General features: G+C 35.9%; 6 protein-coding genes and 1 pseudogene across 21 annotated transcripts; 3 read left to right on the top strand and 4 right to left on the bottom strand.

Moving 5' to 3' along the window:
• The first annotated feature begins 41,407 nt into the window (after window positions 1–41,407).
• Window positions 41,408–45,825, top strand: LOC110635696 (serine/threonine-protein kinase PCRK1). 3 transcript variants are annotated; one of them, XM_021785127.2, is made up of 6 exons: window positions 41,432–41,505; window positions 41,635–41,841; window positions 42,345–42,760; window positions 43,586–43,846; window positions 44,750–44,872; window positions 45,121–45,825. In XM_021785127.2, the coding sequence occupies exons 2-6, from the start codon at window positions 41,793–41,795 to the stop codon at window positions 45,667–45,669; spliced, it is 1,398 nt and encodes a 465-aa protein (XP_021640819.2). In that variant the 5' UTR covers window positions 41,432–41,505; window positions 41,635–41,792; the 3' UTR covers window positions 45,670–45,825. The 3 variants fall into 3 exon arrangements, with proteins under 3 accessions (XP_021640820.2, XP_021640816.2, XP_021640819.2); XM_021785128.2 differs by lacking the exon at window positions 41,635–41,841 and having other exon boundaries at window positions 41,408–41,505; XM_021785124.2 differs by having other exon boundaries at window positions 41,410–41,841.
• A 91-nt stretch (window positions 45,826–45,916) lies between these two features.
• LOC110635697 (serine/threonine-protein kinase PCRK1-like) lies at window positions 45,917–50,331 on the bottom strand (annotated as a pseudogene).
• A 16,963-nt stretch (window positions 50,332–67,294) lies between these two features.
• On the top strand, window positions 67,295–67,899 carry LOC110635698 (uncharacterized). The gene is made up of 2 exons (XM_058133404.1): window positions 67,295–67,535; window positions 67,655–67,899. The coding sequence occupies exons 1-2, from the start codon at window positions 67,381–67,383 to the stop codon at window positions 67,833–67,835; spliced, it is 336 nt and encodes a 111-aa protein (XP_057989387.1). The 5' UTR covers window positions 67,295–67,380; the 3' UTR covers window positions 67,836–67,899.
• Window positions 67,900–70,341: 2,442 nt separating this feature from the next.
• On the top strand, window positions 70,342–78,080 carry LOC110659086 (OVARIAN TUMOR DOMAIN-containing deubiquitinating enzyme 9). 5 transcript variants are annotated; one of them, XR_002495693.2, is made up of 11 exons: window positions 70,342–70,608; window positions 71,184–71,600; window positions 71,694–71,884; window positions 72,403–72,476; window positions 74,544–74,598; window positions 74,710–74,784; window positions 74,880–74,953; window positions 75,050–75,101; window positions 76,628–76,741; window positions 77,579–77,635; window positions 77,755–78,080. XR_002495693.2 is itself a non-coding variant. In XM_021816924.2 (11 exons), the coding sequence occupies exons 2-11, from the start codon at window positions 71,279–71,281 to the stop codon at window positions 77,799–77,801; spliced, it is 1,032 nt and encodes a 343-aa protein (XP_021672616.2). In that variant the 5' UTR covers window positions 70,350–70,608; window positions 71,184–71,278; the 3' UTR covers window positions 77,802–78,080. The 5 variants fall into 5 exon arrangements, 3 of the variants coding, with proteins under 3 accessions (XP_021672616.2, XP_021672617.2, XP_057989386.1); XR_002495694.2 differs by having other exon boundaries at window positions 70,344–70,608; window positions 75,053–75,101; XM_021816924.2 differs by having other exon boundaries at window positions 70,350–70,608; window positions 76,657–76,741.
• Window positions 78,081–78,465: 385 nt separating this feature from the next.
• Window positions 78,466–89,732, bottom strand: LOC110659087 (pumilio homolog 4). 2 transcript variants are annotated; one of them, XM_058133401.1, is made up of 12 exons: window positions 89,585–89,732; window positions 89,218–89,279; window positions 87,978–88,666; window positions 83,591–84,428; window positions 82,948–83,506; window positions 82,724–82,865; window positions 82,529–82,636; window positions 81,572–81,784; window positions 81,376–81,486; window positions 79,934–80,128; window positions 79,047–79,221; window positions 78,466–78,930 (listed from the first exon to the last, which is right to left on the bottom strand). In XM_058133401.1, exons 3-12 carry the CDS (start codon window positions 88,656–88,658, stop codon window positions 78,884–78,886), a joined length of 3,069 nt encoding a protein of 1,022 aa, XP_057989384.1. In that variant the 5' UTR covers window positions 88,659–88,666; window positions 89,218–89,279; window positions 89,585–89,732; the 3' UTR covers window positions 78,466–78,883. The 2 variants fall into 2 exon arrangements, with proteins under 2 accessions (XP_057989384.1, XP_057989385.1); XM_058133402.1 differs by lacking the exon at window positions 89,218–89,279 and having other exon boundaries at window positions 89,585–89,722.
• Window positions 89,733–91,535: 1,803 nt separating this feature from the next.
• Window positions 91,536–95,852, bottom strand: LOC110659090 (thioredoxin-like 3-2, chloroplastic). 3 transcript variants are annotated; one of them, XM_021816930.2, is made up of 5 exons: window positions 95,231–95,850; window positions 94,628–94,702; window positions 93,853–93,919; window positions 92,302–92,319; window positions 91,536–91,949 (listed from the first exon to the last, which is right to left on the bottom strand). In XM_021816930.2, the coding sequence occupies exons 1-5, from the start codon at window positions 95,584–95,586 to the stop codon at window positions 91,845–91,847; spliced, it is 621 nt and encodes a 206-aa protein (XP_021672622.2). In that variant the 5' UTR covers window positions 95,587–95,850; the 3' UTR covers window positions 91,536–91,844. The 3 variants fall into 3 exon arrangements, with proteins under 3 accessions (XP_021672622.2, XP_021672623.2, XP_021672624.2); XM_021816931.2 differs by lacking the exon at window positions 91,536–91,949 and having other exon boundaries at window positions 92,298–93,481; window positions 95,231–95,852; XM_021816932.2 differs by lacking the exon at window positions 91,536–91,949 and having other exon boundaries at window positions 92,298–93,470; window positions 95,231–95,852.
• Window positions 95,853–133,979: 38,127 nt separating this feature from the next.
• Window positions 133,980–140,509, bottom strand: LOC110659091 (amino acid transporter AVT1C). 7 transcript variants are annotated; one of them, XM_021816933.2, is made up of 13 exons: window positions 140,216–140,509; window positions 139,655–139,693; window positions 139,297–139,525; window positions 138,435–138,754; window positions 137,383–137,597; window positions 136,974–136,997; window positions 136,039–136,219; window positions 135,501–135,720; window positions 135,245–135,380; window positions 134,832–134,997; window positions 134,674–134,717; window positions 134,531–134,593; window positions 133,980–134,283 (listed from the first exon to the last, which is right to left on the bottom strand). In XM_021816933.2, the coding sequence occupies exons 3-13, from the start codon at window positions 139,482–139,484 to the stop codon at window positions 134,182–134,184; spliced, it is 1,659 nt and encodes a 552-aa protein (XP_021672625.2). In that variant the 5' UTR covers window positions 139,485–139,525; window positions 139,655–139,693; window positions 140,216–140,509; the 3' UTR covers window positions 133,980–134,181. The 7 variants fall into 7 exon arrangements, with proteins under 7 accessions (XP_021672625.2, XP_057989381.1, XP_021672629.2 ...); XM_058133398.1 differs by having other exon boundaries at window positions 139,297–139,520; XM_021816937.2 differs by having other exon boundaries at window positions 140,324–140,509.
• Window positions 140,510–144,179: the final 3,670 nt, after the last annotated feature.

The raw sequence follows: 144,179 nt of genomic DNA, 5'->3' as shown, positions 1-144,179 counted from the left end.
TAATATTATTTTTATCATATTATTAAAATTATTAAATGGAGATAATATTTAAATATATTATATTTCTTTAACACATTTGGATAATTTTATATTTTTAATAAATATTTCTATTACAGTACTATATTTTTATTATCAACTCTTTTATAAAAAAAATTGAGAGATAAAAAGTTTAATTTACATAAAAAGTAATAAAAATAAATATGAAGTAATTAACAATAAATTTAAAACATTAATTTCTTTATATATATTAAATTAAAAAATATATAGATAAAATTATTTTTAACCACGTTTAAATGCACAAGCAATTAAGATGTATTATTTAGTGAATAAAATTATAATTTTTTTGTCAATTAAAACAATTAAATAAAATTAATAAACTTAAACGTGCATTGAAACTAACTTGTACCTCTACTAAAAAAATTAAATCAAATCAATCAACTTAAACATATAACTGTAGTAAATATGATAGAAAAATATCAAATTTAATTTGATTTAATAATTAAAAATATATCACTTATTTGATAAATATCAGGTTTAATTCTTAATTCTCATAATATTTAATATTTGAAAAAGTGAATTTGCAATGAAGATGAGAATCTCATTTGTCTCCATTTATAAGCATAACCATTCTCTTGCCATGTTTATATATAAAATTTAAAGCAAGGGATTTAGATTTGATTTTAATATAAATTAGTAATAAGTTATGAATTTTAAATAATAATATTTTATTTTTAAGTGAATTTTAAATAACACTATTTCGGAACAAGAAGAAGCATTGTTCTTGCCATAGAAGAAATCTTTTCAGACGAAGAAAAATCTTCGTTAGAAGATGATTTCGAATATTTCAGTATCAATACTTTTCAATCATGTCATCTAAATGCGGCTCGATCTCAATTTCGTTGGTACATATTCATGTACTACCTTTCAAATATGAGAGATCAATTTCTATCATTGATTTGCTTGATAAAACAAGAGATACTTATAATCTCTAAGACTCTATAACTATTTTCTTAATAATCCAATAAATTTATAGGAGAATTCTTTTAAGACACTCAAAAATTCTACCTCCGATTTAGACATTTAGAGATTAAGCTAAATATGAAATTTCATCATTATTTGAGAAGATATATTTTTATAAGTTAGTGAATAGAAAATTGATATGAAAAATAAAAATTTACTTTAATAATTAAAAATTTTATAATTTTTATCAAATTTATATTTAAAATTTTAAATTATCCGTTCAAGTAAAACCAATCCAACTCAGGAAGAATTTATCCAATTCGAAACGTCACGTCGTGGGCTCATGCAGCATCTTAAAGCACCGTCCAAAATCTAGCTGGAAAGAAACCGTTAAGGAAGCGACAGGCCGCTGGGCATAAACGACATGCCAAGTAGTCTCCTGACGAGGGCAAATTTTTTTTAAATAAATTAAAAAATAAAATTTAATGTTCATATAGATTCAATTTTCAGATTAAGAATTAGAAAATTAATTTTATAATTTCTTAAAATTTAATTAGGATTTGAAAAAATCTTCAAGTTGCAATGTCATTCTACTCGATTAAAAATTTATAAAGAATTTTATTATTTAATCTATTTATTTTAATAAAGTTAATTATTTAATTTTTTTATTTTAAAAAATATATTAATTAATTTTTATTTTTTATTTTATTTACTCTTAATTTTTTATTCAGTTCAATAATTTAAAGAGATCAGCCTTATTTTTTTTATTAATATTTATCTAAATTTATTCCTTTTAATTGATTTTAATCTTTCGATAAATGCCCACAAAAATAAGATATTCTTGTCCCCAATTTCAATTTTTTTTCTTTTATACTCAATTAAAGTCTAAATTACTTTATTTAGTATCTATTTAGTATTGCATTTGAAGGATTAAAATTATTTTTTTGACTAAAAATATTATTTTAGATATTATTAAAAAAAGCAGTTTAGAAAAAAAAAATACATATTTTATTTTCATATTGATTGACAAGTTAATATAGTAAAAAGAAAGAAATTATAAAATTAAAAAAAGTGAAACCTATGAAAAATAAATAATAATAAATTTAAAAAATAAAAAAAAAGATTGTAATATATATTAAAATTTTAAATATTAATTAATTTAATATTAATAAACTAATAGATAAGGTCTAACCAATATAATAAATTATTATATAAGATGAGCAATAAATCTTCGAAAAAAAACAACACATAATAGATTATATTTATTTATTTTTTTTTTCAATTTAAAGGATGTTTGACTTAACATATGAAAGTCAACTTATGACTTATAAGTTAATTTAAATTTAAAAATATTTAAAATTTTAAAGAGTTATACATTTGATTCAAGTATTTATTAGTGTATCTGATAAGCAATTAATTTTATCACGAACCAACCTATGGGCCGGACCAGCACTAGGATGCGGAGGCATAAAGCCTCAGGGCGTAGCAAGTCTTCTTGTTCTCAAATCCATAACCAAGGCCCAAAAACTTAGGCCCAACATGTAAATAAAATTAAATAAAATAAAATATTTTTATTCGGGTCAACCCAACCCGATAACCATAAAAAACTGAAGTCAGGAAAGCCTCACTCAACCCTGTTACCATCACTTACAAATTATTTAAATACCATACAAATCTTCATTTATCAATCTCAAAAATTTAAATTAACAGGATTTCTAACAAGGTCCACACTATTACTAACACATGCGGAGTTCTAGATTTCAAATTTTGAAAAATAATAAAACAATTAAATAGCAGCGTTAAATGCAAGTAAGAAAGCGAGTTGCTCTATAAAAGAACTCCTCCTATAGCTTGGAAAAATAGGTGAACAGGAGTGAGCGTTCGACTCAGAGAGTAAAATACCAATTCTAACCATAATCTCTATAGCTATCTAAAGCTAATGCACATTGTGGAGTGAAATGCAACATCGTCAATATTTTCACATCATAACAGCAAAAAGGTAATTTGGAGCACTCACACACCTAACATTGTCAAACAATATATATATAGGAGCTGATCCCCTACACAACCTCTTAATCCAACTTCTGCCAGCGAAGATCTCAAGCCGGACTTTCGCTTAATAAACCAAATACGGGGTCCCAGTGAAGATCTCAAGCCGTGTCTCCCCGAAGGACTGGGTCTCAGCGAAGATCTCAAGCCGTGTATACCTTTTCTGTCCATATCCAACACCATACCATACGCACCCCAACGCACGCATACTGCTCCAAATTACCACAAACAACACCCATGACAATCTATCAATTAAGAATGCATTATAAAATGTGTCTAGTGTTTAACTACATAGATATATACATATAAGTGATGCATGGGCATACTTGAACATATAACAATATCGAAATTACAATTAAAATTAATATTTTACTCACGGTACACTATGGACTATTGTGGCTGCTGGGTGGAGGAAAATAGCTGACATCGATCACCTAATAATTAAATTATAAATTTATTAGTACTAAGTCAAAATAAAACTCTAAAGAGACAACAGACAACATAATTAATGCCGAAAATCCGACAGAGTTTTCCCTATACCTGGGACTTACTCAACCTGCAAAAGGCTTCAAAATACACTTCTATATCTGCCAATCACACTATCACAACTCATTCACATCACAAGGCCCCTTCTGGGCCCACCCAAATAGTCAACAACCACAATTCAAAAAATTACAATTTAGCTCCTATAACTAGCCGTTTTGCAAAAACTACCCAAACGAGCTCTAAAAATTATAAAATTTTGTCCCGTGGTTCTTAATAATATTATAAGGCTATTGCAAACGGAATTATAACTACGATCATCCACGAATATTTTATGAATTTTATTCTAAATCGATATTAGCCGAAAATGAGCAACTTGGAGTTTGGGTTTACTTCTGCTAATTCTGACAATTGAAACGCATCCAAAACGTTTGAAAATGTTAGGATTGACTATAATTTTGATCACATTCTGAGAAGAGCCGCCAGGCAGTCGGATCTGGATGAAAATGCGGTTCAGGCACCGGTGAGCTATCCTCGATCCGATTGCACCTAAATTAAGTCTAAATTGTGTTAATAATTATTATAAAATTATTTTTAAATTTTGGGAATCAAAAAAGTTTGAAAATCTCACCAAGCGATATGGATCGTCCGATTATCGCCTTTTTCAAATGGTGTCCGATCGGAGCGAGATCGGTCCTATCTCGAAGATCTCGTCGTCCTGAGTCTATCGGTGGCCTCGTATTTCCGATCCGACTATCGGATCGCCGGAAAAGTGGCCAGAAAGCCACTGTCATCACTTTCTCTCTCCTCTTTCTCTCTTCAATTCTCGTCACCGTCGTAGTCTTAGTAGCCGTTTCTTGTCCCTAGTGGTGTAGATCACGCTGAAGCCTCTAGGGTGGTCACCGCGGCGAGTCCCTTACCCAAGAAGAAAAAGCGGGAGGGAGGAGGAGAGGGAATCGGGGAGAAAGGAGAGTGAGGGGGGGGAGGGGGGGGGGTGTCCTGCGCGCTGCGTTTTGATTTTTTTTTTTTAAGTTCAAATTAAACTATAAGTCCATCAACTTTTTAGGGGTTTACAATTTAGTCCAAAATTATTTTTTTTGGGTTGTTACATTCTTCCCCCCTTTCGAAAATTCGTCCTCGAATTTTCGAATAAACAAGGGATAAGGAAAAGAAGATTATTAGAACAAGTGCAATCATTACTCCTCCAGCTACGCAGAGATTGGTAAAACATTTATTCTTCAAACTCTTCGTATTTTATATATGACATTCTACTGCTCTCTGATTCTACTATAGTGTCCTATTTGTCATCATCTCTTTCTAAAGATGCTCTTATCTCTTGGTTATTCATTGACCATTCTTCTAACATCTCAGGTATTCATTATAACTCCACTACTCTCGACTTGATATCTGATAACTTTAATAAACTTTGGTGCTTACCTCACTTTTATTACGCCCTAACATGTCTCTTGGTGACTTCAGTCCTCATTCCTTTATTTCAATAATATCTGTTTCCCCAAAACATGGCTTATGTTCCTTATCCAAAGGCATCCTATGAGTAGCTTTCCTGTAGCACCTAATCTAGGTATCTTGTTCGAGATCTTCACTCTTCTTATGACCTCATTGGTCAATACATATAAATCTTCTCACTCCCATGATACTTCAAATTTTTAATATCTTTTGTGTCATTACTTAGACCAACCTCTGTCCATTTTATGTAACTAGTTAGGTAGAGTTCCCTCCAAGGGCTAAGTGTATCATTTATCAACATTAGAAAGCAAACTAGGTCTCTTCTCTTATAAGACAAATGTATTTGTATTCCTTGACAACCCAGTTAATGCAACTTTATCGTTTCCCACTCCTTCTCTGGAATGAAAATATCTAGACTTCTTCCTAAAGTTTCTTAGTATGTGGCATACTTCTGACACATTAGCACTTAGATTGAGGCTCTACTACTCCTTTAATCTATCATCTCATAATAACTTGTTTTAAACACTTCTTAGTGTGTTCATAGGATACCTATTCCTTCTTATCCTCATCATTATAACTACCTCTACCGAGCTTTCTTCCTGTTCTTTGGATCTTATCCACTTTCTTTTCCTATTTCTGCTATCGTTGATATCTTTTCAACATGCTGTACTTATTACTTAATCTTAGTCCTATCTCACCCTTACACCTTTTCCTTCAAGGTTGTTCATCCCATCATCAACTTTAACCTTTTTTTTTTTTTTAATCTTATCTTGATTACTAGTCCCATTACTTCGTGAATTCTAACCTTATGATTTACTCCTACCAGCACATTCTTCACCTTATGTAACACTTGTAATTAATGTCGCAAGGGATTTTGCGGTCGCCTGGACGATCACTCACCGAAGTGAGAAAGAGTGAGGAGTCGCCACCTTAGTTTTGAGGGTAACTAAAGAAAACCATTTGTGAAAATAAATTGAAATGAAACCACTTCAAGGCAGAGATTCTAGGTTCGGGATCCGTAAATGGGTGGGGAAGGTGTTAGGCACCCCACCTCGTCCCTTAATAAGGGTAAGTAGATTTAATTTTGCATTAGTTAGGAGGGCTTGAATGGATATGTTGATCCTTTTGACTAAAGGAGCATTTGATTTTCACTAAATTTGGATCACGGATACATAAGTAAATGAGACAACCTTAGTGAGTTACTGTTGCATGTTAATCTTATCTAAAAGAACTATTTTATTAAAATTTAATTTAAGAATTGTATAAGAACTCTTCTCCGAACTCTTTAATATTTATTAAAATTTTGAGTTGAGATCGGATAAGAACTCTCCTCAGATTTCTATTTAATACTTATTAAAATTTTGAGTTGAGGCAGGATAAGAACCCTCTTAGATCTCTATTTAATACTTATTAAAATTTTGAGTTGAGGCCAGGATAAGAACCCTCTTAGATCTCTATTAAATATTTATTAAAATTTTGATTTGAGACCGGATAAGAACTCTCCTCCGATCTCTATTAAGTATTTATTTAAAATTTTAATTTGAGACCGGATAAGAACCCTCCTCCAATCTCTATTAAGTATTTATTTAAATTTTGATTTGAGACAGGATAAGAACTCTCCTCCGATCCTATTTAATTAAAGTTTTGAGTTGAGAATTGGATAAGAACCCTCTTAGATCTCTTTTTAAATTAACAGGAACCTTAATGGGATCTTTCCGATCTCCCAAATTTTAATTTCATTACATGTCATAAGGTCCTAAAGCTAAAGATTACAGCGTTCTAAGGTCTTTGAGGATAAGGCTTCTTTTAACTAATTGATATTTTGTGACTAAATAAGAAAAATGGAATAAATTTTCTTGACCTCCCTAAGGTCACTTTACTAGTACCTATTAATGTCCGATCTATTACATTTACGTTTACTTTGGTTTTATCACTTTATGGCATCTTGCAGGAATTGTCGTTCGTCGACCTAATATTGTGGCTATTTTCTGACGTATTATTGAGCTCTCTCTCTTAAAAGAGACAGTAAGTTGCAGTTATCTATATTTTACCCAACCACTTACACGCTACTAGAAACTAGAAAATTTGCATTCAGAAACGACGAAGGTTAATAAAACGATAGACTGATCACTAAAGAAATAAACTTGAGAGTAACATTCTTTAAGGTTCTTTGGCACTAAATGAACTTGGAGAAAATCACATGCATAAAAGGACAAAGAGAATCACGGAAAGTAGCGTAAACACTCAACAAAGCGGCAATATGAGCTCTTACGTAAGGAGCCAAATCTATTGAAATGACTACGGGGTGACAAATAGTAATAAGGCAATGATGATTAGCTTGAGGGCTGATGTTCTTTGTGAACTGAAGGGTGCTTAGCTAAAATGCAATAAGATTAAGATAAAAACTGAGTGAAATGAAGTTGAACTTGGATAATGGGAATGAAGACAGATGTCACACCTTACCCCTCTGTAAGGCATAACATGATCCCGTAGAATACCTAATGAACTACAGAACTTCACCTACCGATAACTCATTAAGTACCCTACAAGGGATTTTAAAACAATTTTCTTATCTTTGACAAGTGGTGAGCATTTCTAATAAGTATTTAAAACATTTAGTTAAAATTAAAACTAGTTAATATTTTTGGTCCATTTTAGTTTTCGCAAATTCTGTAAAAATTTTGTGAGTTTCCTCTGTATTTTGAGAAAACCGTTCTTGAATACCTATAAAAGCACTTCTAAAAGTTTTCTCAACCACTACTTCAAATTCATACTCAATCTCAACCAATTCTCAAAATTTACAAGTTCAAAAATTCTCAAAATCTGTCCATCAATATCATTTATTCATATTCCATTCAAGATAAACAATTTATATATTCATCATACTAAAATTTACATTCAAAAGTCCAAATTAAAATTTATTACAACTTTTATACAAACTTTGTACAATTTGCTCAAGACCCATGTACATGTCCATACATTTATGTGCAATATATACATCAAAGAAATATTCTGATTAGGGTATAAATTATACCCGAAAACTTTAAGTGGTAGCTTCTCACACCTCGTGACTCGATCTGCTGCTCCTCTAGTCTCTGTATCTGCGGCGGCAATAAAGCTATCATTGAGTACTAGGACTCGATGGTGCACAATATACTAAAATAATCTTTATGCAAAACTTAAAGCACATTAATTCAAAAATTTGACTAAACATGAAAATTAAATACAATCATGCATTGTAAGATTTTACATATAAACCAAGTTTATTTCAAAGTATCAAAACACATTTCATAAAACCCACAGTTAGATCATGCCATTGAAACAAATGGAATCTCAATAGCAGGAGGCTAAGAGAAATCATATCATAAGGCTAGCTAGCTCAAATATATGGATATCCATTCACATCCTCTTCTCTTGGCACACCTCAACACTTCTCGGAGAAGGAATCAAAATTCGAAACTAATTACCCCACTAGTCGTGCTAGTGAGGTGTTCAAATATATGGTCATGATACTGTGGTTTCAAAACTCATCTTAACAATTTGCTAAACATTGTCATTTCAAATATACATAATAAATTTCAACAATTTAGCTCAAACATCATAAGAATGCCATAATCCAATATTACACATTATTCAAAACAGTATGCAAAAGATGATTATAAAAAGTATACATTGTGCACAAACCTCAAGCAGTCGCTGTTGGCCTTGACTCGACTCCTCGGGTTCTGTCCCGGTATTCTTTTCCACTGAAACACGAAATTTTCTAATGTTTCAGTACTAAAACTTAAAATAAATCCAAAATAAACTTAACTTCACATTTACCTAGCTCTAACGTGTTAAATTCAGCGTTCTCGAAATTTTGTGTTTAGTTACTATTCACTGCACTATTCAAGTCAAATTATTGACTTTCTAAGGCTTAATGGGTATGGGAACTCCAACTTCACCCACATACCACATTTTGGTCACCAAACTTGTTAGTTTTGGTCATTTGTTTAAAGCTTAGGTCATTTTGGCAAAATTGCCAATTTTCGGTTTGGTTCTCCGAAGTTGTACTGTTCCATTGGTCGACCTACTGTTGGAATTTGACAAAACTTCCTTCATAGAAAATGTTCCTTATTGTCTTAAGTGTATTCTCATTTTTGGATCACCCCAATCGGAGTTTTGTAGCTCAAGTTATGGCCAAAATAAGTTTCTTGTTCATATGTCTTGTTCATCTTGAGATTTTAGTGCTGGCAGATTTTTGGTCCAACTTTGGTTAATAATTTGACCAAGTTAAGTTCTTAATTCGGTCTCACTTTCTTCATATGAAATGTTGTACTATGTCTTAGGTTTCCATCGGTTCAAGAATCGCCTAAATCCGAGTTTTCTAGAGAGAGTTATAGCCATCCAAACATTGCTGCTCAATGAAAATTCTGCAGAATCTCAGTACAGTAAATTTAACTTTGCTCAATGATTTGAATGAGTTAATGGCCTAATTTGGGTTGGTGTTCTTCATGAAAGTTTTAGGTCTATATCATATCTAATTGCTGGTAAAATTTCAGGTCAATTTAACCTACCTAGCTCGAGTTATGACCAAATGAACAGTTATTCATTTGGTCAGTTTGGTGCAGTGGCAGCCAGCAATCAATTCACTTTGGTCAATTGTTTCACCAAGTTTTGGTCAGTTTTTGGCCATGGTTCCTTAATGAAAATTGTGCTCTTTTATGTCTATTTTCATCTCCAATTGGTGGCATATCAATTGGACTTGTAAAATTTGAGTTTTGGTCCTTCAAAGTGGGTTTGGTCATGCTGCCAGCAGCATGACCATTTACCTCCGAATTTAGTTTTCATTCCTATCATTCCCACACAAGTTATTTGGTCATAATTGACCATTATTTCACTTCACAATAGGTCCAACATATCATTTATGCATTTCTCCAAATTTTGGTTCATAAACCCTAGCATTGAAACCCTAATCTCACTAACTCTTGCATTTAACTACTTCTAATGATTTTAATGTTAATCATTTAACTAAGTAAGGTTTCTAAACTCATTCAATTGCATCATATTCATGCAAACCATACTCCTCTCAAGCTGCCCCAAAATTCAGTTTGTTCTTCCCCACATTTTTTTTTCATTTTAAGGTTATTTACAAGCTCTTAATGCCATATAAACACTAATTAAACAAAGAAAAATTAAGGCTTGTATTACCAACCTTGAGCAGAATTTTCTTCCTCCTTTTCTACAAATTTTCCTTCTTTCTTTCTTGCTCAATCCTCTTCTCAAGTTGCCTAGATAAGCTTTAACTATGGTGGCTAATTTTTCTATGGTGAAATTAGGGATTTGATCAAGCTCAAAATGAGCTTTAATGGAGGTTTTGGGTGAGGAGAGGGTGAGGAGAGAGAGTCACGTTTTTGATGAAGAAGATGACTTTATGATATTTTTTTTTCTTTTCTTTTCTTTTCTTTTATGTCTTAGGAAGACCAAAATTCCCAAACTAATAAAATAAATCAATTAAGCCTTTATGACATCATGCATGATGTCATCACTTTGACTTTTCCATTTTCTTTCTTTTTTCTTTTTTTTTTCTATTAGTTCTTTAATTTAATTCTCAATTCCGAAATTTTCTTTTCTCGATTTTATTTGTGATTAGGTCGAGTCGACTCTCGGGGTCAATTGACCAAATCGCCCCTCGCGGTTCATCCGGTTTGCAAATAATCAATATTTCTTTCGGCTCCTGACCTAATTATTTGGTGACTTAATAGTTCTTTTTGTGATTTTCTCTTTTCCACTTTGTGTCCATAAGGGTCCTAAGGACGCGGCGTCACTTTACGGTTCAAAATTTGAGTTTAAAATGACTTGCGATCGTTCAGGAGGTCACTCATCATTTGTGACTCTCGGCTCGTTTAACCTCTTATGTTCTGTTTTTCTTATTTATAGTTAACTAATTAAACATTACTAATTATTTGTGTTTATGGCTTCTCATGTTGTCTTAAGTGTGGCCCTAATCCCATTAATTGTCGGACCGACACGGTCAGAACGATGAAATCTACCGAGCTATGCAGCGGGGTGTTACAACGAGAGATGATAAAAGGTGAAAGTGATAGTGTGACGGATAATGAACAAGCTGAAAATGTAGAGTTTGATATTCAAAATCCTTTTCAAGAAAACACTTGAAACTAGTTTCAAAAGTCTTTCTAATCAAAACTTCAAAGTAGCGAGTAACAAGCTGAATCAAGTTTGAGTTCTTAGCTATAATAACTACCTCTTTTTGCCCGTCCCTTGAGCAGTTTTCATGCGGTATTTATAGGAATCGGTGCTCCCCATGAAGGGTCGGGATTTATTTTGAGGAGATGGAGGGTCAAGATTTGAAGGACATGATCGGATGTTCGAATTAAAGAGAATCAAAATGAATGGTGAGATCACTCTTGAGAATATTTGTCCTTTTCTTCTTTCAATCGGCGGTCCCAAATCTTCTCGTCGAGACGTCGAGGCTAAGAGCGAAAAGCTGGTATTGTCGTCTTCTCTCTTGATCCAAGGGTTCGGGTTTGTCCTACGATGAGATCAACGGTGGGGATTGGGATGTCTGGTGTCATGACATACCACGGCACTGTCGGCGTGCGGGCGATTCTTAGGCGTGCGGTGGAGATCTCGTGCGCCACGCTTTAACTACCTCGGCTCTGATTACGGCGGCGGTTATTTGGGATTTGTCTTATTCTTTTGCCTTAGATCTTCCCTCTTTACGATCTCTTTTACATGCTCTTTTCCGATCTTTCATCTTTGGTCTCCCATCTTAGATCTATTATTCCGCTCTTTCCCTTTCTGCAGTCGGTCTGGTCAAAGCATTAATTTCCCCTCGATTCAGGCGTTAAGCCGTTTTACGCTCGACAATAAATGCCGTTTCCCCTATATATACCCACGGCGACAAAGACATTTCCTTCATCGATTTTTCTCTTCCTTCTTTCTTTTCGATTCTATTGCTCGTGATCGTTAAGCCATAATTGTGGTTTTGATCCCTCTCCGATGGACTTCCTTATCCCTCGACTGAAAATTTACGACCCCGGTGATCGCATAACCTTGTCTGATGCTCCGCTAACCCTTGGCGATTGCTTCCTCAAGTTCATTCGCTTCTCACCACATTGAGTGTTCCGACGGTTTCCTCCCACATTGGGTGTTAAATGATTAAGATCCGATCGGCGACACCCTTGGGATCAGTGATAAACCTGGGACTCTTTAGAGAGGATGGTCCATCGGTCTCTAGAGATCGCCCAAATGATGTAATCCTTTAATGTAATCAGATCTCTAGAGATCGCCCAAATGATGTAGTTAGACCTTTATTGTAATCCGATCCCTAGAGATCGCCTAAATGATGTAATCCGATCTTTTGGAAATAAAAATCTTGTTTCTCCAATTATTATCTTATTGATTATTTTTCGATCTCTGATATATTTGTCCGTCTGGTTCCTAACAAAGCGACTCTTAACTAATCCTTCATTCAAGATATTCAACTTATTATGCGATCTCCATTTAGCCGATCTCCTTGGAATGTTCGAATATTTGAGAGAAGTGTCGAGCAGTGTGAGTCCCACCAATCGATCGTTGCCTAGAGCCTCGTGAGCATTAAATGCTCGGACTAGTATAAATAGGGGTGGGGTTAGCGATTGTTCTCTCATTCCATTTTGCGTCCGCTGATGACAACTTCGAAGTTCTCTCGTTTTCTCAAGTTCTTCCGACGCCGATCAGACTCCGGTAAGGGCTTTGATCTTCTTTTAGTTTAAGTTCTTTATTTCTTTTAAAAATGAGCGGTGCCGAAGGTCAAAGAGCTGCGATTCCTCCTTCCATTCAGTTCTCGTGATCGTCTAACGAAGAAGAGGTGGTCGGGCCAAACGCGCAAACAGAACCTCCTAGGGCCTCTGTTCCAGCTCGGGGGCGAATCGGGCCATCAAGGCACGTACCTTCTTCAGGGAGGGAGAATCTCCCTATGGACGAGCTGCCATCGATCTTACAAGAGTCCGATCTACAATCGTTTAGCTAGGAGTACAATATTCGCACGATTAAATGCGAACTTCTCGGTGCCACGGCGATCAGGCCGATCACTTCTTTGAAGAAAACGACACGGTTATGGTATACGAGGAACATTTAAAGGCGGTCTTGGTTCCCTCTGGATGACTTCTTCAAGGAGGTCCTAAAACTTCACCGGTGTGCATTGCTCAAGTTCACCTAACTCATGGCGGATCTTAGTAGCCTTAGAGGTCTATGCCGATCTAAGGGAATCGGACCTACGGCTAAGGTGTTCGCGGAATCAAGAGCTAACTTCGTAGAAAGGACGACGAGCACTGGTTCTTTCAGGCGAAGCCTCATTGCGGGCTCTTCACCGACTTGCCCTCCTCCCTTAAAAATTGGAAGAACCACTTCTTCATTCTGAGGAGCAAAAATCCGACCTGCTTTGAGGACTTCCCTCGTAGCTGGTGGCACCAGGGGCCCTTGCTTCCGAAGCGCATTAACCTGAACTAGGAGGAAAGCTTAATAGTGATGGATCTGAAAAATCAGGCTGCCACTCAAAAGTATTCCTGTTTAGATGCGGTGACTGCCGAGCTTCACCATTGGACCATACAGCTGCTCACCGGCCAAGATCGCGAACTTCCGCTCTCTGACCTCGGCACTGGTATTTTCTAAGTCTCATATCTCAGGACCTTAGCGATCTCACTGACCTCTCCTTTGTGCAGGTATGGCGGGTGATGAGGGTTCTAGGAAGCGGAAGAAAGAAAGAGAGATCTCCCGGAAAGTAAAGGAGATGAAGCGTTCGGAAATGCTTGAACTCCGGCCATGAACCGGGGGAGCGCAAGGAGGCCCGTCCGACCTTGGGGCGCCGATCATTGAACTGTCCGATCTCCTCCTCAACGGGAAGAGCGGCTCCACCCTCCGATTGCTCCAAGCACAGAAAGGGGTCCTTCTCAATCTTCTGTGAGATCCTCTTCTCGTGGCGCTCAAACGTTGATCGAGTCCCTGAAGAATAACCGGACTGTTCGGGAGAACCCCGGTTTTGCCAAAGTCTTGGGGTCTTCCATCTGCCTTCGGGAGGATTGGGACATGCTATCCCCGGACAGCCTTGACGATATCTTGACTCGCGCCATGAGCCTGAACGTGGAGTGCCTGGTGAACCAGACCATAGTTCGGGAAAAGGCTCATCGCCTGGGCAAGGAAGTTGAGAAGAAGAATCAGGAAATGGCTTCCCTCCGATCCCAACTCGCATCCGCTCAGGATTACATATCTCAAGTTGAGGGGCGGGCGAAGTTCTATGAAGACAGAGTGGCCGAACAGAATCATGTTCTGGCTGAAAGGGATCATGCTCTCAGGGAAGTTGAGGCGCTCTGGGCCAACGATGCTTCTCAGGTCGCCCAACTTATCGAGGAGCTTAAGGCGAAAGACGAAGAAATGGTGACAGGGATAGCTGGTGCCTATGTGAATGCTCACAAGGACCTCTTGGCCGAACTCCAGAAGCGTTACCCAGAAGGGGACTTCTCTTGGATGGCCGACCTGGCTCCCGGGGGCGAGGGTGAGGATAGCGAAGAGGAGGGAGAGGATGAGCGCAAAACTTGTACAAATTTTGCAATGAAATGAAATAGAATGCCTTTTGTTTGATGAATGGTTGTGATCAAAAAATTTCTAAACACTTGATTGTCTGAGTATATTGAAACAACTGAAAACTATTATTATTCTAAGTGTGAGGGATCGGAAAATACAACATGCATGAGATTGCTAAAGAACCAACGCTAAACGGAACTTCATTGAAAATTTGAACATCTAAGATCAGGATCTTCATTAAACCGGATTGGAACCTTAACTTGATTATTCCTAAACTTTTAAAAGAGAGGTCGATCATAAATATTGGCAGCAAGGTTCTAGTGTTAGTTCAATTTAAATCGACAAGAGAGATCGGGAATATAGTTAACTGGTCAGGATATTCGACAATTGGCTTGAGAGATCGGTGAATGATTTGAGAGACCGGTAAGGCTTTAACGGATACGAGAGCTTAGCATTGACTCAACTCTCTGTGAAGAGAGATCGGAACTGTGATTAGATGGCAAGAAGAGACTTAGTGCTAGGGATCGGTTTCGAAGTTTATTGATTCTGGGGATCGGCCAAAATATGGTGTCGACAGCTTCCCCTCTTTACATAATTTTTATCAAAGGGAAAAGAATTTCCCGTGTAAGAATTATGTAAAGATTTAGACTCATATTTTTGATAATTAAGTGCTCGAAGTTAGGGAACTAAAGCATACCTAAACCAGTGACCTAGAGATAGGCAACAGAAGTTAAAAAGACTTAGAAAATTAAAATCAACTCGGATCAAGGAACCAAAAGTTAATAACAGGAAATGTAAATTGCTAGAAATTAAAATCGACTTAGATCAAGGAACTAGATGTCGACAATAGGAAATAGGAAATTAAAATCAACTTAGATCAAGGAACCAGAGGTTGATAACAGGAAATTTAAATTGCAGGGAATTAAAATCAACTTAGATCAAGAAACCAGAGGTTGATAACAGGAAAATTAAATGCAGGAAATTAAAATCAACTTAGATCAAGGAACCAGAGGTTGATAACAGGAAATTTAAATTGCAGGAAATTAAAATCAACTTAGATCAAGGAACCAGAGATTGATAACAGGAAAATTAAATGCAGCAAATTAAAATCAACTTAGATCAAGGAACCAGAGGTTGATAACAGGAAAATTAAATGCAGCAAATTAAAATAAACTTAGATCAAGGAACCAGAGGTTGATAACAGGAAATTTAAATGCAGGAAATTAAAATCAACTTAGATCAAGGAACCAGAGGTTGATAACGTGAAATTTAAATTGCAGGAAATTAAAATCAACTTAGATCAAGGAACCAGAGATTGATAACGGAAATTTAAATTGCGGGAAATTAAATTCAACTTAGATCAATAAACCAGAGGTTGATAACAGGAAATTTAAATGCATTAAATTAAAATCAACTTAGATCAAGGAACCAGAGGTTGATAACAGGAAATTTAAATTGCGGGAAATTAAAATCAACTTAGCTCAAGGAACCAGAGGTTGATAAAAGGAAATTTAAATGCATGAAATTAAAATCAACTTAGATCAAGGAACCAGAGGTTGATAACAGGAAATTTAAATGCATGAAATTAAAATCAATTTAGATCAAGGAACCAGAGGTTGATAACAGGAAATTTAAATTGCGGGAAATTAAAATCAACTTAGATCAAGGAACCAGAGGTTGATAATAGGAAATTTAAATGCATGAAATTAAAATCAACTTAGATCAAGGAACCAGAGGTTGATAACAAGAAATTTAAATTGCGGGAATTAAAATCAACTTAGATCAGGGAACCAGAGGTTGATAACAGGAAATTTAAATTGCGGGAAATTAAAATCAACTTAGATCAACGAACCAGAGGTTGATAACATGGAAAATTAAATGCAGAAATTAAAATCAACTTAGATCAAGGAACAAGAGGATGATAAAAGGAAAATTAAATGCAGGAAATTAAAATCAACTTAGATCAAGGAACCAGAGGTTGATAACAGGAAATTTAAATGCAGGAAATTAAAATCAACTTAGATCAAGGAACCAGAGGTTGATGGCAAGAAATTTAAATGCATGGAAATTAAAATCAACTTAGATCAAGGAACCAGAGGTTGATAACATGAAATTAAAATTGCGTGAAATTAAAATCAACTTAGATCAAGGAACCAGAGGTTGATAACAGGAAATTTAAATTGCCGGAAATTAAAATCAACTTAGATCAAGGAACCAGAGGTTGATAATAGGAAAGTTAAATGCAGGAAAATTAAAATCAACATAGATCAAGGAACCAGAGGTTGATAACAGGAAATTTAAATGCAGGAAATTAAAATCGTGGAAATTTAAATTGCACTCATAAAGCAAGCTGATCAGGACACAAGAAGTTCTTCCCCAATGAAGTGTACTTATGAATCCGAAGACCAATGATTAATGGAGGACGAGTTGCAAGACTTGACCTATGGCCTTGTTTCTTGAGATGCCCCATTTTGTTTTTCAGATTTTCCCCCGAAAAGCACCCTCGCGGGTCTTCACTTCCCCTTCGTCTATATGACCAGAAGCGCCTTTCCAGGTTTTCACCTCTAGTTAGTTTTTCTTTTTCTTTTTTTTTTTTTTTACATTCCTGCAAATCTCATAGTAAAGTCGTGAGGTTATCAATTGTCAAATCTTAATATTATGGCAAAAATTTTTAGGGATTTAAATAGCGCATTAAATAACGAGATTGCAGAAAGATAAATATAAGGGAAAGATAGAAACATGGGGAATGAAGTGTGATTTTATTACGGTTTAACATAAACAAGAAAAAGTTTCAAAGAAGAAGGGTACAAGGATAGATCTCACATATTCCCTGTGGCTGATTTTGAAATCCCTTAACTGCCATTATTTCAAGTTCTCTGAAGTCTCATACCGTGACAGTTTCTTCTTCATCCTGGTTTCATGCCCCCCATTTTTGTTTTCGGGATGCCCTTTCGGGTTTTCACCCCTAGGTTTTTTTTTTTTTTTTTTTTTTTTGACTCACTTTTCAGGACGACCCTTCGGGTTTTCATCCTTTACTCGTTTTACAAAAGGCGCCCCTTCGGGGTTTTTGCCTTCTTTCACACATTTTGCTAGGAGCGCCCTTTCGGGTTTTCACTCCTACCCCTTTTTTTTTTTTTTTTTTTTTTAGGCATAATATTTTCTGACGGTGTCAGCATTCATAGGTCTCGGAAACTCTTCACCGTCCATGTGGGTCAAGATCAAAGCTCCTCCAGAAAATGCCTTTTTAACCACATAGGGTCCCTCGTAGGTTGGTGACTATTTGCCCCGGGGATCATTTTGATTTGGCAGTACTTTCTTTAAAACTAAGTCCCCGGGTTGGAATTCGCGCGGGCAAACATTTTTGTCAAATGCTCTAGCCATTCTCATCTGGTATAACTGCCCATGACATGCTGCTGCTAACCTTTTCTCATCAAGCAAGTTTAACTGATCCAACCTTGACTGGATCCATTCTGACTCATCAATTCCTGACTCCTTCAGAATCCTTAGGGAAGGAATTTCAACTTCAATAGGCGATACTGCTTCCATGCCGTAAACCAGTGAGTATGGTGTTGCCCCGGTTGAGGTTCTTACAGAAGTCCGGTATGCGTGGAGAGCGTAAGGAAGCATATCATGCCAATCCCTATACGTGACCGTCATTTTCCGGATTATCCTCTTGAGGTTTTTGTTTGCAGCTTTCACCGCTCCATTCATCTGGGGACGGTATGGGGAGGAATTGAGGTGTCGGATTTTGTATTGATCACACAATTTCTGAATCCTCGGACCATTCAGATTCTTAGCATTATCAGTGACGATTTCATTAGGGAGGCCATGCCGGCAGATAATATTGCTTTTGAAAAATCTGAGAAACGTATTCTGTGTGATATGCGCATAGGATGTCGCCTCGATCCACTTGGAGAAATAGTCGATGGCCACAAGGATGAATCTGTGCCCATTGGATGCCTTGGGATTTACGGGACCAATCACATCGATGCCCCACATTGCGAAAGGCCATGGTGAGACGAGGTTGAACAACTTGTGAGGTGGCACATTGATCGGATCGGCATAGATTTGACACTTATGGCATTTTCGGAAATACTCAACGCAATCCTTTTCCATTGTGATCCAAAAATACCCACGTCGCATGATTTGCTTAGCCATCATGTGCCCATTGGCATGGGTTGCACAATTTCCCTCATGAGTCTCAAAAAGGATTTTCTTTGCCTCCTTTGCATCCACACATCTCAGTAATTCACCGTTGGAGCTCCTCTTGTATAGGGTTTCTCCACTGGGGAAGTATCCCAATGCTAATCTTCGAATCATCTTCTTTTCATTCTTGCTCGCCCCCAAAGGGAATTCTCTGGTTCTATAGTAGACCAGGATGTCATGATACCAAGGCTTTCTATCGGGCTCTTCTTCAATCATGAAGCAATATGCTGGCTCACTTCTTGCTTTAATCTTCAATGTCTGAGCCATCTGACCCTCTTCGATTTGAGCCATAACAGCTAGAGTAGCTAAGGCATCAGCAAATTGATTCTTGTCTCTACTAAGGTGAGTGAAAGAGATTTCTTCGAATTTCTTGATCAGCTCCAATAGGTACTTCTGATACGGGATTAGCTTGGGATCCTTGGTTTGCCATTCTCCCTTGACTTGATAAATAATCAAGGCTGAGTCTCCGTATACCTCTAGCTTCCTGATTTTCATTTCGATGGCGGCCTGTAGACCCATCACACAAGCTTCGTATTCCGCGACGTTGTTGGTGCAGTCGAATCTCAACTTAACGGCTATCGGGAAGTGCTTTCCATCTGGGGATATCAATACAGCTCCAATTCCATTCCCGGACAAATTGACAGCTCCGTTGAAATATATTTCCCATACATCGGCTGGCCCCTCTTCTTCGCAGTCTACTTTATTAATATGCTCATCAGGGAACTCAAAATCCAGAGCTTCATAATCCTGGATAGGATTTTCTGCTAGGAGGTCAGCAATCACGCTACCTTTCACCGCTTTCTGGGTCATATAGACTATGTCATATTGGGAGAGTATAACCTGCCACTTGGCTATCCTACCTGGCACGAATGGGCTTTCGAATACATATTTGATAGGATCCATCCTGGAGATGAGCCATGGCTTGTGATTCAACATATAGTGCTTGAGGCGATTTGCTGTCCAGGCTAACGAGCAGCAAGTCTTTTCTAAGAAAGAGTATCTTGACTCACAATCATTGAACTTCTTACTCAGGTAATAAATAGCCCTCTCCTTTCGCCCGGTATCATCATGTTGTCCCAAAACACATCCCATCGAGTTCTATTTGGTGCCATATACAAGATAAGAGGCCTCCACTTGCAGGTGGGACCAATACTGGTGGTCTTGACAAGTATTGCTTGATCTTCTCAAAAGCCTCTTGGCAAACTGAATCCCATTGGGTGGAGTTGTTCTTCCGGAGTAGCCTGAAAATTGGCTCAGCTTTGGCAGTGAGATTGGAAATAAATCTTGAAATGTAGTTTAACTTTCCCAGAAAACTGTGCACCTCCCTTTCTGTTCTCGGGGATGGCATCTCTTGAATAGCTCAAACCTTGTCTGGATCAACCTCTATTCCCCTCTCGCTTACTATGAATCCCAACAACTTTCCCGATCTAGCTCCGAATATGCATTTGGCAGGGTTTAGTTTCAACTAGTATTTCCTGAGTCTCTCGAATACTTTCCTCAGTACCTGCACATGACTTTCTTCTCCCCGGGATTTGATGATCATATCGTCCACATATACTTCCACCTCTTTATGCATCATATCGTGGAATAATGTGACCATTGCACGCTGGTAGGTAGCACCAGCATTCTTCAACCCAAAAGCCATGACCCGATAGCAAAATACTCCCCATTGAGTGATGAAAGCAGTTTTATCCTTATCTTCCTCGTCCATCGGGATCTGATTATACCCTGATGCCCCATCAATACACGAACACCTGCCCAATCCCGCAGCATTGTCAACTAACACATCAATGTGAGGGAGAGGGAAATCGTCTTTTAAGCTTGCTTTATTGAGATCCACATGTCGGCGCACCCGAACTCTCTCGTCCTTCTTCATTACCGGGACCACATTAGCTATCCATTGTGGATATTTGACCACTTCCAGGAACCCAACGTCATACTGTTTCTTGACTTCATCCCGAACTTTGAGCAGTGTGTCGGGGTTCATTCTCCTTAACCACCTTTCTGGGTGTCCACGGAACTAGGGGAATTTTGTGTGTCACTATCTGAGGGTCCAAACCCACCATATCATCATAGCTCCAGGAAAATACGTCGAGGAATTCTTTAAGCAGATTGATCATATCTCCCAATTCTTCACTCTCCACTACCTTGAGTTCCTTTTTTACTTCTTCCGTGCCTAAATTTATGGTGCGCGTTTCGTCTCCACAAGGCACGAGGGAGGGCTCATCCTTTTCACTGTCTTCTTGTGTAGGGTCTTCCTCAGAATCATTTGAAGTAATGGCAGTTATGGGGATTTCAAAATTAACGGAGGAATCTACGAATCTATTGGATTATTAGGTGTTAATTGATGAATGGTCCTGAATGAATAAAAAAAATGTATTATAAGGATGGAATTCAAAAGAAAGAGAGAATTGGATTTAAAATGCGCTATTAATTCATTAACGTTTGTGCCATAAGAAAAGGTCCATTTACAGTATTACACTTGTCACCATGGACAAAATGATCAAGTGTAGATAACCAAAGGTACTTTACTCAAAATTGAGTACAGGGACGTCTTCGGTTGTCCAGTTGTTCAGCTCTTGCCCCTCAGTCATTGGCGAGATTAGGGCCTCATACAAGGAATCCAGTTGGATGACATCTATGGATGGATCATCGGGTGATTCTTCTGTGTTTGCCGGATGCTGAATGACCGGTTTAGTGAAGATCTCCGTAATTCTCGGGACTACTTTCATATTTCCCATTTTTCGATCGAACCTTTGATCCCGGAGCATTTTCCTCATCCAGAAATGCCCATCCGTAAGGGCATCTTCCCCATAACCCAAACCGCAGCGGCCTACCTTCTGGATAGTTGGTATGGGTTCAACGATTCCCTGTAATGTGGCGCCTAGGCCTTTGCCTTCTTCGTACCCACTCCTTGTCATTATTTTGGCTACCATAGCCATAGCCCCTCCATTTTCTGAGATGGTTTCTTGTAACTCGAGGGCTTGGAAGGAGCTCTCTAATGACTCCTCAGCTGCCTCCACATAGGGCAGTGATTGCGGCTTGGTGACTAGCAAGGCCTCCTCTCCTTTTACTGTGACGATTTTGCCGTCCCTGATGTATTTTATTTTCTGGTGCAGAGTTGAGGGAATGGCGTTCGCAGAATGGATCCAAGGCCTCCCCAGCAGCGTAGTATAGGCAGGCTCAATGTTCATCACCTGGAATGTGACGTTGAAAGTGCATGCGCCAATCTGAAGCGGCAAGTCGATATCTCCCAACACTTCTCTTCTGGTACCGTCAAAGGCTCTTACCACCATAGCACTTTGACGTATGTCCGATTGGTCAACTGGCAACCTAGCTAAGGTAGCGCTAGGGAGTACATTGAGAGCTGACCCGTTATCAATAAGTACCTTGGCTACTATACAACCCTTACACTTCACTGTTACATGTAGAGCCTTAGTGTGCCTTAAACCCGCAGGGTCTATCTCGTCCTCCGAGAAAGTAACAAAGCTGGATGCCTGGATTTGTCCCACTATCTTCTCGAACTGCCCCAGAGTAATGTCGGGGTTTACAAAGGCCTGATCCAGAATTTTCTGCAGGGCTTGACGGTGCACCTCTGAGCTCAAGATCGATGTGAGTGAAATCCGTGCAGGCGTCTTCCTCAACTGTTCCACCACATCATACTCACTTTTTTTTCATTATTTGGAGTAACAACTCCTCCTCTGCTTTATGCTCAGCAGGCTCTGCTTCCTCTGTCTTCTCTACATCCTCGTCTGCATTCTTCCATGACTCTCCCACCTTTACTTTCCCTTTTCTCTTTTCTTTTTCTTCGTTACTGTAACACCTCCCACTTCGAGTTATGAACTCGACCTCTTGCTCAAGGGAGGAGGGCTTTGTGGCAGTGACGGGTTGGGGATCGATCTGGGGAGTAGCACTGGTGGTAGGTCCAGCATAAGTCATCTGAAAGTGTGCATGAGGAGTGAAACATGGCTTAGGAGGTGCCGGAGGTGAAGCAAGGCTAGGAGCTGGTATACTGCTCAACGCTCCTTGAGTGAAAACTTGGAAATTGTAGTTCCAAGGTATGGCGTGGGTGTTGGTAACAGGGAGCTGAGATGGGGCTCGGATAGCAGATTCTGCAGGTGGTGAGGCTACCGGGGGTGAGAAAGTGATTCTGGGTTTAGGGGTGGGAGCATTTTGGCTATATCCAGTGGTATTCACTCCCTCTTCTATCTTCGACCTCGTCTGGCATCTCAGAACCTTGAGAGACAATAAGTTCCGAACCTCTTGCCTGAATCCCTCACAGCCCTGCAGCTCGTGATCAGCTGCCCCTCCATGATAAGGACACCCCGTACTCTCTTCCAATCTCGCTACCTGAGGGCAGAGGTAGCCTTCCCTTATTGCTAGAGCAAAAATTTCCTTAAAGTAAGGAACCAGCTTGTCTACTTCCAGCGTTGATCCTCCTTCATCAGGCTCTATCATATTTACACCACTGCCTGCATTATGGTTAGGCAGTGGGTTTGAGGTAACATTGGGGAGGGAGCCATTTCCCTCAATCTTCAATCACCCGTTTCTGATTAAAGCGTGCACTCTTCCCCTGAGTGCCCCTCAGTTATCGGTTGAGTGCCCTTGTGCCCCTCCATGGTACTCACAACGGGCAGTAGCATCATACCACCTGGGGTATGGTGGCTGGATCGGGTCTAGGGGAACTGGTACAATTTGGTTTATACCGACAAGGTATCGGTATATTTCACTGAGGGGGAGGGGAAAAGGTGGATCAGGGTTTCTTGGGGGTCTTGGGTTGTTTAGTGGTGGTCTTGATTGAGCAGGAGGAGGAGGTGGTCTTGGTTGGTAATTTGTAGGTGAAGGATATTGTGGACGTGGGTGTGGATAATTAGGGAAAGGAGGTGGAATGTTGGCGACTGTTTGGCCATGAGGGGGAGGATATGGCCGATAATTGTTTTGAGGGAATGGGGAGTAATTATTCTGCCGGGTGACTGAATGGACATCACCCTCCTTTTTCTTGCCAAAGTTGGCAGTTTTCTTTGCAGGGTTCTCAGCCAACTCCTGCAATCGTCCCATTCTTAGGTTGGCCTCTATCCTTTCGCCAGCCTGTATGATGTCAGAGAAACTGTTGGAGGTGTTCCCAATCATCAAGTTGAAGTAAGGGGCCTTCAAAGTTTCGATGAACAAAGAGTATAGCTCATTGTCGGTTACCGGGGGATGCACTTCTGCCGCCTTTTCCCTCCATCTCTGGGCATATTCCTTGAAGCTTTCTCTGTCTTTCTGTACCAGGTTCTGGAGGTCCCTTCTCGTGGGGGCCACATCACAGTTAAATTTGTACTGCTTTAAGAAGGTCTCAGCTAAATCCTTCCAGGAACGCAGTCTGCTCCTATCCAACTGAATACACCACCTCAAAGCTGCCCCGGAGAGGCTCTCATGAAAGAAGTGAACCAGCAGTTTGTCATCCTCTGTCAGAGCAGACATCTTGGCGATATAGGTGGCCAAGTGAATACGAGGGTCTGAATTCCCAGTGTACTTGTCGAAATCAGGGACCTTGAACTTGGGTGGCACCACCACATCCGGCACTAATCTTAGTGATGCCACATCGACCGAACCATACATGTTCAGCCCCTCTATTGCTCTCAGTCTCTCTTCTAGAGCAGATAGTTTCTCGTTTTCTTTTATCTTATTTTCCCCTCCCACTGCATGATATGCTCCCCCGGCCGGGAGCTGAGGGGTGGAGTAAACTGGAGGGATTAGGATTGAAGGGTGAGGCTCGGCATTTGAGACAGCCGGGTAATAAGAGAAAGGCAGGTCATTATTCATGGCGACCGGATTGACAGTGACTGTCGGGTCCAGGATAGGTGATTGAAAGGTGAAAGAAGTTGTAGCTTGATGGGGATCCATCGTTGTAGGTGGTGGAGGAGGTAGTGGTAAGCTAGGTTCTGAGGTAGGTTTATTTTGGGACATTTCCCTCATTAACCTCATAAGTTCTGAGACCTGGTCTTTAAGTTCAAACACTTGCCCCTGTAGGTTCTGTACTTGTTCCTGATCTTCCATTAGTTTTCTTGTTCGAGATCTTGTTAAGTACACTCGCTGTGGGTGAATCGCGTGCTTGGTCAGACTTGCCTTGTTTGAAGCAATGTTGTTTTTCTGTAAGGAGTAGAAAAAAAGATTTTTAATGAATTTTGAATTTTTTAAAGAGACTAAAAGTCCTGGTCTGGACGAAGGATACAGTGGCATTTGGAAGCCAGAATGAAATCTTGCGAAAGGATAATTGCATCAACTTTATCATGGCGTCGTTCGATAGTCTGACAGTGAATGACTGGATTGAATGCGCATTTATGATACCTGTCCATATGGCGCATCCAATTTTTTGCATAACCCTAGCGAGGAGGTTCCTACGGGAGTCATACTATTCATTCACAATTTTGCTAAACCATGGCCCGAACCGCCTCATAGGTTCAACAATGGTTTAGCATTCTGTTCTGGTCTAAGAACTTCTTCTGCGACTGACTCGAGGATGCCATGTTAAAAATGATGCTTATCCTTTTACAGACCTTAATTTGGTGATACCTGAGGGAAAAACTTGTTAGCAGGATAAATTCAGGTAATCTTGAATTATACTATTAGCAGAGTGACACCTGCACATTTATTAAAGTAGGAAAATGTGTAGGTTTTCTTAACAGTATGATTCAAGATTACCCTTAAAAATAAGAATAAAATAAAATAAACAGAATAGGGTAAGAGTAAGTATGCCCCTTTTGTCCTAAAGTAAAGGAAAGTCCTAATACCGGCTGGGTGCTACCTTATCGGGTAGTTCTATCTTATAAGGTAGCTTACTACGGCTTCCAGCTATTGCGATAGTTTAGCTCAAGGTCTAATTTTCTAAAAGCCACAGGTTCCCAAATTGCCCCTACTGTAACAGTAGAGCCCCATTCTATAACCATGATATTATCGGAAAAATTCCACGAGTATCACAGTGGATAGAACGAGTTTTAATCTGAGCAGAAGCCTTCACGGATACTAACGGGGTAAAACCCACGGGTACCGCTACATGACCCCCTCCTATTTTCCTAAAAGGGTAAGAAAGCCCGGGTATAGGGCCAAAGTGTGTGAGGACATCGTGTGAGTGTTCAGTGTGTGAAGGGACACCTTTACCTCTTCCCAATTCAGGGGGATTTTATTTTTCCATTTTTCTTTTTCTTTTTTTGAAACGAAGAGCACTGTAGGAAACAAAACTGCAAAACAAGCAAAATAGTTAGCCGCAATAACAATAATTAACGTACAAAACATTGCCGAATGAGCCCATCTAACTATAATTTGATCGGACAAAATTAAATCTACCTTTGGACCACTAGACCGGGGTTAAGTCAGTCTTTGCTATATCCCCAGTGGAGTCGCCAAGCTGTCGCAAGGGATTTCGCGGTCGCCTGGACGATCACTCACCGAAGTGAGAAAGAGTGAGGAGTTGCCACCTTAGTTTTGAGGGTAACTAAAGAAAACCATTTGTGAAAATAAATTGAAATGAAACCACTTCAAGGCAGAGATTCTAGGTTCGGGATCTGTAAACGGGTGGGGAAGGTGTTAGGCACCCCACCTCGTCCCTTAATAAGGGTAAGTAGATTTAATTTTGCATTAGTTAGGAGGGCTTGAATGGATATGTTGATCCTTTTGACTAAAGGAGCATTTGATTTTTCACTAAATTTGGATCACCCAGATACATAAGTAAATGAGACAACCTTAGTGAGTTACTGTTGCATGTTAATCTTATCTAAAAGAACTATTTTATTAAAATTTAATTTAAGAATTGTATAAGAACTCTTCTCCGAACTCTTTAATATTTATTAAAATTTTGAGTTGAGATCGGATAAGAACTCTCCTCCGATTTCTATTTAATACTTATTAAAATTTTGAGTTGAGACCGGATAAGAACCCTCTTCCGATCTCTATTTAATACTTATTAAAATTTTGAGTTGAGACCGGATAAGAACCCTCTTCCAATCTCTATTAAATATTTATTAAAATTTTGATTTGAGACCGGATAAGAACTCTCCTCCGATCTCTTTTAAGTATTTATTTAAAATTTTGATTTGAGACCGGATAAGAACCCTCCTCCGATCTCTATTAAGTATTTATTTAAATTTTGATTTGAGACCGGATAAGAACTCTCCTCCGATCCCTATTTAATTAAAGTTTTGAGTTGAGAATCGGATAAGAACCCTCTTCCAATCTCTTTTTAAATTAACAGGAACCTTAATGGGATCTTTCTGATCTCCCAAATTTTAATTTCAGCTACATATCATAAGGTCCTAAAGCTAAAGATTCTGGCGTTCTAAGGTGCTGGGGATAAGGCTTCTTTTAACTAATTGATATTTTGTGACTAAATAAGAAAAGCTGGAATAAATTTTGCTGACCTCCCCTAAGGTCACTTTACCAGTACCTATTAATGTCCGATCTATTCTGTTTCGTTTACTTTGGTTTTATCCCACTTTATGGCATCTTGCCGAATTGCCGTTTACGTCAGCCTAATATTGTGGCTATTTTCCTGACGTATTATTCAGGCTCTCTCTCTTAAAAGAGACCCGTAAGTTGCAGTTATCTATATTTTACCCAACCACTTACACGCTACTAGGAACTAGAAAATTTGCATTGAAGCAGCGAAGGTTAATAAAGCGATAGGCGATCACTAAAGAAATAAACTTGAGAGTAACATTCTTTAAGGTTCTTTGGCACTAAATGAACTTGGAGAAAATCACATGCATAAAAGGACAAAGAGAATGCGGAAAGTAAACGTAAACACTCAACAAAGCGGCAATATGAGCTCTTACATGAGAGCCAAATCTATTGAAATGACTACGGGGTGACAAATAGTAATAAGACAATGATGATTAGCTTGAGGGCTGATGTTCTTTGTGAACTGAAGGGTGCTTAGCTAAAATGCAATAAGATTAAGATAAAAACCGAGTGAAATGAAGTTGAGCTTGGATAATGGGAATGAAGACAGAGATGATAAAAGGCTGAAAGTGAGAGTGTGACCGGATAATGAACAAACTGAAAATGTAGAGTTTCAGTATTCAAAATCCTTTTCAAGAAAACACTTCAGAAAATTAGTTTCAAAAGTCTTTCTAATCAAAACTTCAAAGTAGCAGAGTAACAAACTGAATCGAGTTTCAGAGTTCTTCCGCTATAATAACTACCTCTTTTTTTGCCCGTCCCTTGAACAGTTTTTCATGCAGGTATTTATAGGAATCGGGTGCTCCCCATGAAGGGTCAGGATTTATTTTGAGGGAGATGGAGGGTCAAGATTTCGAAGGACATGATCGGATGTTCAGGAATTAAAGAGAATCAAAATGAATGGCTGAGATCACTCTTCAGAATATTTGTCCTTTTCTTCTTTCAATCTGACGGTCCCAAATCTTCTCGTCCGGAACGATCTGAGGGCTAAGAGCGAAAGACGCTGGTATTGTCGTCTTCTCTCTTGATCCAAGGGTTCCGGGTTTGTCCTTACCAGTGAGATCAACGGTGGGGATTGGGATGTACAGGACTGTCATGACATACCACGGCACTGTCGCATTGCGGGCGATTCTTAGGCGTGCGGTGGAGATCTCGTCTGCCACGCTTTAACTACCTCGGCTCTGATTCTGACGATGGTTATTTGGGATTTGTCTTATTCTTTTTGCCTTCCGATCTTCCCTCTTTCTGATCTCTTTTACATGCTCTTTTCCAATCTTTCATGCTGGTCTCCCATCTTCCGATCTATTATTCCGCTCTTTCCCTTTCTCTGGTCCGGTCTGGTCAAAGCATTAATTTCCCCTCGATTCCCGAGGCGTTAAGCCGTTTTACGCTCGGCCAATAAATGCCCGTTTCCCCTATATATACCCACGGCAGCGAGACATTTCCTTCATCGATTTTCTCTCTTCCTTCTTTCTTTTCGATTCTATTTGCTCGTGATCGTTCCGGCCATGATTGTGGTTTTTGATCCCTCTCCGATGGACTTCCTTATCCCTCGACTGAAAATTTACGACCCCGGTGATCGCATAACCTTGTCTGATGCTCCGCTAACCCTTGGCGATTGCTTCCTCAAGTTCATTCGGCTTCTCACCACAGTGAGTGTTAAACGGTTTCCTCCACATTGGGTGTTCGACGGTAATTAAGCTCCGATCGGCGACACCCTTGGGATCAGTTATAAACCTGGGACTCTTTAGATAGGATGTTCCATCGGTCTCTAGAGATCGCCCAAATGATGTAATCCTTCAATGTAATCAGATCTCTAGAGATCGCCCAAATGATGTTGTTAGACCTTTATTGTAATCCGATCCCTAGAGATCACCTAAATGATGTAATCCGATCTTTTGGAAATAAAAATCTTGTTTCTCCAATTATTATCTTATTGATTATTTTCCGATCTCTAATATATTTGTCCGATCTGGTTCCTAACGAAACGACTCTTAACTAATCCTTCATTCAAGATATTCAACTTATTATGCCGATCTCCATTTAACCGATCTCCTTGGAATGTTCGAATATTTGAGAGAAGTGTCAGAACAGCTGGCGAGTCCCACCAATCGATGCGTTGCCTAGAGCCTCGTGAGCATTAAATGCTCGGACTAGTATAAATAGGGGTGGGGTTAGCGGTTGTTCTCTCATTCCATTTTCAGTCCCCTGCTCACAACTTCGAAGTTCTCTCGTTTTCTCAAGTTCTTCCGACGCCGATCAGACTCCGGTAAGGGCTTTGATCTTCTTTTAGTTTAAGTTCTTTATTTCTTTTAAAAATGAGCGGTGCCGAAGGTCAAAGAGCGGTGAGTCCTCCTTCCATTTAGTTCTCGTGATCGTCTAACGAAGAAGAGGTGGTCGGGCCAAACGCGCAAACAGAACCTCCTAGGGCCTCTGTTCCAGCTCGGGGGCTGATCGGGCCATCAAGGCACGTACCTTCTTCAGGGAGGGAGAATCTCCCTATGGACGAGCTGCCATCGATCTTACAAGAGTCCGATCTACAATCGTTTAGCCAGGAGTACAATATTCGCCTCGATTAAATGCGAACTTCTCCGGTGCCACGGCGATCACCGAGCCGATCACTTCTTTGAAGAGAATGACCTGGTTATGGTATACGAGGAACATTTAAAGGCCGGTCTTCGGTTCCCTCTGGATGACTTCTTCAAGGAGGTCCTAAAACTTCACCGGGTGTGCATTGCTCAAGTTCACCCTAACTCGTGGCGGATCTTAGTAGCCTTCCGAGGTCTATGCCGATCTAAGGGAATCAGACCTACGGCTAAGGTGTTCGCCGAACTGCAGACAGCTAACTCAGAAAGGGACGACGAGCACTGGTTCTTTCAGGCGAAGCCTCATTGCGGGCTCTTCACCGACTTGCCCTCCTCCCTTAAAAATTGGAAGAACCACTTCTTCATTCTGAGGAGCAAAAATCCGACCTGCTTTGAGGACTTCCCTCGTAGCTGGTGGCACCAGGGGCCCTTGCTTCCGAAGCGCATTAACCTGAACCAGGAGGAAAGCTTAATAGTGATGAATCTGAAAAATCAGGCTGCCACTCAAAAGTATTCCTGTTTAGATGCGGTGACTGCCGAGCTTCACCATTGGACCATACAGCTGCTCACCGGCCAAGATCGCGAACTTCCACTCTCTGACCTCGGCACTGGTATTTTCTAAATCTCAGATCTCAGGACCTTAGCGATCTCACTGACCTCTCCTTTGTGCAGGTATGGCGGGTGATGAGGGTTCTAGGAAGCGGAAGAAAGAAAGAGAGATCTCCCGGAAAGTAAAGGAGATGAAGCGTTTGGAAATGCTTCGAACTCCCGGCCATGAACCAGGGGAGACGCAAAGAGGCCCGTCCCGACCTTCGGGGCCGCCGATCACTGAAGCTGTCCGATCTCCTCCTCAACAGGAAGAGCCGGCTCCACCCCCTCCAGTTGCTCCAAGCACAGAAAGGGGTCCTTCTCAATCTTCTGTGAGATCCTCTTCTCGTGGCGCTCAAACGTTGATCGAGTCCCTGAAGAATAATCGGGTGTTCGGGAGAACCCGATTTTGCCAAAGTCTTGGGGTCTTCCATCCGCCCGGGAGGATCGGGACAGGCTATCCCGTCTGACCTTGACGATATCTTGACTCGCGCCATGAGCCTGAACGTGGAGTGCCTGGTGAACCAGACCATAGTTCGGGAAAAGGCTCATCGCCTGGGCAAGGAGGTTGAGAAGAAGAATCAGGAAATGGCTTCCCTCCGATCCCAACTCGCATCCGCTCAGGATTACATATCTCAAGTTGAGGGGCGAAGTTCTATGAAGACAGTGGCGAACAGAATCATGTTCTGGCTGAAAGGGATCGTGCTCTCAGGGAAGTCGAGGCGCTCCGGGCCAACGATGCTTCTCAGGTCGCCCAACTTATCGAGGAGCTTAAGGCGAAAGACGAAGAAATGGTGACAGGGATAGCTGGTGCCTATGTGAATGCTCACAAGGACCTCTTGGCCGAACTCCAGAAGCGTTACCCAGAAGGGGACTTCTCTTGGATGGCCGACCTGGCTCCCGGGGGCGAGGGTGAGGATAGCGAAGAGGAGGGAGAGGATGAGCGCAATGTAGATCAGGCTGGGGGTGATCCCCCAGCCGAATAACTTGTACAAATTTTGCAATGAAATGAAATAGAATGCCTTTTGTTTGATGAATGGTTGTGATCGAAAAATTTCTAAACACTTGATTGTCTGAGTATATTGAAACAACTGAAAACTATTATTATTCTAAGTGTGAGGGATCGGAAAATACAACATGCATGAGATTGCTAAAGAACCAACACTAAACGGAACTTCATTGAAAATTTGAACATCTAAGATCGGGATCTTCATTAAACCGGATTGGAACCTTAACTTGATTATTCCTAAACTTTTAAAAGAGAGGTCGATCATAAATATTGGCAGCAAGGTTCTAGTGTTAGTTCAATTTCGTCTGACAAGAGAGATCGGGAATATAGTTAACTGGTCAGGATATTCGACAATTGGCTTGAGAGATCGGTGAATGATTTGAGAGACCGGTAAGGCTTTAACGGATACGAGAGCTTAGCATTGACTCAACTCTCTGTGAAGAGAGATCGGAACTGTGATTAGATGGCAAGAAGAGACTTAGTGCTAGGGATCGGTTTCGAAGTTTATTGATTCTGGGGATCAGCCAAAATATGGTGTTGACAATTAACCATAGAAAATTCTTTTTGTATCCCCTTTTCCCAACTTAACTATCAGAATATTATCATTCCCTACCTCTCTTAGTAGGAAATTGTACATCCTGGATGGATAGGAGCCCTAGAAACTATAAGTTTCATATGACCTAACACGGCTGTGGGAAATGTGTGCCATGCCTTAATTCTAAACAAGATACTTCACGTGTTTATTCTCCTTAATATAATCACATATACTGCCCACAACTTTCCAAACTTCAGCCTCAAATTACCCATCAGCAACAATTTCATCTATTGAAACTCATCCATAAATAGTACTTCCTCTAGCTCATAGTTTAAAATGGTTGCAAGCCTTGGTAGCTAACTCCATTTGACTCTTGTTACTATTCTGATCGTCCTTTCATACTTAATATTTGGTATGCACTCACCGTCATTCTCCTATCAGGAGATTGTGTATGAATTAGTGCCTACCAAACTCTCAAATAACTAGGTCTCCTTGACTCAGTTTCTGTTCCTTATATAACGCTCTAGAATCAAAAGCACGAGCTAAACTTGAAAAGAAAGAAAAATATCCTCATATATTCAACTACGCCCGATTGTCCATATAATAACATTTAACCTATGTTTCTCGGTCTTTCTCTTCAAATTTCATCATCTCCTAGCACAATTGTGATCTACCTATAAGGTATCATCTGCATGAACCCTTTACCAGATCATTGTCCTTCCCGACATAATATTTTATAATTTATTAACTTTACTTATACTCGACCTATAATTCATATCTATCATCGTTTATATTGTACCCTTAACTTTTGTTGAATCCTGAAAGTTTTCTCTCACTAATAGATTCTTTCAGCACTAATTTCACCCTTATCTATGGTCATTAATTTGATCCTTGAACTTTCTAGTGATTTATAACTACCCATACTTGTCACTTTTCGTTCTGCCCCTAATGTTGTTCTGTCGTTGTTGCTTCACTGCAAAGTGATTCTGTTGATCACACTAAAAATGTTTGTCTAACATTCATAACGAACCTCTAACTACCTTCTCACTATCTCAAAAATCTAACCTAAAGCTTATGTGTCATTATCTATCATTCTTTTCCTCTCATCATACCTATTTGATTCCTTAGATTGACTTTTATTTCAACTTACGACTTACTAACTTCTTTCTCTGCCTAATTAGATAGTCCGCAATACCATCGCACACCTTCTAGCTTTTACTCATTATTATTGTATTCGTCGCCTAATCTTCTTGATACTGTTAACAAGTTAAAAGACTCTTGCCCCATTGCTATCCACTTAACTTTAGGAATAGGGAATAGATAGAGTATGATCCAATCATGCAACTCCAAGCTCTATATTTTAGCCCCTGACATTACCTCAACTACATCATGCTATGAGCATCACATTACTAGATTCCATACCTCCATCACTATTCTCACTAATGTGGTCCCATTTTGGGTTCTCCATCCTTGTCATTCACCTTGCCAAGAATAACACTTAGCTTACCTTATATTTTAACTTTGTTCCTTTTATTATGTGCCCTTCAGGTTGTCCTTTCATTTATTTCCTTTGTCTTACCCAAAATAGAACTTGACTATTCTATCCTTGGTTCCATTCTTCTTCCTAACATGACAGCTGTACTTGCTAACTATATCTTTCAGAGTCTCTACCGCGTTATCACATATCTGTGCTACTCAGATTTGGTCCTTTGACCACTCTAGCTAGTACTTCCACTGGCATTTAGATTATATTGCATCTGCAATCAATTGTTTAAATTTTCATTCTGCACTTTCTCTATCTACTGGCCTTCTGTGATTTATCTTCGCTAATTTTTTACTCTTAACACTATTATAATTAGATTATACTATTGTTTTGAACAATATGAAGTTAGAAAGGAACTCAGGAAATTGCAATCATACTTTTATTGTATGATCTCTATTCTTATCCTTTAGCTTACATAATACCCTTACTACCTCGAGAACTGATTCTGCACCAATTTTATTTATTTGTTATTATTATTATTATTATTTTTTCCATGTTTACTCAATTAACCAAAACTTAAGATACCGGGCACCTAAACCCGTCATCCAATTCAAAGGATTTACATCCATCATGATCTGATTATATATGAATCCTATAATGGAACTTGTATCCTCTCCAAGATACCTGAGCCAACTACTCTCTACCACACTCTACAGTCCCATCTGGGGCACTATTTTATTGGTCACCATTGTTAGTAATAAACTTCGATCCCTTCTGAAAAGATAGGACTATACCCTAACTTACTGCAACAAAGGTATTATATTTACCACCTTGCCAAAACCATGTCAAATTAATGACTCTCTTATCATATCATAGCTTTGTAAATCATCAATTCATAGTTCTGACCTTCCCTAGGTAGTAGGGTTGTACTTTACACCTTGCTAATACACACAAGGTATACTATTCTTACTAAGCTCTAAGCAAAACATCTGTCGTACTGCAAAAACCATCCAAAATTCCATACCAAAGACCAGATGGTCTCACTCTATGGATGTCACCTTTACTTGCAACTAATCCGCAACCTCTGGTCTGATGGCAACTCTTGATGTAACTTTAGCTCATGCTAGGGTAACCGAGTCACTGACTCTAGTTATCACCCAACTGTGAACTTTCAATATTCTAACTCTAGACCCCTAACCAGGAGTTCCCAACTCCTCTGCAGATATAGAACTTTGTTCTGGCATAACTGTACCAAAACAGAGTCCATCTGCAAACACCCTCATTATGGAGCACCATGGGGATGCACGCAGCTCTACATAATAATCTCATGTCGGTACTATAATCTGTAGCTTACAGAGTAGACATCGAGAATATTGTATAGTTACTATGATACGTCCTAACAAACTAGGTCTCCTAATATCTTATCTCTCTTGAATCTACTATTATCATAAACTTACTCTGACTGGGTCATCCACTGACGACTGCCAGCAGTGGTATCCTCGCTTCCATCTGAAGCAACTATATTGCCAAAATCACCTTTATGTGCTCGTGCCTTGCACGAAATTGGCACACCACTTAAACCCATACTGACAAAAATATAGTATTTATTAGAGTATGTGTTTCCATGGTAGACCTCAATACGTCTTCTAAATCTATTTCACGTTTCTATGTACTCCACGAAAATTAAAACACAAACTGAGGCACTTTTATATTTTCCGAGGTATAACGCAGAATCTAGAAACAAAGAATTACAGAAAAAGAAAAAACAGAATCCTATACTCCGCATGTAACATCCTAACCAGACTCCTTTTACACTCCCAAGTATATTATTTCCCATGAACCTAGAGCCTAAGCTCTGATACCACTCTTGTCACGACCCAACCTATGGGCTGGACCGGCACTAGGACCTGGGCCGGTACAAAGCCCCCGAGGCCTGTAGTAAGCCTTACTGTTCTCAAATCTATAACCAAGGCACAAAAACTTAGGCCCAACATGTAAATAAAATAAAATAAAATAAAATATTTTATTCGGATCAACCCAACCCGATAACCATTAAAAACTGAAGTCAGAGGAGCCCCGCTTAACCCTGTTACCATCACTTACAAATTGTTTAAATACCATATAAATCTTCATTTATTAATCTCAAAAATTTAAATTAACACAATTTCTAACAAGGTCCACACTATTACTAACACATGCAGAGTTCTAGATTTCAAATTTAGAAAAATAATAAAACAATTAAATAACCGACGTTAAACCTGTAAGGAAGAAAACAGGTTGCTCTGTAAAAGAATTCCTCCTGTAGCTTGAAAAATAGGTGAATAGGAGTAAGCGTTCTACTCAGAGAGTAAAATACCAATTTTAACCGTAATCTTTATAGCTATCTAAAGCTAATGCACCTGAGGAGTGAAATGCAACATCGTCAATATTTTCACATCATAACAGCAAAAAGGCAATTTGGAGCACTCACACACCCAACACTGTCAAACAATATATATATGGGAGCTGATCCCCTACACAGCCTCTTAATCCAACCTCTGTCAGCGAAGATCTCAAGTCGGACTTTCGCTTAATAAACTAAATACGGGGTCCCAGCGAAGATCTCAAGCCGTATCTATCCGTCCTGTCCATATCCAACACCATACCACACGCACGCCAACGCACACACACTGCTCTAAATTACCATAAACAACACCCATGACAATCCATCAATTAAGAATGCAATATAAAATGTACCTAGTGTTTAACTACATAGATATATACATATAAGTAATGCATGGGCATGCTTGAATATATAATAATATCGAAATTACAATTAAAATTAATATTTTACTCACAGTACACCGCGGACTATTGTGGCTGCTGGGTGGAGGAAAATAGCTATCATCAATCACCTAATAATTAAATTATAAATTTATTAGTACTAAGTCAAAATAAAACTCTAAAGAGACAACAGACAGCCTAATTCATGCTGGAAATCCGGCAGAGTTTCCCTTATACCTAGGACTTACCCAACCTGCAAAAGGCTTCAAAATACACTTCTATATCTGCCAATCACACAATCACAACTCATTCACATCACAAGGCCCCTCTTGGGCCCACCCAAACAGTTAACAACAACAATTTGAAAAATTATAATTTAGCCCCTATAACTAGCCCTTTTGCAAAAATTACCCAAACGAGCTCTAAAAATTATAAAATTTTGCCCCACGGTCCTTAATAATATTATAAGGCTATTGCAAAAGGAATTATAATTTTTTGATCATCCACAAATATTTTATGAATTTTATTCTAAATCAGTATTAGCCGAAAATGAGCAACTTGGAGTTCGGGTTTACCTCTGTCAATTCTAACACCTGAAACGCATCCAGAACGTTTGAAAATGTTAGGATTAACTATAATATTGACCACGTTCTGAGATGAGCCGCCGGGCAGTCGGATCTGGCTATCCTCGATGACCACGTTCTGAAATGCGGTCCCGGCGCCGGTGAGCTATCCTCGATCCGATTGCACCTAAATTAAGTCCAAATTGTGTTAATAATAATTATAAAATTATTTTTAAATTTTGAAAATCGAAAAAGTATGAAAATCTCATCAAGCAATCTGGACCGTCAGATTATCGCCTTTTTCAAACGGTGTTTGATCGGAGCGGGATTGGTCCTATCTCGAAGATCTCGTCATCTTGAGTCCATCGGTGGCCTCGGATTTTCGATCCGACGGTCGGATAGCCCAGAAAAGTGGGCACAAAGCCACTGCCGTCACTTTCTCTCTCCTCTTTCTCTCTTCAATTCTCATCGCCGCCGCGGTCTTCCGTCGCCGTTTCTTGTCCCTGGTGGTCGCCCGGTCACGCTGAAGCCTCTAGGGTGGTCACCGGCAGCGGGTCCCTTGCCGGCAAGAAGAAAAACAACAGGGAGGAGGAGAGGGAGTTGGGGAGAAAGGAGAGTGAGGGAGGGGGGGGAGTGTCGGTGTCCTGCGCACTGCATTTTGATTTTTTTTTTTAACTTCTAATTATACTATTAGTCCCTCAACTTTTTAGGGGTTTACAATTTGGTCAAATTTTTTTTTTTTGGTTGTTACAGATTTGTTCAATAAAAAATAGCTTATAAATACATTTATTATTAAAATAATTAAAAAAGATATTAAATGAGATTTATGATGAAAATTTAAAAATTAAATCAAGATAATATAATAAAATGCTTAATCAAACTAATTTATAAGTATAAAGTTTGTAAGCACTAAAATGAGAAGTTGAGTTTTTCAGCTTTTTTTATTTATTTTAGTTTATAAATTCAACTTATAAGTTTAAAAATTATTATAAACAAATAAATCAATTTATTTTTAGAGCTTATAAACTGATTTGACTAACTTATAAACCGAGTCAAACACTCTCTTATGTGGATTAAAAAAAATTATATCCTCACTTATTTTTTTTTAATATTGAGCACTACTATAAGAGGGAAAATTTGCCAATAAAAATATAAAGACATAGTCCTGTAGTTAGTAGTTACATATAGCACAATTGGAATCATGCCAACATACATCATGAAAATGCAAAATTATTAAATTATTTTGTAATTAATGTGATAGGTAAAAAAAATAAAAAATTAAAATTTTACTATAGTTGATAAATCTTGGCAAAATAAATCTTTGATAAAACTTGATATGAAAAAAAAGGTACCTTGGAGGTCAACTTTGTTATCAAGTTCAACCAGTTCAAAAAGAAAAATGATGAATAGACTCCAGAGGATCTCCAAACAATTAATGTACCTTCCAGCTCAACTATGTTAATTTTTTTTTATAATTAAAATTATACTATAATTTCTATATAATTAAAATTAAAAATTATTTATAATAATAAAATTAATGTTTATTAGAGATAAATTAATAATAAATTTTAAAAAATTAAAGTAAAATAAGCTTTTAAGTTTATTTTATAATAAATTTTAATTATGAAAGATATGAATAAATTTTAAAATTTTTTGAAATAATTTTATTATTATTATTGATGTGTAACAATTTTTTATATTTTTTCTTTTTTATTATGAAAAATGAAAACTAATATTTTCTAAAAAGTAAAAAATAAAAAAATGTTTTAACAAATAAATAGGTTCTAATATTATTATTCTATTAATAATTTTTTTATTAACACTAATAAAAAACAATTGAAAAATATCCAAATAAATGAAAAGGAAAAAATTAAGAATGAATTCCATAAATTTTTTTTGTTATATTATAAGTATTATACCAATATGCAAATCCATAGATTTTATAATTTTATGATTTTGTAACTTCAATTTAGTTTTAAAATTGAATTGAAATTAATAAAAAATTAATTAATAATAAAATAGAAGAAATAAATTATTACTTAATAAAATTTTTAAAAATAAGTTTTGGTTTTTTTTCTCTTATTTATTTCTTTATTCTTTCTTCAAAAAATAATAATTATAATTTTTTTAGAAAGGAAAATTTTTATTTATTTTTATTTATTTTTTTATATGATCTTGATGACTATTATTATCTTATTTCATATTATTATTATATTTTTATAGGCATAATATCAGCATTGGGTGGGATATGAGGCGCTCATGCATGACATGTCAAAGCTGAGTGGACTATTTTATTTTCTTACATAAAATATTGGTAGACACGTCACTATTTCTTTATTGTTCATTGACTTTTAATTTTTTAATTTATATTTTTTAATTTTAAATAAAAAATAATAATATGAAAGTATAATAAAAAATAATATCTCATAATTTATAAATTTTAAATATAAAGGCGAAGCTGATATTTGCAGGAGTAAATGGCAAAAAAAAATTCAAATAAATGATGAAAAATAATTTATATAATTAATATAAATTAATAATAAAATAATAACATTTTAAATAATAATATTTTATTTTTAAGTAGATTTTAAATAATACTATTTTATAAAATTGTTTCAAATCTATGTTTAAATAAATATTCTGACTTGAATAATTATGTATGTTAATATATTTAGAATTAAATAATTTCACTATACAGTTAGTAATGACATAAATTTTACTTCTTTTAAAAAATTTTAAATTTCTTAACAACAACAATAAATGTTACAACTAATATTTTCATTTCTTAAAATAGAAAATAAATATTTATAAAATATAATTTTACAAAACTCTAGAAATAAAATTTATGTTTTATTGGTTTTCACCTAATTATTGATCAATCAAAATTTATTTATTTATTTATTTTCTATTATCATTAATATAAAGTTCTACATAACCTTTTTAAAGTCAATCTATTAGAATAATATTACATGTTTTATTTTCATATTGATTGACATATTAATATAGTAAAAAGAAAAAAATTATAAAATTAAAAAATGAAAACTATGAAAAATAAATAATAATAAATTTAAAAAATAAAAAATAAGATTATAATATATATTAAAATTCTAAATATTAATTAATTTAATATTAAGAAACTAATATATAATGAATTATTATATAAGATGGTAATACACGCAATAAATTTTGGACAAAAAAAAAAATTCACATAATATATAGATTATATTTAGTTTTAAATTTTTTTATTTTAAAGGGTATGATTTAACTTATGAAAATCAATTTAATTCTTATAAGTTAATTTAAAAAATTATGTATTTGATTAAAATACTTATAAGTGATTGATAAGTAATTAATTTATTTGGTAAAAAATAACTTATAAATATATTTATTATTAAAATGACAAAAAAAGATATTAAATAAGATTTATGATAAAATTTTAAAAATTAAATAAGGATAATATAGTAAAATATTTAGTTAAACTAATTTATAAGCATAGAGTTTACAAGTACTAAAATGAAAAATTGAGTTTCTTAACTTATTTTATTTTATTTTATTTTATTAACTTATAAATTTAATTTATAAATTCAAAAATTATTATAAATAAATAAATCAATTTATTTTTAAATGATCTCCAAACAATCTAAAAAATAAAAAATAAAAATTGTTTTCACAAATAAATAGGTTATAATATTATTATTCTATTAATAATTTTTTCTTTCTTATTAACACTGATAAAAGGAATTGAAAAATATCCAAGTGAATGGAAAGGAAAAAATTAAGGATGAATTTCATATATATATATATATATATTTAATAATTTTATGATTTTATAACTTCAAATTAGTTTTAAAATTTAATTCAAATTAATCAAAAGTTCATTAACAATAAAATTGAAGAAATAAATTATTACTTAATAAAATTTTTTTAAAAATAAGTTTTAGTAATTTTTTCTCTCATTTTTTTCTTTTTATTTTTTCTCAAAAAATAATAATTATAATTTTTTTTGAAAGGAAAATTTTTATTTATTTATTTATTTATTTTTTTATATGATCTTGATGACTATTATTATCTTATTTCATATTATTATTATATTTTTTTTGGCATAATATCAGCATTTGTTATTAGGTGGATTTGAGGTGCTGATACATGACCTGTCAAAGCTGAGTGGAAATATTATTTTATTTTCTTACATAAAATATTGTTGGACACGTCAATATTTCTTTATTATTCTTTGACTTTTAATTTTTTAATTTATATTTTCAATTTTAAATAAAAAAATTAAATACTTTAATATGAAAGTATAATAAAAAAATAATATCTCATAATTTATAAATTTTAAATATAAAGGCGAAGCTGATATCTAAAAGAGTGAATGGCCAAAAAATTTTAAATGGATGATGAAAAATAATTTATATAATTAATTTTAATTAGATTGACATTAAGAACTTATAATTTATAAATTTTAAATATAAAGGCAAAACTGATATTTAAAAGAGTGAATGGCAAAAAAATTTTAGATGAATGATGAAAAAAAAATAATTCATATAATTAATTTTAATTAGATTGATATTAAGAATTAGTTGTATTTTTTAATATATACATATATTAAAAAAAAAAAACAGCTAGCTAGTTAATGGCTTCCAACCTCTAACTAACATTTGAACACCCCATGAACACTACATATATAATAAAATAATAATTCCCAAAAATTTTAAGCTACTGACTGGTTCTCCAAGATTTTAACCTTCAGGAATCTCATCTTTTGAACAAACAACACAGACCCACCACCTATATCTCCTTTAACATAAAGGAAAGTAAGAAACCCTTTTCTCACATCCACCTTCTGCTTTCTTTTTCTTTCTTTTTAATTAATCATTTTGTATTTTTATTTTATTTTTTTTGGTGGTATGATTACTTCACTCAATCTGTCTTGTTTTTAAAAGGGGGTTCTTGGTTGGTGAGCTAAAATCCAGCTGCCATGTATTGACTTGCCTTAGATCATGGGGTGCTCGTTGTTGTTTCCCGGGTTACTCTCTTTTTTCTTATTCTTGGATTCTCTGTTTCTCTTAAAAACCACACTCAATGTGAATACCTGTGAAGAATGCCATTTTCTTTCCCTTTAATTTCATTTCTGCTGAAATATATAAGAGGTGAGCTGTTTCTTGGTTCCTTTTTTGTGTGTGTGTGTGTGTGTGTGTGTGTGTGTGTGTGTGTGTGTGTGTGGAAATAGTGGAATTTTTTAGTGCTTTGGACATTAGTGTTCTTGAATGGGATGCTAGTTTTATGGATTTTGGGTTGCACTTGATATTGTAGCAATTGCATTGTTAAAGAAGAAGAAAGGTTTTAAAAGAATAATCACTAGCTGATTGTTTTGGATTCTACCTGTGTTGTGGAGTTGTTGGTAATTGAGAAGGAAAATCAAAATGTTGCTTTGCAGAAAGTAATTTTGAGGATAATTCAAGAATACTTGATAACCTGGGATTTCTGTGAAGAAAAATGGCCTCTAGTTGGGATTCTTGATCTTTAAATCTTTCTAAATTAATTTATTGTTGTATTTTATTTTATTATCTTGTGAACATATATGAAATCTATGCTTCTTCATTTAGCCTTTGGTACCATTTTTTTTAATGCTAATATAGTTCTTGGTGTGTAGTGAGGCGGTTCAGTTCTTTGGGTGCTATGAAGTGCTTTTACTTCTTGCATAAAGAGAAAAATGAAGAACCAAAGCCCAGAAAATGTGTTTCTACCCGTTCTACTTCCACTTCCATGTCAATGTCAATTGATCGTGAAGTGAAAAGATCTGGGTCAGAGTGCAATTCTCACAATGTTTCAGATTTTAGCTCAGAGTCCTCTGCAAAGAACTCATTTGCTATTTTGTCTCAAAGACAAAGTAATCTTAGAGTCTTCACATTCTCAGAGTTGAAGACAGCCACAAAGAATTTCAACCGCTCTCTCATGATTGGAGAAGGTGGATTTGGTAGTGTGTATAGGGGAGTTATTCGGAGCACTGAAGATTCCAATAAGAAAATAGATATTGCTGTTAAACAACTGAGCAGGAGAGGGCTACAGGCAAGCATTCTACATTTTCTTCAGCTTTGTGTGCATACTATTTAATCTTGCATTATGCATCATTTATTGTTTCAGAAGCATTCTGAACATTATTGGAAAGGGAATTCACTAACTCTTATTTCTCTTAAACTCTAGATCATTCCTTTTTTTTGGATTTATTTGCAGATATTAATTTTGTTTCTATTAGTTGGCAATATTTACTTTTATTGGTATTTTAGTTCTCTCTTTGAATATGCTAACAGTGGGTAAATTGGATACTTACAGGTCTTGATCTGAAATTATATGATAGAATGCTTGTAATGTTCTTAGACTTGTGCTGTTTTCTTTTAGTCTGTTGGAACATGTAAGAAAAGTTCAGGGAATGCACAGCTTACATACAATAATCCACTTTGGAATTCGTTTATCTATATGACTTTTCAATTGTAAAATCTTTCCTATGTTCCTTCCATGTGTGTCACAATAGGAGTGCTTGTTTTCCTTTCCTCACATGAATTGCTAAGGCAGAGGAGGCAAAAAACTAGTGCTAGAGTATAACTGGATTCAGCAGAGAGATTGTATGTGAGAGTCATAGTGGCTCATGTAAAATTAAAATGACTTATACGAACTGATTGCATCATATGCTTTTACTAGCTTGAATTTTTTCATCAACATTCGACAAAATGCTTCTTAATTCAAAAACTTTAATTTTGTAATAGCTGTTTTATAGGTTTTTTTTGGTTCATCAGGAAAAATCTCTTTAATAAAACATTTCTGTCTTGTCTATCATACTCTGTGACAGTTTGAATTAACTGGATTTGGATATGCATTCTTACATTTTCCTTACAGGGTCACAAGGAATGGGTGACTGAAGTAAATGTTTTAGGAGTTGTTGAACATCCAAATCTTGTCAAATTATTGGGCTACTGCGCTGAGGACGATGAAAGAGGAATCCAGCGCCTGTTGGTATATGAATATATGCCCAACAAAAGCGTGCAAGATCACTTGTCAAGTCGGTTTCAAACACCTCTTCCTTGGGCTGCTAGAGTTAAAATTGCCCAGGATGCTGCCCGAGGCTTAGCATACCTTCATGAAGGAATGGATTTTCAGGTATTTTTCATTTTCTTATGAGATTTTATTGCATTTTAGGCTTCAGCATCATGGGATGTACATCCGTCACAGTAAATGTCATACATGATTAGCTGGATTTATTGAGTTAGAATTGCTAGTGAAGTCAAATTTTATGACAGGTTACCCTTCAGATGATAAAATGATAATTAAGAACTGCAAAATCGGTGTGAGGGTTTTGATTCAAGGATCTTTTTTTATGAGAAAAATAGAAAGCAAGGAATAGAATGAAATGGAATTCACATATTCTATATGGGATTTCTCATCGCAAATAAGATCCTTCAAATTCTTTCTTGGTAATACTACTGAGGAATCATTTTGTCAATACAATGTAGTTCTCTGGAGACTTTTGGAATCCAACATGCTTCATACACAATGAACTTTTTGCTGGTGGAAATTACCCTGAAGTTAATCTTTTGCATTCCTTGTGTCAAGCTCTCACAAACTACAAAATGCAGACCACTGTTCCAATTGAAATGGCATAAAAACTTCTGTATATGAAGTCTGCTGCTAGATTTAGGAATTGCCTAGAACTCAGACTTTCATCTAAATCATGCATTCTAGGATTGCTAAATATGCAATTGAACATTTGAATCTCATTCAAGTCACTGTAAGAAAGCAAGGATTATAGCTTGACATAACACCTACAAAATTTGAATCGATTAAGAGTGAGTGAGGTCAGAAATATACCTCCTGCTTATAGATTGGGAACCAAAGTTTAGATTGACATTTTTAGCTTGCTGTCCTTATTTTTCCTTATTTTTCTGCTTTGTTTTCTCTTCTATTCAAGGTTTTTTGGATCCTCCAATGAAGTTTTCCAACTGTATCTAATTGTTTCACTTTACTTTTGCTTCATTTACCATTTTGGTTTCATAATTGCTGTAGATTATCTTCAGAGATTTCAAGTCTTCCAACATACTGCTGGATGACCAATGGAATGCTAAGCTGTCAGACTTTGGGTTGGCCAGATTGGGGCCGTCAGATGGATTGAGTCACGTTTCAACTGCGGTATGTCTATCGTTACGCAAAATAGTCCTTAATCATATGTCACATACTTTTCCTGATAAACCAGCAATCCATTAACAGCTCGTGTAGTTGCAGGTAATGTTTCTCAAAATTTAAGAAAGAATTCATGAGATCATTTTTTTTCCCATGTTTTGATGGTAAAAATTGTGTTTATTATTGTCCATGTTTTAATAGCCATAAACACTCTAGTTCATAGACCTTGAGGAGCTGAGTACCTGATTCTCATGCAGGTTGTCGGAACCATAGGATATGCAGCCCCTGAATATATTCAAACTGGGCGTCTCACTTCCAAAAGTGATGTGTGGGGATATGGGATTTTCCTTTATGAACTTATCACTGGTAGGCGTCCGTTAGATCGGAACCGTCCTAAGGACGAGCAAAAGCTTTTGGAATGGGTCAGGCCGCACCTGTCTAATGTAAAGAAGTTCAAGTTGATTTTGGACCCAAGGCTTGAGGGAAAGTATAACATAAAGTCTGCCCAAAAACTGGCTGCTGTTGCCAACCAATGCTTGGTTCGGCAGGCTAAGGCACGCCCCAAGATGAGTGAAATCCTTGAGATGGTGAATAAAATTGTTGATACAACAGATTTGGGAAGCCCCCTACTTCCCATGAAGAGTTTAACTCCAAAAGATGCTTCGGATATACGCAGACAAGAACGATTTAAAAGAAAGCTTCTGAATACAATAACCGGAGAAAAAGGGTGCTTCGCTTGGAGAAGTTGGAGATCCAAGCTACCAGATGAACGAAGAAGGCGAGATAGTCTTGTTCAGATGAATTAGCTCATGTAGTGAGGCATAGTCTTGCTCAGATGAAGTAGCTCATGTAGTGAGGCATCCTTTTTGTCACAAATGTAAATTGCTGTTCTCCTGTGTACTGCAAAACTCAATTGTAAAGGTTTGAATGAGTTCAAATATAGCTATACTTCTTAGTTGAAATTCTCAAAATTGCATGTATGTATATGCATACGGTCTATTTCTACTTCTTAGCAAAAAAAAAAAATGTAAAATGTGTAAACTCCATGCAAAATTATAAAATTGATGAAAGTGAAACCATTATTTTTTATTTTTAAGGAGACATTTTATTTTTTGAAAAATATTGCACATGTGCCCAACCATCATCCATTTGCACTAACCAACCAAGAAAAATACTCTACACACTATATATGTCCAAAGAAAATTGTGTTTCCAAGCGCTACTTCATCAATGTTTTTCTCTGTTCAAGAAATCAATAAACTAATTCTACTTTAATGCTTCAGCCTTCAGGTTTGGCGCCACTGAGGACAACAGCCTGTAACAAACAACAACATGAAGAGTAAATCCATGTCCAGAATCAAATGTTCTCTCCCTTATCATTATTGATAGAAGTCAAATACAGTATCGACTTCTTGACATGTCATTGAATGATCATAATTTTTTACCATCAAAACATGGAAAAAAAAATAATCTCATGAATTCAAAAAAAATAATCTCATGAATTCTTTCTTAAATTTTGAGAAACATTACTTGCAAATACGATAGAGCTGTTAATGGATTGACGGTTCATCTGGAAAAGCATGTGACGTATGATTAAGGATTTGCGTAACGATAGACATACCGCAGTTGAAACATGACTCAATCCATCTGAAGGCCCCAATATGGCCAGCCCAAAGTCTGACAGCTTAGCATTCCATTGGTCATCCAGCAGTATGTTGAAAGACTTGAAATCCCTGAAAATAATCTACTGCAATAATGAAACCAAAATGGTAAATGAAGCAAAAGTAAAGTGGAACAATAAGATACAGTTGGAAAACTTTATTGGAGGACCCCAAAAAACTTGAATAGAAGGGAAAACAAAGCAGAAAAATAAGGACAGCAAGGTAAAAATTTTAATGTAAACTTTGGTTCCCAATCTATAAGCAAGAGGGGATATTTCTGACCTCACTCACTCTAGTTGATTCAATTTTTGTAGTTGTTATGCCAAGCTATCATCCTTGCTTTCTTACAGTGACCTGGATGAGATTCAAATATTCAATTGCATATTTTAGAAATCCTAGAATGCATGATTCAGGTGAAAGTAAGACTTCTAGGCAGTTCCTAAATCTAGCAGCTGACTTTAGATAAAGAAGTTGTGATGCCATTTCAATAGGAACAGTGGTCTGCACTTTGTTGTTTGTGAGAGTTTGACACAGGGCATGCAAAAGAATAACTTCAGGGTAATTTCCATCAGCAAAAAGTTCATTGTGTATGAAGCATATTAGATTCCAAAAGTCTCCAGAGAACTACATTGTATTGACAAAATGATTCCTCTGTAGTATTAACAAGAGAGAATTTGAAGGATCTTGTTTGCAATGAGAAATTTGTAGCATTCGATCCCAGATGGAATATGTGACTTCCATTCATTCTATTCCTTGCTTTCTATTATTCTTATAAAAAGAGATCCTTGAATTAAAACCCTCACACCAATTTTGCAGTTCTTAATTATCATTTTATCATCTCAAGGCTAAACCTGTTGTAAAATTTGACTTCGCTAGCAATTCTAACTCAATAAATCCAGCTAATCATGTATGACATTTACTGTGACAGAAGTACATCCCATTATGATAAAGAATGCAATAAAATCTCATAAAAAAATGAAACATACCTGAAAATCCATTCCTTCATGAAGGTATGCTAAGCCTCGGGCAGCATCTTGGGCAATTTTAACTCTAGCAGCAAAAGGAAGAGGTGTATGAAACCCACTTGGCAAGTGATCTTGCATGCTTTTGTTGGACATATATTCATATATTAACAGGCGCTGGATTCCTCTTTCATCCTCCTCAGCGCAGTAGCCCAATAATTTTACAAGATTTGGATGTTCAACAACTACTAAAACATTTACTTCAGTCACCCATTCCTTGTGAACCTGGAAGGGAAATGTAAGAATGCATATCCAAATCCAATTACTTCAAACTGTCACAGAGTATGGTAGACAAGACAGAAATATTTTATTAAAGAGATTTTTCCTGTTGAACCAAAAAAAAAACCTATGAAACAGCTATTACAAAATTAAAGTTTTTGGATTAAGAAGTATTATGTTGAATGTTGATTAACAAAATTCAAGCTAGTAAAAGCATACGATGCAATCAGTTCATATAAGTCATTTTAATTTACATGAGGCACTATAACTGTCACGTGCAATCTCTCTGCTGAATCAAGTTATATTCTAGTACTAGTTTTTCACCTCCTCCGACTTAGAAATTCACGTGAGGAAAGGAAAACGAGCACTCCTATTGTGACACGGGCTGGGAACATAGGAAATCAAGATTTTAACAAATGAAATGCGAATTCCAAAGTGGATTATTGTATGTAAGCTGAGTATTCTCTGAACTTTTCTTTCATGTTCTAACAGACTAAAAGAAAACTGTACTAGTCTAAGAACAGTACAAGCATTCAACATATAATTTCAGATCAAGACCTGTAAGTATCCAATTTGCCCACTGTCCATTATAGAGAAACTAAAAAACAATAAAAGTAAATATTGCCAACTAATAGAAACAAAAATAATATCTGCAGATAAATCCAAAAAAAATGGAATGATCCAGAGTTTAAGAGAAATAAGAGTTAGTGAATTCACTTTCTAATGATGTTCAGAATGCTTCTGAAACAATAAATGATGCAAAATCCAAGATTAAATAGTATGCACACAAAGCTGAAGAAAATGAAGAATGCTTGCCTTTAGCCCTCTCCTGTTCAGTTGTTTAACAGCAATATCCATTTTCTTAATGGAATCTTCAGTGCTCTGAATAACTCCCCTATGCACACTACCAAATCCACCTTCTCCAATCATGAGAGAGCAGTTGAAGTTCCTTGTGGCCGTCTTCAACTCTGAGAATGTGAAGACTCTACGATTACTTTGTCTTTGAGACAAAACGGGCAAATGAGTTCTTTGCAGAGGACTCTGAGCTAAAATCTGAAACATTGTGAGAATCGCACTCTGACCCAGATCTTTTCACATCACGATCAGTTGACATTGACATGGAAGTGGAAATAGAATGGGCAGAAACACATTTTGTGGCCTATGGTTCTTCATTTTTCTCTTTATGGAAGAAGTAAAATCACATTTTAACACCCAAAGAACTGAAGTGCCTCACTGCACGCCAAGAACTACATTAGTATTATAACATTGGCAGCAAAGGCTAAGGTTAACCTTAGGAAAAAAAAGAAGCATAGATTTCATATATGTTCAAGAGATAATACAATAAATTACAACAACAAAATAATTTAGAAAGATTTAAAGATCAAGAATCCCAACTAGAGGCCATTTTTCTTCACAGAAATCCCAGGTTATCAAATATTTCTGAATTATCCTCAAAATTACTTTCTGCAAAGTAACATTTTGATTTTCCTTCTTAATTACCAACAACTCCACAACACAGATGGAATCCAAAACAATCAGCTAGTGATTATTCTTTAAAAACCTTTCTTCTTCTTGAACAATGCAATTGCTACAATATCAACTACAACCCAAAATCCATAAATTCCATTCAGAGTTAACTAGGATCCAATTCAGATTCCAAAGTCACTTTCGCACTCTCAGGAAATAAACTGCATGGAATTCTGGAAAAAGACTCTAAATTTTGGACATGTAAATAAAAAAAATACAACCATATCTATAGACAAAAAAAAAAAAAATACAAATTCTCCTAAAAATATTAAAAACTTTTTAAAAGATCAGGCATTTGACATTAATAGGACACTGCAAACCTAAAAATAGAAAATAATTTTCCCTTCATTCTCTAGATTCCCAGAAAACAAACAACTCCATTAAGCAGAACCATATTTATTCCATTCAATAGAGGTTTTTCACATAGTCACATTAACAAGTTAAATTCAACCATTCATTCTTAGCTCAATTTTTCTCATGTAGTCAGCAACTAAACAGAAGAGAAAGAGAGCAATTGATTAATTACCAGAGATGAAGGGGAAGATGCAATAGAGGTGACGGCGAGGGAGGGACCACTGCGGGAGGAAGTAGAAGGAACTAGGGTTTTGGTGCAGATGCCTTGGCGCACGTGCCAAACTCTGACCTTGTTCATTCAATAAATTATGATATTATTGAAAGGCTCATTGCATGGTGCAGTAGCCAAAGCACTTGCACAAGGAGATAGGATGATCATAATGTCATTGAAAAAATAAAAGCATAATCATAATCAATGGTCTTCAAGTATTGTGCAACAATATGAGGCACTGAATGAAACATCTTGAACTCTTCTTGAATTTGTGGGTGCTCACGTTTCAGGTCCTTGGTCTCATCCTTCAGATATTCCACTAGGATGTCAATTATTTCAATTTCACGCTGAAGCATTTTAAGTAACACATAGAGATCATTATTGTCAGAGAAGAAATTAAGTTGATGTGCCATTGTTTGACTCCCTTGCTCCTCCCATCTTCGCTACCCAACTAGATGTTAGCCTGCATATGTTTAAATTGGTGCGATGAAAAACAAAAGAACATGCAAAAAAAAAAGATCAAATGAACTTATAAATTATTAGTATACCCCTACGTAGCACGGAACGGAGATGCGGACACGAAAACAAGCAGGAACAGACACGAAAAAATGGCATTTTGAAAAATATAGGAAAAGGAAAAAGTGGAAAATGTGTAAATATAAAAAATATAGGTGCATATTTATATATATATCTAAATTATTAAAGATATTCAATAATAAATAAAGTTCATACATATTTAAAAGTTTTATAGTTATAATAAATAAATATTAATTACAACACATTCAAATGTTTAAAAAAGAAAAGATAATGAAATTTATAACATTTCCTCTACTTCACTGTCTTTTTCCTTTTTCATATTTGTAGTTGTATTTCATAAAAAAAAAAAAAGACTCTAACTCTGATTCCTCCGATGAAAGGCTGACAAATTCAAGAACTCCCACATCTTCTATACTCTCAAATTGATTATTACTAATATCCCATAATTTTGTCTTCTCATCATAATATTGGGAGGAATTTCTCGACAGAAGACGAAGATTATTAAGGATAAAAACCAAATCCTCTGCACGTTTTAGAGTTAATTTATTTATTCTATATGAATGAATGAAGGAATAAATACTCCAATTTTTTTCACAACAAGAGGAGAAAGTAGGTTGTCCAAGCATTTTAAAAGCCAACCTTTGAAGTAAAGTTGCATTGGAACCAAAACATGCCCACCACTTTCTAGGATCTATGGCATATATACTTTCAATCTGCAAAAGGCCCACTTTTCAAAGAAAAATTTGCAAATTCATCATTTGTTCTAATTCGCTCATCTTCATTAAAAAAAATCATTCTAAAGTATTTAATTCTTTCAGTTGATACTTCTCCATCCATATGAGGAGGCACTCTATCTTCTCCCTCTTGAAGCCATTTTTCATGATAAAATCTTCAAAAATAAGAAAATAAATTTAGGAAATCATAAAAAAAATTATAACAAGAAGATGAGTATGTAAGTTAAAAATTTACCTTGGATTTAATGAATGAGCCAACTAATAAAGGAGAGTGTTGCTCTTTGCACAACGATCAACAATAATTCGATGAACCACATAATAGAAAGGAGAAAACCCATCTGCTTGCTTTCCTTCATGATAAAAAATAACTTTCTTCACCTTTTCAATCATAGAATCCCACAACTCATAAACCAAATGAAGGCATGGTTTGTCTATGTCACAAACTCTGATCATGTCATAAATGGGCCCAATAAAAGCAAGGACATAATCAATATTTTCCCACTAATCCTCATCCACCACTTTATCACGAATAAATCTAGCTTTGCCTTGGTCATCTTCTCGATATTGTGCCAATTGATCACTCATAACCATTACTTCTAAAGCATGCCTAATGAGTTTAAATCTTTTAAGCATCACAACAATAGAAGCAAAAAGAGCGTCAACAACTGAAAGGATTTTCAAAGGGCTAAATCGATTATAAATTACAAGCCTTATGGAATGATTCATTATAAAATTATTGATTTGCAAAGCATCCCCATGGATTTCAGTGATCCAGTGACAAACATCATAAGTTTCTTGATTAGTTTTCAAATTTTTTGCTGCACATATATTTTTCAAAGCAAGATTAAGAGTATACACAATACAAGGAGTCCAATAAATATGTGGAAAGATTCCGTTAATGATTTCTCTAGCACCTTTACAATTTGAAGCATTATCAGTAATGACTTGTATCACTTTTTGATGACCCACCTCATCAATTACTTCTTTTAGCAAATTAGCAATAAATTGCTTATCTTTTACTTCACCAGAACAATCTACAGATTTGATAAACATGGGGTCATACTCAGAAACAACCATAAAATTAATCAAAGGCCTTCTCTGGGGATCACTCCATCCATCACTCACAATACTAACAACATTTTCTAACCAAGTGCTTTTAATTGGTTCAAGCAACCTCTATACATTTGCTTTTTCTTGCTGAAGTAATGTGGTTCTCAATTTGTTATAACCAGACGGCACATAACCAACCCAAAGCATGATTAGCAGTAAAAGAATAAGAACTCACATAATAAGGGTTTCTAGCAAAATTAAAAGGTAGACCCCCAGTGTAGAACATTCTAGTAATCTCAGCATCTAATTGAGCTCTAGTTTGCAAGTCAAAAGCTCTACCAAGAGGAGAATCATTAACTCTTCTTTTCTTCAAAGCTGTTGAAATACTTAGTTCAGTTATATTCAATGAAGGAACATCAGTTGTATTAATAGGCAAAGGAACTCGCTTAGATTGTGAATTGGTAATTCTGTTTGTTGCCTCATCCTCCTGTTTCCTCATTTCAGAAACACTATCTCTTATCACTTTTTTACACACACCAATCCCATTTCCAGTGATTTTCAATAAATGAGCCCTCACTCTAGTATAAGTTCCTTGCTTTTCTTGTCCACAAAAATTACATATCCGTTTACAATTATCCCCTCCTTCTCCAAATTTCTCAAGTTTAATTACATATCTCAACAAATGATTAAATTCTTCCTCCCTAGTTTTTGAATAAGTGGCACTAGTGCTATTTGCTTGGGTAGAATTAGAGTTCGAAGAATCCATTCAAATATTGTCCTATCAAAATGATAAAAAGAAAATGCAATTTCATACAATTTACAAATTATTTAAACAAATTATATACTAAGGATTAAAGTACAATGCAAATTATATATATTAAAAGATTAAAGAATTAAATAATAGAATTGAATAAATTGGCTGCATTATATATATTAAAAGATTAAAGAATTAAATAATAGAATTGAATAAATTGGCTATGAAAATTATTATGAAAAATTTTAATATATAATATAATGATACATTAAAATAAATTATATTAAACACATTATATATAAATTATTACAAACATATAAAATATATTAATATAAAATACAAATTTTGAATGCTGGAATTTTTTTTTATTTATCATTAATTAGAATTTAAACTTGAAATTTTATAATTTTAAAAATAACTTTAAAAATATATTTACATTTGTGAATTTGAGAGAAAATTTTTTTTATCTTCCTTTTTTTAAAAAAAAAATATTTATGATAACTCTTCAAATTTGATTTGAGAAAAATCTAATTATGGAATATACATTTAGAGGAAAAAATTGATATTAAATGTGATAAATTTATGATTAATTAATGGAATAAAATTGTAATTAATTAATGTAAGTTGCTTAATAAAATTGTTTCACAAAAAAATTAAAAAAGGAAAATAATAAATTAAATGATAAGGAAAATAATAAATTAAATAATTAAACAATCCCTATATAAACTTAAATACCTAAATGTGATGGGGAATGAGAAAAGAGTGAGGATCGGGAATAAGAAAGGGGAATCAGAAAAGCCAACACAGATAGAGAGAAAAGAAGAAAAAGGGAGATGCCATCTTTACCTGTGATGTTGTCGTTCCTCCCCTTCTGCTTCTTTTTCTTCTTCTTCTTCTGTTGATGAGGATGGATAGGGCAAATCAGAGAATGAATAGGGCAGACCAGAGAGAAAAGAAGAGAAAGGAATATGCGATCCTTACCTGCGATGCTGTCGTGGAAGGTTTGATCCTCCCCTTATTCTTCTTTTTCTTCTTCTTCTTTTTCTGTTGATCTTGATTGTGAATGTGAAGTGGTGAAATTTATTGTGATTTTAACCTACCCATATTCCCTTTTTTTTTTTTTAATTTTCTTTAAAGAAACGCATTTCTGTTGCTGGAAACGAGTCTCTGATTTTCAATATTTTCAGAAACGGCCCAGAAATGTTTTGGAGCTGTGTGAGGTCGTTTCCTCATTGGAAATGTTTCTGACACTGGAAAACGTAACCCAGTGCCGTTTTCGTGCTTCATAGGTATACCCTCACTGCATAGGAAGCTCCCTAGCCACTAGAAGAGCTACCACTTGGCGTTATAGGGTGAGAGGAATTAGGAGCTACAGATGGAGGGTACCAAGATTGTGAAGGAGCATCTTGTGGATGTGGTTGAGCTTGCTGTTCCTGAGAACCCCTACAGACATAAGTTCCGAAACATAAAATCCACATAAAAGAATAAAAAAAAAAAAGAATGAAATAACAAGAAAAGAGTAGGCAACTATAATGAGTGTGGACACTAGAATTACGTTTCAACCTCAACACAATTGTTCATTAGACATGGTATATCATTTGAATATAACAGGTTATACAAGCAATCAAGATACATCACTATCCACAATACCCAAATTGCAAGTGCATCACTATCATCGATGAATCCAAATCATTGAAAAAAATCACAATTCATAATATAAAATGACAATAAAAACAAGGATCTCATCAACCCGAAGCAATACCTAGTGAACTGAAATAACAAAACCAATAAATAAAATAAAAAAAAAATTCCCAAATTTAAAGCACAAGAAGAACGAAAAACGAATACCAGTGCTTGAACATCGGTTCGATTGCATGAATGGCAGAAGAGACAATTCCATGAAAGGACCAGTGGCGGTGGCAGCAAGTTTGCACAGGATAAGGACACTATAATCTATCAATTTGTGCATTCAAAATCAAATCTACAAAATCATCCTAGAAAATGCTACGGGAGAAACACTGTGAGATAGACATTAATTGAATTTGTGAAGCAATAGGCGGTCTCTTTTACTTGGCCTATAAATAGATGAAAAAACATGCATTAATTAGAACTTCCCTCTGTGCTGATATACCGATCATTCATTTATTAGTTTGTATGTTCTTGCTTCCACTATGACTACTGCTGCACAAGAGAAAACCGATGATGGAAGTTCCACCCGGCTATTGTTTTAATCCTACGGAAGAAGAACTGGTCTCCTATTATTGTTAAAGTAAAAATAAATGCAGAAGAATAAAGAACAGAAGAAACTCTACGTACAACTCTCATTGACCATAAGACTATTAATTGTGCTATTTATATAGCAAAAGTCTAACTAAATAAAATAAATCTCATGTAAATCTCAACACTTAGTCAAGATTAGATCATTATTTTAAAAATTGAAATGCAACAATATTAAAAGTTATTATCTCTTAAATCTTAAAGGATATTATGAAGACTAAATCAATCCTATTTGAATTAGGTTCTAACATTCTCTCCCTTAATTCAAACATGGACTCAAAACAATTTTTTTTTTTATATATGTGATTGGAGCACTTCTGTCCAGTTGATAATTTTGAGTGTTGGAGCATTTCTCTCCAGTTGACAATTTTGGTGCACTTCTCATCATTTGTTGATGCACTTCCCACCAACATTTGCTTTTGATCTTCTTGGAGCACTTCTCTTCAATCTCTTCATTATTGATGCACTTCAAAACTTTTCTTGGAGCACTTCTCTCCAATAACTCATGATAAATTTGTGTTTAAAGATTTCTCTTATTTGTCCATAAGATCATTGAGGCTCTGATACCACTGTTAAAGTAAAAAAAAAAATACAAAAGAATAAAGAACATTTTTATTGAATAGAAAGAAACTCTACGTACAACTCTCATTGACCATAAGACTATTAATTGTGTTATTTATATAGCAAAAGTCAAACTAAATAAAATAAAATCCTATATAAATCTTAACACTTAGTTAAGATTAGATCATTATTTTAAAAATTGAAATGCAACAACCTTAAAACCTATTATCCCTAAAATCTTGAAGATATTATGAAGACTAAATTAATCTTGGTTGAATTAGGTTCTAACAATTATCTTCTACGGCGGATACAAAAAAACCACTACCTCCAAGGGTAGTGGAAGAGCGTAATATTTATGGAGATAAGAATCCATGGGATTTATTTGATCAGAACAGGACTGAGTACATATTTACTAAGTTGAAGAAGAAAAGTAAAGCGAAAATTGACAGAAGAGCTGGTTCAGGAACTTGGAAAAGTTGATATACAAAACCATTCCCTAATCACAAGGATGGACATTGGCTGATGATGGAGCTTTCGCTCAACTATGGAGGAGAGGTAAGTGCTTTATATTTACGTCTGCCTTTGGCATTTGCGTAATTAATTTGTGCATGAGATATATGCGGTTATAATTAAATTAATCGAAAAAAATATATTTTATATTATTAATTAATTAATAAAATATTAATATAAATATATTTATAATTTTTTTATTTGCAAAAAATAATAAATAGAATTTAATATTAATAAGAGAATAATTATAAGTTAAATGTTATTATAAATTATAAAAATTATAAATTATAAATAATATATATTAATAAAAATATAATTAATATATTAATTAATAGAAATTCGATTATTTCGGTTACTTAGATTATCAAATTAAAGAGAACTGATAATTGATAATTTTTACAATTACTAATTGAAAATCGAACCAAACTAATTATACAAATTGAATACATCATTTGCTATTCTAAAATAATCTTTTGTTATTTATATTGGTTATTTATTTTCTATCGAACCATTTGCTATTCTAAAATAATCTTTTGTTATTTATATTGGTTATTTATTTTCTTTCTTTCTCCTTGCAGGTCGATAATTATGTATTGTGTAGAATCTGTTATAAACATTCACATAACAAGAGAGAAATAATAACGGATGAAGAAGCCCTCCCTACCAACCTTGACGCTTAACTCATCCCATATGTTGAGAACAAAAGGAAACCATCAGCAGATGGTGATGAGGAAAGCCATCAAAACCAAAAGACGATGCGATCTTGCTATTCCAATGTTGTTGTAGAAGGACAATTTGTTGCTACTCCACAAGGTCTTGGCTCCTCTTCTTCATTAAATATGACACAAGAAGAGCAAGCTCCAGAAGTAGAATTAACATCACTATTATTAGATTTTGGTCCTTACGTTAATGAATGCTTTTTGGACCTTTTGGATGATGATGAAGAAGCCTTCCCTATCAACCATGACAATGGCCCTGATGCTCGACCCATCATCGCATAGGTGGAGAACCAAAGGAACCTTTCAGCTAATGATGGGGAATGCCATCAAAATCAGAAGTAGATGCTATGCTATATCTAATTGAAGGAGGACAATCTGTGACATCTCCTTCTAGCCTTGACTCCATTCCTCCATCAAATTTAATACAAGAAGAGCAAGTTCCATTACTGTCCTCAAATTTTGATCTCAATAATAATGACTATTATTAAGAGAATTGGTTTGATTCATGTAATTTTGATACTTAAAAGATTTAAAAAAAAATTTATCATAAGAATCTATAAAACAAAATATTTTAGTATATGAAATATTTTATTATAATTCAAAGAGTTTATTGTTTCCGAATATTGTTATGTATATAATTTTAATTGATAATCTTTATAAATTTGGAGAGATTTAAAAAGCTTGCCAAGTTTTGCAAGGCAGCTGATGCTAAGCAGTTTTTATTGTACATATATTTTGATTGATAATTATAACCCCACTATTACAGTAGGAAATTGAACAGTATGTGTTCCACATAACAAGTATGCACTTGTTGGAACTAAAGATGGAAAAATAGAAATAATTGAAATTGGTAGGGGCACTTGTGTTGAGGCAGTGGAAGCTCATGGTGGTTCAGTACTGTCTATTGCTTCCATTCCAAATGAAAATGGTTTTGTCACAGGCAGTGCAGATCATGATGTTAAGTTCTGGGAGCATCAAGTGTAGTAGAAACCTGGCCTAGTATGGTCTTTCATACCCATGTATTCATGTTAGTGTTATGTATCGTTCTTTTTCTATTAATTTTACAAACTATTTTTACATTGAAAACCTTTTTTATGTTTGAAAAAACCTTATTCTCTCCTTCTGGAGAAAAATATTCCAAAGAAGGTTGGAAAAATTTTCATGTTCTATTGCAGCAAGCATCATTTAAAAAGTTATACTTTTCTAGGTTGCTTCTTGTAATTTATATAGGCTGCTAGGATAAGCTTTTCTTTCAACAAAGATATGCAGCTATCATGCTTGATATGGTAGTGAGGCTAGATTATTTCTGTTTAATTTACAGGATACTAAGCACCTAATGGTGTCAAATGACAGAACTATGAAGATGAATGATGATGTTTTAGTGGTTGCCGTTAGCCCAGATGCTAAATATATTGCCGTTGCACTTTTGGATTGCACATTGAAGGTCAAGTTGACTTCTTTAACCTTTTCAAATTTTATTTTCTTTTCTTGTGATTTTGGTTATATAGGTTTCTTTTCAAGTGCTTTCTAAGTTCCATGCACACTAAGTATGGAGGCAACTGTCCATTCTGTAGCTTGGCTCTAGGACTAGTCAAAATAAAAATAAGTGTTAGAATTATGACTCAAAATCCTAATGGGATTTGGAGAGAGATCTTTTCCTAATTTGAGTGGGAGAAATATTCCTCAATAGGATGGAGGAATATTTTCTATAATGAGTAGAACTCTTATTTTAGTGTTATTCCTAAATTGAGTAGGACTCCTAATTAGATAAGGATTGAGGGAATTAACACTATAAATAGAAGAATGATGGAAAAGGTTATTTGGATTTTGCCCATTGAAGAGAATGGTTTTCAGTTGATGGAGTGAGGCTGTTACCTATTGTAGAGAGGGGTTTTGCCAATTGCTGCGGATTGGCTCTGCCCATTGATGAGGGGCTTTTGACCATTGTAGTATAGAGAGGCTCCCGCCTAAGGTGGAGAAAATACATAGAATTTAAGAGAAAGGACATAGAATTCAAGAGGAAGGGATTCTTGTCTATTGGTGAGAGGGCTCTTACCCATACAGTTGAAGGCACCCTTTGTGGTGTAATGTTATAATAGTAAATATATTAGGTTATGTCTAGAGGAGACTGAGAGGGACTAACTAATATATTTACTATGAGCAGTTTGATATAGTATGGGTTCTCTTGGGTGTAATTGGGTTGATGGATAGTATAGCTATGAGCTTGTAATGATGATTTATTTATTGATGATAGTAAAAGATAGCATGCCCGTGGATGTTACCCTATGTGAAGAGGGTGAACCACGTAAATATTGGTATTTTGTATGTTTGCTTTATTTCTTTGCAGTTTACACGCTTCCGCAGTGTACAATAAATTGGTATCAGAGCATGGGAATGATCTTGGTGAGTTTGGTTAAAGGTGGAGCTATTGTGATATGTGGAAAGTTGCACATGCAACAATGATGATGCAGGTTCAAGGTGATGGAGAGATAAAATTTAGGTGGAGCTCTTGATACAAAATCAAGATGGTTGATGACGTGAAGATTTTTTGAAGAATAAAGCAAGTTATGCCCAATATGAAGATTGAAGAATTGATGATTTGAAGGGTTCAAGCTCAAGTATGGAGATTTGATGACACCCAAGAATTTGAGGTATGCAATGGTTGATGGATTTTGAGTCAAGGTAGAGATTGTGAGAATTATTACTCAAAATCCTAATGGGATTTGGAGAGAGATTTTTTCTTAATTTGAGTGGGAGAAATATTCCTCAATAGGATGGAGGAATATTTTCTATAATGAGTAGAACTCTTATTTTAGTGTTATTCCTAAATTAAGTAGGACTCCTAATCAGAAAAGGATTGAGGAAATTAACACTATAAATAGGAGAATGATGGAAAAGGTTATTTGGCTTTTGCCCATTGAAGAGAATGATTTTCAGCTCATGGAGTGAGGTTGTCACCCATTGTAGAGAGGGGCTCTGCCAATTGCTGCGGATTGGCTCTGCCCATTTTAGTATAGAGAGGCTTCGGCCAAAGGTGGAGAAAGGACATAGAATTCAAGAGGAAAGAATTCTTGTCCATTGGTGAGAGGGCACTTTTTGTGGTGTAGTGTTGTAATTGTCATAAGGGTTTTGCGATCGCCGGACGGTTCTCACCGAAGTGGAAAAAGTGAGGAGTCGCCACTTTAATTTTGAGGGAGATTAAAGAAAATCATTTTTAAAGATTAAAAACCACTTCGAAAATAGAGATTCTAGGTTCAGGGTCCATATACAGGTGGGGAAGGTGTTAGGCACCCTACCTCGTCCCTCAATGAGGGTAAGCAGATTTAATGTTGTGCTCTTTATAAATTGAAATTGATAATTTGGGGGTTAGAATGATGATGTTAATCCTTTGTACGGATAAAAGGAATGTTTGATATTTTACTATTACGGGTTGCCCAAGAACACTAGTACATGAGATGACCCTTCAGTGAATAGGTGTTGTGTAATAGGTATTTTGGGGATTAATATGAATACTGAAGTTGTGATATTCTCAGGGGGAATTTTTATCCTATAAATATGAGTGCCTTGAGGAGGACTCTCCATCGAGCCTCAACCTAATATTCAGGATACTTTGGGAAGAACTCTCCCGCTGATCCCTTGGTGTATTAAGAATTTAATTTGAGAGCTCGGGTAAGAAGTCTCCCCCGATCTCTTAGTTTATTTTAATTTGAATTTAAGTTAAGAGAATTCTGGTAAGAACTCTCTCCCGATCTCTTAATGTATTCTGTTAAAATTTAAGCGGAGGATTTCGGGTAAGAACTCTCCCTCGATCTCTATATATTTTGTTAAGATTTTAGTTGAGAATTCGGGTAAGAACTCTCCCCCGATCTCTTAATATATTAAATTAAAAATTAGGCTGAGTTTGGGTAAGAACTCTCCTTCGATCTCTTAATATATTACGTTAAAATTTTGACTAAGAATTCGGGTAAGAACTCTTCCCCGATCTCTTAATATATTGCATTAAAAAATTAGGCTGAGTTCAAGTAAGAACTCTCCCCCGATCTTTTAATATATTGTGTTAAAAAAATTAGGCTGAGTTCGGGTAAGAACTCTCCCCCGATCTCTTAATATATTTATAAGAATGGCATTTTATAAGAACTTCAAACTAGGGATTCGGGTAAAAGGTCTTTCTTGATCCCTGAAAAGCTTTTCCTGGCCTACGAGATTTTATAACTAGATGGCGGACGTTAAACAAAACTCTTTGCCGATCTTTCGCATGATTGTTTTATCCGAACCCTTTGGTTTTAGACTCCATCCCTTTTCTGGTTCTGCCCAAGGTTCGAACTTCGTCTTGATTTCCGATCTCTTGTCTTATCGTCTGAGCATATTCCAAGCCCCGATCTCATAGCTTATTTTCCATTTTGGCCCCTCTAGCCTAGTGTGATCTTTCTATGACCACTGGAGTTACGTTCATTTTCCTATTTATTTGTTAAAGTACTCCTGCCTGTACTCTTTAGAGTATTTATGAGTCGCTAATGACTCAAACATCTACTCTCAAAATGGGGTTACGGTAAATGGAATTTACAAATGAATAAAAAGAAGACAAAGGAAATGACTACGGGCTAAGATAACCTATTCTGAGATTTAGTGTGACTGGATATGTAAAAAAAAAAAACTTGAGAAAACAAACCAAGGATATTCAACAAAATGACAGTTTAGACGCTTACCTGTGGAAAGTTGGGGAGATAGGCGAGCCAACTCCGATATCCATAAATCTTAGAGAACTGAAGGCTGACGACTAAAGAACTTGAGCTTAACCCAGGTAATGGGAATAAAATGGAATGAAGTTGAGCTCGGAGGGCAATGCACAGATACTAAAGTGATGGGAATGAGGCGGAGTTAAGATGGGTTCACAGGGTAGTGCACAGGAATTGAAAATGAAAATCACAGGATTTGGAGCTCTTTGAAATGAAATACTTCAGAAAACTGGTTTCTAAAGTTTCTCAACACTTTGAGAGCTTTGAATGACAAGCAGTAAGACTGAATCAAAGTCTAGAGTCTTTCCATGATAATCACCAACTCTCCTCCTTTCTACAGTATTACATGCAGGTATTTATAGGGAATGGGTGCTCAAAGTGGAGGGTCAGGATTACATCAAGAGGAAACGGAAGGCCTAGATTCTAAAGGACATAACCTGATGTCTGGGAATTAAAGAGAATCAAAATTGAGGGTTAGGATTTCATTCAGAATTTTTGTCTTTTCATCCCTTAATCTAACGGTCAAGGGTCTCGCCTTACAAAGTGGATCCAAAGGCTGGGAACAAAAGGCACCGAATCTATCATCTGCTTTTAATCCGAGGGCTCCAAATCCATCCTTACAATTATAATCAACGGTGTAGATCGAGATATACAGGGCTGCTTTAACCGTTTGGCGTCTGGCGGCTAGGAGGGCATCCTTACAAATGAGATGTGTGGTGAGGATTAGATTATGCCTGTAATGCTTTAACTAACTCGGATCTGACGGTGAAGGGAGTTAGTTGAAGGTCCTTACCGGAAGTTATTCAATCCCTCTGAGTTCTCCGAACTCTATAGGTCGTCCCTTGTTTCTTTCGATCTTATTGTGACTGACTCATCTTAAGATTATTATTCTGATCTTTATCTTCTTTTGCATCCAATTCTTTTTACTCCTTGATCTCTCTATTTTCCAACTTCCTACTCCATCTGACCTGTATCGGTCAAAGCAATAAATTCTTCGATTACCGATGAACCCACTTCTAGTTCCGCAATAAATGCCAGGGCCCTATATATATGCAGCAATAGGAAGTCACCTTCACACTTCACTTTTCCTTCTCTAGTTTATTTCCAATGCACTACTTCCCCGATTCTAGCTTTTCTGGCAGTAATTCTAATTATAATGGCCATTTTGATCTTTTTTCGACTGTTTCCTTCACCCCTCGCCTGAAAATTTATGACCCCGGCGATCAGAGAGCCATGAGAACGTCATCTAATGACAGCAAGAGAACTGGACTAATTTATCGATCAAGGTCGAAAGTGACGGACGTGCCAATCTCTAATCGGTTTACCAGTACGATCGGTAAACCGATCTTAAACAAGAGGATTGCTAATTCAATCTTGATGTCGGTGACCACCTCTTGAAGTTCATTTGGCTCCCAACCATATCGGGCGTCCCGATTGCAGCTCGGGTCTGGTCAATGACATCGGCGATGACTTCGCTCAATATCATGAGAGTCATAGTCACTCTATCTGAGCTGCACATCTATCCAATACTTGTGGTTGGCTTTCTGATCAAACACATCTTTTGATTCACCCACAAGACTAGGCTTTGACATAGGCCCATTGTGCGACATTTTGAGTTCGGAAGTAGTCTGAGTTGGGTAGAATGTAGTGTAGGGATACTTGTAATTGCTGATCTTGAGAGATCGCCCAAATGATGTAATCTGATCTTTTGGAAATGAAATGAAATTTTATTTAAATATTTATTTTGTTTTATTATTACATTATTTTCAGATCCATTTTAATTGTGTCCGATCTAATCCAGCCAAATGAACTCATAAACTGATCTCTTTTATCCGATATCTTTTCCATGTTTCTGGAATTTTCTCGGGGCACTGGTCAGATCTCGCTTATCGATACAACATTTAATGCACTAGCGGGTATAAATAGGGAGGGGGTAGCCATTCACAAATAATGCCACTTTCAAATTTCTCTCATCGATATTAAATTTTCTCTCGTTTTCCAAGTTTTTTTGACACCGACTAACACTCCGGTAAGAGCTTTAATCTTTTTCCGATCAATTTTCCTTTTTATTTCGTGAAAATGAGTGGTACTGAGGGTCAGAGAGCTTCAAGCCCGCCTTCCGTCCATTTTTCATGGACGTCAGAAGAAGGCGATGCGATTAGACCAAGCGAGCAATCTAGCACAGCCATCATTCCAGTTACTGGTTTAGCTACCAGACCAAAGTGAGGAACGTCTTCCAGAAAGGAGAACCTGCCAGTTGATGAACTACCGTCAATCCTTAGAGAGACTGATCTCCAATCTATAAGTCAATAATACAATCTACAGATTGACTCTTTTGAATTGATCAGATGCCATGGTGATTTTCGAGCCGATCACTTCTTTGAAGAAGGCGATCTTATCATAGTATACGAGGAGCAGTTGAAGTCCGGGATCCGTTTTCCCTTGGATGGATTTTACAAGGCCGTCCTGAAATTCCCTCATGTCTCGGTAGCTCAAGTGCATCTGAACTCCTGGTGGACTTTAGTAGCCTTCAGAGGTCTCTGCCGAGCCAAGAGACTGGAGCCCACTGTTAGGGTCTTTGCCAAGTTGCATAGACTTGCCCGAAGAAAGGATGAAGAATTTTGATTTTTTCAGGCAAAGCCGAACTGCGGGCTTTTCACCGATCTTCCTTCTTCGCTGAAGAACTGGAAGGATCGGTTTTTCATCCTTAGGAGTAAGGATCAAAATGGCTTTGAGGGGATCCCACGTAATTGAAATTATTTGGTCCCCCAAGTTCTTAAGAAGCTTACTTTAAATAAAGACGAAGATGCCAAGGTGAAAGAATTAAAAGCTTAGGCGGCCACCCATAAATATTCGTGCTTAGATGCGGTCACTGCTGAACTGAAATGGTGGATGATGTGGCTGATCTCCCATGAAGATTATGAGCTTCAGCTTTCTGACCTCAGTCCTGTGACTGGTATAATCCAGATCTCTAGTCTCTCAATCTTAGTGAACTCACTGACTTCTTCTTTGTGCAGGTATGGTGGGTGGCGATGCTTCTAAAGAGAGCCACAAGTGAAAAAGGGAGGTTTCTTGAAAGGCACAAGCAATGAAAGAGGCTAGTGCCGCCGCTGCTCAGACATCTCGACGAGACTTGGTAGAAGTACCGAGCTTCCCTCCTTGATCTCAGGAGCAGCCGGTCTTGAAAGTAGAGGTCGTTATCTCTCCACCTTAGCAGATTGAATGTCCACCTCCTCCGATCTCTTCTAATGTAGAAGGGGAGTCTTCTGGTCCTCCTGTTAGAATGCTCTCCCGAGGAGCTCAACTCCTTATCCAATCGCTGGAACGAAATCGCTCAACCCGAGGAAATCCTGGTCTAGCCTAGGTCATGGGCTCCTCCATCTGTTTCCAAGAAGATCGGAACCGATTAGCTGAGGAGAGTATTGATCATATTCTAACTTAGACAATGAGTTTGGGCTTGGAGGCTATTACAAACCAGCACATGATCAGAGAAAAAGCCCACGTCTTAAGGAAGGAAATTCTTAAGGCGGTCTAGGATGCGTCGACTACAAAGGCTCAGCTCTCTACTGCCAATGATTACATTGTCAAACTGGAAGATCGGGTGAAGTATTGCGAAGAGAGGATAGCTAAAGTGAAGCGAGAACTTGAAGTCAACCGGGCTGGTCAATCTACCGATCTTGCTCATTTTTCTGAGGAACTTCGGGCAAAGGAGGAGGAGCTCTAGGCAAAGGAGGAGGAGAGCACTACAAAAGAGGCTGGGGCATATGTGAACGCCCATAGCGACCTCTTGTCCGAACTAAAGAAGCGTTACCCATAGGAGGACTTTACCTGGATTGATAACCTCATCCCTGCGGCCGAAGAGGACAGCGATGTGGAGCACGAGGGTGAGGAGAGAGAGAGGAATGTAACTGGGGAGCAGGGCGAAGAAGACCCCCCTGCTAATTGACTTGTATATTTTTATTTTGAAATGAATTGAAGTTTTTTATGTTCAATTTCTTGATAAGATCGGAAAGCATTCAAACCAAATTGTCAGAGTACTTACTTGATTGAATGCAGTTGAACATTAAACATAAGAGTGACTATTAATCATAATATATCAAATTACTCTAAGAGATCGGAAAAATATTATACGTGAACATGAGATCAGACGGAGCCATGACCAAATATCGAATGGAACTTTAGAATATTAGAATTGCAAAGATTTGAAAATGACTTGAACTTTTTAAGTTCGGAACCATTATTTAGAGACCGGATAAAACCTTAACTTCATTTGAGGAATATATGGGCACTTCAAGCGAGAAGCTCGATCACAACATTAGTCAAATGGAATTTTGCGGTATTTGTACATAGAGATATCGAAGAACAACAGTGGGCAAGATTGGATGGTTCGGAGATCCAATATTGACTCGAACTCATCGGGTAAAGACCAAGGGATCGGAAAGCAATCTAACTTGAGTGTGAGATCGATTTGTTCCAGAGACGAGCCGTTGGTAAGTATGGAAAAGCTATCTGTGATCGGGACATCAATCGAGAACGGATAATAAAGTTTCAATTTTAAAAGAACCTTGCCTTCGAATGTCGGCTAAAATATGGTGTCTAAAGTAATAGTAAATATATTGGGTTATGTCTAGAAGAGACTGAGAGAGACTAACTAATATTTTTACTATGAGTAATTTGATATAGTATGGGTTCTCTTGGGTGTGATTGGGTTGATGGGTAGTATAGCTATGAGCTTTTAATGATGATTTATTTATTGATGATAGTAGAAGATGGCATGCCCGTGGATGTAGCCCTCTTTGCAGCTTACAGGCTTCCGCGGTGCACAACAATAAGAAAGAAAGAAAGAAAAGAGGTGAAAGAGCATTGCTAGTTAAAACTGAAATGATAAGGACAAAGGACTGAAAATTAATTGATCAGTGGAATGATGTTTGTTAACTTTTAGTACTTTATATAGAAACTTAGAAAAAAATGTCTGGGCTTAGAATATCTATATCAAATTATAAGCTTGTGAACAAGTTTTGTTTGCTTGTTTTAATTTCTTAACAATGTTTGGTTACTTCAACTTTCCACTATATTCTAAAACTCCTGTGTGAACAAATATTTTGGCATTGGTATTTTGGCATCAATAAATAGCAAAATCTATGATAATTTCAGAAAAAATGGAGTCCAAGTAACATAACAAAATACAAACTCGTAGGATATAGCTCTCATAAATCTCTATGGGAATGGCTTTTTGGTGGTTGAATAAATTTGTATGGTAAGGACATCTCATAAATCACTAGCTGTTCTGTTACATTTGCATGAATGTATTCAGGTTTTCTTCGTGGATACACTTAAGTTTTTCCTTTTGTTATATGGTCACAAACTGCCTGTGCTATGTATGGATATCTCATCAGATGGAGATTTGATTGTTACTGGTTCAGCAGATAAAAATTTAAAAATTTGGGGTTTGGATTTTGGTGACTGCCATAAATCCCTTTTTGCCCATGCTGATAGTTGTACATGAACTAAATGTTTTCCTTTACCATTGACCTTTGTGTAAAATCCTGATGAGCTATTTCTGATGTAATGTTACGGCAGTACAATTTGTGGGCAATACCCATTACATGTTTAGTGTTGGGAAGGATTGCCTTGTAAAATACTGGGATGCTGATAAGTTTGAGCTGCTTTGAACTCTTGAGGGACATCATGCAGATGTTTGGTGTCTTGCAATCAGCAACCATGGTGATTTTGTTGTCACAGAGTTTCATGACCAATCCATGTGTCACTGGGATCAGACTGAAGAACCATTTTTCATTGACGTATTTTTCTTGTTTCATTTATTTCATTAGTTATTTTATTTCTTCTAGTGTACTTGACACAGTTAATGTATGGAAGTCATTAAATTATACCCAGTAAAACATGTCCTTTTATTTTGCAGGAGGAGAAGGAAAAAAGGTTGGAAGAAATGTTTGAGGCTGACCATGACAATTCATTTGAAAACAGATATGCACTCAAGGACGAACGCCCAGAGGAGGGAGCTGTGGCCTTGGCAAGAAAGAGCAACTCAAGAAACCCTTACAGCAACTGACTTGATTATTGATGCATTAGATGCAGCATAGCTGGAATTGAAGCGCATTGCTGAGCATGAGGCTTATTGGTTCTTCTCTAAGTTTAATTTTACTGTCATTTGCCTTTTGCAATACAGGTCCGTAATTGAGCCCCTCTTGTCTTATGCCTGAATATTCTATATCTGCCAACAAGAGAAGGTTTCCCGAGGGTAGGGTGACCGGTGAGGGTAGAGCGACCGGTGAGAGAAAACTAACGCTTTGTTTGAATATTAATACAAGTCGGGGGTGAGCATTCGGTTCAAACCGAATCAAACCGAATAAAATTATAAAAATCGAATTATAAATTTTAAAAACTGAACCGAAATAAATAAAAAATGAATCGAACTAAACTGCTCTATTTCGGTTTGGTTCAATTCAAACTGATCGGTTTTAGTTTTTAATGGATTTTTTAATTTAGACTTGATTTTTAAGTTATTTGATTTAATTTTGACCTTGATTTGAACTTAATAACTATTAATCAATGAAATTAAATAATTTATATTTATAAAATTATATATAATTCATAAATTTCTCATAAAAATAAATTAAATAAAAAATCAATAAAATTATTCTGTTCGATTTGGTTTATTCAGTTTGAATCGAGTAATGCTCACCCCTAAATACAAGGGAAAAGAAGAGAATCATATGAATGAAGGAGAGGAAAAAAGAAAAGGAATCGGAAAGTAATTTTCTTTATATTGGTTGTATATCTTATTAATAAAGGAGGAAGTTAAATTTAATTTTATTGTTATATCCTTATTAAATAGCTTTTGTTTATATTAGTAAATTGACATTCCACTTTACTTTCCATTTCCTGATAAGGTTGGCAGTCACAAGCATTTGAATGAACAAATTTGTGTATTCATCATGTGCTTGCATTTATTAAATAACATTAGATGTTGTCACCAGTTTTGTTTCTATATTGTGCTAAACATGTCCATATGGACATTGGTTTCTCCACCTACTTTGAACCATTCATTGCTTGCACATGAAAGAACATGTTTCTATTTGACCTTCAAATTATTTAGTTGTTAAGTTATTACTTGCGTTGCATACCAGGTTGCGCTTGTTTGCAGGATTGCTACTGTGATATTGCAGACAAATCATGATCAGTTGGTTACTACCCCAGCTGCAAGTTCTGTGTTGACTGTTCTCAAAATTTTTTCTAGGAAATGGAATTAGATAATCAGTAAAATCACAGGTTATACACTATGAAAGCCATATCCACAGTCCACAAGTCAAAAAGCATTTGTTTTTGGTAGAGAGGTAAATAACATGCATATGTGTTATTTTGGGGAGTGAAGTTGGCAGTTTTGGGACATTATTTAGCAAGTATTCTCATTCTAAATGTAAAATATTTAGTTATGTTTTGAGCCAAAGAAATTTCAGTTTCCCGTGGAATGTTGATCATATCATGAAATGAAAGCATTAACATACATCTCTTTCTGTTTCCATTTTTGGGATTTTTTTTTCCTATTATGAACATCATGATCTATTCTTGTTGAATTGAAATTTGGCCAGAGCAGAGTCTCTTCTTCTTCTTCTTTTATTTATTTATTTATTTTTAAATTTTAAGATGATGAAGAAACATGATGAAGATCAGATTAGGCAATAGAAACACCATTAACTAAAAGAAAAATCTTTATTTGTTTTTCTAAAAAAATAAGACATGTTCGGTTAATTAAAGTGTTTTGTAATTTTTTATTTTTAAAAAAATATTATTTTTTAATGCTTCGAATATATATATAATAATGTGCTTATTTTTAAAACACAAAAATAGAAAAAAGAAATGGAAAAGATGGCTTTCTATTTTTATTTTTTTCTTTGCATTGCATGTGCAGTGTTATACTCATGACTATGAGCCCACTTTCTCCAATTATGCACAACAGTTATTTTTTTAAAATAATTTTTTTTAAACTCATTTTTTTATTAATGGCTATGATAATAAAATTAATTTAAAATTATCAAAAAAAATAAGGTTAAAAGCATTAACTTTAATAATGATTACACAATTGCACTCTTTACCATGAATATGATTTAGTGGCTAAAATTTTGTTATTGTTCTTTTATTTTTAAAAATATTTTTAAATATATTGAATTTGATATATTATTATAATAATTAATATTACTTTTAATTATAAAAAATTATTTTTTAAAATGTATAAAAATATTTTTAATTTATTCTACAATAATAAAAAAAACTTAAAACGGTTCTTGAAAACTGTTTTTAAAAAATAAAAAATAAAAAATTATAAATAATTTTTAATTTTTATAAATAAAAAATAAAAAATTTATAATGATACCTAACATACTCTAGCTTATAAGTTATTTTTTTTATTTTTTCTGCTTTATATATATATATATATATATATATATATATATAAATTCAATTATAATAATAAATTATTATTATTAAAAATTTTTATTCTTGTATCCAATGTAAAATCCGAAGGCGATTAAAAAAAATAAATAAAATCCAGCTACAAAAATCTAGATAGCAAAGAGGTGGGCTTTCCGGCAGCCGGCGGCGGCGTGCCACGCGAGACTTGGGCGATTCCCGGATTCGCATGCACAGAACGGATATATATATACACACACACACACACACACACAAACAAGGAAACGGATTTCAAGAAAACACGCCTAAACAGACGCCAACTACATCGTTCTTCACCAAATTCGTTCGTACTGGATATATTTAACTTGTTTGACCTTTAACGGAAACTGCCACTTTTGTTCTTCAAGAGAGAAAATATCCTTTGCTTCCTCTTGTGAAAATTCTCAGGTACTTACCCTTTTAATTTAAGAGATTGTTTTCAAATTGTCATGGGTTTTATTCAATTCTTCATATTCCATTACAAAGTTGTAGGATTAGTGTGAAACTTTGTTTTGAAAAAACAAAGATTGATGCATTGTTGAAATTTCAAAGTTGATCAGTTTAATTGTGAGGTTTAAATTCGAATGGTTTTAATGGGAAGTTGATAGAATTAGCCTCTGTTGTGTATTTCTTTTCGAAAATTAGAGATGGGTTTTCAGATGAAGTCTTATTTTTTTACGATTGATGCTTATTTGTAGACATAGCCACAAATTTCAATCGGTATATTTTGAAAAGATTTATTTATTTATTTATTTTTGTAGAAAAATTTTGTATATATATTGAAGCTTCATGCTCTGTGTAGGGACAGTTCGCTCTTTTTTCTTTTCTTTTTTTTTTTTCTTCCCTCCCTCTTCCTCCTTTCTCTACAATGAATATTCATGAGGACCCATATGCCTATTTTTGTTATTTGTATTTGATAGGTTTGTCGTGTGAGTTTTTTATGTAATGAATTCATTATATTTTAAGTTTGATTGTGGTTACAGGTTTCTTCTGGACTCTGAAATTTTTGTGTGCAAGAAGGCTATAAACCAAGTTGGCTGTACCAGTTGTCATAGATTGCATTAGTTATACAATCGCGATGATTATGTATGACCAAGATCCTGATGTTGTTCGATGGGGTCTCGATACCCTAATAGACGTTTGTGCACATCCGACTTCTGGTCCATCTAACAGTGTTACTCAGTATGGCTTAGATGAATGTCAAGTTGGCAATGTTACAGAAGGTTATAATGAAGCAGGATATGCAAATTATGTAGAGAATGATGCAATTATTGCATGTGCCCTTCAAGAGGAACTTTCTCGGATTGCTGCTGCAGAAGCATCGGGGCTTCATAATCCTGGACAAGAATCGATTCTTGCACAGGACTGGCTTGCCTTTCCTGGAAGATGCAATGGTTCTGGTAGTGGCAAAGTACTTAGTTGCTGTCTAATTTATTGCTTATTGGTTGGCCTTTATTTCTGTTCATTTATTGAATAGCATGTACCTTTTGTAGAGCACCAGAATAATCATCACAGAGAAAACAAGATGGATGCTGATGAGTGTAGCAAAAAGGAGTCAGATGATCCTAACATTGGAGAAGAATCTTTTCGTATAGAAGATGTGTCACATTCCTTGGAGATTGCAGATGAGTCTACTCTTGATGGTGAAGTGGGCAAGAGACTAAATCAGATGGTTCCTATTCCTGTGAGTATAACTGAAAGTTTCATCATGTTCATCTTTAAATTGAGATGAGATTTCTTTGAACTATATCCTTTTGAAAGCTGATGATATTACAAGGATAGTAGAATGATTGGTCGGATTTGAAGCGGCTTAGGCAATGTGAGAAATTATGCACACAGATATTCTATAAAGCCTACTGGCTGAAGAAACAGATTGATCAAATTTGCTAAGAATTTATCACTTCAATGCAGCATTTAGCAATTAGTTTCATCGAAAGCATAATGTTTCAATTCAACCACCACAAGTTATCACTTCTGACAGTTACATTGGAATTTCCTTCTAGGGCTATTGTACATACTTCTTTTGTACCAGGGTTGCATTGCCTCTTCTGAATTTTGGGAGGATATATGTAGTAGAGTAGTCTGTCTTTGTTCAAAACTCTTAATTCACTTCCCTGAATTTAGGATATACATAGCATAATGATTTGTTTTTGTTAAAACTATTAATTTGCTTCCCTAAATTTCTTATATGGTTATGTGCAGCACGTCCCTAAAATTAATGGGGAATTACCATCAGAAGATGAAGAGATTTCAGATCATCAAAGGCTGTTAGATAGGTCTTTCCTTGATCCTACTTTCATTTTTTTTTTTTAAGTTGTTTATGCTTAATCTTTCTGCACATACTCAATGGTCAATTAGAATGTGCCATAAGGAGATGCCCAAGCAAGGCCTTTGATATTTCTATGATTAAGAGTTCCAAAATATGTGGATATGTTGAAATTTTGATAGAAATAAGAAAAATATTGACATCCATTTAAAAATGTAAAAAATATAAAATTTTTATATATTGAAGAAAATTAGAAACATAATCAAATGATTCTAGTTTCAACATATTTGTAAATATCTTGCAAAAAAATATTTGCAATTAGATTGGATAAATAAAAACTATTTAGTAATTATTAATTAAGAAGTTGAAATAATGTGACTTATATAAACTGGAAAGAGCAGTTTATTTATGAAAGTAAAAGAAAATTATCCAAATATCAACATAATTTTTTATACCATAATGAAATCCATTATATTGAATGGCTTTTAGCTCTTGTTTGTATCGAATAAAATTGCACGTCTATCGGAAATATTTTTCGAGTATTACTTCTTCTTCTTTTTTAATTATTTGGTTGCAATATTAAAAATCAATTGACAGTTATTTTTTCTGGCATTTGGGGTGCGCTGGAAATAGTATGATAATTTGATATATTCCAAGAAAATGCTCGATAAATCAAATTATTGCATGAAATATTGCTAAAAAGAAATAAGTGCAAAATCTCACATTGAGATGCTTTGAAATGCAAAGTTTAAATGATATTTCCATTGAGAAATCAAAACTACAGTCCATGGGCCTGAATAATTTCCCTTATGATACCTTACAGTCGTGGACAGCAAAGAGAGAAAGACAGCCAGACCAAGGTTGAGGTGTTAAATATTGATATTTACTAATACCGGGGTTATCGTGGATGAGTGACACGTGGAAAGAATCTGGGAAAGGTATGAATGCGATGATGGAATACGGGTGGTTATTTAGGTTCAATATCGGCTGTCCGAAGGGTTAGGATCTTTGTCTGATCGTGTGAGACTGGAAGGAAATGATCTGTATCTGTTCCTGCAAGATAGCAAGGTGTCAAAGAACCAAAGGGGAGCTGTGCCTTGATGGCACTCCAATGATTAAGTTAGTGAGGGTTGGAAAAGATAATAGACAACAAAGAGAATAAGAAAGCTAAGTATCTAAGTTTCAATGTTTTACCTTGGTACCATAAAGCTTTATATGCTAGTTGTTGGGTAATGGTGGAGTGCCAGATGCCGCTATAGGATATAGGCTAGGTTATAGTTATCAGCTTTAACGGCGTGGGATGCAAAATTTGTTTGCTATGTCAGGATCTCACTGTAATTGCAGCTGCGATTATGCTGTCAGTGATGTGACATTGGTCGTGCTTCATGGTTTGTTATGGTCTGGCTCATTAATGCATTTGTCAAGTTTTTCACTCTTTGATTCTCATTTGATCCTTATTCATGAGCTACCTTAAGGGATCTGTCTTAATAGCACTTGAGTAGTCTTTCTGAGTGATCTAATGACTTGTCGGTAAAAGGGGGGTCAAGTGAACTCATCTGTTCAGATAAAGCTCATTACCCTTTGTATACGGGCATGACACTCTGTATATACGAAGTTGGCGGTTACCATAGGCCCACATGTCATCAATCTATCGGGTGTATATTTTTATATGTATCAAATATCATTTGGTTTGGCTTCCATGTCCCATCAGAGCATCTTGTGAATGCTGCTGATTATTAGGTTGATTCATTTAATTCTCGATAACTAGCAATTTTGGGGTAAAGCTTATCGAATTGGAAGTCTCTAGCATAGAGTGTGATTTTAATATTTTATATGTTACTATAGTCCTCTGCAAGGCTAATAATGTACTGTACATATTCTCAACATAGTTCAATAGGGTATGCAAGTATAGTGCCCTTTAGTGTCCGGTTTCTGCCAAGATCTAACTTTTGTGCTCAACTTTTCCCTGTGTGTTTCTGGTGAATTCATTTCAGTTTTGAAAGTATTGACCGTACAGTTGAAGTCTATATTTATATGAGTTTGAATATTATCATTAATGCTGATTTGTTTGTCTTAGGTTGAAGGTATATGATTTGGTTGAGAATAAGGTCCAAGGAGATGGAAACTGTCAGGTTTGCTCCTCCTAAATTTTAAAGATAAAAAGTTTGTGCAAAAGGTCTATTTTAAATTGTATTGGTCCATATCAACTGAAGTGGGGTCTTATTAGTTTAAAATTTTCCCAGTTTCGTGCCTTATCAGATCAACTCTATCGTTCTGCTGAGCACCATAAATTTGTAAGGGAACGAATTGTTCTTCAGGTTAGTTAGCAAGAACAAGAGTACTTTCGCTTCTTGATGCTGTGACCTATGAGTGTTCATATACCTTAAAATGATAATATTTGTTATCTCGTCAGCTCAAGTCTTGCCCACAGAAGTATGAGGGTTATGTTCCTATGGCTTATGGTGACTATCTGAAGAAAATGAACAGGTTTGTTGCTGTACTTTTTTCTTTTGGTCCCCTAAACACTTAATTAAACTCGTACTTACTACAACCCCCCCTCCCCCTCCCCCCACAAAATAAAAGTAGGACTGGTGAATGGGGTGATCATGTCACATTGCAAGCTGCAGCAGACACGGTATGAGCAACAACCTAGATTCTGTATACTCTTTGTCTTTTGCTTGCTTGTCTTTCCTTGATTTTGATGTTGTTAGTTGGCCTTCCATAACCTAGCCAGGTTAAACATTAAGGAATTGAATTCATCATGAAATATGATATATCATTTTGTGACTTCAAAATCATATAACACTTGTGTAATTATAGCCCTATTGCTGGGCCTGGTACCTAAATTATATTTTCCAATGGGATTCTTTTAAGCTGTTTGCGTTGATAGTGCTTATTAAGCCTGCATTATATTAATTCAAATGGGCTAATAGCCTAAAACTGAGTGGTGGAGTGCTGCAATCCTAGATGGGAAGCTATTTTCAGTCTGTCTTTGTCCCTTTTGTATCTTCTGCTTAGAAAGCTTACTTTTCTTTATTAGTTCATCCAAGGCTCTGATCAGAGCTTCTAAAACAATGTTTCTTCAATCAATGCATCCCAATCCATCTGGAGATGTGATACCTTTTATGATTAGTTTTTACTTTTATAGTTTATCTGTATTTTTGTTACTTTTACTATTAGATGAGCCATTGCTGATTCAACCAAGTGTACTGATTTACGAAGTAGGTTGATGGAATGATGTCGATAATCAATGGTTAGAGGCCAGTATGTATTTCACTAAATGTCATGTCCTCCTGATCATCATCAATTAAAGGGTTGTTTGGTTTAGCTAGATATTAAAATCCAACTTATAACTATTTGATCCCCAATAGCTAGGTCAATGATGCAAGCATCTTTTTTCCAGCAACAGATAACTAATAGAAAACTTTTTAATACTTGACCAGATTGTCCTTAATATAATTTATTAGTAAGCAATTTGTTCTTTCTTGAGCAAATGTCTTTTACTTCTCATTAAATTGTACTACTTTATTTGGAAATTAAAGTGAACTACTTAGAATGATATATGAATTGACTCTGTTGTTGGCTATTAGCCAATAGTCATCAACTACAAGCTACCAACTAGTTACAATAATAATCAAATACTACTGACAGCTAAACTATATGAGGCCTAAATAGATAGTTTGGTCCAAGGAAGTATGTGTGTGTGTGTGTAGGCCTAAATAGATAGTTTGGTCCAAGGAAGTATGTGTGTGTGTGTGTTTTTCTTTTTTTTTTTCTTGTATCACCTTAAAATTGATTTCATATGTCAATTTCCTAATACTAAAAGTAATGTGTGTGTGTGTGTTTTTTTTCTTTTTTCTTTTTTCTTGTATCACCTTAAAATTGATTTCATATGTCAATTTCCTAATACTAGAAATAATGTACATATTTTAATCCTTTGATGCATTAATCAATTAGCTATTCTGACCTTAGAGCTGAAACCTGGTGTGTACTTTAATATACCTGAAGTGTTTTATATTCTAGCATGATCCTTAACCCGCAATGAAAAAAAAAGAGAAAAGAAGATGAAGAGCATACGGTTTTCTTTCTCTTTTGAAGGTATAGGGTACTTAACATGAAACTATGCAATTTATCCTGCAATTTTTTTCTTTTTCTGAATAGATAATTAATGCATGTCATCATGATCGCAGTATGGTGTCAAGATATTTGTAGTGACTTCATTTAAGGATACATGTTACATTGAGATCCTTCCACAAATTAAGAAGTCGGAGAGAGGTAAGATTTTTGAAGGCTTTTGTTTTCTGTTTTGCAACTGTGGACATTTGCATGAGTCTTATGAAACAACAAAACATTTTTTTTCATATCATCTGTAATAATATTTCAAAATTTCAGATGTTGAGGGTATATAGTATATCCAGAAAAATATTAGCATGAGCATCCAATCATAATCAACGTCAAGCAAAATCATTATCTCTCTCAAATATTTGGGGAATGTGCACCCTCTCTTGCAATGATTTAGGCCTCACTCCAAATAATTCAAGGAGAAATTATTTTTTTATTGAGTGTGTGGTGTACTAATTTTTAGTGTACTGGGTGTATTTTATAATTTCTCATGTAGTGGAGATAAATATTTAATTATTAATTCACACTTGGCTATCTATCTAGTATCACTGTTGATTGTGACTTCACGAATAGCTGTTTTGTCATACCCTTTCATGGGTTTTAGACTTTTAATTATGAATTTGAAAGTTATGGCTTTTCATGCAGTCTATTGAACTACATAGGGGGCAATTTTTACCTATGGTTTTTCATTATTCTGTTGAACCACATAGCGGACAATTAAATTGCCTGCTTTGTTGAGTGTTGTGCAATGGAACATGAGAATGATTAACTAGTATTTTCCTATTAGATTAAAGGCAATGAGTAGGGTGTAGAGAAAGTTTAAGAGTTCTATATGGTGTTCTCATCAAATATTTTTCATTTAAGCGCCTGCACCTCTCTAGCTTAGTAAATTTGATTGCACTGGTTTTCAAGCATCCTTTTTTTCTTCTAGCTTCATTTTATGCCCAACTAATTTACTGATTTTCATATTTACAACTTTGTTTTGGGCAGTTATTTTCTTGAGCTTTTGGGCAGAGGTTCACTACAATTCAATATATCCAGAAGGAGGTAAGCAATTTTATTCATTAAGTGCATTAAAGTTCTGAACATGTTCCTGTGAAGAATGAACTCCTGTAGCCGGAACAAAAGATGCCTAATTTGTGTTATTTCTTTATTTGGGTATGCAGAGCTACCTCCAGAAACTAAGAAAAAGAAGAAATGGTGGATAATTTGAAGCTAAATGCATTTCGCGGCAAATCTCTTATGAGGAGGGATCTGTATTATTCCATGGCTTGTGCAATTTGGTGAACTGGGAAAGGATGAATAGGGCAGATGGCATTAGAGTGCTGTACATATCTGATTTAACGCCCTTCATCCGATTGATTGCATTTTTTTTTTCAGCCAACTGCTCTAATTATTTGTTGATTCTTTTCTTACCCATTTGTTTTATCATTATTGTAAATAATAGGTCGTAGACAGATCACTAATGGAACAAGAATAATAGTTGCTTGCATTTTTTGCATGGTATTTGCCATATTGTTCTATTGCATTTCTAGATTTATCCTGCAACATCCACACTGGAAAAAGAATCAACATCAGAGGAGCCATTCCAAGGCTTTTTATTTTATTTTTTTTTATTTGTCAAAATATGTTACATATATATTTTTTGTTTTCTTATTTTTTAGAAGGTATATGACTTTTAATAAATTTTTAAAGAATTTTTATCAAATCTTACGAGTACTCATTAAATGAGGGTTTAGGATTTCGATTCTCGTTTCAGTCATACCTATTTTAACTCAAGTGTTTGGCGAGAGAAACTGAGAGAAACCAAAAGAAAATTTAAGTAATCTGAATCATGAAAGAAAATAATGAGAGGAAAGGAGAGAACATCTGCAATGGATCTTTGCAAGTCCTAAAGTTAATTTCTTAAAACTCATTTCTTACACCACCTATCGTCTTTCCAACTGAAAATACATTTACACTTTGATGCCTCTTTACATGCTATAGATATTATGCTCTTAAAAACCAGTAAGCAACCGAGAATTGCCTTTCTGATCACTACCTAATTTCTTGTGAAATCCCAATTATAGATTACACAGAAAGAGCTGAATATACAATAAAAATATTAACAAGAGGATCTTATTCAGTAGGCCTGAAAGTTGAGTGTTTATTTACAATTATAATCTTAGCAGAAAATAAAGATGAGATGACAAACTTGTGCAAATCACCTTCCATGTTAGCTGTACAAAAATTCTCTCCTTTTTGCTGTCTTTCAGCTGCGGCAAAGAAAAAAAAAAAGGCCTTCCATGTTTCTAGTTAAAGTGCCTTGTGAGCAGAAGAGGATGCGAGTCCTATGCGTCTTTCTGCAAATGATGAGAGAGAGGAGATTTTATAAGCAAGTGTGTACTTGGCAAAATAAAGCAACATATGCATATATATTTTATATATTGGCCCAATGGAATTACAAAAATTCCCTCACCTCCAGTGGCAATGAGCTTCTCGACACGAGAAACTATATGTTTACCAAAAGTGTAACGCTTCAGCGCATTTAAGTGAACTTTGATACGAGAAAGAATTAACTCAAGATTCCGATCATCACAGGTCTCAAGAACTTTTTGCACAACATAATTTCCAAATGGATCTTTCATCATGGCCTGCAGTTTTCCCATTCCATAAATTATGGTCATCCAATGAGCACCAAAAAGGATATATATAAAGAATCAATATTTTGACCCTTCAAAGTTCAACCAACAGGAATGAAAAATGTTTACTGCAATTTAATAGGCTTAAGCTCACAAAACTTTGAGCTCTGCTAATTTTAAACATTTGGAAAGCACTAGATTATGTTATAGAGTTCTCTACATCTTGTTGTTCAAGATAAACAAATGCAATGCATATGGATTATCATATTTTGAAAAAAAAAAAAAATCTAAGCCCCCTCAACAATGTAATTATTGGACCAATTTCAACCAATTGGAATACTATTTTATACAAGTCCAATAGCACAAGTCAAATTTAAACTAGACAGTAGACACTACCAGACACCTTCCATGAAAAAAGAAAGGAGATTAATTTTGCGAAGCAAAACAATTTTCATTTACAATAAGATGCAAAACAAGCAAGTTAACATTGTCTATCTTTTTGTTTTTTTGTTGGTTGGGAACGAGGGCAGAATTGCAAGTTAAACATTGATCAAGAACTACCAAATGCATTGTAAAACTACCATGGTTCATTGTAAAACTACCAAATGCATTGTAAAACTACCATGGTTCATCTTATCTATCCACATAAAATAGTTAAAACAGATTGTAAAACCATTCCCCCTACAATAATAATAATTTGCATGAAGTCAAGGATAGCATGGACCTGCAAAGGCTCATTTTCATCAGTGGAGCCAAGCATCTCATTCACCAAAATTTGATGCTCCTCATGGCCACCAAAAATTAGGCACTTCTCCACAACATTAGAAGCAAATTTCTGCTGACTCATCTTTACAATTTGTCCTGCAAGCTTGCTAATAATAGCAGATCGTTCGTGTGGTTTGCCATGTTCAAGGACATGCTATGAAGCAGAGGCACAAACATCAGAACGTTAATATTGCAAAATAATAATGCATAACTAAAATATTAACAATAACTCAGAAAAACACACAAAAATAAAACTCTTGAAGTCTTAAAAGTAACAAAATAAGTTCATCAGATGTACAATGAGGATATTTAAACGTTAAACATGAAACATGAGACCTAGGAGGATTCATAAAAAATATGAGGTGCCTAAAACAATTGACCAAAACAATCCAAAGACAAGTAGAAACTCAATCATTAAATTACATAAATCCTTGGTTCCAGAGTACTAGAATAAAAAATAAACACAGATCCAATGAAAACTTAGAGAAAGTTCCAAGGGAAAGAAAATATATTCCTTAGTGGTAATCATGTGAATAATGTTAGTTATAGCATTCCAGAGGCACATGATACTTTCAGTTATGCCTCATAGTATCAAATACAAGAATATACATAATTACATTTGCACATCAGATCCAACTAATTATTAAACAGGATAAAGACATATGGCAGAATCATCAAGGAGGGCAACCTGACCACATCAGCTGCCAATAATAAAATTTATATGCCACACCCAAGTAGGGTTAATGTCAATGTGGTACATTCATTCTTCAACATGGTTATGCAGAATAGATATCAAGATGTATAATCTTATGAAACTGACTTGAAATGACAAGCTTTTGCAGAAAAATGTGGTCTTAACAGAAACTACGAATTACTTATGTTATAAACAGATTGCTGTTGCTTATTTTTTAATTCTTGTATTCTTATAACATATGACTTCATCTGCTCAAGGATATCAATTTCTTGATATTCTTCAAATGAAAAATATATATTGGTATTGTTAAATCTTAAAAGTAACATCCTGCAGAACATCAAAGCCTACATGAAACCAACACAAACACCTTTAAAGTCTAGAGTGAAGCATAATATAGCACAGCCTATAAGCATGATATAGCGTGGATAAACAAGGTTGAGGTCAGTAAAATGAATCATTAATATGATGTGTTCATAGAGTCAGTTTGAGAACAAGCAAATTATTGCTCAGCATTTTTTCTTGCATTTATAGATCTGGACATCAAGTAGAAATAAAAAGGTCCTCTTAAAAATTAAAATTGTTGTGGTATTTGGTCATTAGCAGGTAGTACCGCATCAACCAGCCAACCCCATACCACAAGTACTAAGGATCTAATTCCCCCATCAAATACATGTGTAGGAGTGAATCTAAGAGGGATCCTTCAATACCTGAATAACATAATTCCCATACTGATCTTGTGCCAGAATGCAAACAGACTGCATAATCTCATCCATAATAATGTGCTGAGTATTCATGTTCTTACAGTGTTCCAGGACCCTCTGTTGGCATCAAAGGAAATTATTGATATCTCAAGAATGCCATAAATCCACACCAATAAGGTACACACAAATTATATATTTCAACCTGAATGACGCGACAGCCATAAGGATGGGTGGAAAGTGCCAGAACTTGTCCATAGAAAGCTGAGATAATAAACTGAATTCGAACTTCAGGTACACACTCTATGCACTTCTGAATAACATGATTACCATTCTGATCACGAACACATTTCATAACTGAACCATCAAGCTCTGCCACCATTTGAGTCTGCTGATCCACATCAACCACCTCCAAGGCCTGTGATCACTTCTACAGTATTGAGTGCTTTACACAGCCAAAATAAATGAAAGTAACAACAATCATCCCATAAGATTATGTGGCACATCTATACTATTATCAAACGGTTCTTTTTTTTTCATGTTATGATAAGCAGCCAGATATGTTGAAACAAAATAAGGATTAAGGGATTCACAGATGTATAAGCCTCAACCATATTACTTGAACCTGTCCACATACCAACTATAACTCACATGAAAGATAGGTGTACTAATCATCTGGAAATAATTTATAGAAGTTTATCAAGCAAACCTACATGAATGGAAGAACCACACAAGGACAAACATCATTTCATGGAGACTTCTTGATGATTAACCAAGCATTTATTAAAGTTGAGGGAGTGGCTTCTCTGCAGCATCAAAATAAGGATAAAGGATTCCTTTTAAGAAAAAGAGGGAAAGGAAAAAGGATAAATGGTTGCAAAATTGTTGATTAATTCTTTATGAAACTAGACATTCTTGGAATCAGCTCTCCTAATCAAAGGAAATGCCACCATATACAATGATAGATTTTAATTATTAGCAAGCATTAACGATATTCACACAAGAAAGAGGAGGAAAACATCAAAGCACAAATAATCCTATCAAGTAAAACACCTCAAGTATTTGCCAAGAATGCACACGCAAAGAAAAATGCATGCATGCTTATGCATGTGCATGAGTTAGTTTATACTCAATCATGTTGCCAAGAGCTTGGAAAAAGCACCTTCTGAATTACTCTGCACCCATACATTTGAAGGCTGAGAGGTAAAACATGACCAGTAAGCTGGCTGGCTAACTCTGTTCTTTGACATTCTGTACCATGCTCAAAAAACTGCACTCAAACACAAGTAAATAAATAAATAAATAAATTGAGATGTGATGAATATGGCAGAGTATTTCAAACTAAGGAGAAAAATACTTTCTGTATGACGTAATTTCCAAACACATCTGTCATCAAGGTGCGAGAATGCGGGATAATTTCAGGGAATATCTTGTTCTTTTCTTCCACCGTAGCAGTTTCTAGTTTCTGCTGAATGAAGCGACTCCCATACTGATCCGTACTACATCATTCAAGGATGTTAAGCTGAATACTGCAATTTCTTCATGAGTGAAACAAACAAAAAAGCAAGTATTTGAGGATACCTGAATTCAACAACATGATCAACAATGTCTGAGAGTTCAAAAGACCTGGTCTTGTTCTTGAACTCATCTAGTAAGGATGACGCATATCTTCTTTCCACGTTGTTGCCAATATCAGAGTGCCATGGCCCAATGGATCCTCCCATTGAGTTTCCCAACATAGAAGTAAAATGTGCAGCTCGCTCATCCTGAAAACTTCCAGATCCAATAGAGGGAAGTACAGAGTTTACCATGGAATTCCCCAGATATGGCATGCCAAGACTACATGATGAATTCTTATGGTACCCCTGATTCAAATTGCCAGACTTGACTATTGCAGGCTCATATTGTTGGCTTTGTTGAGCAAGCAATGATTCAAGGTATGCTTTCTGAATCCCATCCAAGTCTCCATGTGAAGTTGGAAAACAGTTTCTAACCTCAGAGCCTTTTGTATGTGTTTCATAATCAGAAGCCCTTTGTAAGTACTGAATATAATGTGCATCCATAACTGGAGAATGAAGATCAGACCCTACTTGATTTCCTGCTCTATTCAAAATGTGTCCAATTCCACACCCACCTAAAGCTGAACATGAAGCAAAAAGAAAATGTCAAACAGTTGACACGCGCGAGTTTCAGCAAAGCTTCACAAAGAAACAACATAGCAAACCTGCATCAAGATGGTTTTTCAGCACTGAATCCAGCTTCTGATTGATTGGGTAGGCACCAGGTACACGGCCATCAAAATCCATATCTGGAATATTTGCATTTTGATGATTACCATTTGATCTTTTCAAACCTCCTAGGCCTGAGGATTTTGAGTGAAGATTTGCAAAAGAAGAAGTTCTTTTGGGAATACTAACTTCCCCATGAGAAATAAACTCGTAAGTGCTAAGGTTTGGCAGGACCCCATTTTTCCTTGCTACATCAATGTAGTTGGAAGAAAATGAGAGATTTGCTGCATTGGATCTTTCTACAAGTTGTTGCTGCATATGGTGATGACCATTGGATGTGTTGAAAAGAAAATCTGGCTGCCTGTTCAGATCTATATGACTACCCTGCTCTACTTGCCTAATGTTTGATAGGTTTAAACCAGATAATGTAGCTGCAATTTCACCAAGCTCAGTTATGCCAGAAGAATGACCACTCTGGGTAGTAGAGCCAACAATATTCTTTTTCTCAAGAGGGACAACTCTGCTCGCCACAGGGGGAAGACCAGAACTAGGAGACCTCCCAACTAGCTGCTGTTCAGGTGTTGTACTTCTTGACAGTGATGAACCGAGAGCAGATGAGAACGAATGAGAAACAGCTGCTCCATAGCTTTGAACTCCTACCAAGCCAAGAGAAGCAGAACCAGAACGCAAGCCCTCTACAGACTCCAATCCACCACAGAACCCAGGTTGACAGGGATCACATATCCCAGTTGTGCCTACAAGATCACCAAAGGCATTATGACTAGCGGGTCGCGATAGGTGGCCTGATAAAGATGCGGGTCTATCAATTCCTTCCTGCAAACCGTACTAATATCAGTTGCCAACCATCACAGAAAAGAAAGAACAAAAATACATAATAAAATTTTCACAGCAGAAGTAGGCAACACTCAAATGCTCCAAAGTATAATGATAAAAAAATGATGCGAATGATTTATATGAAAGTCATATATCCATTACTTGATTGAACAACATGAAATTCAGATATTTGAACTGCCCTAAATGAAAATCAAAGGCATAAGGTGCATTAAGGCGCAGAGGAGTCTTGGAGCCTATGAGCCTAGGCACAAGAGTGTATTTGAGAGAGGTGAGGCACAGATTAAAAAAAAACTCAAAAAAGTTAAAGAGTAAATATTCATAATAAAATCAAGATATTATCTTCATGATAATATAAATATATGTAGAATTAAAAAAGGACCAACAATTCATTAAAAAAACCAAAGCATTAAAGTAACCAATGCAAAAAAATTCGCAATTTGCTCAGATGAAAAAAAAAAATCACATATACATTCCTTAGTTTTGTTTAAGGCCCAAGTAGAAATTTTATGCTCTCCAAATTGGGCTGTAAATATGCTCTTGCGCATTGGGTTTTTCTGAAGAATCTATTATTATTATTATTATTATTATTATTATTTTGAGGATAGGGAGAACCTATTATGTTCTTTGAAGCCCATTCTAGGGTAGTGGTAGAATATGTTTCAATAATCAATACTGTTATTTAAGAAAAGAGAGAGGTATGGTGGGAGGAGACCACACTAAAACAAACCAAACAAAGGGTGAAACAAACTGAATTTGGTTCAGTTCAGTTCATCAGTTTTGGGCTTCATATGTAGTTGCGATAAACGATGTGAATAACCTTTGTGAATTGCAGTTTCTTTTTCTTTTCTTGTACCATTCTCACAGTTCACTTATTTCATGTATTATTATGAAAAGCTGGTGCATGAAATTACAAGCTTCTCTCCGTTATCCCATGGCTATACTTGGAAAATGAAACTTTAAAGAAATCCACAGCACAATAATAATAATAATAATAATAATAATAATAATAATAACACTAAAATTTAGGTTTAAGATAAGAAGATTAAAAAGATAACAACTTAAAACCACAACATCAATTTGCAACGAAAGAGAAGAAATCACTTTTATGGACCTACAAAATTTTACAATCTCACATTTGTTCTATGACATAATTTAAAATAGCTAGCAACTTATGAAAAATTAGGAAACTCACTATTCACTAACACTAATCTCACATTTGTTCTATTCCCAGAGACAGTTTAAAGACATCAAAAGACCCACATTTGTACTGCAATGTACAAGACTCACTATTTACTACCACATAAACTCAACTCAACTCAACTAAGCATTTATCCCAAGAAATTGGGGTCGGCTATATGGATTCTCTTTCTCCATTTTAAATGATTTTCGGTTAAATCCTCGAAAATGTGTAATGCTTCTAGGACATGTTGCACCACTCTCCTCCAAGTCCATAATGAGAGTATTAGAGAAAAAGTAGGAATGGTGCTAATTAACGATAAGTTGAGAGAAGGGAGATTGAGGTTGTTTGGTCATGTAAAGCGTACACATACAGAAGCTCCAGTTAGACAAGTAGAGCACATTAGGTTAGAGGACCAAGATAAATTGAAATAGCAATCCTATGCAAATTTGTGAGGAGAGAGAATTGCTTCCATTTACTCACACAGAGGCAATAGCTCGGAGATGGTTCAATAGCCTGTTTAGAGATGGTTCGATAGCTCAGAGCTCATGCTGGTGCTTCCCAGTCAATACTCAAAAGGGGTGAGGCGAGTCTATGGTTGGCCAACAAGTTTGTGCTTCACAATCAAGAGCAACCGCTAATGAGAGGAGAGACGAGATGAGAAAGAAATCAAAAGCAATGGCCAGTAGAAGAGAGAAAAGATGAGAAAGAAATCAAGAGCAACAGCCAACGAGAGAAGAGAGCAGAGGGGAAAGAAATGCAAAGGTAAAAGAGGGGGGAAAGAAATCGAGAAGGGGGCAAACAGCAAAAGGCTAAGGCTAGTAGGTCTCTGGCACTTGGTGGCATTTTTGCAAGTAAGGATATCACATATCCCTAATCCCTTAACACATTTCAATTCAGTTTGGCTCTTCCAAAAATGTTTATTTAAAATCCAAACTGAACTAAGTAAACCGAACTTTCAATATTTTAAACCAAACTGAACTGAACAGAATTTCCAAATTAAGGCATTTCAGTTCAACTCAAATAATGCTTACACCTACCAGTAGCAGCTACTTGGAAGTGGTGTTTGGATTGTCGACATTAGATTTTGGCATATCAGGAATCATTATTCAACCGGTGGTGGCCTTCACTAGCAAGGGACCTAGATAGCAATGGAGGCTAGGGAGGTACTCATGCCTTGCACCTTACAAGGAGCATGCACCTAAGGCAACAAAATGCACTCTACCATGATGTCAACAACCTAATTCCCATAGAGGCAACGACCCTAGGTCCTAATGCACCTTTAACAACTTCTAAATTGGTCAAGAATCTCCAATCTATGGCCCCTCTCAACAATATGAATTGTTGATCTATTGATTTAGCCTCAATAACAGGCACACAATTTAACTATGTTGTCATTATCTATTTGCAACAATATACAATAGATGGGCCAAGCTGATTTTAACAATCAGAATAGCTCCTTTGGGAAGTATAGCCCATTCATATGGATCATAATGCCACTAATTTTTTTCTAAAAGAAGATGCTCCATTACACATCCATTACAAAATGGGATCCCCAAGCAGAGGCTAGGGAGGGGAACAAGGATCAGTTTTCATGTCAAGGAAGTAATCATTAAACTATAAAGCATACCACAAAAACACCATGCACGTGATAACATCAACTCACAGTAACCAACCTTAAAAGCAATGATGCCAGAACCACCCACCATTCCCCATTTCTTCCAACCCCAAAACCCGCCCCCACCCCCCCCCCCCCCCCCTCCCTCTTCTCTTAAAAACAGTTTAAATATTTTCACTAAATTGAATCATCCTAAAAAAAAAAAAGAAAACACCAGTCCAAGCAATTTCAGCAAATTCTCATTAGAAGGGGTACAATTTTAGTGAATTCTTATCACAAGAGGATTAACTTAACGTACACATGATTTTCATCAAATTAAGGATTTTTTTTATTGAAATTGCTTTTGACTTGCACTATGGGGAACTAGCATGTGATTCCATACGAAAATTAATTTGGACTTTCGAGAGAGAAGCATCAAGCACGTAAAGCATGCCAAAGAAGAAGCATGCTAGGCATATCTATATCTATTAACACGATAAGAAAAAGCCTGTACTCTGCATCACCTCCTCAAAACCACAATTCAATCTATCCAACAAAAATAGACCAAACACAAATCAAAGTTCTCAATTAATCACCCAAAGTAACAAAATTATCAAGATTCCAACACATATGAAGAGGACACAGCTATACAAATCTAGTGACAACAAATACATAAAAAAGAATCCTCACACCGTGCATCAAAAGTTATTACATGTTAGCAGTTAATGAACAAAGGAAGGGCAAAATACGTTACCTGAAGAATGTCAGCGAAACTCTTCCTCCTCCCACCAATCCCAGCACCCTGTAGTCCAGTTAAACCACCTGAGCCCCTATCAAGCCACTCAGCAGAGTTCTGCATAGAGAAATTATTTCTATTGGCATTCCTTAATTGCATCAAATCATTCTCCAGCTTCTGTACAGAACGTCCTGGCTGCATTGAAAAAAGTGATGAATCATTGCCGTCATCAACCAACTTCTTGTTCCTCAAGTCCCCAACGCCTCCACGCAAAGACCCACCAGCCTGAAACCTTTGGGCAACACGCCAATCCTCCTTCGACAGCAATGGTGGGGGTAGTCTCGGATTTATGTTATCATGAGAATAATAATATGAAAGATATGCTGGATGTGAGCGAATTTCATCATCAGTAAGAACTAAATTATTGCCGCTATTATCATTATTACTGCTACTATTGTCACTAAAATTGGGGTTCCTAAAAAGACTACCCACAGCGCTTAATGATCCCTCAACAGTTGGTGGAGCACTGCCACTCCTAAATATATTGAGACCCTTTTCTCGATCAATTAAGGGCTGATTGCTCTGCGCTTGCCGTATCAATTCTAGCTTACTCTGCAAATTATCTTCTAAATTACCATTGGGCCCTTGCAGATGATCGTCTAGGCTCAGTAACATATCTATGTTGCTCCCAGTGACCATCTCTGAAACTGCAATTTACTCCAAGAAAATAAATAAACAAAAAAAAAAAAGAATACAATAAATACCAGATAAAAAAAATAACTTTTCCACTAATTTTCTGTTTGATTACATTTATGAAATTACTTCAAAAAATGGTGAAGTAAAAAATCTCATTCATGTACAGTAGTTCCTACAAACTTGAAAATCTAAACTACGAGAACTACCAAAATTAAACAAAGTTGAGTGTTGGCATAAAATTCTAGGCCCCAGAAAACAGATAAATTAAAATAATAAGATAAATTGCAACAGATGTATAAAAGCTAACCCCCTTCCCCTCCCCAAAAGAAATTGACCAAAACCATTTTTTTTATAACTAATAAATTCAACTTATCTTTTGTTGTAGAAAATTATGTACAAAATAAAATAACGCATTTAGTTCCATTAAGGCACAACTGAGACTTCACAATTCTCGTGTTTTACATAAGCTCTCTTATTTTCCTGGAAGCCAAACAGCCGTTAAAACAAATCATCAAAAATCAAACCACCAAATCACAAAATTGCGTAGAGAAGGATTCAATACCTCTTAACCAATCTCCATATAAACTCGCCCAAAGCACAAAATAAATCAATCCGTATCAAAAACTGAAAATCCCCAAAAAAAAAAAAAAAAAGAATTCAGTAAATATATAAAAAAAAATTTATATATATACACACACACACACACAGAGACACAAAAAAAAATCTTTAAGAACTAAGCACGTCGTAACAACAATGGAGAGGAGATGCTTCAAACTCAAAATTAATGGACGTAAAATTTATAATAATTTGTTCAATAACGAAATCCATGAACAGCAATTAGGAAAGCACACAAAAAATTCTGATCATTGATATATAGAGAATTCGAACAGATTTCGAAGAATCGAAGAACAGAGAGAGAGAGAGTTTACAGAGCAAACATGGAGAACAGAGATTTTTCGAAACGGCCACTGCTAGCTTTCTTCTTTATTATTAATTTAATTTTTGTAGAGGAAATGTTAGTTTTATATGCACAGAGATATATTAAGGGAAAATGAGAGGAGATTTCGACCGTTGGATGGAGAATTGGCGGTGATGGACCATAGTTTTGTGCATACTCGCATGGCCATCTTATATGGTTTTGGAAGTGTGGAACCGGTACATATTCGTAGTGCAACAAAATGTGTATATTCCTCTGTAGGGGTGTGCAAACGGTATCGAAAACTAAAAATAAAAAATTTTAAAAATTAAACTAAATTAATTAATAAGAGAAAATCAAATCGAATCGATAAATATCAATTCAGTTTGGTTTTAAACGGATTAAATCGAAATTTATAAAATTTTATATTTTTAACATTAAATCTAAATAATAAAATATAAAATAAAAAAATTAGAAATCAAAATTTAAAAATCTTAAGGTTCGGATCGATTTGATTTTCTTTGATTTCGGTTTAATTAGATTCGATTCGATTCAATTTGATTATATTTTCTTAATTTCCTATATATATTAATAATTTCGGTTCGGTTCAATTTTTTAAAATTTTTTATGAAAATAATCGAACCAAACCAATTAATCAAAAATATTAAAATTATAAATTAAATCAAACCAATTAAATTTTAAAATCAAATTAATTAAACCGAATTAAATCAATTCAATTCAATTTTTCGATTTAAACCGAAAACTGCTCTCCCCTTGAACCCTTCAGCCCTCTTGGAACCTATTTGAACTTCTCCTTCTTTAAATATATTAGTTAAAAAATATTAAAAATATAATTTAAAATTAAATTTAATATATTTTAACATTGCAGAAGCCTTACTATCAAGACCGTTCAGATTCTGGTCCTGAAGTGAAATCCATGAAGAGATAAAGAAAAAGAAGCCTCTGCTTATTTATGAACTTGCTATTGAAATCTCATTCATTCATAATCACTTGGCTTTATATATATAATAACTCTTTCGATGTCAATGGAAACTTTAAAATTTTGTTATTTATAATTATAATATAGATTGACAGCCATAAATAAAAGGATAATTTATTTATTTAATCTATAAATTTTAATTAATATTATAATTTAATTTTTATATTTTTAAAATTAAATAACTTAATTTCTCATTATATTTTCATCAATATTTAAACCGTTAATTTAAGTATTTAAGTGAAAAAAAATAAATATATCATTTATTTAATTAAAAAAATTTATTATTTAGTCTTTAGATTTGTATTTATATTATAATTTAATTTCTATATTTTAAACAATGAACAATTTAGTCTTGATATTTGACACTTGCAAAAATTATTAGATTTTTTTTTCTTATTAACTTTGTTCTTATTAAATTTTTCTATGAATTCTTTTTACAAAACATAAACAATTAATTTATTTGATAACAAATAATTTCAATTGAAGGGAAACGTAGATTATGAACTAAATCATTCAATTTCCAAAATATATGAATCAAATTATGATATTGATCAAATCCCAGAAGCCAAATAGTAAATTCTCTTCAATTAAATAAATGATATCTTTGTCTTTTCATTTAAATTAACGAGAATATTAAATGGAATAACCTCTGATTCTGACGGAAATATAAGTGATTGACTAAATCATTTCATTTTCAACTTACAAAGACTATGTTGTAATATCGATCAAAACCTAAAAACTAAATAGTAAATTCTCCTAAATAAAAAATTAATTTTCTCCTCATATCTCTCATAATTTCATATTTTCTAATTAAAATTTATAAATTTCATATATTTACGATAACAATATATATACACACACACACTAAAGGGTAGCTAAGCTTACTTTTCCCATAAAAAAAAAAAAAAATACATAAAGCTCAAGACTCTATTTGGAAGGAAGTTGGAACTTGAACTTGCAACAATAAAGCTCAAAAGAATCACAATACTTATTCATTCTTAGTTTCCTTGCAGCAATAAGCTCATCCAACTGTTCAGGAATTAAAAAAGGTAAAGGGAAGAAAACCATAATCAGTGCAGATATGGTAAGCAGACAGCCAAATATATTTTCTTCACTATATATTTTGCATGTTTTCTTCTTGCTGCACGAGAGACTACTTGAACAAAGAAGATGGTTGGCAAAATATGAGAGATCTTCATTCTTTCTATGCTATAAAATTTTGCTGGTTTGATTTTTCGATGAAAAAGAAAAAAAAAGTCAGAAATAGGAAAATTCAGAGGTTACACTCATTTTCAATCATTTCACGAACTTCATTAATGACTATATGAGCTTTGTGACCGCCAATCACCTCAGACTGTTTCTTGCTATCTTTCCACAGCTGTAAGTGACACAGGAACTGTCATTAATATTATTTCCTCCAATTTTTTTAGATAAAAGAGACAGAGAGAAGGGCTTCAAAGCAAGCTAGACTACCCAAGTTCAGAACTTGATTAGCCCAAGTAGGATTTGTCTATAAATAAACAAGCCAATCAAGAGCGGTTGCTTGATTCAGTATCCTACTAATAGGTTATGTAACTAAAGTTTAACATGAGATGGGCTTTTGATAAAGAAGCTGGCAACAAGAGTGAGTTTGGGATTGAATAGCCCACTTCTAAGCCCTTCTCAGCCCTCATTTCATTTACAAGCCTAAAAACAGTATCTTTAAGACATCCAATGGAGATGGAAATTACCTGTATGGTAGGCATTTTCTGCAGAAGTTTTGTCGTCCACATTCATATGCATGAAAAGAAATAATCAAGTGCTGATTAGAAATAGAGAGATATGCATTAAACAAGCATGAAGTATAGGATTAACAAGATGAAAATGACTCTCACATCAGTAAAGACCAAAAAAAAAAGAAGGGTAAAGCATTTATAGAGTGTATTTTACGAAGATTGAAGTTATACATTGTAGCTGTGATTGTTGAATGGTTAGTACAAGCTACCTAGACTGTGGATATATTATATTCAACCAATAAATTTTGTTGATATTAAAAAGATTATAGTGACCATACAGGGAATCCAACACATTTCAATAGCAAACCAGTTAGTCTCAAAAAATATATACCTAGTAAATTATGCTATATAGAAAGAGGCAACAGGCCATTAACTTCAAGAAAGAAATTTCTGTAAGAAGGCATTAAATATGCAAGAGATACCAAGAAATTCCATACATCAAAAAGGGATCTTTAAAAGTGTGTGTGTGTGTGTGTGTGTGTGTGTGTGTGTGAGAGAGAGAGAGAGAGAGAGAGAGAGAGAGAGACTTAAATAAGCTACCCATTTTATGCACCAGAGTCCAAACAAAATCTAATTGGATTTCCATATTTTTTGCCAGTAATCCTACAGTTAAGGTTCTATTAAAAATTCATCTAAATTTCTTGTCAAAACCTAACATAGAGGTATGCTTATTTAACAACCACAAAAAGGATTTGGCATAATATATGAATTTTAAATGGCAATTTTTCCAAACCTACACAATAATTGTGTATGAATATCAAATTCTTAAAGCCAAAAAAGATAAATATGAATGTACATTGAGTTATATTCATGAATTCTTTGGTTACACCAGCAGAGGTCTTTATCTAATATGTTCAAGTTAGCTAAACTAAACTTTAATCCCAAATTCCCAATCTAATTGTAGTTGGTCACATGGATCCATTTTCTCCATTCAAATCTGTTTACGGCTTCATCTTTAGAAAGATCTACTGCTGTTACAATCCTTCTTTTCTACTTTATCCCATGTGAGCCAAAGCCTATCCCTTATCTTCCTGCCTCTTTCATGTTCAATAAGTTTGGCCTTCCTCCCTGCCTCTGGCTGTCATTTATTGCAGCCCCCCCGCTTTCTCCATGCTTGGAATTGGCTATACATGACCTTACCGAGTTTAGAATCATTGACGAGTGGAGTTAGAAAATTTGCAAATGCAAGTTATCTATTTAAAATGTAACCTTAGTTGAGAGTTTTAGTAATAGCAATTAGTCCAATATAGGAATTTGAATTTAGAAAAAGAGAGAAGAGTGTAACCCAAACATTACTAGATTTCAGCAAGAAGTTGGAGTTTTATGTAGTTAAGTAGGCTCCAAGAAGGAATGATTCCCTCTTCTATTCCTCTACAAAAGAATGCCTTTTCAACTATTAAGCTATAACCAAATATTAGAGGCTTTGACAGTTCAAATACAAAAATATAAAATTAGACAGCAAGACAATTACAGAAAACATAAACTATATGGAACTGTGAGACTTACAGTGACTCCTGCATAAGCAACAAGCTTATGGGGAACATTATTGACATCAACACAATAGAATCGCAATCTGCATGACATAATTGAATGAAAAAGAGAGGTATTATAATTCCAAAGCCAACTAGCCCAACATCATGTGTTCAGATCCATCCACAGTTGGCTGATACTTTTCATTCTTATTTATTTTGTTAACACAAATAGTAAAAAATATTTCATCCTTTATGTAATTGCAGAAGGAGAAACTTCTCGCCACGTGTGTGTGTGTGTGTGTGTGTGTGTGTGTGTGTGAGAGAGAGAGAGAGAGAGAGAGAGAGAGAGAGAGAGAAAGAGAGAGAGAGTCATTCTAGCAGTCATTGAAAGTATAGAATTCAAGAATGACAAAAAGGACATGAAACGTGGCCCCAAAAGAGGACACAAAACAGGAATCAAAGAGGCAACAGGACAGCTGACAAAGAAATATGTCATGTATAAAGATACCAAAAACATAAAAATACCAACACTTTCCCCATACCAGTTTTGCTTGCTACAAATGCCAGAATGGATCAAATTTTCCTAAGGTAGAATTTTCCATTTTTGAAGCACAAACATCAATAGGATTTGGATAACACTAGTTCATTTGATGCCTTAGTCCTGTTTAAGAGCCCTATTTTAGGATATACAATTGGTTACAAATTTCAACTCTTTAAAACAATTTGGCATTAGTTGAAGTTTCCATATGTTTAATGTGGCATAATCCTTTAATGATGCTATAGATGCAAAATTGAAAAACAAAGTATACCTTGGATAGTAATCAGCTGCCAACTTTTCCAATTGCGGTTTCAAATATATACATTTTCTGCACCAACTCGCCATCCTACAATTATAAATTACTTTGCTAAGCTTCACCAAAAGAGAGGGAAGGGAGCTTATTAATTGCTTCAATTCCAAAATACACAAAAGAGAATCCATTACTGTGAAAGTCCATCTATTCAACAATGCTATCAGCAACCAAATGCAACATTAAGGAAAGAGAAAACAAAATCGCAAATGCCATAACACTATTTTGGTGCTTCACCAAACAAGAGTTAGGGAAGAATTTGTCCTAGTTGATCAGAGATTTTTGTACACTGTAAAAACCATAACAACACTAGAATAGAGAATCCAGTTTCATCAAATAACCCAGTGACACCAAAATCTCACCAGTAATAACAAAACATTAAAATGAAACATCCTATCAAGACTAGAGGACTAAAAGTCTAACGAGTACCTTCCATTTCCCTCAAATTTTCAATAACATAGAAAAACCCAGGTGCAGAAATAGACCAAACATAGCGAAAATTTCACCACTTTAAACAAAACCCCCAATACATATCACCATCCAGAGAAAAAGAGAGTAAAATACCAAACAACAATAACCGATTCTTCAAGTTGCTGTGCTTCTGCTATGACCCGATCGAATTGGCTCTCGCTACAAATAGGTTCCAGCTCAACAGAAACAGGCGAGTCATCCAGCTCCTGCAAGGATCCTTCTCCGCTCCAAGCATTAATCACCTCGATTTCCCCTCCAAACACATGAAAAGTCCCGGGAAAATAAGAAGCCGCTAATTTTTTAGGTAAAGAAAGTGTTTTGAAGCTTGGGGATGACAGATTTTGGCATAAACTGAACAAGGAAACGTCGCGGGACAGATGAAAATGAAATGGGTTTGCTCTTGACGGTAAAATTCTGGTAGAGGAAGAGAACCGGATGGCTTCGGCCATGTTTTCTTGACAAGAAAAGGGAGAAGAAGAAATGCAGGTGATGAACTGAACAAATAGGGAGGTTAGTTAAACCCCAGAAGCAGCCAAAATTCGTTGTGAATGGATCCAAAAGATATTTAGCTGACAAAAATTCTAAGAACAATGCAACTGATTAGACTCTCTTCAGCGTCCACAACTCCAAAAATTGAGTTCATCTTGTACGAGGATAAGAGCTCAGGGCTCTGAAATATGCAAACTGGTTCCTTTTTGTCAAAATGATTTGATTTAATTGCTTACATTGAAGAGTATAAAAAAAATAAAATAAATAAAATAAAAAAGAAAAAAGAAAAAAGAAGGAGTGGTCTTTTTGCTAATTTTTATACCACATAAAATTTTATGTTGTTTTATTTTCATGTTAATATACATTATTATTATTATTATTAATTTTAATTTATATATTTTTTAAAATTTTAATATATAAAAATGATATAATGTATTGAAATTTTATTAATGATTATATATTTTAATATATTAATACAAATAATGAAGTAACTTACTTTATAATAATGGCTACTTATTACCATATTAAAAAGGTAACTATTAGATAAATTATAAATTATAAGTAAAATTAAAAAATTAATAACTTAATTATAATTTAAAAAATTAAATAATTAATTAATTAAAAATAAATAAAATTTAATAATGAATGTCACGCCGCCATATAATAAACAATGCCATGTAGTAATACCATAAAGTATAATGTTAAGTGATAATTTTTAATTAAATTTATTGATCTAAACAGTTGTAATATATAATTATTTTATAAATATAATTTTTAATTAATTTGATACTCTAAATTTAAATATTAAAAAACATTAATTACTAAATATAATTATCCTACATTATTATGCTTTCTATTTTTTAATTTAAAAAGGCCAATAATACTAAAATCAAGACTCATACTTTAAAATTTTTAAACACATTCACTGAAAATATAATTTCTTTTAAAATATTTGCTCCAAATTAGAACTAAGTATCAAGGGATATTTGAAGATTTATGAGAAATTAATAATTAAAAATTTTTAAACATGTCTAAATTAAAGATAATGCTTATCCATTAATTTTTAATTTTTTTTCAACAAAGAGAAAGATCAACATAAAATTTGTATCTTCTAAATAGTTATAATATATAATTACTAAATATAATTATTATCTATTATCATGATCTTTAATTTTTAATTTAAAAACATTAATGACAATAAAATCAAAATTCATATTCACTTTAAAGGAAAATTAAAATCATTTAGTGGAATATTTTTAAATATAGTGATTATAATTATAGTTAATATTTAATTATTGATAATTTGTTAACCCAAAATGTTTAATATTTTATTAAATTATAAAAAATTAGGACTTATTATTATTATTATAAACAAAGAATAACTTATTATCATTAAAAAAAAAAAAACTTATAGCCAGCAAGGCCATTAATTTGAAAGCAATTGCCAATTTATTTGGCCAAAGTTAATGGCTAATGCTTTAAAGTTTTAATATTTTAAATAGTAAAGTTAAAATTCTTTCAATTAAAAAATAATTTTTTTAATTAAAAATGATTAATGACCTAATTAAATCTGATTTAAATTTTCTCTATCACTTTCTTATAAATAGTTGATATCTTTTGTTATTTGACACATACCGAGCCTTTTTTTTTTTCACACCAAATCTTTTTCTTTCTTATCAAATCTTATTTCTTCATGTAATTACTCTAAACCTCTTTTAATTTGCTCTTTATTTTTATTGCTTCTTTTAAAAGTTATTAATCTCGAGTCACAAATCTTATTATTTTTAATTCTTATTTTACTTTTCTTACTCCATTAAACACAACAAAATTAAATTAAATTAATTTTTTTGTAAAAAAATAATTGAAGTGACATAAATTATGAATAAAATAATTAAATAAAAATTAATATTATATTACAGTCAATTAATATAAAGTCAACCTATATTCTTTATACAAAGTTACCCAAATACACAATCTACACTATTTTATGTAGTTAATGCAATTTTTTCCTAAAAAGTTATCTTTCAAGTTTTCATCATAAAGGGGTTAGCATTCATTTTTTCCCATTTCCTTTTTATTTGCTTCTTGCATTAAATTATTTTCTTGTTTTAGTTAAATAACTATATTTTTTTGTAGTCGAAAAATGTCAAAGATACATAAAAATATAATTATATCGAAAATTTGACTATAAATAAGTATAATTGGAAATATTACCTAAGCCAAATAAAAAAATAGAATGTATATAATAATTTGATCAATGAATCAAATGTTAAAATAGTTCAAATTTGTAATCTTATTAAATTAATTAGGTAGTAATTTAATGTTACCCAGTATATTTGATTGATAGCATTAGTAAATTTTAAATTATTTTTATAAATAAAATAATGTTACTATATTTTAAGTAAAGTAATTACATAAATTACCATTAATTTATGTATAAAAAGAATTAAAAAATATATTTTTTAAATAATTTTTCCATAAATTAATTTAAAAAGTTACTATATATATATATAGAGAGAGAGAGAGAGATAGCATGGGTATTCCACTGGTTATTTCTATACTATCTAGGATAATAAAAGGGCTTAAGATGTTTGACTAGAATTTATTTTATTTCATGAAAAATAACTTATTTATTAAAAATATTTTTACTGTGCAAAACATGAGAATTCCACTAGTTATTTCAACACTATCTAGGATAATAAAAGGGCTTAAGATGTGTGACTAGAATTTATCTTAGTTTTTATAATAAAAATTTTACTATGTCTTAAACTCTATTTATTTCTTAGAAAATAACTTATGTATTAAAAATATTTTTTGTGAAAAATATTATTTTAAAAAAATTTTTCATGAAAATATTTTTCGTTATTTGATTGTAATATTAAACTAATAATAATTGTTTGTATCATGTATATATAAGTGTTTTCATATTTTAATAAGATTATCAAAGTCTAAAAAATAAAAAATAGCTTCTCTTTTGAGGTAGTCATTTTTCTTATAAAATAATTTAATTTTCTCTTTGATTACCAAAATATTTTTCATTAACCCATTTTCTAGAGTGCTCCAATGCTAAAAAATGCCAAAAATATTTTTTACGAAACAAACAGTGCTTTAGATTTTATTTTTACTTTATGGATATATGAAACAAATAGAGTCTTAGATTTTATTTTTATTTTTATAGAATACCAATTTTGTCTGTTGTTTTGTGATTATAAATAATCAAATTTGTTTATTCGATTGGTTTGATTAAACATCAAACCGATAAAAAAATAAAAATCAAAATTAGAAGAATTATAAAATCAAACTAAATTATTTCAATTTGTTCTTTAGAAGAACAATAAACAACTGACACTTAATCAGATTATTGAACTTCTCTAATAAAGTGAAACTTGATCTTAATATGCTTTTCTCCACCATTAAATACTAGATTTTTTGAAATTGAAATTGTACAAATGTCATCACACATAATTTTGGTTGTCTCAACTTGTTTTTCCCTAAATCTTTCAATAATTTTCTTAACTAGATAGCCTGGTTTATAGCACTTCATCAATAATGTATTTTGCTTCTGTTGTGGATTGGGCTATGGTTTCTTGTTTTTTTGAGCTCCAAGTTGAAAAAAGAAAAAAAAAAGAACCTAGAGAGGATGAATACCCTGAGGTGCTTCTTGAATCATCAACATAACATCCCTAATCACTGTCAAAATAGCCTAATAACTTCAAGTCTCTTCTTGCTGACTTAGAAAATTGAACTCCACAAGCAATCGTCCCCTTGATGTACCTCAGTACTTCTTTAGCAACTAAAAATGCTATTCACTTGGTGAATGCATGAACCTAGAAAGTACACTAACAACAAAAAGTACATCAGGTCTGTCGACACCATATTTTGGCCGATCCCCAGAATTAATAAACTTTGAAACCGATCCCCAGTACTAAGTCTCCCTTTGACAGCTAACCACATTTCCGATCTCTCCTCACAAGGAATTGAATCAATGCTAAGTCCTCACATCAGTCAAAGCCTTACCGGTCTATTAAATCACTCACCGATCTCTCAAACCCATTGTCGAATCTCCTGACCAGTCAAGTATATTCCTGATCTCTGTTGACAAACGAAATTGAACCGACACTAGATCTTTGTTACCATTTTTTTCGCCGATCTCCCTTTCAAAAGTTTAAGAATAATCAAAGGTTCCGTTTTGGTTTAATGATGATCCCGATCTTAAATGTTCGAGCCAAATTTCTAATTTTAATTAAGTCCCGTTTAGCGTTGGTTCCCTACCGATCTCATGCTCATTGTGTTTTCCGATCTCTCCCACTTAGGTTAATAATCACTTTCAGTTATTTCAACATACTCAGACAATCAAGTGTTTAAATAATTTAGAAATTTTTCGATTACAACCATTCATCGAACAAAAGAGGCATTCCATTTCATTTCATTTCAAGAATTTGTACAAGTTATTCAGTTGGAGGATCACCCCCAGCCTGATCTACATTTTGTCCGTCCCCTCTCTCACCCTCAGCCTCCTCCTCACTCTCCTCACCTTCATCCTCGGGAGCCAGGTTGGCCATCCAGGAGAAGTCCTCCTCAGGGTAACGCTTCTTGAGCTCAGCCAGGAGATCTCTGTGAGCATTCACATAAGCGCCGACCACTCCAGTCACTATCTCTTCTTCTTTCACCTTGAGCTCCTCAGCAAGGTGAGCGAGTTGAGTAGCTTCATCGGCCCGGAGCGCTTGCACTTCTTCAAAAGCCTGAGCTTGCTCGGCCAGCTTGTCCTCATAGAACTTCATTCGCCCCTCAATTTGAGATATGTAGCCCTGAGCGGATGAAAGTTGAGATCAGAGGGAAGCTGCTTCATGACCCATCCTCTCGACCTCTTTACCAAGGCAATGCGCCTTCTCCCGTATGATGTGCTGGTTCACCAGGCACTCCACGTTCAGGCTCATGGATCGGGTCAAGATATCATCAAGGTTATCCGGAGACAGCCTATCCCGATCTTCTCGAAGACAGATAGAGGACGCCAAGACCTTGGCAAAACCAGGGTTTTCTCGAACCGTACGATTCTTCTCCAGTGAGTGGACTAAGACTTGGGCACCGTGGGAGATAGTTCTCACGTTAGGTTGAGAAGGACCCTCTTCTGCGTTCGAAGCAACTGGAGGAGGTAGAGGCGGCTCTTCCCGGCGAGGAGGGGATCAGACCACTTCTGCGATCACCAGTCCCGAAGGTTGAGACGAGCCTTCTTGTATTTCCCCGGGCTCATGCCTGGGTTTCTGCATTTCCTCAACTCGCTTCATCTCCCGTACCTTCCGGGAGATCTCCCTCTTTTGCTTCCGGCTCTCCTTGGAGGCTTCGCCACTTGCCATACCTGCACAAAGAAGAGGTCAGTGAGATCGCTAAGGTCCTGAGATCTGAGATGTAGAAAATACCGATGCCAAGGTCAGAGAGCTGAAGCCTGCGATCTTTGCCGGTGATCAATTCCATAGTCCAATGGTGCAGCTCGGCGGTCACTGCATCCAAGTGAGAGAACTTCTCTCTGGACGCCTGCTCCTTCAACTCCATCACCATTGCGCCCTCTTCCCTATTCAACATGAGACGCTTCGGAATTAAGGGGCCTTGGTGTAGCCAGCTACGAGGGAAACCCTCAAAGCCGTTCGGAATTTTGCTCCTTATAATGAAGAAGCGGTTCTTCCAGTTTTTCAGGGAGGAAGGCAGATCGATGAAGAGCCCGCAATGTGGCTCCGCCTGGAAAAACCAGTACTTGTCGTCCTTTCGACGAGTTAACCTATGCAATTCGGCGAATACTTTAGGCGTAGGGCGGAATCCCTTAGCTCGGCAGAGGCCTCGGAAGGCTACTAAGATTCGCCACGAGTTCGGGTGAACTTGAGCTATACACACTTGGAAAAATTTTAAGACTTCCTTAAAGAAGTCGTCAAGAGGGAACCGCAGCCCGGCTTTCAACTGTTCTTCGTATACCATAATCATGTCGTTCTCTTCGAAGAAATGATCGGCCCGGAGATCGCCGTGACACCGGATAAGTTCATATGAATCGGGCTCAATGTTGTACTCCTGGCTGAATGACTGCAGATCGGTTTCTTGAAGGACCGATGGCAGCTCGTCCATGGGAAGATTCTCTCTCCTTGAAGAAGGCGCATGCCTTGATGACGTCACTTGTTCCCGAGCTGGAACGGAGACTTTAGGAGGTCCAGGTCGCGCCCTTGGCCCGACCACCTCTACTTCATCAGATGACCACGAGAACTGGATGGAAGGAGGGCTCGCCGCTCTCTGACCTTCGGCGCCGCTCATTTTCAAAGGAAATAAAGAATTTGAACTAAAAGAAGGATCAAAACCCTTACCAGAGCTTGATCGGAGTCGGAAGAGCTTGAGAAAACGAGAGAATTTTGAAGTTGTTCGTGAGAAGCTGAAAATGACACAAGAGAGCAAATGGCTAACCCCCGCCCCTATTTATACTCGTCCGAGCATTTAATGCTCACGGCATCCCAGGCGGTGCATCGGTCAGCGAGATCTGCCAGCTGTTTCTGACACATCTCATGAATATTCTGGAAATTCCATAAAGAGATCGGCTAATTAGAGATCGACAGATTAAGATAAATCTTTTGAATTGCGGATCGGTTTAGGGTCATTTAAATTAAAGGTCAGATCGGGTAAATACTTCAGAGATCGGGAAATAATTAATGCAATAATAATAAGATGATAATTGACAAAATAAAATCTTTATTTCCAAAAGATCGGATTACATCATTTGGGCGATCTCTAGGGATCGGATTACACTAAAATTGGATTACATCTCGGTGATCTCTAGAGATCGGATTACATTGAAAATAAAATACATCATTTGGGCGATCTCAGAGACCGGTGGAACATCCCATCTAAAGGGCCTATGTCAAAGCCAACATTGTGACTGATCCAAAGGATGTCATTGACCGGAACCGAGCCGCTGTCGGAACACCCAATGTGGAGGAAAGCCGCTGTCGGAACACCCAATGTGGTGAGAAGCCGAATAAACTTGGAAGAGCAACCGCCAAGGTTCGGCGAGACATTAGTAGTCTTCTCGGCCGAAATCGGTTCGCCGATTATACCGGTCGAACGACTCGAGATCGGCACGATCAAGGTCCGCGATCCAGATCGGTTAATTGGTCCAGTTCTCTCACCATCATCAGATAAGGTTATCACGATTATTCGAGCACCGGGGTCGTAAATTTTCAGTCGGGGAATAAAGAGGTCCATCGAAAAGGGATCAACAGCCACAATCATAGCCGGAACTTCTGCCGAAGCAGCTAGAACTGGAAAGTAAGAAGGAAGAGAGGAAAATCGAATGAGGAAAGTCTCTTCTGTCAGGGGTATATATAGGGGAAAATCGGGCATTTATTGCTAAGCAGAAAACGAAGCGGACGCTTCAGGAATCGAGGGGAATTAATGCTTTGACCGGACCGGGCCTGATCAAGGGAAATATTGGAATAATAGAGATCGGAAGAGGGGAGACCGGTATGAAAGATCGGAGAAGGATCATGTTAAGAAGATCGGAAAGGAAGAGAGAGCAGAAAACAAAAAGAATAAGGCGCCTACTGCTGTCGTCATAATCAGAGCCGAGGTAGTTAAAGCGATGCAGGAGAAATCTCAACCGCACGCCCCAGAATCGCCCGTATTACTGACAGGTGCCAGAATATGTCATGACAGTGTTGTACCGTCCAATCTCCACCGTTGATCCAAGTTGTAAGGACGAGCCCAGGGCCCTTGGATCAAAGAAGAAGACGACAAAACCAGCGCCTTTCACTCCTAACCCTTGGATCGCCCCGGACAAGAGAATTTGGGACCGTCAAATTAGAGGAGGAAGAAGACAAATATTCTGAAGTGGATCTCGGCCGTCTATTCTGATTCTCTTTAATTCTTGAGCTTAGGATTATGTCCTTTGAAATCTTGACCCTCCATCTCCCTCAAGATAGATCCTGACTCTTCAAGGGGAACACCCGGTCCCTATAAATACCTGCATGAAAAACTGTTTAGGGGGGGACGAACAAAAAAGAAGGAAGTTACTATAGCGGAAGAACTCTGAAATTTAATTCAGATCGTTACTCTGCTTTCATAAGAAGAACTTTCGAAACCAGTTTTCTGAAGTGTTTTCTTCAAAAGATTTTGAACACTGAAACTTTCCATTTTCAGCTCGTTCATCATCCCTCAGCGTTCACATTTTTCAGTTCCTTGTTATCCTTATTTTCACTTCCATCGTCCATGCTCAATCTCAGTTAAACTCGGGTACAATTCTGACTCGATTGCATTTAGTGAAGCACTCTTTGTTCCAAGGCGAACCTTAGTCTCCCGGCTATCAACTTCCAATCTTATTGCGTTTTGTGATTCTCGGTTAGTTCACTAGAATCGACTCCTTACAGGTCAGTATTCATGTTGCCATTTTATTAAGTTTAGTTCTTGTTTTACGCATTTCCATTCTTCTTTCTTTATGTATGTTATTTTCTTTTAAGTTCATATCACGCTGGAAAGATACAGAGAAAGGTTGTGCTCTAGTTTATTTCCGTGTCGATACCTTTGTTAATCTTTATTATTTCTGAGCGTAAGTCATCTAGTTCCAAGCGATACATAAGCAGTTGGATGAGATGTAGGTAACGGCAACTTAAGAGTCCTTTTGAAAAAATGAAAGGTCTGAATAATAAGCCTAGAAAATGGTAAAGCTGAGTCACTAGAATAACTCAATAGGTCATAGGGCAAGACGTCATAAGACAAGAGTAAAACCAAACCCCGGATAACTAAATGGAATAGATCGGCTACCAAAAATGCTGGTAAGGCGACCATATTGGAAGGTCGGAGGATTCGGTTTGGCATCCCCTGCCCAGTCCTAAGGTACCAATAAGTTAAAAAGGTCTTGTGCAGACCCCCTGACACCTTTGAACGTTAGAACCCTTAGCCTTAGGCCCTCTCGATAGGTAAAATTTAGAGAGATCGGAAAAATCCTTATCCGACTACCATATAATTAAAAGAGGTCGGAGGAGAGTTCTTATCCGATTCTCAATCTAAAATTTTAACAAATATTTTAAAAGGAGATCAGAGGAGAGTTCTTATCCGGTTCTCAAGCTTAAAAATTTGAATAAACATTAAAAGAGATCGGAGGAGAGTTCTTATCCGGTTCTCAAGCTTAAAAATTTTAATAAACATTAAAAGAGATCGGAGGAGAGTTCTTATCCGGTTCTCAAGCTTAAAAATTTTAATAAATATTTAAAAGAGATCGGAGGAGAGTTCTTATCCGGTTCTCAAGCTTAAAAATTTTAATAAACATTAAAAGAGATCGGAGGAGAGTTCTTATCCGGTTCTCAAGCTTAAAAATTTTAATAAATATTAAAAGAGATCGGAGGAGAGTTCTTATCCGTTTCTCAAGCTTAAAATTTTTAATAAACATTAAAAGAGATCGGAGGAGAGTTCTTATCCGGTTCTCAAGCTTAAAAATTTTAATAAATATTAAAAGAGATCGGAGGAGAGTTCTTATCCGGTTCTCAAGCTTAAAAATTTTAAAAGAGATCGGAGGAGAGTTCTTGTCCGGTTCTCAATCTAAAAGTTAAATAAATATTCAAAAGAAATCGGAGGAGAGTTCTCATCCAATTTCAAAAATTGGATTCTAATAAAATAACCCTTCAAACAAAACTAATATACAACAGTAACTCACTAAGGTTATCTCATTTACTTATGTATCTGGGTAATCTGAACTTAGTGAAAAATTAAATATTCCTTTTTGTTAAAAGGATTAACATTTCCATTCAAGCCCTCCTAACTAATTTGTAAAGAATGCAAAGTTAAATCTACTTACCCTTATCAAGGGACGAGGTGGGGTGCCTAACACCTTCCCCACCCGTTTACGGACCCTGAACTTAGAATCTCTGTTTTGAAGTGGTTTTATTTCATTTTGTCTTCACAAATGGTTTTCTTTAGTTTCCCTCAAAACTAAGGTGGCGACTCCTCATTCTTTTCCACTTTGGTGAGGGTTCGTTCAGGCGACCGCAAAATCCCTTGCGACAGCTTTGACTGGAGTGGCCGGCGCTTATGTGAATGCTCACAGAGATCTCCTGGCTGAGCTCAAGAAGCGTTACCCTGAGGAGGACTTCTCCTGGATGGCCAACTTGGCTCCCGAGGATGAAGGTGAGGAGAGTGAGGAGGAGGCTGAGGGTGAGAGAGGGGACGGACAAAATGTAAATCAGGCTGGGGGTGATCCTCCAGCTGAATAACTTGTACAAATTCTTGAAATGAAATGAAATGGAATGCCTCTTTTGTTCGATGAATGGTTGTGATCGAAAAATTTCTAAATTATTTAAACACTTGATTTTCTGAGTATGTTGAAATAACTGAAAGTGATTATTAACCTAAGTGGGAGAGATCGGAAAACACAATGAGCATGAGATTGGTAGGGAACCAACGCTAAACGGGACTTGATTAAAATTAGAAATTTGGCTCGAACATTTAAGATCGGGATCATCATTAAACCGGAACGGAACCTTTGATTATTCTTAAACTTTTGAAAGGGAGATCGGCGAAAAAAATGGTAACAAAGATCTAGTGTCGGTTCAATTTCGTTTGTCAACAGAGATCAGGAATATACTTGACTGGTCAGGAGATTCGACAATGGGTTTGAGAGATCGGTGAGTGATTTAATAGACCGGTAAGGCTTTGACTGATGTGAGGACTTAGCATTGATTCAATTCCTTGTGAGGAGAGATCGGAAATGTGGTTAGCTGTCAAAGGGAGACTTAGTACTGGGAATCGGTTTCAAAGTTTATTAATTCTGGGGATCGGCCAAAATATGGTGTCGACAGCTGCCCCTCTTTACATAATTTATATTAAAGGGAAAAATTTTCCCGTGTAGGAATTATGTAAAGATTCAGACCCATATTTTGGATGATTAGGTGTTCGAAGTTAGGGAACTAAAGCATACCTAAGTTAGTGACCTAGAGATCGGCAACAGAAGTTAAAATACTAGAAAATTATAATCAACTTGGATCAAGGAACTAGAGGTTGATAACAGGAAATTTAAATTGCATGAAATTAAAATCAACTTAGATCAAGGAACCAGAGGTTGATAACAGGAAATTTAAATGCATGAAATTAAAATCAACTTAGATCAAGGAACCAGAGGTTGATAACAGGAAATGTAAATTGCAGGAAATTAAAATCAACTTAGATCAATGAACCAGAGGTTGATAACAGGAAATATAAATTGCATGAAATTAAAATCAACTTAGATCAAGGAACCAGAGGTTGATAACAGGAAATTTAAATTGCAGGAAATTAAAATCAACTTAGATCAAGGAACCAGAGGTTGATAACAGGAAATGTAAATTGCAGGAAATTAAAATCAACTTAGATCAAGGAACCAGAGGTTGATAACAGGAAATGTAAATTGCAGGAAATTAAAATCAACTTAGATCAAGGAACCAGAGGTTGATAACAGGAAATGTAAATTGCATGAAATTAAAATCAACTTAGATCAAGGAACCAGAAGTTGATAACAGGAAATTTAAATTGCAGGAAATTAAAATCAACTTAGATCAAGGAACCAGAGGTTAATAACAAGAAATGTAAATTGCAGGAAATTAAAATCAACTTAGATCAAGGAACCAGAGGTTGATAATAGGAAATGTAAATTGCAAGAAATTAAAATCAACTTAGATCAAGGAACCAGAGGTTGATAACAGGAAATGTAAATTGCATGAAATTAAAATCAACTTAGATCAAGGAACCAGAGGTTGATAACAGGAAATTTAAATTGCAGGAAATTAAAATCAACTTAGATCAAGGAACCAGAGGTTGATAACAGGAAATGTAAATTGCAGGAAATTAAAATCAACTTAGATCAAGGAATCAGAGGTTAATAACAGGAAATGTAAATTGCATGAAATTAAAATCAACTTAGATCAAGGAACCAGAGGTTGATAACAGGAAATGTAAATGCATGAAATTAAAATCAACTTAGATCAAGGAACCAGAGGTTGATAACAGGAAATATAAATTGCATGAAATTAAAATCAACTTAGATCAAGGAACCAGAGGTTGATAACAGGAAATTTAAATTGTATGAAATTAAAATCAACTTAGATCAAGGAACCAGAGGTTGATAACAGGAAATGTAAATTGCATGAAATTAAAATCAACTTAGATCAAGGAACCAGAGGTTTATAACAGGAAATGTAAATTGCATGAAATTAAAATCAACTTAGATCAAGGAACCAGATGTTGATAACAGGAAATGTAAATACATGAAAATAAAATCAACTTAGATCAAGGAACCAGAGGTTGATAACAGGAAATTTAAATTGCAGGAAATTAAAATCAACTTAGATCAAGGAACCAGAGGTTGATAACAGGAAATGTAAATTGCAGGAAATTAAAATCAACTTAGATCAAGGAACCAGAGGTTGATAACAGGAAATGTAAATTGCATGAAATTAAAATCAACTTAGATCAAGGAACCAGAGGTTGATAACAAGAAATTTAAATTGCAGGAAATTAAAATCAACTTAGATCAAGGAACCAGAGGTTGATAACAGAAAATTTAAATTGCACTTACAAAGCAAGCCTAATCCGGACACAAGAAGTTCTTCCCCAATGAAGTGTACTTAACAGAATCCCGAAGGCCAATGATGAATGGAGGACGAGTTGCAAGACTTGACCTATGGCCTCATTTCTTCCAATGCCCCATTTCTGTTTTTTTGACTTTCTCCCAAAAAGTGTCCTTGCGGGTTTTCACTTCCCCTTCGTCTATATAACTAGAAGCGCCCTTCCGGGTTTTCACCTCTAGTTTTTTTTTTTTTTTTTTTTTTTTTTGCTCGCTCTTTTCAGGACGCCCTTCCGGGTTTTCATCCTTCACTCATTTTACAGAAAGCGCCCTTTGGGGTTTTCACCTCCTTTCACACATTTTGCTAGGAGCGCCCTTTCGGATTTTTACTCCTACCCCTCTTTTCTTCCAGGTCATTTCCTGCAAATCTCATAGTAAAGTACATGAGGTTATCAATTGTTAAATCTTAATCTTATGGCAAAAAAAATTTAACAGATTAATAGCGCATTAAATAACGAGATTGCAGAAAGATAATGTTAAAGAGTGGGTACAAAGGGAAGATAAAAGCATAGAGAACGAAATGTGACTTTATTATAGCTTTAATAAAAACAAAGATAGAGTTTCAAAGGAAAAGGGTACAATGATAGATCTCACATATTCCTTGTGGCTGGCTTTGAAATCCCTTAACTGCCATTATTTCAAGTTCTCTGAAGCCTCATATCGTGACGGTTTCTTCTCCATCCTCGGTTTCATGCCCCATTCCTTATTTCTCCATTTTGGTTCTTGGGACTCCCTTTTTTTTTTGCTCACTCTTTCAGGACGCCCTTCCGGGTTTTCATCCTTCACTCATCTTACAGAAAGCGCCCCTTCGGGGTTTTCGCCTTCTTTCACACATTTTGCTGGGAGCGCCCTTTCGGGTTTTCACTCCTACCCCTTTGTGTTTTTTTTTTTTTTTAGGCATAGTATCTCTTGATGGTGTCAGCATTCACAGGTCTTGGCAATTTTTCACTGTCCATGTGGGTCAAGATCAAGGCTCCTCCAGAAAATGCCTTTTTAACCACATAGGGTCCCTCGTAGGTTGGTGACCACTTACCCCGGGGATCATTTTGATTCGACAGCACTTTCTTCAGAATCAGGTCCCCGGGTTGGAATTCGCGTGGGCGAACGCTTTTGTCAAATGCCCTAGCCATTCTCTTATGGTATAATTGCCCATGACATGCTGCTGTTAACCTTTTCTCGTCTAGCAAGTTTAGCTGATCCAACCTTGACTGGATCCATTCTGACTCATCAATCCTCGATTCCTTCAGAATCCTTAGGGAAGGAATTTCAACTTCAATAGGTAATATTGCTTCCATCCCGTAAACCAGTGAATACGGAGTTGCACCAGTGGAGGTCCTTACAAAAGTCCGATACGCGTGAAGAGCGTAGGGTAGCATATCATGCCAATCTTTATACGTGACTGTCATTTTCCGGATTATTCTTTTGAGATTTTTGTTTGCGGCTTCCACTGCTCCATTCATATGGGGACGGTATGGGGAGGAATTGATATGTCGGATCTTGTATTGATCACACAATTTCTGAATCTTCGGACCATTCAGATTCTTGGCGTTATCAGTGACGATTTCATTGGGGAGACCATGCCGGCAGAGGATATTGTTTCTGAGGAATTTGAGAAACGTGTTCTGTGTAATATGGGCATATGACGTGGCTTCGACCCATTTAGAAAAATGGTCAATAGCTACCAGGATAAATCTGTGCCCATTGGATGCCTTAGGGTTGATGGGACCAATCACGTCGATGCCCTACATTGCGAAAGGCCATGGTGAGACGAGGTTGAACAATTTGTGAGGTGGAACATTTATCGGATCTGCGTAGATCTGACACTTATGGCATTTTCGAAAATATTCGATGCAGTCTTTTTCCATGGTGGTCCAGAAATATCCCCGTCGCATGATTTGCTTAGCCATCATATGTCCATTAGTATGGGTGGCACAGTTTCCCTCATGAGTCTCAAAAAGGATTCTCTTCGCCTCTTTTGCATCCACGCATCTCAACAATTCACCGTTGGAGCTCCTCTTGTATAGGGTCTCTCCATTGGGGAAGTATCCCAATGCTAATCTCCGAATCATCCTCTTTTCGTTTTTGCTTGCCCCCGAAGGGAATTCTCTGGTTTTGCAGTAGACCAGGATGTCATGATACCAAGGTTTACCATCAGGTTCTTCTTCAATCATGAAGCAATAAGCTGGCTCATTCCTTGTCTTAATCTTCAATATCTGAGTCATCTGCCCTTTTTCGATTTGAGCCATAACAGCTAGAGTAGCTAAGGCATTAGCAAATTGATTTTTGTCTCTGCTAAGATGAGTGAAAGAGATTTCTTCGAATTTCTTAATCAGCTCCAGTAAGTACTTCTGATACGGGATTAGCTTAGGATCCTTAGTTTGCCATTCTCCCTTGACTTGATAAATGATCAGGGCTGAGTCTTCATATACCTTCAACTTCCTGATTTTCATTTCGATGGCAGCCTGTAGACCCATCACACAAGCTTCGTATTCCGCGATATTGTTGGTGCAGTCAAATCTCAACTTGATAGCTATCGGAAAGTGTTTTCCATCCGGGGATATCAACACAGCTCCGATTCCATTACCGGACAAATTGACAGCTCCGTCGAAATACATTTCCCATACATCGGCTAGCCCCTCTTCTTCGCAGTCTACTTCATTAATATGCTCATCAGGGAACTCAAAATCCAGGGTTTCATAATCCTGGATAGGATTTTCTGCTAGAAGGTCAGCGATCACGCTACCTTTCACCGCCTTCCGGGTCATATAGACTATGTCATATTGGGAGAGTATGACCTGCCACTTGGCTATCCTGCCTGGCACGAATGGGCTTTCGAATACATATTTGATAGGATCCATCCTGGAGATGAGCCATGTCTTATGATTCAACATGTAGTGCTTGAGGCGGTTTGCCGTCCAGGCTAACGCGTAGCAAGTCTTCTCTAAGAAAGAGTACCTTGACTCACAATCATTGAACTTTTTACTCAGGTAATAGATAGCCCTCTCTTTTCGGCCAGTGTCATCATGTTGTCCCAAAACACATCCCATTGAGTTCTGTTCATCTGTTGGACTGCCATATACAGGATCAGAGGCCTCCCCGCCACGGGTGGAACCAATACTGGTGGGCTTGACAGATACTGCTTGATTGTCTCGAAAGCCTCTTGACCAACTGAATCCCATTGAGTGGTGTTGTTCTTTCGGAGTAGTCTAAAAATAGGCTCGGCCTTAGCGGTGAGATTGGAAATAAACCTTGATATATAGTTCAATTTTCCCAGGAAACTGCGCACCTCCCTTTCTGCTCTTGGGGATGGCATCTCTTGAATAGCTCGAACTTTATCGGGATCTACCTCTATTCCCTTCTCGCTCACTATGAATCCCAACAATTTCCCTGACCTAGCTCCGAATATGCATTTGGCGGGATTCAGTTTCAACTGATATTTCCTGAGTCTCTCAAATACTTTCCTCACCACCTGCACGTGGCTCTCTTCTCCCCTAGATTTGATGATCATATCATCCACGTACACCTCCACTTCTTTATGCATCATATCGAGGAATAATGTGACCATAGCGCGTTGATAGGTAGCACCGGCATTCTTCAACACGAAAGGCATGACCTGATAGCAAAATACTCTCCATTGAGTGATAAAAGCGGTTTTCTCTTTGTCTTCCTCATCCATTGGGATTTGATTGTACCCAGATGCTCCATCAATGCATGAACATCTGCCCAATCCCGCAGCATTGTCTACTAACACATCAATGTGGGGGAGAGGGAAATCATCCTTTAAGCTTGCTCTATTAAGATCCCTGTAATCGACGCACACCCTAACTCTCCCATCCTTCTTATTACCGGGACAATGTTGGCTATCCATTGGGGATATTTGACTACTTCCAGGAACCCAGCATCATACTGTTTCTTGACTTCATCCCGAACTTTGAGCAATGTGTCAGGATTCATTCTTCTTAGTTTCTGTTTCACCGGGATTGTCCCCGGAATAAGGGGAATTTTGTGTGCCACTATCTGGGGGTCCAAGCCAACCATATCATCATAGCTCCAGGAAAATACGTCCAGGAATTCTCTAAGCAAACTGATCATATCTCCCAATTCTTCACTCTCCACAACCTTAAGTTCCCTCTTCACTTCTTCCGTACCTAGGTTTATGGTGCGTGTTTCATCGCCACAAGGCACTAGGGAAGGTTCATCCCTTTCATCGCTTTCTTCTGTGAGCTCCACCTCAGAATCACTTGAAGTAATGGCAGTTATAGGGGTTTCAAAATTAACCAGAGGAATTTCCGAGTCTATTGAATTATTAGGTGTTAATTGATGAATGGTCCTGAATGAACGAAAATAAAATATATTATAAGGATGGAATTCAAATGGAGAAAAGACTTGGAAATAAATGCGCTATTAATTCATTAAAAATTTATGACATAAGAAAAGGGTCCATTTACAATGTTACACTTGTCATCATGGACAAAATGATCAAGTGTAGATAACCAAAGGTACTTTACTCGAAATTAAGTACAGGGATGTCCTCTACTGTCCAGTTGTCCAACTCTTGCCCCTCAGCTATCGGCGAGACCAGAGCCTCATACAAGGAATCTAGGTGGATGACGTCAATGGATGGTTCATCAGGTGATTCTTCAACCTCTGTCGGATTTTCGATGACCGGTTTAGTGAAGACCTCTGTGATTCTTGGGACTACCTTTCCTTTTCCCGTTTTTTGGTCAAATCTTTGATCTCGAAGCATTTTCCTCATCCAGAATCGCCCATTCATAAGGGCATCTTCGTCATATCCCAAACCGCAGCGGCCTATCTTCTAGATAGCCGGTATGGGTTCAACGATTCCCTGTAATGTGGCGCCTAGGCCTCTGCTTTCTTTATACCCACTCCTCGACATTATCTTGGCTACCATAGCCATAGCCCCTTCATTTCTGGTTTCTTGCAACTCAAGGGCCTGGAAGGAGCTTTCCAACGACTCCTCGGCCGCTTCCACATAAGGGAGTGATTGTGGCTTAGTGACCAAAATGGCTTCTTCTCCTCTTACAGTGATGATTTTGCCGTCCATAATGTATTTTATTTTCTGGTGCAGAGTTGAGGGAACGGCGTTCGCAGAATGGATCCAAGGCCTCCCCAGCAACATAGTGTAGGCCGACTCAATATTCATCACCTGGAATGTGACGTTGAAGGTACATGCGCCAATTTGGAGTGGTAAATCAATATCTCCCAACACTTCTCTTCTGGTACCATCAAAGGCTCTTACCACCATAGCACTTTGACGTATATCTGATTGGTCAACTGGCAACCTAGCCAAGGTAGCACTAGGGAGTACATTGAGAGCTTATCCGTTATCAATCAGTACCTTGGCTACTATACAACCCTTACATTTCACTGTTACATGCAGAGCTTTAGTGTGCCTTAAACCCGCTAGGTCTATCTCGTCTTCCAAGAAAGTAACAAAACTGGATGCCTGGATTTGTCCTACTATCTTCTCAAATTGCCTCGGAGTGATGTCGGGGTTTACAAAGGCCTGATCCAGGATTCTCTGCAAGGCTTGTCGGTGCACTTCTGAACTCAGGATCAGCGATAATAGTGAAATTCGGGCAGGTTTCTTTCTCAACTGCTCCACCACATCATACTCACTTTGTTTCATTATTTGGAGCAGTAGCTCCTCCTCTTCTTTATGTCCGGCAGGCTCTACTTCCCCTTTCTTCTCAACCTCCTCTTCTGTATTCTTCGGTGACTCTCCCATCTTTACTTTCCCCTTCTTCTTTTCTTTCTCTTCGTTCCCGTAACATCTCCCACTTCAAGTTATAAACTCGACTTCTTGCTCAGGTGGGGAGGATTTTGTGGCAGTGACGGGCCGAGGATTAGTTTGGGGAGTAGTACTGCTGGTGGGTCCAGCATAAGTCATCCTGAAATGCTCATGGGGAGTGAAGCATGGTTTTGGAGGTGCCGGGGGTGTAGCAAGATTAGGAGCTGATGTACTGCTTGGCGCTCCTTGAGTGAAAACTTAGAAATTATAGTTCCAAGGGATAGCGTGAGTATTGGTGACAGGGAGCTGAGGAGGAGTTCGGATAACCGTTACTGGCGGTGAGGCTATTGGGGGTGAGAAAGTAATTCTGGGCTTAGAGGTAGAAGCATTCTGGTTGTATCTAGTTGTGTTCACTCCTCCTTCCGTCTTCGACCTTGTCCGGCATCTCAGAACTTTGAGGGATAACAAGTTCTGAATCTCTTGCTTGAATTCCTCACAGTCCTGCAGCTCATGATCAGCTGCCCCCCCATGGTAAGGACATCCCGTATCCTCTACTGACTTTGATGCCTGAGGGCAAAGGTAGCCTTCCTTCATTGCCACGGCAAAAATATCCTCAAAGTGAGGAATCAGCTCGTCTACCTCCGGTGTCGACCTCTCTCCGTCAGACTCTATCATATTTACACCATTGCCCGCATTATGGTTGGGCAATGGGTTTGAGATAACATTGGGGAGGGAATCATTTCCCTCAATTTTCCGCCACCCGTTTCGGATTAGAGCGTGTACTCTCCCCCTGAGTGCTCCGCAGTTGTCAGTTGAATGCCCTTGTGCCCCTCCATGATACTCACAACGGGCAGTGGCATCATACCACCTGGGATATGGAAGCTGAATTAGGTCTAGGGGAACTCGTACAATCTGGTTTATACCGACAAGGTATCGGTATATTTCACTGAGCGGGAGGGGAAGAGGTGGATCAGGGTTTCTTGGGGGTCTTGGGTTGCTTTGTGGTGGTCTCGGTTGAGCAAGAGGAGGAGGTGGTCTAGGTTGGTAATTTATAGGTGAGGGATACTGTGGGTGCGGGTGTGGATAATTTGGGAAAGGAGGCGGAATGTTTGCGATGGTTTGGCCATGAGGGGAAGGATATGGCCGGTAGTTATTTTGGGGAAGTGGGGAGTAATTATTCTGCCGGGTGATGGAATGCACATCACCCTCATTTTTCTTGCCAAAATTGGCAGTCTTCTTTGCAGGGTTCTCAGCCAACTCCTGCAGTCGTCCCATTCTTAAGTTGGCCTCTATTCTTTCACCGGCCTGGATGATGTCGAAGAAGCTGTTGGAAGTGTTTCCAATCATCAAGTTGAAGTAAGGAGCTTTCAAAGTCTCGATGAAAAGAGAGCATAGCTCATTGTCGGTCACCGGGGGGTGTACTTCTGCCGCCTTTTCTCTCCATCTCTGGGCATACTCCTTGAAGCTTTCCCTGTCTTTCTGCACCAGGTTCTGGAGGTCCCTCCTTATAGGGGCCACATCACAATTAAATTTGTACTGTCTTAAGAAGGCATCAGCTAAATCCTTCCAGGAGCGTAGTTTGCTTCTGTCCAACTGAATGCACCACCTCAGGGCTACCCCGGAGAGGCTCTCATGAAAGAAGTGGATTAGCAGTCTGTCATCATCTGTCAGAGCGGACATCTTGGCGATATAGGTGGCCAAGTGAATGCGAGGGTCTGAATTCCCAGTGTACTTATCGAAATCAGGGACCTTGAACTTGGGCGGCACCACCACATCAGGAACCAATCTAAGCGATGCCACATCGACTGAACCATACATGTTCAGTCCTTCGATTGCTCTCAATCTCTCTTCTAGAGCAAATAGTTTCTCGTTTTCTCTCGTCTTATTTTCTCCCCCCACTGCATGAAATGCTCCCCCAGTTGGGAGATGAGGGGTGGAGTGAACTGGAGGGATTAGAATTGAAGGGTATGGGTCGGTGTTTGAAACGGTTGGGTAATGAGAGTAAGGTAGGTCATTATTCATGGTAGCCGGATTGACAGTGATTGTCGAGTCCGGAATAGGCGACTGAAAGGTAAAAGAAGTTGAAGCTTGGTGAGGATCCATTGTTGTAGGAGGTGGAGGAGGTAGTGGTAAGTTAGGTTCTGAAGCAGCTTTGTTCTTGGACATTTCCCTCATTAGTCTCATAAGTTCTGAGACCTGATCCTTCAATTCGGAAACTTGCCCTTGTAGGTTCTGTACTTGTTCCTGATCTTCCATTATCTTCTTTGTTCGAGATCTTGTTAAGTACACTCGCTTGGGTTGAACCGTGTGCTTGGTCAGACTTGGCTTGTTTGAAGCAATGTTGATTTTCTGTAAAGAGTAAAAAGGAAAATTTTCAATGAATTTTGAATTAAAAATTAAAAGGGTCCTGGTGTGGACAAAGGATACGATGGCATCTGAGAGCCAAGACGAAATCTGCAGAAGGATAATTGCATCACTTTTATCATGGCATCGTTCGATAGTCCGACGGTGAATGACTGGATTGAATGCGCATTTATGGTACTTGTCCATATGGCGCATTCAATTTTTTGCATAACCCTAGCGAGGGGGTTCCTACGGGAGTCATATTATTCATTCACAATTTTGCTAAACCATGGCCCGAGCCGCCTCATAGGTTCAACAATGGTTTAGCATTCTGTTCTGGTCTAAGAACTTCCTCTGCCGAATGACTCGAGGATGCCAAGTTAAAAATGATGCTTATCCTTTTACAGACCTTATTTTGGTGATGCCTGTGGGAAAAACTTGTTAGCGGGATAAATTCAGGTAATCTTGAATTATACTATTGGCAGAGTGATACCTACACATTTATCAAAGTAGGAAAATGTGTAGGTTTTCTTAACAATATGATTCATGATTACCCTTAAAAATAAGAACAAAATAAAATAAACAGAATAGGGTAAGAGTAAGTATGCCCCTTTTGTCCTAGGATAGGGAGACTCCTGATACCGGATGAGTGCTACCTAATTGGATAGTTCTATCTTATAAGGTAGCTTACTACGGCTTTCAGCTATCGTGATAGTTTAGCTCAGGATCTAGTTTTCTAAGAGCCACAGGTTCCCAAATTGCCCCTACTGTAAACAGTAGAGCCTCATTCTATCCCCATGATATTGTCGGGAAAATTCCACGGATATCACAGTGAATAGAACGAGTTTCAATTTGAGCAGAAGCCTTCACGGATACTAACGGGGTAGAACCCACGGGTACCGCTACATGACCCCCTCCTACTTTCCTAAAAGGGTAAGAAAGCCCGGGTATAGGGCTGAAGTGTGTGAGGACATCGTGTGAGTATTCAGTGTGTGAAGGGACATCTTTACCTCTTCCCAATTCAGGGGGATTTTATTTTTCCCATTTTTCTTTTTTTTTTTCTTTTTTTTTTCAAACGAAGAGCACTGTAAGGAGTAAAACAAGCAAAACAAGCGGAACAGTTAGTAGGAATAAACAAAAATTAACACATAAAATATTACCGGGTGAGCCCACCTAACTATAATTTGATTGAGAAATTAGATCTACTTTTGGACCTCTGGACCGGGGTCAAGTTAAAACAGATGTCCCCAGTGGAGTCGCCAAGCTGTCGCAAGGGATTTTGCTGTCGCCTGAATGAACCCTCACCAAAGTGGAAAAGAATGAGGAGTCGCCACCTTAGTTTTGAGGGAAACTAAAGAAAACCATTTGTGAAGACAAAATGAAATAAAACCACTTCAAAACAGAGATTCTAAGTTCGGGGTCCGTAAACGGGTGGGGAAGGTGTTAGGCACCCCACCTCGTCCCTTGATAAGGGTAAGTAGATTTAACTTTGCATTCTTTACAAATTAGTTAGGAGGGCTTGAATGGAAATATTAATCCTTTTAACAAAAAGGAATATTTAATTTTTCACTAAGTTCGGATTACCCAGATACATAAGTAAATGAGATAACCTTAGTGAGTTACTGTTGTATATTAGTTTTGTTTGAAGGGTTATTTTGAATATTTATTTAAATTTTAGATTGAGAACCGGATAAGAACTCTCCTCTGATCTCTTTTAAAATTTTTAAGCTTGAGAACCGGATAAGAACTCTCCTCCGATCTCTTTTAATGTTTATTAAAATTTTTAAGCTTGAAAACCGGATAAGAATTCTCCTCCGATCTCTTTTAATGTTTATTAAAATTTTTAAGCTTGAGAAACGGACAAGAACTCTCCTTCGATCTCTTTTAAAATTTTTAAGCTTGAGAACCGGATAAGAACTCTCATCCGATCTCTTTTAATATTTATTAAAATTTTTAAGCTTGAGAACCAGATAAGAACTCTCCTCCGATCTCTTTTAATGTTTATTAAAAATTTTAAGCTTGAGAAACGGATAAGAACTCTCCTCCGATCTCTTTTAATATTTATTAAAATTTTTAAGCTTGAGAACCGGATAAGAACTCTCCTCCGATCTCTTTTAATGTTTATTCAAATTTTTAAGCTTGAGAACCGAATAAGAACTCTCCTCCGATCTCCTTTTAAAATATTTGTTAAAATTTTAGATTGAGAATCGGATAAGAACTCTCCTCCGACCTCTTTTAATTAAATGGTAGTCGGATAAGGATTTTTCCGATCTCTCTAAATTTTACCTATCGAGAGGGCCTAAGGCTAAGGGTTCTGACGTTCAAAGGTGTCAGGGGGTCTGCGCAAGACCTCTTTAACTTATTGGTACCTTAGGACTGGGCAGGGGATGCCAAACCGAATCCTCCGACCTTCCAATATGGTCGCCTTACCAGCATTTTTGATAGCCGATCTATTCCATTTAGTTATCCGGGGTTTGGTTTTACTCTTGTCTTATGACGTCTTGCCTTATGACCTATTGAGTTATTCTAGTGACTCAGCTTTACCATTTTCCAGGCTTATTATTCAGACCTTTCATTTTTTCAAAAGGACTCTTAAGTTGCCGTTACCTACATCTCATCCAACTGCTTATGTATCGCTTGGAACTAGATGACTTACGCTCAGAAATAATAAAGATTAACAAAGGTATCGACACGGAAATAAACTAGAGCACAACCGTTCTCTGTAACTTTCCAGCGTGATATGAACTTAAAAGAAAATAACATACATAAAGAAAGAAGAATGGAAATGCGTAAAACAAGAACTAAACTTAATAAAATGGCAACATGAATACTGACCTGTAAGGAGTCGATTCTAGTGAACTAACCGAGAATCACAAAACGCAATAAGATTGCAAGTTAATAGCCGGGAGACTAAGGTTCGCCTTGGAACAAAGAGTGCTTCACTAAATGCAATCGAGTCAGAATTGTACCCGAGTTTAACTGAGATTGAGCATGGACGATGGAAGTGAAAATAAGGATAACAAGGAACTGAAAAATGTGAACGCTGAGGGATGATGAACGAGCTGAAAATGGAAAGTTTCGGTGTTCAAAATCTTTTTAAGAAAACACTTCAGAAAACTGGTTTCGAAAGTTCTTCTTATGAAAGCAGAGTAACGATCTGAATTAAATTTCAGACACTATAGTAACTTCCTTCTTTTTTGTTCGTCCCCCCCTAACAGTTTTTCATGCAGGTATTTATAGGGACCGGGTGTTCCGCTTGAAGGGTCAGGATCTATCTTGAGGGAGATGGAGGGTCAAGATTTCAAAGGACATAATCCTAAGCTCAAGAATTAAAGAGAATCAGAATAGACAACCGAGATCCACTTCAGAATATTTGTCTTCTTCCTCCTCTAATCTGACGGTCCCAAATTCTCTTGTTCGGGGCGATCCAAGGGTTAGGAGTGAAAGGCGCTGGTTTTGTTGTCTTCTTCTTTGATCCAAGGGCCTTGGGCTCGTCCTTACAAGTTGGATCAATGGTGGAGATTGGAAGGTACAGCGCTGTCATGACATATTCTGGCACCTGTCAGTAATGCAGGCGATTATGGGGCGTGCGGTTGAGATTTCTCCTGCATCGCTTTAACTACCTCGGCTCTGATTATGACGATAGCGGTAGGCGCCTTATTCTTTTTGTTTTCTGCTCTCTCTTCCTTTCTGATTTTCTTAATATGATCCTTCTCCGATCTTTCATACCGGTCTCCCCTCTTCCGATCTCTATTATTCCAATATTTCCCTTGATCAGGCCCGGTCCGGTCAAAGCATTAATTCCCCTCGATTCCCAAAGCGTCCGCTTCGTTTTCTGCTTAGCAATAAATGCCCGATTTTCCCCTATATATACCCCTGACAGAAGAGACTTTCCTCATTCGATTTTCCTCTCTTCCTTCTTACTTTCCGATTCTAGCCTGGCGAAGTTCACCATGATTGTGGTCATTGATCCCTTCGATGGACCTCTTTATTCCCCGACTGAAAATTTACGACCCCGGTGCTCGAATAATCGTGATAACCTTATCTGATGATGGTGAGAGAACTGGACCAATTAATCGATCTGGATCGCGGACCTTGATCATGCCGATCTCGAGTCGTTCGACCGGTATAATCGGCGAATCGATTTCGGCCGAGAAGACTACTAATGTTCCGCCGAACCTTGGCGGTTGCTCTTCCAAGTTTATTCAGCTTCTCACCACATTGGGTGTTCCGACAGCGGCTTTCCTCCACATTGGGTGTTCCGACAGCGGCTCGGTTCCGGTCGATGACATCCTTTGGATCAGTCATAATGTTGGCTTTGACATAGGCCCTTTAGATGGGATGTTCCACCGGTCTCTGAGATCGCCCAAATGATGTATTTTATTTTCAATGTAATCCGATCTCTAGAGATCACCGAAATGATGTAATCCAATTTTAGTGTAATCCGATCCCTAGAGATCGCCCAAATGATGTAATCCGATCTTTTGGAAATAAAGATTTTATTTTGTCAATTATCATCTTATTATTATTGCATTAATTATTTCCCGATCTCTGAAGTATTTACCCGATCTGACCTTTAATTTAAATGACCCTAAACCGATCCGCAATTCAAAAGATTTATCTTAATCTACCGATCTCTAATTAGCCGATCTCTTTATGGAATTTCTGGAATATTCATGAGATGTGTCAGAAACAGCTGGCAGATCTCGCTAACCGATGCACCGCCTGGGATGCTATGAGCATTAAATGCTCGGACGAGTATAAATAGGGGCGGGGGTTAGCCATTTGCTCTCTTGTGTCATTTTCAGCTTCTCGCGAACAACTTCAAAATTCTCTCGTTTTCTCAAGCTCTTCCGACTCCGATCAAGCTCCGGTAAGGGTTTTGATCCTTCTTTTAGTTCAAATTCTTTATTTCCTTTGAAAATGAGCGGCGCCGAAGGTCAGAGAGCGGTGAGCCCTCCTTCCATCCAGTTCTCGTGGTCATCTGATGAAGTAGAGGTGGTCGGGCCAAGGGCGCGACCTGGACCTCCTAGAGTCTCCGTTCCAGCTCGGGAACAAGTGACGTCATCAAGGCATGCGCTTTCTTCAGGGAGAGAGAATCTTCCCATGGACGAGCTGCCATCGGTCCTTCAAGAAACCGATCTGGTTAACTCGTCGAAAGGACGACGAGTATTGGTTTTTCCAGGCGAAGCCACATTGCGGGCTGTTCATCGATCTGCCCTCCTCCCTGAAAAACTGGAAGAACCGCTTCTTCATTCTAAGGAGCAAAATTCCGAACGGCTTTAAGGGTTTCCCTCGTAGCTGGCTACACCAAGGCCCCTTAATTCCGAAGCGTCTCGTGTTGAGTAGGGAAGAGGGCGCAATGGTGATGGAGTTGAAGGAGCAGGCATCCAGAGAGAAGTTCTCTTGCTTGGATGCAGTAACCGCCAAGCTGCACCATTGGACTATGGAATTGATCACCGGCAAAGATCGCGGGCTTCAGCTCTCTGACCTCGACATCGGTATTTTCTACATCTCAGATCTCAGGACCTTAGCGATCTTACTGACCTCTTCTTTGTGCAGGTATGGAAAGCGGCGAAGCCTCCAAGGAGAGCCGGAAGCGAAAGAGGGAGATCTCTCGGAAGGTACGGGAGATGAAGCGAGTTGAGGAAATGCAGACACCCAGGCATGAGCCCGGGGAAATACAAGAATGCTCATCTCAACCTTCGGGACCGGTGATCGCAGAAGTGGTCCAATCCCCTCCTCGCCGGGAAGAGCCGCCTCTACCTCCTCCAGTTGCTCCGAACGCAGAAGAGGGTCCTTCTCAACCTAACGTGAGAACTATCTCCCGCGGTGCCCAAGTCTTAGTCCGCTCACTGGAGAAGAATCGTACGGTTCAAGAAAACCCTAGTTTCGCCAAGGTCTTGGTGTCCTCTATCTGTCTTCGAGAAGATCAGGATAGGCTGTCTCCGGATAACCTTGATGATATCTTGACCCGATCCATGAGCCTGAATGTGGAGTGCCTGGTGAACCAGCGCATCATACGGGAGAAGGCGCATCGCCTGGGTAAAGAGGTCGAGAGGATGGGTCATGAAGCAGCTTCCCTCCGATCTCAACTTTCATCCGCTCAGGGCTACATATCTCAAATTGAGGGGCGAATGAAGTTCTATGAGGACAAGCTGGCCGAGCAAGCTCACGCTTTTGAAGAAGTGTAAGCGCTCCGGGCCGATGAAGCTGCTCAACTCGCTCACCTTGCTGAAGAGCTCAAGGTGAAAGAATAAGAGATAGTGACTGGAGTGGCCGGCGCTTATGTGAATGCTCACAGAGATCTCCTGGCTGAGCTCAAGAAGCGTTACCCTGAGGAGGACTTCTCCTGGATGGCCAACCTGGCTCCCGAGGATAAAGGTGAGGAGAGTGAGGAGGAGGCTGAGGGTGAGAGAGGGGACAGACAAAATGTAGATCAGGCTGGGGGTGATCCTCCAGCTGAATAACTTGTACAAATTCTTGAAATGAAATGAAATGGAATGCCTCTTTTGTTCGATGAATGGTTGTGATCGGAAAATTTCTAAATTATTTAAACACTTGATTGTCTGAGTATGTTGAAATAACTGAAAGTGATTATTAACCTAAGTGGGAGAGATCGGAAAACACAATGAGCATGAGATCGGTAGGGAACCAACGCTAAATGGGACTTGATTAAAATTAGAAATTTGGCTCGAACATTTAAGATCGGGATCATCATTAAACCGGAACGGAACCTTTGATTATTCTTAAACTTTTGAAAGGGAGATCGGCGACAAAAATGGTAACAAAGATCTAGTGTCGGTTCAATTTCGTTTGTCAACAGAGATCAGGAATATACTTGACTGGTCAGGAGATTCGACAATGGGTTTGAGAGATCGGTGAGTGATTTAATAGACCGGTAAGGCTTTGACTGATGTGAGGACTTAGCATTGATTCAATTCCTTGTGAGGAGAGATCGGAAATGTGGTTAGCTGTCAAAGGGAGACTTAGTACTGGGGATCGGTTTCAAAGTTTATTAATTCTGGGGATCGGTCAAAATATGGTGTCGACAAGGTCTATTAGTTGTGAGATATAAAAGGCCGTCAATTAAAATTCTATATAAGCTTTCATCTATTTTCTTAGAGTCATCATCCTTACTTAGCTATAACAAGAGTAGATACACTCTTACAATCTTGCATTTTGAATTTTTTTAGCACATCCATGGCATACATCTTTTTACACATGAAGATATTTGAATGTGATTGCATCACTTCCATTTCTAAAAAATAATCCATAACTCTAAGATCTGTTATTTCAAAGTTGTTTTTCATCTCATCCTTGAACTCTAACTTACCTCAAGATGGCTTCCAATTATGAGCGTGTCATCTACATAAATTGAGACTATTAGAAGTTGACCTTTACCAAATTTCACATACAAAGTTGATTCACTTTGGCTTCTACAAAAACAAAGTTAATGTAGATGACTATTAACTCTATCATATCATGCGCTAGGGACTTATTTTAAGCAATACAAGGCTTTCTTCAGGAGATAAATATGATTTTCTTTGCCTGGAGTTGCATACCTATCTGGTTGCTTTACATATATTTCTTTATTAAGAAATCCATTAAAAAAGGCAAATTTGACATCTAATTGATGAATTTGCTAAGAATTTTTTAGTAGAAAGAGTAATAAGAAGCTTGATTGTATCATACCTAGCCACAGGAGCAAAGGTCTTGTGATAATCCATGCCATACTGCTGAGCATAACCTTTCAACACCAATTTGGCTTTCTGCTTGCATATTGTACCATCAAGATTGACTTTTGTTTTGAAAACCCATTTGACTCCTATCACCTTGTTATCTTTGGGCCTTTCTACCAGTTGCTAGGTTTCACTTTTATTGATCATTTCTAGTTCCTCTTGCATTGCTCCCCTCCATTCTTAAGAATCCTTTGCTTTTGAGTAACTTTCAGGTTTAAAGATTACAAAGCTATAACAAGGATCTTGCGCCTCTTACTGGTATGCCATTAAAGTTTTCTTCATGAATTTGATCACTGATAGAGACATCTCTAGTCGTAGAATCTTCTGATTTTGCCAATCCTAGATAATTGCCTTGTTAACCTTCACATTCCTTTTCTAGATAATTTTATTAGTTTGAAGGCAAAAAAGTTTGTAATCTTGAATTGATGAACCATAGCAAATTAGAATGCCCTTTTGAGCTTTGTAGTCCAATTTGCTTCTTTTTGGTTCTGGCACTTGATAGTACCATATGTTCCTAAACACCTTAAGATTATGCACCGAGGATTTAACACCACTCCAAGCTTCAAATGGTGTCTTGTTCTTTAGTGCCTTTATGGGAATCTATTCAGTAAACATATAGAGGTACCGATAGCCTTTGCTCATCTTCTTCTTAAATAATAAACACCTAGCCAACTCTATTACAGTTCGATTCTTCCTCTTAGAGATAGCATTTTGTTGTAGTGTGTATGGTGTTGTTAATTGATGCTTTATGCCTGCAATGCTATAGAACTCAACAAATTAGGTAGAGCTATATTTAGTGTCATTATCAGATCTTAAGATTTTAATGTTCATATACACCTAGCACATTCTAGTACAATCATCAATAAAGAGAGTGAACTATTTATTGCCGCTTAATGATTCAATTCTCATGGGGCCACACACATTTGTGTCTTGAAACTTCTTAATGGCTCTCTTGGATTAATTCTTTGGGAATGACAATTTTGCTTGTTTACCTTGTTGATAGGTTTCACATATTTGAGCCTCATTAGAGATTTCAGGCATGCTTTCAACTAGCTCATGATTCTTCAAGCTTGCTAAACTCCTTTGGTTAAAGTGTCCAAACCTTTTATGCCATAGGTTTGAAACACTTTGAATGATGCCAACATAAGCACGTTTAACATCTTGCTCCTAATCAACAATAGAACTTTCATTTTTCATCTTTACATAGATCAATTTTGCTCTAAAAGGATCAAAGATAGTGCATTGGTTGACGTTGAATCACAAAAAATATTCTTTCTCAAACATCTAACCTAAACTTAATAGGTTTTGGTTGGTGTCAAGTACAACATTAGGGATGAATTTGATACCTAAATTTGTTTTGATAGTTGTTATTCATCTTCCTTTGACTTTCATATATTCTTCATTACCAATCTTCATCTTAGAGCTATAAGTTTCATTAAGATCTTTGAACATTGTAGCATAGTTGTACATGTGGTGTGTACATCCACTATTAATGAGCCATGGCATGAGAAATAGGATCTGTAAAAAGTTACTCCTATTGTGGGTCTGCATTTGCCACTTATGCTTGATGAGATTGAGGACCTTTCTTCTTATATTTGTAAGTTGTTTGTAATTGCCACACATTGCATTAGCCCTCCACTAATAATATTTCTCAAGGTGAGTATAGGTGGGTATTTTGATACTTTATTGCTATAGCTTCCTTCATTTTTGCCTTTGTTCTTCTTATTGAAATGCTTCTTGCTTTTGCCTACTTGTTGATTTTGTGCATGGAAAGCACCTTCAGTCACTTTGTCTTGTCTCAGGGCCTTTATATGCTCTTGCGCCTGAAATACTGGAAAGATCCTTAAAGTCTTCAAAAAAGGAGATTTTAGACTCAAACTTCTCCAGAAATGTCATAAGAACCTTTTCAACAATCTTGTTATTAGGAAAATCTTCACTAAGTAACTTGATTTTATTAACAATAAAAGTAATCCTGTTAGAGTAGTTGGAATTGTTTCATCCTCTTGCCTTTTTAAAGACTCAAACTCCCTTTTTAGTTTCAAAACCTATGCTTTTTTGGTTTTTTCACTTCCTCGATACTGCAATTTAAGTTTATCCTAGGCTTCTTTTGTTGTCTTACAAGTCATGACCTTGGAAAAGATTGATTCAACTATTGAATTTTGAATAAGAGCTTTAACTTTTGAGCATTTGGTCCTCTCTTTTGTTTGAGCCTTGATATATGCCAAGGTAGGATCTCTAAGGAGTGGAGACACTTGTTTATCTTCAGCCACAACTTCCCTATGATTATAGCTTACAAGTAAGATTGCATGTTCATTAACCAAACTTGATAGTTCTGATAATTGGTGAAGACTTATGGAGCTACCAAAGAAAGACTGCTAATTTCCATTACAAATATGGTTTAAGAAAGGTTTTTAAGAACTCATTGGGTTTTATCTCAAAACTCACAGGTCTTGTAAGACCAATTGTGGCTATAACACCACTTTTTGGAGTAAAAATGTTTGAAGTATGAAATTTCTGGGTTTATAGAGTACGAGTATTAATAGTAGAGAAATGGAGAGTTTCCAAGTATAAAGCTGAAAAATTGATGAAATAATAAACACATCTTCATTTCATTCAAAATGCAAAATTTATAAAGGAAAAAAAACTAATTATTCCTACTTTTTTTGCCATTTTTATGGTCCATTACAATTGAATTTGAATCATAACAAATTTAAGCTAATATCTAGCAAACCTTCATGCTTGAGAGATTGCAACAACAAATATTAAAGTCTAAGTATTAGTGCTTGGAACCTGGAACGCCAACTTCTGAACATAAACTCATTTGAGTTGTGAGTGGAAAGCAGTAAGAAAAGGTGATAGTCAATGGGTTAATAGAGGAATGAGAGATGATTGTCATTCATAAGTGAAAGAGGCAAGAAGTATTAGAGTACATAATAGTGAGTCATTGAGGTTGAAGAGATTTTATTTGAGTATTGTGAGGTAGCAATGCAACAAACAAATGAACCATTAATCTAGGTTTCATGAGATTGGCAAGTGAAACGTTGATTGGTAAGAGCAATGTTAGAATTGATGAGATTTTCTTTAATTGTAGGGATAAGATTTCTCCTTGAATTATGAGATTTTCTAAGAATTAAGGAGAAATCTCAACTCATAAATTAAGGAGGAATCTTATCCCTTAAATTAAGGAAAATCTCATCAATTCTAAGACTCCCCTTAATTATATTTTTCTAAAGTTATGGATTCATCATCAAGCTGCCTCTCTTTTAAAATCTGTCATCTATTTCCTTTTTTTCTTAATCCATTTTTTTTTCTTAGGTCTATTTACTTTCTTGAGAAATAAAGGAGAAAAATGGAAGAAATAAAGTAGGGACTTCAAACCCTTGGCTTTAAGGAAGAAAGACATAACAGGGACTTTAACTGTGGAAATCCAATATTTTATTTATTTATTTATTTTAATTAGCTAACAATAATTTAATATATTTATCTAAAACAAAAGAGAAATATTTTATTGGATTGACTGCTTATATATATATATATATATATATATATATATATATATATATATATATATATATAATTTTTAAAATTAAATATATATCTGTAATCTGAACAACATATTTCAATAATAACTCTTATCCCATTCTATACCTAATAGAACTCTTAAAATATATATGCCCCAATCATCTCTTTCTGCTAAACTTTGCTCTCAAAGCCTGTTTATCACCTCTTTTTTCTACCAAATACTCTCAACAGGTATTTTCATCATCTTTCATTATTATTATATGTATATATATATATATAAATTTACGATTTATAATCTAATGTGCGAAGAGAATCCATAAATTCTTACTTCTCTATTCATTACCTTAAATTCTATTTTTCAAGGAGATTCGAATATTCAATTTGTCAACTGAAATTGTTTCTCTTTCATTGAATATAACTATTATCTTGAAAGTTTCAGGTGAGTGGTAATTATAGTATATGGCACCGTTTTAGTCCCTTTTAAAATTTATTAACATTAAATTTGTTATTAAATGAAATTTTAAATAATATTTTAATAATTATTTTACATGTGATTTTCTAGAGTTTTATTTTATTATTGAATTTTATTTCGATTTTGATTAAATAATTGATTTTGTCAATTATCTCTGCATTAGAGCCATTAGAATTCCAGGAACAGGCCTTTAATGTCTTTATATTGATTGATATCTGATTATAAAATTTATCGATGTGTTACACTAAATTTATTTGAGATTGATTTGATCTTATTGATGCTCTAAGTAGGAAGTCTTCTGGTATTTTAGCCCATATATCTACTAAGAGGAGGCATTTGATTGGTAAATTACATGAGTCACTAGATCAGGGAGTAGAGTTTGAAGTCGTATCTGGATCATTCTTAGCACATTTTCGAGATAAACCTATCTTGATTGATTGAATTAAGGCTGCTCATAAGAGGGATTCTCAATTGTGTAAGATTATAAATAGTATTCATCAAGGCCAAGCTCAAGGGTTCATGTTAGATGATGATGGAGTTCTTCGTTATGGCACTAGACTTTGTGTCCCCAGTGTTGATGAGTTGAGAAGAGAAATCATGGAGGAGGCATACCATTCTGCTTACACAGTACACCTAGATTCAACTAAGATGTACCATGATTTAAGGAAACATTATTGGTGGGGTGGCATAAAGAGGGATGTTGCAGACTTTGTTGCTAAATGTTTAACTTGTCAACAGGTTAAGGTAGAACATCAAAGACCGTCTGGGTTACTTCAGCCGTTGCCTATTCCCGAGTGGAAGTGGGAGCACATTGCCATGGACTTTGTTGTGGGTTTACCTAGTAAACGAGGTGTTTACAATGCAATCTGGGTGATAGTGGACAGATTGAAAAAATCTGCTCATTTCCTTCCTATGAAGACCACATTTTACTTTCCTAAACTTGCACAATTATATATAGACAAGATTGTTAGTCTTCATGGTGTTTCAGTTTTCATTGTCTCTGATTGTGGTACTCAGTTTACTTCCCGATTTTGGAATAAATTCCAAGAAGCTTTGGGAATACGAGTAGACTTTAGTACTGCTTTTCACCCTCAGATAGATGGACAGTCAGAAAGGACCATACAGACGTTGGAGGACATGCTTCATGCATGTGTTATGGATTTTGGTGGCTGTTGGGATCATCATTTGCCTTTAGTGGAGTTTGCTTATAATAACAGTTATCAGACAAGTATAGAGATGGCTCCATATGAGGCATTATATGGTCAACGGTGTAGGTCACCAATTTGTTAGGATGAAGTTAGAGAAAGAAGCCTTACTAGACCAGAGTTGATACAGCTAATTTCAGAGAAGGTTCGGCTAGTTCGTGATAGACTTTTGACTATTCAAAGTCGACAGAGAAGTTATGCTGACCCTAAGCATAAAGATTTAGAGTTTATGGTTGGTGATCATGTATTTCTGAGAGTTTTACCTATGAAAGAAATCATGAGGTTTGGAAAGAAAGGGAAGCTTAGTCCTCGTTTTGTTGGTCCATTTGAAATTTTGAAGAAAATTGGAGCAGTTGCTTACCGTTTAGCCCTTCCACCTGGTTTTGCATATGTACATCTAGTTTTCCATATTTCTATTAGTGGAAGTATGTACCAGATCCATCTTATGTTTTGCAACCTCAAACCATACAATTTAGGGATGATATGTCATATGAGGAGCAACCAGTAAAGATTTTAGATCGACAAATTAGGAAACTCCAATATAAGGAAGTGGCTTTGGTCAAAGTCTTGTGACAAAATCACTCAAATAGTGAGGCCACATGGGAGGCAGAATCTGAAATGCGAGCTAAATATCCTCACTTATGTGATTCTTCAGGTTAGAATTTTGTCTGTTTAAATTCGGAGACCGAATTTCTTTTAAGGGGAAAAGTATATGGAAACTCAATATTTTGTCTATTTATTTATTTTAATTAACTAACAATAATTTAATATATTTATCTAAAAGAAAAGAGAAATATTTTATTGGATGGTATGCTTATATATATATATATTATTTTTGAAATTACATATATATCTATAATCCGAACAACCCAGTTCAATAATAACTCTTATCTCATTCTATACCTAATAGAACTCTTGAAATATATGTCATAATCATCTATTTCTGCTAAACTTTGCTCTAAAAGCCTGTTTATCACCTCCTTTTTCTACCAAATACTCTCAATAGGTATTTTTATCATCTTTCATTATATATATATATACACTTTATAATATGATGTGCGCGGAGAATTCATAAATACTTACTTCTTTATTCATCACATTAGATTCTATTTTCAAGGAGATTCTAATATTCAATCTGTTAGCTGAAATTGTCTCTCTTTCATTGAATATAACTATTGTCTTGAAAATTTCATGTGAGTGGTAATTATAGTCCATGACACTGTTTTAATCCCTTTTAAAATTTCTTAGCATTAGATTTGTTATTAAATGAAATTTTAAATCAATATTTTAATAATTGTTTTACATGTAATTTTCTAGAGTTTTATTTTATTATTAAATTTTATTCCGATTTTGATTAAATAATTGATTTTGTTAATTATCTTTGTATTAGAGCATTAGAATTCCGAGAACAGGCCTTTAATGTCTTTATATTGATTGATATCTAATTATAAAATTTATCGATGTGTTACACTAAATTTATTTGATATTGATTTGATTTTATTGATTCTCTGAAATTATTGAAATAAACTATTGGAATTGCATTATCAGTTATTATTTGCTATCTGAAATTTTTCGTTGATTTTAATTGATTTGTACAAATTAATTTTCTGTTTTGAGTTGGTACCTATGCCTAGTATCTGTATCTACTATCTGACCCTCCCGTGTAAACTATCACGGTATTAGGTTGCATTGTTGAGTCATGCATCATTGCACTATATGGTTTGCATTAGTATCATATGCATTGATATCTATGAAGGAAGAGGAAGGTATCTGATATCTGGTAGCGCGCTTACCATCTGGCCTTCAGTGACGTGGGGTATCATCACCCTGGTGCACTGTACCATAAAATTTTTATTGAATGAATTTCTTTATATATATGTTTTATGAAATTATTTTATTAATGATTTTGATAGCATGAGCATGATTTTATTGAATAGAAAATTTATTGTGAAATTAATCAAGCGTCTGCCTGTTCCTATTCCGTTGTGTGCTATAATTATCATTCGCTGAGCATTAGCTCAAATCACTTTTTCTCTGTCTGTTATCTGTTTCAGATTAGTAGAATTCTGCAGCTGACTCAAATATTCAGTCCATTTTCTGGAGAGGGACAATCTTTGATTTGTTCTAATGGTATATCCGAATTCATGTTCCTCGGGCTAATAATTAGTTTAGTTTATTGAACAGTTTAAATTTTCATTTGAAATCTGTATAGACTCCGCAGTTTACTTTTGGAATATTCATGATGTTTATTCAGTATTTTATTTATTTGGATTTTATCTATTTTTTTGAGATTGGTAAGTGACAATATATTTATTCAAGATACTTTGATAAGACTTGCATGATTTAAGAATACTTAAATTATGCGCCGATCAAGATACAAAATTTTGGGTTGTGACATTAACCCTTGGATCTGATGAAGGAGAAGAACAGAGTAAGAACCTTTAGCTCTAATGAAAGAGAATAAAAACAGGGACTAAAACCTTGGCTCTCAAATTATGAAAAAAAAAAAAAAGAAGAGGATAAATAACTTGGGACTAAAACCCATAACTTTGGGACTCTACACCAGAAGAAGGAGAATAGCTTTTGGGACTCAAACTCATAGCTTTGTGAAGAAGGAGAATAATAAGAAAAGAGAAACACTAAAATTTTCTAGAGGCTCTAATACCATGTTAAGTTTTTAGGAAGAAGATAATAAGAAGAAACCGAGGAAGAAAGGAGGAAAGAACGCAAAGGCTACAAAGGTTACATTTTCATTAACTTCACTCTTGCTCATTTACATAATACATAGTCTATATTTGTAATGAAAAACATAAGACATATTTCATAAATTAAGAAAGAATGCAAGCCACCTTAAATTATAGGATTTTCTAAAAATAGAGTAGGGACTTTCAATTGGAATTTTTGTAGAGGCAAGTGGACTTCACCACCCATCTAAGAAGGATTTATAGTCGTTGGCGAGTTTTCTCTAGAAATCCAATTGCCAGATTCGAAGCCATTAGCTCCCATGCACTGCCAGCCATTCCAAACCCGACACACGTATTGGCGTTTAAGGACATCTCCAGCCACTATTTCTGGTCAACATTCTTTCTAGCAAGGTTGCATGCACCGATGGCACCTCCAAGGAGAAGATTACTCCTTAATTTAGGAATGAATTGTCTCCATAATTTAAGAGATTTAAGAGTAATTTATGGAACTAACTTGTACCTTTCATTATAAATATGAAAGCTTATGTGTTGTGTAAACAAGAGATATGAATGAAATATATAGCCTTTGTGTTATTTGTCTCTTCCTTCCTCAAAAGGGAGTAGAAGCGAGCAAAACAGGAAAGAGGATAAACTCAAATGAAAGGTACAAGGAAGAGAGGGAGAGAGAGAATGTAGCTTTCAAAAAAGGGAGGACTAGAAGGAGGCAAGAGAAAAATTATTATGAAAGCTAGAAAGGGAAGAAGGAACAACAAGTTGCAAACATGTTTTCTTATTTTAAGATTCTTTAATCTATATCAAAAAGATTATATTTTATAAATTTGATTTGGTTTAATTATTTCAATTTTGCGCATAGTGGGAGGGGACACAAGAAATTTTCCGATCTCAATTGAATTACACCAAGGATCAGCTATAAGCCCTTACCTTTTTACATTAGTTTTAGATGAATTGACGAAACATATACAAGAGAGTATTCATTGGTGCATGATGTTTGCGGATGATATTGTTCTGATAGATGAGACGCGAGAAGGAATCAATAGAAAGCTAGAGCTTTGGAGAAGTACTCTAGAGTCAAAGGGCTTTAAGTTAAGTAGAATGAAGACAAAATACATGCATTGCAAGTTCAGTGAAGGCCAAACTGGTGATAGGGAAAGAGTTAGTTTGGATGGAGTGGTACTGTCCTAAAGTAATCATTTTAAATATCTCAGCTCAGTCCTTCAAGTAGATGGGGGATGTGAGGAGGATGTTAGTCATAGGATTAAAGCCGGATGGTTGAAGTGGAGACGTGCCACGGAGTTTTATGTGATCGCAAGATTCCCAATAAGTTAAAAAGAAAATTTTACCGTACAGCCATACGACCAGCTATGTTATATGATAGTGAGTGTTTAGCACTGAAGGAGTCGTATGCATCTAAGATAAGAGTTGCAGAGATGAGAATGTTAAGGTGGATGAGTGACCATACTAGACTAGATAAAGTCCGTAATGAGAGTATTAGAGAAAAGGTAGGAGTAGTGCCAATTGAGGATAAATTGAGAGAAGAGAGATTGAGGTGGTTTGGTCATGTGAAGCGTAGACATACGGAGGCTCCAGTTAGACAAGTAGAGCATATTAGGTTAGAGGATAGAAAGAAAAAAATGAATAAACCTAAATTGACTTGGAGGAGAATAGTACACCATGATCTAGAAACATTACACATTTCTGAGGATTTAACCCAAAATTATTTAGAGTGGAGAAAGCGAATCCATATAGCCGACCCCAAATTTTTGGGATAAGGGCTTAGTTGAGTTGAGTTGAGAGTAATTATTTCAATTTTATGAACAGAATAAACAATAATTAAAAAATTATTTAAAGCTAAATTATCTATAAAAAAAATAAAAATTGATCAATTCATTTTTTTTTTTTCTGGTGGAATCTAACAATGAACAACAATATTAAGTTTTCTCAAAATTTAATATATCACTAATGGCAGGAGGCACATGCAAAACATTTAAGTCCATGGTTAAACTTTCTTGCAATTCTAATTGCTGAATGGCGATTAGTCAACCAATCTGGACTTAGTGAATAGTAGCAATACTCATATTTCTTTTAGTGTCAATACACATTCCAAAATAGCAGACTATAAATGCATTAAAGGGAACTGAGGATGCAATGTCTCAAAGAATTTGGAAATGGAAAACATAAGAAGCTACTCTGGAAAATTAAGATTTTCTCAAGCTCTCAACAATTTTGGAGAGGGCTGAGTAGGTTCCAAAGACTGATGATATCACCCCTACTACAATGATCATAATACAAACTGCAGCCTGCAATATAAATGGAAGAAATTATATCAGAAAATAGAAATGAAAGAGATTAGGCCTTATTCAAGCTGCTCAAGTAGACTTCAAATATGTTCCGCAAGAACTTGCGGGTGATGATAAAATCTTAGCATATGCTTGTAATTATGTTCGGTGCATTGTCCTTTTTATTCATGTTTTTTTATTCCTTTATTAATAAATTACTCTTGTCAAAAGTACAGATAAGAGAAGACTGCAGAGATGGTGGCAATACCTGAAATCTGGTTACTTTACCCCTTAAGATGCTTAGAAAACAAGCACAAGGAAGTATCAAGGTCTGCCAAAGAAATTGATTGTCAGTATAATTCAGCTAAGGATATTTATATATTTCTAACTGGATACCAAGAGAAAACTTACTACTAGCATTGTCAACAAAGATCCAATCAAAGACATCACCAGACCTGATATGAAACAATTACAATTAAATGGAATACAAGATTGAAAATCTAGTCTTCATATGGTAAAAAAATGAAGAAAATCAATGAAAAGTAAGAACTGAATCAAGGGAGACTAACCGAAAAAGGGAATGGATAGACCGACAATCAAGGTGGAGATCACCAGTGCTGTCCTGATGCAGATAGCATAAATGTGAGACTTCAGATGGGTTGATGGTATCAATTCTTCAAGACTCATTGCCACTGGAGACATGGTTAATGCATATTTGGTAAATGGATTCACTACCTGCAAAAGAACCACCAGTAAATAGTTTGTAAGCTTCCACTTCTGCATACCAACTACTGAAGAAAAACATTCATATCATGCTTAAAAGAAACTATATAAATATATAAGTAAGAAGCGGATGAGGAAAATCGATTGAGCAAAAACACAAATGAATCATAGGATTCTATTACAGTGCACTAGACTATGGAAAAAGGGGTGCACATTCACTGAGATTCATAAAGAAAGCCATCAAAACTAAGGAGCATACCGTAGTCCACACAGCAATCTTTGTGGCTATTAGATCTTGAGGCATGTTAAGAGTGAACTGAGACTCCGTTGATTCTCCAAACATAGTGTACCCCATAACAGCAACTCCAGCATACATGACAGTACAGATACCGAAGCTGAAGGAATATCAAATCAAGCCATAGTCCATTAATTGAAAAGCCTATTACCTAAAAAATTTAAAAAATTTGAGTTTCTTTGGGCAAGCAAGATGGGATTGTTAAGCATACTAAGTCTACCATGCTAAGAGAACCATAGGGAATTTGTTAGGTTGTGCCATGGAGGTATAGATATTTGGGAAAACAGCATGTCCTGAGTAACAATAACCATAGAGACCAATAGCGACAGGAAGAGTCCCAAGGTTCAGTACAGTCCCTTTACTATGAATCCCAACTTGATCAACCAAACCAACCCAGAATAAGCAGATGACCACCAAAACTGATGCAATAACTCCACCAGCTGCAAGAAAAATGCAGGAAACAAGAACTTCTTAAAACAAGAACATAAAGCTTCTGGATATTCAGCTTGAGTTTCAAAGAAATTTTTAGATGCCACAGTTTCAGAAAGTGTGGAGCAAGCAGTGAAACGATGTGGACACAAACTTGTAACATCTAACATATAATTTGCACAAGAATATGCTGTTGACCATATGATATAGATTAGTGAGACTTAAAGGAAATGGGTTCAGAAGGGTTCTGACTTCTGATTGAGATCACCTGTACCTCAAACCATAAATGTATAAAATACAAAAGCTAGCTTAAAGTTGAGAATACTCACCAGAGATATAGCTAAGTAAACTGAGGTCTCGAAGCCAAACAGTTGGAAGAACAGCAATGGTGGTCAGAATAGCAAAGAAGTGGTGTGAATTTAGCTCTAATCCACCCAAACTTAAATGTGCATGTGGAAATAATGAGGACAAGTTATCACTCTCCAAAATTATATATTCAACACAACAGGCCTGCACATGAAGAAGATTTAAATGGGTAGATAGAACTAAGCACTAATGAAATATTCTCAAAATGTCTAGAGCATACTGCATTATTTGGAATCAGATAAAATAAAGAAAAAAGGATGAAGAATATTTAGCAGCATTCACCAAATATGAACACTTAAATCAAAGGAAGCAACATCATCTAAATCTTTCTTCTCCTTTGAATTTTTTTCTTAATTAATAACATGTTGATATATTCAAAGAATTGAGAAACATGGTTACTCTTTGTTTTGTTTTTTTTTTTTTTTCCTATTTTAAGACACAAAAATTTCTTGATCTTATATGCAATTACACTGTAATGATCAATGAGCTTTGGCTTAGTGGTATATTCAACTTGTCTCCAGGACAATGACATTACGATTTTGAACTCCAGTCAGATCCCAATAAGAAAAAAGACCTGTGATGAATGATATATCTAGTAAATGGGATGTCAATCAATTTATTGGCATTTGGAAACATGGGGCAAAAATGCAGATGAGTAGGGACTGATTTGATCCAGCATCCTACAGACAAAAAGGAGTTAAAGTGAGGCAGGCACCATGAGAAGAAAAGCCTCTGGTGCTTTGCCTTTAGTCACAAACAAAAGTGGATGGCTCAGTCAAATAAGATCAAAAATTTGGGACCCAATAATATTAAATACACATCTTCCCAGGACAACAATGCCTGGTTGGTTAAAGCACAAAAAATAGAGGGTAAGACATGAAAAATCAGCTGTACTTACATATAACTCCACGTATAAGATCATCTGCACCGAGAAAAAAAAAAAAAAGGATTGGTGACTAGTCAAATTTGTACAGTAGTGCAAGATATAGGAGCAATCTGTTACTCATTATCGATCACTTGTTCACTTTTATTTAACCACCAACACCGTTCTTTTTTTCTAATTTATTGCCTTTGTAACCAAAAGGTCATGGGTTCGAGTCGGGAAAACAACCTCTTTGCAATAAGGCATATGGAAGGAAGGTTGTGATTTGTGAATCATAGAAATGACGGGAAGCCTCATGCACTCGCACCCTTTTTGTGATAATTTATGTTATAACAATAGCTAAGGAATTTAGGTTGCATATTATTTGAACATTTGACTAAGGCTTTTTAATGTCTCTACAAAAAGTTAGACAAACTAGACTCACAGAGATGGCAATCCGACCAATGGTGCCAAATGCAGCTTGGCCAATGTCAGGGTAAGTTTCAATCTCTGGTTCACTATCCAAACAGAAACGCAAGAGCATCCCAGTGTAAAAGGAAAGCACTGCAAATATGAGCAATATAGAGAGCCCAAGCCATCCTCCTTCTCTAGCAGCATAAGGAGTGGACAAAATCCCAACACCACATAGAACATTCATGCCTGCATCATAGAACCCAATCATCCCATTTCAAAGAATAACAAGGTGAATATGATTTAAGTTGATTAATTACGATTAGCAAATATCTGACGCTATAAGATGGCTTGTAATTAGTGAAAATGTAAATCTAAACTAACATGAAGTTTTACTTCTAGAGGCAGAAAGTAAGAACAATCAGACAGGCATTTTTGTTGTTTAGTTGGCCATTTTCATGTGCAGCATGTGCAATTGGGATTAAGTAAAACCAGATCAAAGTTCATGAACATAGGCAAGATTGTCATTATATCTATAATGTAAAATAGTAATGAGCAAAAGACAAAAGCACCAACTCAGATGACCTGTATTTTATTCATACAAAACCTAACATTTTCTATAAGTTTGGGAAAAATACTTTATTACTTAAATTGAGCTGCAGAAACATATAAATTACATTCCTGCTGAATCAAGATGCTGTAGCAGACAGCCAATGCTCAATTTTGCAGCAAGGGAATGTTTTTCTCAGAACTGATATTATATTATATTATACATGATTGGTATATGTGGTCCCTACATTTGAAGGGCTCATAGAGGATTACAATTAGAAGTTGTACTAATCCTAATGCAACAAGTAGCACAACGAGCACACATTGGATGGCTGTTAAGGATAATCACAAATCTTTTGTGATTTCAGGTAGAACAAGTTCTGTGATAAAAACATTTTCAACATTCTCATATTATGTACTAAACTCCTAATACCCAAAAATATCCGAATGAAACACATTTTATAACGCTATTAAGCCAACCAAATAAGGAAAAATGATCAAGATCAGTAATATATGTTTCTGTTATCTCAAACTTACCATTAAGCACGGCTTGTCCATATGAGCTTTGGCGAGAAATGGGAAGTTCATGTGAAATCTGGGTTGGTTTCTCATCTTTTTTAATCAAAGACTTTCTTGAGGGAATTGGAGGAAGTAGAGAATGAGAACTGCGCTTTTGTGGGGGTAACTGCTCATCTTCTGCCTTTGATATAAGAGGTTTTGTCACAGAAGGCAGTGATTCTGGGGTGTGTCTTCTTGTTAGGGAAGAAGATAAAAATGAACTGCTTAATCTTGACAGTGTAGGCGTTCCCAGAATAATACTTGGAGATGGTACACTACTATATAGGTCAATAGACTGCCTATAAAATCAATGAACAATGATGGTTAAGTAATCCATTAATTAAATGATAAAGATCATTAGGTAAGCCATTGATTAAAGTAATGGTAAAGATCATTCTACACAAAATTTTGCATCTTTTAACCCAATGATTTTCAAGTGACCAAAAGGCCAAAAGGTCAGAAAAAAAAACCTGCAGCATGAGCCCAGTATTCAATTCTTTCTAGATCTATTAAAGTTGTCCTTACGATTTCCCTCAAACCTTTTATGGTGCTATGCATGCTCCGTGGCCCTACTGAATCCATCTTTATCTTTGGGTTGTCAACAAGGAAAATCAAATCATAGGCATTATTATTGCACAGCCAAACACAGTAATAAAGAACATAATATATTAAGCACTAATCAAATTGAACAATTAATCGACACATAGAATAAACAGATAAATTATAATTAAAAAAATGTAAATGTAGGATAAAGAAAAACCCAAAATTAATCAGACATAAAATAAACAGAACACAGCACAACAAGGCACAGAGAGAGAGAGAGAGAGAGAGAGATGCAAACCTGTAACTTTGAGGCCAAGAAGTGTTGTAAGAACCAGTTTTGCTCTGTTGATGGTTATCGGCTAAAGAGTCATCGGAATCTGATCGATTCCCGTCGTCTTCACCTTGTCCACCTCTGTTAAGTTCCTTCTCTTCATCCTCCTCATCACTATCTATGTAAAAACTCTGTTCAGAAGCAGAATTCTTCATTTTCTCTTCTTCTTCTTCTTCTTTCTCGCCCAAATACTTCGCTGCCAAACAATATCCCACTTACCATAAGAATAAAAGAGAAAACCAACCTCAAATGATTGTGTTGGTGTTTAAGGGATGCAAATATGAGAATCAAAATCAAGAATTGATTTCAACGACATGAAGCAAACCTCAAATGAAAGTGATATAAGACTATAAGCAGAAGTTATCTGCCAAGAAAGAAAATAAAATAAAATATCAGTTTCTTTTGGAAGGCTTATTTGATGAGGCAAAAATTGCGAAACAATCATTAATGGCATACAAAAAAATTTAAAATTTTGAGCAAGTATGAATGGGAAAGAAGATGAAAATATTGCATGGCAGCTAAGAATAAGCCTATAATTGGACTGTGGAAATATAGTCAAGATTTGAAACTAACAAGACCGTTAAATACAAGAATAAAGGGGAAAGAAACAGGACAGGGAAGCTTAGATTCGCAGATTTTCAAGGAGAAATATATTTGAACTATTTAAAGTGGACCTTCATAATCTCTGTTTGGTTGCTGGGAAAATGAAAACAATTAAAGCAGTTCCCACTAACGCAAAAGGAAAGAACGGACGTAAAACGTAAAAAAGAGAAGAAGGGGGTTAAAAACACAAATGGAAATATATTTATTTTTCCTCAGCTTTCTCAACAACCAAACAGAAAGGGCAAACAGCGAATAACAGTGTGAAGAAGATAGTAATGATTACTTTCTGATATCTCTCTTGCTGTAAAATCTATGCAAATCCCACGTACGTGGAGGAGAGGTTTAACAGAGAGACGTACAAGAGGAAGTGGTGGAAAGGAGAAACTAAAACATTTGTTTCTCGATAACAGAGAGTTTGTTGGAATCTGGGATCTGGAGAAGCCCGTGAAAAAGAAGAAAAAAGTCTGGTTTTGAAACAGAGAAAGATATAACCAGAAACTTTTTGTTTCTTCTGTTGCTTGTCTTTGTGTGAGCGTTTGTGTGTCTGCTCTTTCTCCTCTGCGTCCTCTATTTCATATGCTCAAATAGTTTAATGGAAAATTTTGAGAAAATAATTGTGCCACATAAGCATAATCATAATAAAATCATTATATATGAACTAGGATTTTGGTTGATTTTAGACATCGAATAGAAATTTCAATATAATTTTAATTTAATTTTTTATACTTTTAATTTTGATTTAATAAGATTTTAAGTTAATTTTTAAAATATTTTTAAATAATTATTTTTTTAATTTTACATAATTATCAATTAATTTTTGAATTAATTATTAATACATAATATATCATATAATATATGTTTTAACTATTTCTAAATTATATATACTTAACTATATATATAATTTAGAATTAAATATATTATATAATATAGTAGTATAAGTGTATTATATAATATATATTTTAATTATTTATTAATTACATAATCTTTAATTGTAATATATAAATATAATTATGAGTTAACTATATTTATTATTAAGAATTATAAAGTAATTTAATATATTTATAATTAAAATTATTAAAAAAAATATAAAGAAATGAAATATAATATTAGATTATATTTAATTAATAATTATATAGACATATAAGCATATAATACATTTAAAAAAATAATAAAAAAATATATGCATAAAATTTGATTATCGGTTTGGCACGGCTTTACTTCTATTTTAATATTATTTCAGTTCAGTTCTTAGTGAATATTCAGAATCGACTTAAAGTATCAAAATAACTTCAGTTCGATGTAATTCTTGTCAGGTCGGCATAATTATTCGATTTAATTTATGACCCTGATAACTGTGCACAACCCTATATATAACAGTTGTGATTTTTGCAAATATTCCCTATTAATATTCATTTAATACATCATTTTAGACTCATTAAAATTCATATAATGCTCCTTATTAATATAAGAAAATTTTAATGACAAATGCACCTCACAGTATAAGAAAATGTGCATATATTAAATAAACCTTAATAAATATATATTTATACCTATAATAATTGTATTAAATAAATTCTTTTATTTAATATGTTAAAAATCTAATTGATAATGTTCCATACTGTAAAACATGAAGAATCATTAGGTGGGGATCAATGAATGAATGAGCAAAATAAAATTAGATTGTGTGTATTTGGCAAACCCTTTTATAGAGGCATCAGGTTAAACTTCTACTTAGATTAAGGACTTGGTGTTTAGATATGTTAAATGTTAATTGTTAGAATTCTTGTTGGACTAAGAATCCCTCTTGAACTAGGATTCTAACTGTCAGCCGAGTATCTTGAAATTTTATCGGAGTGAGTAGAATAGTTGTTTGAGTATGCTTAGATCACTCAAGCATCCAATCCATGTTTGAATTGATCGCTCGAGCAAGCGAGTGATCCGTCTTAACGGTTCTTTATAGTCGACTAACTTGTATTAAATAAATTTTTTTATTTAATATGTTGAAATCTAAATGATGATGTTCCATACTGTAAAACAAGAAGAATCACCGGGTGAGAATCAATGAATGAATGAGCAAAGCAAAATTAAATTGTGCATATTTGGTAGTCCTTTTTATAGATGCATCGGCTTAAATTACTACTTGGATTTAGAGTTTGTATTAAGATAGGACTTGGTGTTCGGATATCTTAGATGTTAATTGGTAGAATGCTTATTAAAGTAAGAATCCCTCTTGAACTAGGATTCTAATCCCTCTTAAATTAGGATTCTGACTATCAAGCAAGTATCTCAAATTTTTGTCTTAGCGAGTAGAATAGCCGTCTGGATATGCTCAAGTGTCCAATCTATATTTGAATTAATAAGCATCATATTAAATATATCTCTTATATGCGTTTCGATCTATATAGATAGAATTTAAACAAAATTTCATTTTTTAATAGTATTTAAAATATGTAATAATTCAAAATTTTCACAATTTTACATAAACAAAATTATATATTTTTGGACTGATTTCATAATTTTTAGAGTTAAAATAAACTTTTGGTGAATTTCCAAAGTATAGATAAAATTTAAGGAAAATGGAAAATATCAATACGAACTGTTGGTCTGCCCAAGCCCAGGCTCAAAGCACCAAAACGACAAGTCATTTAGCACCAAACAACGCACATTGCAAGCAGCTTGGTCATGAGCAAAACACAGAGTCTAGCTCAGCTTGAACGACATTGTTTTGCAGGCGCAGGTTGGCTTCCTCACGAACCTCACCAAGCCATGTCATCTAAAAGTGTTTTCTGAATTTTTGGGAATCGATTTTGACTTCATTGGCCTCCGTATTTTTTTTGTTAGAAAACCCCAATCGTGAATCAAATCAATGCCCCATCGAGAAAACAAAGAAAAGAGACAAATAAAATTTTGAGAAGCGCTTTTGGCCGATTAGCTTAATAGCAGCGCAATACCCCTACTAGCCTTATCTGCGGCTCGGCTCCATTTTGTGACCAACAAAAGCCATTTTGGTAGCCAGAGTGTAACAACCTGTGCTTAGGCCATCGTGCCTTCTAGCCGAGATTTGAGATGAATGATTGAGAGCTAGGTTGAGTAGCACCCACCATTATGCTTGTTTATGACTACACAAAGCCAACGTAATCGTTTCGTTATATAATTTCTCCACTAAAATGTTAATGATTAATTACCATATCATTTTTAAATGCGTAAGCCATTTTTAATGTCTTATAAATTTTTAACATGTGATAAACACATGGACTAATCATGAATATGTTGACCCACTTTGTTGTATTTATAATATATTTTATTATTTATATTACGTGTTAATTTAATAATATTATTAATACAATAATAATATTAATAAATATAAATTTAATCATTTATTATGTTAAATATTTATTATATATACATAGTTTATTTGTATTTTTATTAAAATTTATTGGAATGATAAATTTATGTATTATTTTATAAAAATTAAAAATATTAAACCATATCAAAATATATTAAATGATCATATTAAATAGTATTAAATTATATTAAATTAATTTAATATAATTATATTAAATTAATTTAATATTAATTATATAAATCATAAAATATAATAAAATATTATCTTTTTATTATATTTTTAATACAAATCATTAATTAATATTCGTGTCGACCTTATCAAAGTTGGAATGGCCAATGGCCACCCCTACTTGTCATGATTCTTGAATTGGTATCGTGACGAAGTTGATTTCTTATAGTTGTAAATGGGCAACTAGTATGTATGTATGTATGTAGTAGCATCCACACTATGCTGCGGCCTACAGCCTACAGCCAGCTGAATATATATTTTATTTAAATAAAGAGTATTAAAATTAATAATTTAGTGGTGTACAACGCATCTTTTGCGAGTTAACATCATCATCATCATATATATATATATATATATATATATATATATATATATATCAACTTGAGTTATTTAATATTATTATTTAAATTATTGTTAAAAAAATTATTTTTTAAATATATTAATTAAAAAAATATTAAAAATAATTTTAAATTAAATTTAATAAATTTTAATGATAAAGATATAAAAATAATAAAATAATTTTTTTTCAACAATATGTTTTCATTTAAAAATACAATTTTAACTTTTCAATCTCAATGCTAAACAAGTGTATATATAGTAGCTCTCTACCTTGTTATATATTATCAAATATTTGAGTTGTTTAATATAATTTGATCTAGTAGTTAAAAGTATA

This window comes from Hevea brasiliensis, chromosome 14, assembly GCF_030052815.1.
Source record: "Hevea brasiliensis isolate MT/VB/25A 57/8 chromosome 14, ASM3005281v1, whole genome shotgun sequence".
NCBI classification, from domain to species: Eukaryota; Viridiplantae; Streptophyta; class Magnoliopsida; order Malpighiales; family Euphorbiaceae; genus Hevea; species Hevea brasiliensis.
The sequence above is the reverse complement of the archived record's forward strand: the minus strand, read 5'-3'. Positions and strand labels throughout refer to the sequence as shown.

Excerpts from the sequence above, each read along its gene's own strand:
- LOC110635696 (XM_021785124.2), top strand. The coding sequence starts at position 41,793 with ATGCCATTTTCTTTCCCTTTAATTTCATTTCTGCTGAAATATATAAGA. Across the intron at positions 42,761-43,585 it reads TGAGCAGGAGAGGGCTACAG|GGTCACAAGGAATGGGTGAC; the intron begins GCAAGCATTCTA and ends TTTTCCTTACAG. Across the intron at positions 43,847-44,749 it reads ATGAAGGAATGGATTTTCAG|ATTATCTTCAGAGATTTCAA; the intron begins GTATTTTTCATT and ends TAATTGCTGTAG.
- LOC110635698 (XM_058133404.1), top strand. The coding sequence starts at position 67,381 with ATGCTGATAAGTTTGAGCTGCTTTGAACTCTTGAGGGACATCATGCAG. Across the intron at positions 67,536-67,654 it reads AAGAACCATTTTTCATTGAC|GAGGAGAAGGAAAAAAGGTT; the intron begins GTATTTTTCTTG and ends TTTATTTTGCAG.
- LOC110659086 (XM_021816924.2), top strand. The coding sequence starts at position 71,279 with ATGATTATGTATGACCAAGATCCTGATGTTGTTCGATGGGGTCTCGAT. Across the intron at positions 74,785-74,879 it reads GGGAACGAATTGTTCTTCAG|CTCAAGTCTTGCCCACAGAA; the intron begins GTTAGTTAGCAA and ends TTATCTCGTCAG. Across the intron at positions 75,102-76,656 it reads TGCAAGCTGCAGCAGACACG|TATGGTGTCAAGATATTTGT; the intron begins GTATGAGCAACA and ends TCATGATCGCAG.
- LOC110659087 (XM_058133401.1), bottom strand. The coding sequence starts at position 88,658 with ATGGTCACTGGGAGCAACATAGATATGTTACTGAGCCTAGACGATCAT. Across the intron at positions 82,866-82,947 it reads GATCATGTTGTTGAATTCAG|TACGGATCAGTATGGGAGTC; the intron begins GTATCCTCAAAT and ends TGAATGATGTAG. Across the intron at positions 80,129-81,375 it reads ATGGGAATTATGTTATTCAG|CATGTCCTTGAACATGGCAA; the intron begins GTATTGAAGGAT and ends TCTGCTTCATAG.
- LOC110659090 (XM_021816930.2), bottom strand. The coding sequence starts at position 95,586 with ATGGCCGAAGCCATCCGGTTCTCTTCCTCTACCAGAATTTTACCGTCA. Across the intron at positions 94,703-95,230 it reads GAATCGGTTATTGTTGTTTG|GATGGCGAGTTGGTGCAGAA; the intron begins GTATTTTACTCT and ends TTATAATTGTAG. Across the intron at positions 93,920-94,627 it reads GCAGCTGATTACTATCCAAG|ATTGCGATTCTATTGTGTTG; the intron begins GTATACTTTGTT and ends TATGTCATGCAG.
- LOC110659091 (XM_021816933.2), bottom strand. The coding sequence starts at position 139,484 with ATGAAGAATTCTGCTTCTGAACAGAGTTTTTACATAGATAGTGATGAG. Across the intron at positions 136,998-137,382 it reads TTGGTCGGATTGCCATCTCT|ATGATCTTATACGTGGAGTT; the intron begins GTGAGTCTAGTT and ends TTCTCGGTGCAG. Across the intron at positions 136,220-136,973 it reads TCTTATACGTGGAGTTATAT|GCCTGTTGTGTTGAATATAT; the intron begins GTAAGTACAGCT and ends CTTCATGTGCAG.